This window comes from Bicyclus anynana, chromosome 15 (assembly GCF_947172395.1).
Source record: "Bicyclus anynana chromosome 15, ilBicAnyn1.1, whole genome shotgun sequence".
Taxonomy (NCBI): Eukaryota; Metazoa; Arthropoda; class Insecta; order Lepidoptera; family Nymphalidae; genus Bicyclus; species Bicyclus anynana.
This window is the reverse complement of record NC_069097.1, coordinates 8,528,310-8,672,488: the sequence shown is the minus strand read 5'-3', so window position 1 is coordinate 8,672,488 and position 144,179 is coordinate 8,528,310. Positions and strand designations below refer to the sequence as shown.

At 35.7% G+C, this 144,179-nt stretch overlaps 5 protein-coding genes across 7 annotated transcripts in view; 4 read left to right on the top strand and 1 right to left on the bottom strand.

Annotated features, from left to right (window-relative positions):
• Window positions 1-8,154, top strand: part of LOC112051802 (protein phosphatase 1 regulatory subunit 16A) — a 57,698-nt gene extending 49,544 nt beyond the window's left edge. For both annotated transcript variants that reach the window (XM_024090605.2, XM_024090597.2), the window contains exon 10: window positions 1-8,154. This exon is cut by the window's left edge and continues 4,062 nt beyond it. The gene's annotated coding sequence lies outside the window, so the exon portion shown is untranslated.
• Window positions 8,155-11,156: 3,002 nt separating this feature from the next.
• Window positions 11,157-25,007, top strand: LOC112051793 (peptide methionine sulfoxide reductase). Its single transcript, XM_024090587.2, has 5 exons — window positions 11,157-11,510; window positions 14,323-14,483; window positions 19,334-19,454; window positions 21,526-21,662; window positions 23,049-25,007. Exons 1-5 carry the CDS (start codon window positions 11,463-11,465, stop codon window positions 23,281-23,283), a joined length of 702 nt encoding a protein of 233 aa, XP_023946355.1. The 5' UTR covers window positions 11,157-11,462; the 3' UTR covers window positions 23,284-25,007.
• Window positions 25,008-60,165: 35,158 nt separating this feature from the next.
• Window positions 60,166-99,690, top strand: LOC112051782 (uncharacterized). Its single transcript, XM_024090576.2, has 2 exons — window positions 60,166-60,646; window positions 97,092-99,690. The coding sequence occupies exons 1-2, from the start codon at window positions 60,492-60,494 to the stop codon at window positions 97,399-97,401; spliced, it is 465 nt and encodes a 154-aa protein (XP_023946344.1). The 5' UTR covers window positions 60,166-60,491; the 3' UTR covers window positions 97,402-99,690.
• Window positions 99,691-100,354: 664 nt separating this feature from the next.
• Window positions 100,355-112,937, top strand: LOC112051764 (palmitoyl-protein thioesterase 1). Of its 2 annotated transcripts, none has more exons than XM_024090549.2 (6): window positions 100,355-100,498; window positions 100,711-100,849; window positions 101,892-102,129; window positions 103,311-103,475; window positions 110,989-111,265; window positions 112,099-112,937. In XM_024090549.2, the coding sequence occupies exons 2-6, from the start codon at window positions 100,759-100,761 to the stop codon at window positions 112,222-112,224; spliced, it is 897 nt and encodes a 298-aa protein (XP_023946317.1). In that variant the 5' UTR covers window positions 100,355-100,498; window positions 100,711-100,758; the 3' UTR covers window positions 112,225-112,937. The 2 variants fall into 2 exon arrangements, with proteins under 2 accessions (XP_023946317.1, XP_023946332.1); XM_024090564.2 differs by having other exon boundaries at window positions 100,410-100,534.
• Window positions 112,938-114,029: 1,092 nt separating this feature from the next.
• LOC112052232 (uncharacterized) lies at window positions 114,030-125,108 on the bottom strand. Its single transcript, XM_024091241.2, has 6 exons — window positions 124,977-125,108; window positions 123,405-123,570; window positions 122,825-122,937; window positions 122,175-122,267; window positions 121,218-121,348; window positions 114,030-114,222 (listed from the first exon to the last, which is right to left on the bottom strand). The coding sequence occupies exons 1-6, from the start codon at window positions 125,106-125,108 to the stop codon at window positions 114,030-114,032; spliced, it is 828 nt and encodes a 275-aa protein (XP_023947009.1).
• Between the last annotated feature and the right edge of the window lie 19,071 nt (window positions 125,109-144,179).

Sequence of the window (144,179 nt, the reverse complement as noted above, 5' to 3'; positions counted from 1 at the left end):
TAACAGTTTTGCTGGGTACTATTTTTAACTAACACTTATGTAAGTTCTCCTATTTTTACGTAAATGCTAACGAGAATATTAAAACGGAAATGAATTTTCGAACGCCTTGTTAACCATGGAAATTAAAATATAGCCTTTTTGAGCCCGTTTTTCTAGCTTTGACATACTGGCAAAGCCTCCAGTGGGTCCTCAGGCATTTTTTTTTTCAAGAACATTATATCGGATAGCTGCAAAATCCGATCACAGCACATTTTTATTTCTCAAGGTCATTTGTAATTCCTTTTGAGTCTCAAATACAAGAAGTTTTATATGGGCCATCTACTTGTAGATCTCTTAATTTTTTCGCACTGTACCTACATTAATATACACTCTTAATATGGCTAAGTACAGTGCGAAAATCATAACGCCTTTCATCGCACAAAAATATCAAATTAACTCTCTTTGTGTTCTTTATTTTGTGGCTTTGGTACTTAGGAGTAAGAGAAAGTAGACACGCGTCTAGAGAATTTATTTCCGATTTAAAAAAATCTATTTATTACCTATATATTGGGTGTCTATGTGTGTTAATATGTTTTATGTGAATATTTTCTTGTACTACGACGAAAGTCATTATTCCAGACACACAAATAGTCCCTGGATAACGCACACTGCTAGCTAATGTACCGATGACGTGCTCGATGTCTAAATGTACTACAGTCTATGTAAGGGTCTTTGCACACAGACAGTGTTACATTAACAACATATTTGTCGCTATGCCATTTTGCATCGTTCAATCATCAACGCAATATGTGTGCATTGTCCCTAATTCAATTTAAAAATTGGCCTATATGAATGCAGTAAAAGTTTTAAACAATAATGTATATATCATTTGTATGTTTTAAAATCTTTACTCTTATAAAGTCTATAGGTATGTGTTTAAGTTATTATGTTTTCTTAAATCACTAAATACTCTAGATTTGTGCCAATTTTCAGTCTGATTTTATTGCGAATCGTACATTATTTAAACTACGCCAGTTTTTTCTATACTATTGGTAATTATACATTTTTATGAGAATTTTCTTATATCTATTATATAGACATTTTTTAATCTTTTTTAAAAAAGGAGAGAGATTAGTAAATCTACGAGTCCAGTGTTCATTATTATCTGTGGTAAATCTTAAAGAAGGCAACTAACATTCCATTACTATTGTTGAAAATATATAATTGTGTGAATGTAAATATTTTTTTGATATATAGGTACTTACATATTATATTTGTCACGTAGAAGTCATTAGAAATCCATCCATTAGGGTGCGTTTCCGCTAAGACGACCAAAGACTTGCAAGAATAAACTCTACTGTTTAATGATAGGTAATTAATTTATTTGTCAAAAATTATGCGTGCTTGATACGTAATCAATATACTCGTAATAACAATCATTTACGTTGCAATTTTCAGCGAAAATCTAGAACATTTACTTGTTTTTTCTCTTTTACTCCTAAGTACAAGTTGTCTACACAATGTAAAATTGCAAAGAATTTCGCGGAAAATAGCATTGTACATGATGAACATAGGCAAAGTAACGCCTACCTTAAAGTACGTGTACTTGAATTTAATATTTCAAATGCAAGAATTGTACTTAAGTTTACACACATTTTGGTCTGTCCTTGCAATTTTTTTGTCCTATACCCTGTGCAGAAACGACCCTCTAAGCCGCGTCTGGACTGACTGACTAATTTTGTTTCTATATGAATGGTTTAAAGAAAGTATACGTACTAACTCAGTCAATCTGGACACGGCTTATTATTTAGTAATCCATTCGTCCATATCATAGTCACTAGATTAGATTAGTTGTTCCGGTAGTTCGATGTAGTGAATGTAGTACTTAAAAAGTACTTAACACCAGCTTAAAACTTAAAACTCTTAAGTGTTTTATTACGTAATGTCGCAAATGTGAATACAGTTATACTTATATTATTACACTGTAGCCTATTTATCTTCTTACAACGGCGGCCCATTTTCAGTGTTTGTAAAAAATAAATTAGTAAGTAGTTTTATAAACAAAAACAAAACAAAAAAATAATTTGTATTTCGAAATTTAACACTAACAACCATTACTTAAATTAATTTAATATCAATAATTACCAATAAAAAAAATACTCCATTTTATTTCTTTGGTTTCTGTGAACAGTTTTTAAAATATTTATAAACATAAGACGCCATTTTTCTTGAATAATATTGAAAGTTACTAATGCGACGCTTCATGTCGTACTGATTCGCGAATGTATTACTTTTGAATTTTGTATTTGGAGCGGCTACGACACCGTCGTGTTCCGTACTCTCCATCTGCCTATTATTGATTATTCTGTTGGACAAGGAATTTTCCAATCTTTACTTTTAGTGCATAGTTAAAAACCTTATGCACGCCACTGATACTTATGTAGGGGTAGGTAAGAAATGCACATATCTTAAAGCGTAGCTTGACCAGGTCAGCTAGTAAACTAATAAAATTTTTGTCACAAAACACACAGACTCAAAATGGGTCGAAGTTGTAAAAATAAGTAGCACAGTGTAATGCTAGCCACAAACGGTCAATTATTCTCACGTTTCTGAAAAGCAAACGGCAGTACCCACGCGGCATACTATACAAGTCATGTACGCAGTGACCAACACACGATCAATTACAGCCGTGGGTGCTACAGAAACGTGAGAATAATTGACCGTTTGTGGCTAGTATAAAGAAACTTATGTGGATCAAAGCAATATACAATGGCCTTATAGATATCTAAGCACAAATTGTTTCGGTTGTTTTTTTTTTTTTTTAATTTTATCCTACAGTATTATTTTAGGAAAGCATTTTACAGGTTTGCATTTTGTGATAATTCATATTTTATCAGAAATAATATCCTATTTACAAAATAGTTTGTCTAAATCGGGTCTATTTTTATTAATATTGTATCTAGATGTTTAAAAGTTTATATTGAAAATTTTAGTGAAAATATTTCTTATAATGGATGTACGCTATTTACTAATTCACTTGCACATATCTCATCATTATGTATTTTAGAAGTTAATACCTACTTATTTCAAATGTGCGTGAAAGTAAGAAATAACTTATTTCAAATATTTATAATATTGTAATTTGGAATTAAACCTACATCAGTGCCTCTTTATTCTTGCCTTAAAAATGTTATATTATATATTACCATTTACCAATGTGTTATGTACTCTTAATAACGTGTTAAAGTGATTTTGGTTAAAATTAAATAAAAATTCTAAATAAAAAAATGTTTATTAAAATTTAGACCATGAATTAGATGTGTTTCAAATCTTTGGTTTTTATTGTTGTAAAGTAACGGTTTTAAGTAAATATGACAACTTCAAACTAATGTTGTGAAAGCTCCAAAAACCCAGACCTGTATTCGGATAAAACCATCATAAAATGATATTTAAAAGTAAAAACGTACTTAGTTATATGTAACATAAGCATTACTTTACAATTTTTACAATAATTGTCTATAAAAAGTTAGAAATAGAAGTTATTAAAGTCCGGTCACTCAGAGATTGCGTTTTTGACAGGTAGTGATCGAATGGGCGATGTAACTTCGAAATGGCATACAAGGTTGTTGAACTGCGCTGTTTCAACTGTTTGTTATGCCAACTATTTGTCTTTGTAGTGATGAGACAAAATAACGAGCCAATAATACAGTAGTTGACTCATATCAAATTCAATATAAACAATATTAATTTCGCATAGTACATGGAATAGGGATTCCAAATATATGGATATTAATTTATTAAAGTTATGGATTTCTTATTAAAACATAATTTAAAAATCATGTATTGTTTCAAATTTTCCAAACGTGAAAAACACTGTCGTCCATTTTGTGACGTCACAATTTTACCAGATGTACTAAACTTTAAATTAATTGTTAAGTAATATTTTTGTCAAACGCTCCTTTTGTGACGTCATGAAACAGTTGAAATAAAGATGGTTATTTCAACTATTTCATGATGGATTATCAAAAAAATTAAAAACTAAAATTTTCATGTAATCAAAAAATAAATATTAATCTAGTAAAACGATAATGAACTATTTAAGATCATTTATAAAGATAAAATGTCGACTAGCCTATTGAATATTCTTGTCCCATTCGATCACGACCTGTCAGAAACACAATCTCTAAACGACTGGACTTTAGTAGAAGTTGTTGTATGATAATATGCCGCTTATTCTTATTTCTTGGTTCCTATTATCCATTTAGCCATAAAATTATATTATCCATTTCAATTCAAACATATAATCATTAAATTATCCGTCATAATTATATGTTTGAATTGTTTGTTGTATCCTATTTTTCCAGTGTATTCAATGCAGCTCTAAAAGAGTTAACAAATGGTTGGTCAATGCCCAAAGTAAAGATGTACATATAACTTTCCATCTAAGTAGGTATATGAATATATGCAACACTCAAAAACCTTAGTTCGATCAAAATATTTCGTTTATACATAAATCGCATTGTAAATATATTTATATATAATTATAAGTTACGTAATTATAACGACACATTTTTAGTCGTATTTAAAAATATACAGGCATAAGTAGGATAGGTTTCAGTTAACGTTAATAGAAAGATTCCATAAATTAGTTTGATTGAGTGTGTTTTGGGGGATACTCAATTATGTGTTGACCCTATAAGTGGTGTAATTTTAATTTCGATCGTTAAAATGTGTTTGCCTGAGTTTCCTACAACTTGCCATCTCGAAATTCTTGCCTTCTTTCCCTTTAAATAATTCTCATCTAAAGGGAACTGTTAGGGCCTTTACACTTAAGCTTATAGATAGAGACAAATAGCATAATTCAGTCTTCTTCTGCGTGGTGCAGGAATGTGGGGATGACAACAAAGGGGCGAGAGAGGTGCGAGCGGCAATATGCGAGTCTGTTAATAAATAAACCGGTCAAGTGCGAATCGGACTCATGCAGGAAGTATTCTGTAGCATTATCTGTAAAAACAACATAAAAATCACCTTTTGTATGGAAGACCCCAGAAATATTTATTTTATTCTGTCTTTTTTTTGGTATTTGTTGTTACCTATAGCGGCAACAAAAATACGTCACCTGTCAACAAAACAAACAGACGAATGGTGACAAACGGACGGACAGACGGGACATATAGCGGAGTCTTAGTAATAGGGTCTTTTGTATACTTTGAGTGAAGACCCTAATAAATAAGTGTATGTCATCTGTAGTAATGTCGCACGCCTGTACTTCGCTGGCGTGGACTGGCGTGATTTGGATACAAACATATACTTTAACCTGAACTCTAATAAATAATATGCTGTTAACTGTACTCCCGTTACACTTGAAAAAGTCGTAGCACAATATTTTATGTTATATACTGGCAAGTTAATTAATGCCAAATTGCTATTCTGTAAGCCACCGGCCCCAACGTCTTAGCCCAGGATCGAGTCTCATTTATGACGCCATTCATCCCCCTGTTTTATAGCACTCTACTCTTAAGTGCGTTTATCTTTCAAATCTCCCCTGACGCTCACACAGCAAATAAACAAAAAAAAAAGAAATCCTGTAACCTAAGTAACACAAACTCATTAAGGCTGCCAGTCCACCAAAGCGGAGCGAGGCAGTAGAGTCGAGAAACGGAAAAATATTAACCAATAGGATTGCACAAAAATCTCCGCTCCTCTTAAGTGGACGGACTTGCGAGATCGATTAAAAATTCATATAAAACCATTAAGCGGAGCGGGGAAACGGAGCAGGGTTAAATAAATTAAATTTAACATTAATATATTTAATAGTCTGCAATTCTGCTCCGCACCCTGGCTCCGCTCCGGTGTACAGACAATACGCAACTCCGCTCCGCATCAGTCCGTTTCTCCGCTACGTTTCCTCACTCCGCTCTGGTGGAAAGGCAGCCTTAATAGACAATATATAATAACACTAGCAGCTGCGTTTCACCCCTATAGTTCCCGTGCCCGTGGGAATACGGTCTTAGTTACTCATTGAATATGTAGATTTTAATTTTTGAAATCGATCGAATAGTACTTCAATTAAATCGTAGCAAACAAAAACAATAACTCAAACCTCTTAGTTTAGACATATCAATATATTATTTTATTCCAATATGCCGATAGGTTCCATAATAAATTTGCATAGTAATGGCAAGATTGCACACATACATTGTTATATTTGTTATATGTAGGTGTGTAAAGGATTTTATTTACTTTAATTCTAACTCCAGTTCTAGCTTTTGTAGCAAATTGAAAAATGTTATAACTGTGGTCGATTACAGATGAACATTATTAAATTTATATTGTGATTTATTGTTAACTGTAATTATTATTAAAAATTGTATACCTAGTTTATCTACTTTTGGAAGTCTGTTTGGCTTTGTATGCAGTCAGTGGCGAATTTGTAGTCTTTGCCGCCCGCCCTAAGCTCCTAGGCTGAAGTAGATATTTTATTTACCTTTTGTCAAAATCAACCGATTTTGTAATATTTTCCGAGGTTTTGTGAATAATTTTACATTTAAATCAACTTTTTTCATTTTAATCAATTTTAATAAAATCAAAAATAATTAAAAAAAAAAGGTAAAAATTTTTCGAAAAAAAAAAGAAGTGAGAGTTAACTAGTCGGGCATAATCGGCGTTCACGTGATTTCTAGCAGTTTTTCATAATAAGTTAATTTGAATACCACTCATGATAAGTAGTTCAAATTCTAAAAAAGTGATATTTAAGTTTAAAAAAAGAAAATTAGAAATTATTATTAAATTTAGTTATTTTGCTTATTTATTTCCTCATTTTTTCTCACTAATGGCCGATCCTAACATCTGGCCGCCTTAGGCCCGGTCCTACTGGGCCTTACGGTAAATCCGCCACTGGATGTAGTGGTAAGGTGTATGCCCAAATGTTTGAAAGTAGACAATTGTCAGTTAGCGTGTTGGTGTATAAAAAAAAAACTTTATAGTAGAAGATCCGAATTAGAAACGACCTTCACCCATCTGTGTAATGAATAAAAATGTATTATATCCAAAATTAGCATGTTGAAAAATATGTTGCGGAGGAGTTTGCATAAAAACTCCTGGCCACACTATCATACCATGTTTAATAATGGTTAATACTAATGGTTTGGCCGGGAGATTTTTAGGCCACCTAATCCATTTAACAGATGGGTGAAGGTCGTTTTTAATTCGGATCTTAAACGGTTAGTTTATACACACATGCGTGCTTAGTCTCTTCTCTTAGCACTAAAATCAAAGGCAAACGGACTTGCTGGAATAGATTAACTATATTTATATAAATTATATTAATACATCTATGGATGCACCAATTGTCTTGTGATTTGATTTATCGATTTATAGACACACATTGTTTTATTAGGACTTTATTAGCTACAAGACACTTGTTTTTTTTTTTTATGAAGAACACTTACTTTTGTATTTCTCATTAATAATAATAATTATAAAGTAAAGCGTAGACAATGCCTGTATATTGCCTAGATATGCCTGTATTTTTTCATTAATAATAATTAATTAATAATCCATTATCTGAACTAATTCATATTTATTCAAACAGAAAATATAAACTGTTAAAGTAACCTGTGCTTGGGGTATCGAACCCAGGACTTCTGTCAACATTACCAAGTGCGCCTTACTCGATAAATGGGCTATCTAACACTGAAAGAAATATTCAAATCGAACCAGTAGTTCCTGAGATTAGCGCGTTCAAGTAAACAACCTCTTCAGCTTTCTAATATTAGTAAAGATTATGTTGTCAAAATATAGGTATTTATTTATGTTTACAAAAAACGATAGTTAATCTCTGTTTTTTGTTTATTATGGTTATGGTGGCATCCATAGATAATAATAATAGACAATATATTGCAAGACCACTACTGTTTGATTGTTAAATTAAATTGGTACAAATATTATTCTAAACTAAAAAAAATGTTAATTAATTTAATGCAATTTTAAACTGTTGTATTTTTATGCCTTAATATTCATAATAAGTAATCAATATATTATTATCTATTTAAGGAATTTACAATAGGTTTTAAACGTACTTAGTGACTGACTTTTGAACAGTAGTGATTTATAATAAGATGATTCCTAATTTTCTTAAATATTGTACGAATAAATCAGTTGTTTAAATTAGTAGTTGGTTTTTTTATTCACACCTTTGTTTAATGATAAATTAAAAAGTATTACTTACTAATTAGTTATAGGTAAAGAGCATCGATCTCCTATTAAAAAGTAGACGCACAATCAGCGACCAAAAAACGTTCCCACTCAAAGAGTGCCAAACCAACTTTTTAGCACTCAATTCAAGTAGTCGCATTTGCAAAGTCAACCTTAATCTCAATTCTTACGGTTGAATTTGTTCTGAATTTGTGTTTATTGAATATTGAACTATATTTAAAGTCCTTTAGGTATAATTTTCTTTACAAATAATTCTAAAACTGTCAAAGCAAAATTGACCAGTTTTTAAGTAAAATTTTCTATTGTGCGTCCTTTTATTATAAGAGGTCAATGGTAGAGAGGCAATAAAAATAAGTTGAAATAAACAAGATATTATGTATTTATTTTTACCCAACTACGGTGAAGCCAAATGGAAGGGTTATGAATTTGGCAGTCTATGTATTTATGCGTGTATGTTCTACCGTAGCGCATAAACTACTGTACCGATTTTACTGAATGAGCTGCCAAAAGATTCCTAATAATAGCTCGGGTAACAGGCTATATAAATTTTATCAACATCTTGTATATTAACCTTAGACTTAAACAGACGAAACAGAATTTAAACCTCAGATTCTAACCTCAAAAAAATTTAACTGAGACAATCTCACGTGTCTGGTATCAAATGAAAGGTCTTGACAAGCACATTACAAATATGTATACGAGTAAAATATATTGTTTAATTCATAATATATGATTAAAATGCGATTATAGTAGGTTCGCTAGGTCCAGCTTCATTTTATCTTAAATCGGGCTTATCGGATGGTGAGGAGCATAACCTACTTATAAAATTACCAAAGTAGTTAACAGAGCAAGTATAATCAACAATAAACCAAAACGAGTAGAAAATTTTGTCTGTATGTTTATTTGTCTGGAACCACCTACCTACTTACGTTCTAAACGGATTTTCATGCAGTTTCTTAGGCCTAGTTCGGAGTACTTTAGTATTTTAGTCGTTCATATGCAGAAATATATGAAGACAGCAGTATCTAATTCAGTATTCATTGTTTTCCTTAAGATAAGGTACCTACCTACCAATTTTACAAGTCGGTAATTGAAGTAGTTCTAGTTCAAGTTCGTTTTATATACCTATTTAGTAAACAAGCAAGTTAACGAAGAGCGAACAGGTTCTGCGTTACGTAATTTTGTGGTGAGCCGTGAGCGGTCAAGGTGAAGGTGAAACACTCCCGAATATGGACCTATTCAAGTTTTTTCTTATAAAGTAGGTTATTCCTTTGGGGTTCTACTTTCTTTTGTATTTAAACTACTCCTTTAATAACAGAAACAATACCAACATTGAATTAGGCCAAACTAATTCCGAATTTTAGCAAGGCGAACAGCAATTTTATTAATTGTTATAGTACATAAATAAAAAATAAATGAATTAATTTATCATATCCCGACCCCGTACCAGAAAGCGCAGTGTTGGTCGACCCCCCACTAGGTGCACCAAGCGGATTGCAGGAAATCGTTGTGCTTAAAGGTCCATGCAAGAGGTCTCGTCTCGTCCAACAGTAGACGCCCATGGGCTGATAATGATGATCTCTATTGTGTAGGTAGGTACATTGTGTTAATGTCACCTACTCTTAGGCCTAGTTCGAACTACCTAATACTAAACCAATTTGGAATAGATATAGATTAAGTACATCCTGGAATAACACATGGGTTAAAAATTCGGTTTTCCGGAGGATTTTTGAAAAACATCACTTCACGCGAACTAATTCGCGGCTGTCTGCTAGTTTTTAACCGCCTTCCAAAAAGGAGGAGGTTCATGTGTATTTTTTTATATGTAGGTACCTACCGCCTACATAAGATAAGTAGACCAACCAGCAACGTTCGCTCTTCTGTCTCCTTCAGTAATTAAAATTAACTGACAATAATTACTTACCAGAAAAAAATGTCATCCGCTTAAACAGGATTCTGACAAGATTTCAATAGTCCGTTAGTGCGTATTTATTTTTATTCAATGACACGTCACCCTTGACTGCGATTTCACCTGATGTTGACGATACAGTAGGAAGTGTTACTTGGAAGCAGTGGCGTAGCTAGGTAACCAAGGGCCCTGGTGCAAATGAAAAAAATAGGACCCCACTACTATCTAAACTGGTTGAGTTTTATCAAGTAAAAATGTGTACAATTATATATTTATATGTACAAATTTTCTAAGTTCAGTTCGATCGCGATATTCTGGTAAGGATTCCCAGGAAGGAATTTTCCAGGAAGTGCCCCAGGGTCCTCTGAGCTTAAGGGCCCCGGCCCTAGCCCCTAGGTAGCTACGCCATTGCTTGGAAGAGGTACAAGTTTATTCTACGCATCTTATCGAAACTAAATCGCTTGGCGGTACGTCTTTGCCGGTAGGGTATCTAGCCACGGCCGATGCCTTTGATAATGATCGTCTTAAGCGGGCTCTACTAGACCAGACCTGAACCTTGAAAAATATAAAATCCTAAACTGACCAGAACTGAGAATCGTAGCCAGAACTTCTCTGTTGAGCACTATATCCAAATTCCAATTGCACCTGAGAGGTTGTCAAACTAGCGCGTCTTGCAAACTGCGTATAATATTGCATCATCAACGAGATGAAAGTGGCTCCAATAATTAGTCGTAATTAGGTATTGTGTTTATAAAATTGTCGTTGTTTTTAACTGATTTCATTAAAAAGGTTTTGTATTCGATCCGCATGTTTTTGCCATTTATTTAAAACTACTGATCCGATTTTTGTGGGATTGACCTTTGGTTACCTAGCTACGCCACTGCCTAGATTAGATGCCCTAAGCAATTGCTTATATGCATATAGCTTGTAGGCTAATCTGATCACAGGTTCTGTAACTAGGATATCTATACTTACTAATATTATAAAGTGGTAAGGTTTGCTGTATTGTAGGAGGGTAATTTCTGGATCTACTGAACCGATTCTGAAAATTCTTTTAACGTTATTTGTGAAAGTCATAGGGTCTTTATCCTCGTATTCTCACGGATAGTTAAGGCTAGTTTACTGTACGTAGTTTTCAATGTCAACGTCACATCCATCGCGTCTGCGTATTCTACTACGTAGGTCGCATTTGATTTGATAGCTAGAATATTTTAATGACAGTGTTCGCCGGACCGCCACATTGAGTCGACGCGTCTCGGCTTCACTCGTATCGTAATTATTGTTACGTTAAAACCCATTCAAAGGTTGAACGCCGGAAAATTGTTTTCCCAATTAGTAATCTCGTGTTACCTCGTGTATGTTGAGTTTGATAAGAAGAATCTGCACCATGAAGCCTCCGACGAACGTGAGTATTGGTTTTTTGGGACCTTAGTCCAAATGTTTGCTATAGTTTTTAACGTCGCGTCGCGATAAAAAATTCCCATCTACATACATTTTTTTTCAAAAACAATAGTACTTTTGACGTTTAAATACATTTACATGCACTTAGTGTAAAGTGACGGTCTTAAGCACAGAATAAAAAATGTCCATAGTGAGACCTTACGAGCAGCGTGGTGAAGCCAGTGAAACCCATAAAACTCCTTGACATCCGCAAATACAAACTTTTTTTCATAATTTGTATTTCAAAATTTATTACTAACAACAGTTACGTTAATTAATATAGGTAGTAAGTAATCAATAAAAAACTCCATTTTATTTCTTTAGTTTTAGTGAATAGTTTTTGAATAATATGGAAAATTTAAAAATTACTGATGCGACGCTTCGTGTCGTACTGACTCGAGAATGTATTCCTTTTTGAATTTTATATTTGGAACGGCTACGACACCGTCGTGTTCCGTGCGCTCTATCTGCATATTATTCTTTTTATCTGTGGTCTTAAGAAAATATTTTTGTCATCTTTTTTTGTAGGTTAGGTAGGGTAGGCCTACCTACCCTACCTAACCTACAAAAAAAGATTATATACCTATTGACCCACAAAAAGCAATGAGGGTTGATTCCGAAGAGCCAAATTTTTTTTTATATTAATAATTTAATACACGGGTATTGTGTTTATTAATTACATAGGTATTCGCTTAATTACCAAAGTTTTCAAAAGTGTAGTTTTGATATTACTTAGCTTACTTTACATATTATATAGGTACCTACTCTGAATCCGCAGGCAGAAGATTGTGTTTCTTTTTCCAGTGGCGTACCTAACTACCTATAGGGAAAGTGAGCTAGCTCGAAAGTAATCTGACATCTAAAAAAACATATAAGTAGGTAGGAACGTATCTGAATATTTTTCTGATCTGATCTGATCAACCCAATGATTTTGCCACGGCCCTCACATGGTATAGTTACGCCACTGAGTGAGTCTAAAATGAATATAATGTGTAAACAAATATTTAATGCAATCAAAATTCCAAAACTCTAGATCTCATTTTTATTTTCGAGAATAATCCCTTATATTTAATATTTTCATGAGACAATCGTGTTTTTTTATAATATATATAATCATGTATTTTAATTTAAGTATCGATCACGTCCCCGCAATATTGATTAGTGAGGTATGCGTAGGAACCATATTATTTAAAATTCACTAAAACTTATTAAAATTAAATTACTAAGCACGTGGAAATTTTGCGGGCCCCATCTATAAAGAATATTCCATGCGTCTCGAATGCTATGGTTACGCCACTGAATCGACCACGTAAAAAATTAAACTCAACATCCTCGTAATCCAAATTCATGCGTCAAAGGAAGCGAGGTAAGCAAATTGATCACACCGAAATAGCCCCAACCCATGGTCGCTTGCAATCAAAATTGAGACTATCAATCAACTGACCTCAGTCTTGTACTACTTTATATTCTGTGCCTCAGATTGACTATTTTTCAGTATAAACATAAAGTGCTTGCTATTGTCACCGACTTACAAAAAAAAAACAGGATAACTGCGAGATAAGAAACATAGAGATGGAAAATATATGGTCATAAATATTACCCATTGCATATCTGCTTTTATTTTGATATTTGCAATATTCGAATATTTCAGTGATTTACTAAGTACCTACATACAAACATATTAAATATAAGTACATCATGTCCTTTTACAATAATAGGTATTTACTGTACCTACGTACCTTAATGGCCTAATTATCCTTTGATAATGAAAAAATCGGCATTGAGGTTAGAATATTTTTATTTTGTAAGCTAGTATCTAGTAGTACTAGTAATAAATAGTCGAACGATAACAAATAGGTTTATTAAAATAAAATGTTTTGTCAAATTAATTGATTATGAAACACGGCTAAAACTCACGTGATATTAGGTCGATGCAAGAACCAGCTCATAACTAAGAGCCCCGTATGGGTTCGAAACTAGTCGGGCATACTCCGACGTAATATCACGTGAGTTTTAGCCATGTTTCATAATCAATTAATATGAATAACACTCACGATAATTTAAATTCTAAAATGTTTTGTCAATGTGAATTTAAAAGTGGTTCTGATCGATAATATTGGCCTGACAATTGTTTGCCAAAAATGGGGCTGTGGGACTCTGATAAACTAAAACGCAGTTTCTTTATCAGTGACCTTTAGATAGCTGACAATATAATTGAGCAATTGAAGTTCAAGTCATGATACAAAAGATCCGTTGTTTGGATGACAATGCTTTCTTATCCGCAAGTCTTGTCATTGAGTTTGGATTAATTATTCGTCATAACTGATAAATAACACAGTGTGTATGTGTAGATAATAATAATATGTCTTAATTTAAAATTAAGATATTCCAAACAATAGTTTAAAATGTAGATACTCCAAACTCATATAGTCAGAATTTTAGTTAAAAAGAGATTTTTAACGTTTCAAACTATGTTAAAATTCGATGTAGATTATTGACCCATTTTCTTTTCAACTTTGCGTCTGGAGTTTTGATGAGATAGGTAGATAGAGTAGTAGAGTAGTTAGAGTAGGTAGATAGGTAGATAGAGAGGAGTAGGTAGAGTAGGTAGATAGGTAGATAGAGTAGTAGAAGGTAGGTAATCGGTGATAGACTATGACTGACTCCCGCTATCCTTTCGGTAAGTACATCATCACAAGACATCCTCAGCACGTATCTTTTCAAAATTATGAGCATTAGTACGTACCTAATTCCATATAACTTTTTTTTTGTTCCAGGCCACACTTCTCCATGATGTTGACATACCTACAAAGAAAGCGACATTCGGCATGGGCTGTTTCTGGTCGAACGATTCTCTGTTTGGCGCTACACTCGGCATCATTCGCACCAGAGTTGGCTACTCAGGCGGCACTTCGAAGAACCCACATTATAGGAACATGTAAGTTAAAAATGTAACCTAGTGTGTGATATGGGAGACGAAAACAACAGAACTTACTCAAGTGCGTCAGATGAACTCATAAGCCCTCATTCGCACGAGAGCTTTCTTTCTTGTCTTACTTTCTGTCTAAAAAACTTTCGTGCAAATGAGGACTAACTCGTAAGGGATGACACACGGAGTCATATTTGGTGGAGATTACCTCCAAAACAACAACAATTTTAGAGCAAAAGGTTAACGGTCATGCTCGTAAATGATGAGGAAAAATTAAAATTTTTATACCTTTAAAGTTTACAATGATTTTCGATTTTTCTTAACCTTGAAAATTTAAAACTCATAATATTTATATTCTGTAGTGGACCGTTAAAATGGGTTTTAATGTGCTTTTATAATTTATAATTGGAAGCTCATGTACCTACTAAGCTAATAATTATGATGATAAATATATTTTAAATATACGCACTTCGTATCATTATTCATAAGTAGGTACATCAATTCCCGAGTTATATCTTAATAATAAACGGCTACATAGTGCGCTATCCGCAGGGAAGTTCTTTGTCTAGACCACACAGTTGACAGATCGATATTACTCAAGGCGAAGATTATATTTTTAGCGCGCGTCGATTAGACTAAACTGTAACGACTTATACGCATTTCATATATATTTCAAAATGTGCGTTAAAAAATGCTCCGAAAGATTTTTAATGGTGATAATAAAATATAATCATCGTCATTCCCTGAAGTTTAACAGCCAGTATGCGATAAGCTTTCTTGCCTTCCACAACGCGCTTCAATTGTGGTTAGTTGAGTTCCACTCTCTAATGTCGTCCAATCATTTCCCTCATTGACGATATTTAGGTGCTTTCTTGTCCATTATCTTTTCTCGTAAGATTAATACTGAAAACGAAATCTGAGCTCTCTGTAGGAGTCCAATCTCACTTTCCTCTGCTCGATGGTAGACATTAGTTCCTATTTTTTATTCACAAAATCTAGTACCCTGATGTTAGGTGTGAAGCTTTTCGAGCAAATCTTTAGCATCCTTTTTTTGCTTTTTTTCATTGTTTTTACTTTATTAGTTATCCCTTGACTACAATCTCATCTGATGATGCAATCTAAGATGGAGGCGGGCTAACTTGTTAGGAGTAGGATAAAAATCTACACTTTCGGTTTCTACGTGACATCGTACCGGAACGCTAAATTACTTGGCGGTAAGTACATCTTTTCCGGTAGGGACCAATCCAATACGCATACCACTGCGCGACGGAGGCCGTCGTAAATCCTGTAATAAAATATATACATTATGCATAGGTATACATATTATAGCCTAAAGCAAAAGTAAATTCAAGTTATGGACGAGTCAGCATTTCCTCGTTTCCAATAATAAATTGTTATTGAATACGAGCGATGACCGTGCATTTGATGATATTGTAAATTTTATCTGTCGTTTGTAATTGTATCGTATTTCTATTGCGCAACGGATTCTTGAATTAAATGATAGTCATGAATTGAATTTCTAATTAGTAAACAATTAATATAATTTACCACCAGCTGCTAGAGATTAATTATAATTACAACTTTGTAATTTCAAATGTGGATTCTCATTAGTGGCGTAACTGAAGCATTTGTGGCCCGCACTTATTCACTGGATGGACCGACAGAATAATGGTCCTTGCAATTATTTTTGAGGTTACTTCTGAGCTCATAGCCTTTCGGTTTCGAGGCTCTCCGCCCTACTACCGTATAGTTACACCCAGTGGCGTGCACAAGGTTTTTTATCAGGGTATGCATTATACGTACCAACGAATGGAACATACCTTCTGCAATACATGTTTGAACTGAGTCCTCAGGGTAGGCATTGCATTTTTGCATCTATAAAGTGCACACCACTGGTTACATGCAATAACTTTGAAGTAAAAAAGTGTTGGTTACGCTACTGAGTCCCATTATTGTGATTTAGTATTTGATTTATATTTATAGGCAGGTACTAGCGGGCGCACTGCGCATTTTCACCCGCATAGTTCCTGTTACCGTGGATATATGGGCATAAAAATATCCCCTGTGTTACTCGCTGATAATGTAACTTTCCAGTGGTGAAATGATTTTAAAATTCGGTCCAGTATTTTCGGCGGCTATTTGTACTAAACGTACAAATAATCAATAAGTTAAGATGACCGGCAAAATCTACACGTTTTATTAAAATTACAGTAAATACCTATGCGCTTGCATAAATGGATTTATACCTATTCTACCTGTTTATTGATAAATACACGTGTTGTTTTTGTACCGATTATCTACTGCTATTATCGAATACACCTTCGTACTTAATGTAAACACACGGCACACCGTAATTAAGAATAGGTAACATAAGGTTGGGGTACAATTTAGCGTAAAGGACCATAGCGTAACATGAAGGAAAGGTCAAAAAGATTAGAAACTTTTTTGTAGCCAAAGGAGAGAAAGTCGTACTCCAATCAACGGTAACGCCAACACAGACTCTGTTAGGAAGACTAGTTGTACAATACAGAGCACGTCTAGGAAAGTTCTACCCACTGCTTACTTCTGCTGTCAAATAAAATTTTGTTGGTTTAATTTTTAAGGATGCTTACGATATGCCTCTTTTTGATATATTTATGATACCTACATATCTTAAAGAACGGCAGCGTGGTTTGCCTTGCGAAATAGTTTTTTTTGCTATGTACTTATTCTTATTATTATATTATTATCACAGTGTAACCAGAGTGAGTCTTTACAAGCAACGTACTGAAGGCAATAAAAAAAAAACGTCACGCGTCTCCTTGACAACCGCATATACAAACTTTTTTCATAATTTGTATTCCAAAATTTAACACTTACAACAATTATATTAATTTACGTAATTGTTGTAAGTGTTAAACTTTTTAAATACAAATTAATAATTATCTTTAAAAAATACTCCATCTTATTTCGTTTAGTTACTCCATCTTATATCCTTTTAGTTTTTGTAAACAGTTTTTAAAATATTTAAAAACATAAGACGGCATTTTTTTTTTGAATAATATTGAAAATTACTGATCCGACGGTTCGTGTCGTACTGACTCAAGAATGTATTACTTGTCGTATTAGGAGCGGCTACGACACCGTCGTGTTCCGTACGCTCCATCTGTATATTATTCATTAATCTGTAATTTGTATTTGATTGTAGGTTAAATTATTTATTATCATTTCTATCAATATTCATTTCGGATCATGCTAAGCTACCTATGTACGAGAGAAAAGGTACATTAATATTCAATACGTAAATGTCGATGATGAAATAAATGATGATTTGTCAACTTTCAAGACCCACGTGGATATTTTTTTTGCGATGGTGATAATTGACGATTCATAGACAATTAGACGCACATTCATAATACTCTTATGTAGGTACCTTCATCTAATGACAATTGTAATTAGTGAAATAGCGGAATCACCTAAGAACGGTAAATAATGATTAGTGATTTTTTGCATACCTAATGCAGTTAGCTTTAAAATTATTATGATTGTTCTCTAGATTCTACTTCTTAAACGTAAAAATAATGGTAGAGTCTACTCCACTGACTAGGTAGGTACTCTGTCTATCTATCTTCTCTACGGATCTCGGTATGAGTTGAAGCCAGTACAACAATACAATATTAGTAGAGTCTACTGTACTCTGTCTATCTTTACTACGGATCTCGGTATGAGTTGAAGCCAACAATACAATAGTAATAGACTCCACTATATTCTGTCTATCTTTACTACGGATCTCGGAATGAGTACAACAATACAATAATAGTAGAGTACTGTAGTCTGTCTATCTGGGTACTGATCTCGGTATGAGTTGAAGCCAACAATACAATAATAATAGACTCCATTATACTCTGTCTATCTTTACTGTGGATCTCGGTATGAGTTGAAGCCAGCACAACAATACAATAACAAAAGAGTCTACAGTAATCTGTCCTTCTTAACTACGGTTCTCGGTATGAATTGAAGCCGGTTACAAACGGGAAGTCTTTTTTTTTCGTGAAGAACGTAGTCTACATATTTTGGCATCGTGAATCAATGCGCCAAGGTTGTTAAGTCTACGAACCACCAAGGCCAAGGCGACGTTAAAATCCAAATAAAATACTGTGTGAACACGAAAACGTGCAAACGAAATATAAAAATAGTACTCAATATTATATTATGTGGGTTATTAAAAATTGAGTAGGTAATTTTATTTTCATAATATTACTAGCGGACTCAAACAAGCTTCGCTTTGACCCCTTTCAGTTTTGTGTAGAAGATACGAATTGTATGGAAGAAATTTTTTTTAGACTTTTCTCTCCGTAAGAACTATCCTTTTGACGGCCTCCGTTGCGCAGTGGTATGCGCGGTGGATTTACAAAACGGAGGTCCTGGGTTCGATCCCCGGTTGGGCAGATTGAGATTTTCTTAATTTGTCCAGATCTGGCTGGTGTTTTACCATCCTACCGACAAAGACGTACCGCCAAGCGATTTAGCGTTCCGGTACGATGCCGTGTAGAAACAGAAAGGGGTGTGGATTTTCCTCTCCTAACAAGTTAGCCCGCTTCCATCTTAAACTGCATCATCACTTACCATCAGGTGAGATTGTAGTCAAGGGCTAACTTGTAAAGAATAAAAAAAATATAAAAAAGAATATCCTAGTACTTCAAGGAGTATTCTAAAAAAAAAGAATTAGCGAAATCGGTTCAGCTGTTCTCGAGATTTGCGCTTAGGAAGATTCAAGATTAATTTTTAATACATATATAGATTTTTCGCTGCTTAGTTTCCTTGGTACATTAATTTTTGTAATATAAGTTAGTGATTTGATTTTATTTACATGTTTATAGTGGCGACCATACAGAAGTCATCGAGCTGGACTACGACCCAAAGACCATCAATTACCAGGAGTTGTTGGACATGTTCTGGGCGAACCACGAGTATGGACTCACCACCAAGCTAAAAAGACAGGTTGGTAGCTTACTACGTATTTTTTTTTTCTTGTCGGTGAGGAAAAAAAAGATAATAAACCTAACCTTTGAAAAAAATCAATAGTTCACCTTTGTATAAAAGAAATTAAGACATCAATACTGTATTTATCATCATCATTATGAACACATTTTTGGCTCACTGCTGAGCACGAGCCACCTCTCAGAATGAGAGGGGTTAGGCCAATAGTCCAATGCGGATTGGCAGACTTCACACACGTAGAGAATTAAGAAAATTCTCATGCATGTAGGTTTCCTCACGATGTTTTTCCTTCGCCGTTTGAGACACGTGATATTTAATTTCTTAAAATACACATATTTAACTGAAAAGTTAGAGGTGCATGCCCCGGACCGGATTCGAACGTACGCCCTCCGGAATCGGAGGCAGAGGTCATATTCACTGGGCTATCCGTGACATCAATACTGTATAATATAGGTAAATTAAATTGATGTGTCTGTCTGTACTAATACGCAATGTTCACTTTACTAAATTAAAAAAGTAAACATTCAATACACGCCACGCTATAAAATTTAAAAAAAAATGTGTAAAATACTTTGATTGACGAACTTTAATACGAAATCAATTTAGATTATTTATAATTTTTTTATTAAGATTAATATAAAAAATATTTTCACTTCTCACGCACGCCCGTAGACTCCGCGCAACGAAAGAAGTCTCGCGGCTAAAACCTGAGCTAAAATAATTTACAGCGCCTTACATTAATGAATAATGATAATAAATAAAACCGGCATTACCAAATGAAAGCGCCGCGTCTACGGAAACTGTTCTGTGGCGCGGAGTAGGAAGATTCGCACATAAATTAAATAAATATAGGTATATGTCTCAAAAATAACGAAACAAAACCACTTTCAAAACTGAAATCCATCAACCTGTCATATATTACGAGTAGGTAGGTACCTTTATATTGGAAATTAAGTAAACAATACCTATTTCATTGAACAGAAAATAAAAGATATTTTTATGCACTTGAGTAAATAATGTATCATTATAATAGTTTTTCTTAATCACTAATATAAGATTGTTGCTAATCTAAGATTATATCAAATCTCACTACTAAGCTGTCTTTGCTCATCAAAGAATGAACAATAGAATCTTAATTCTTAGTAGGTCTTTAGGTTGATATATCGACCATAGCTGTGTCATTCGAATGTTATCAATTTTTACTATGTTAGCAGATAATACAATCTTTATTTCTTTGCTTTATATTTAAGGTTGACATTGGAAATACGTTTCTAGATTAGATAAAATATAGCTATAGAAAGTATGAAGATATTTATTTTGTTTTGTTTTTTATTTTGATAAGAAGAATTTTATCGTTAGTGGTCGAGAAGTTATTATAGATATCGATAAGGATATTAGATATTTATGAAAAGAAGCCCCACTTTTTTGTCCTCTGACGTTATACCTGGCATCTCTGTACCGTGCTGAAGCTGCATCTATTTTTTAAGCAAGCATTTTTTTGTGAGACTTCGTTATACCCTTCATTTTGGGCCCCCAACTAATATTAATACAGGGCCCCTCCGAGGCATGCTACGCCACCTTCTAGCTAATGTAGGTAAATGTACTTGTTAGTGTTTGTTTCGCTTTCAAGCCCAACACATATACATATGTATATTCTGTGGCCTATCAACAATTTTAAAGTCGTTATAAATATCGTATAGATATTATTTGCAAAAGGAAGTCCCACTTATTTCTTCTGACGTCATACCTCGCACCCCTGCACCGCGCAGACGAGGAATTATGCAATTTGTCTACCACTAGCAATTCGTAGATGTAACGTTGCATATGCTTTCGGAGATACAGGGACATATTTAGACATAGGGACCATATTAAATGCTGCCTTTGTACACCCACAAAAACTGGGATTTACTAATATTTTTTTTATTGTTTTTGATCTCATTTATCTTACAAATATTCAAACAATTTTCGATTTTTATGTTTACTCAGAGGCACAATTATCCGCTCACTTTAATATAATCAATTGACCTTGTACCGCAGCGAGTGTGTTAAAGGCATTGTTTTTGATTTCCAGTACCAATCGTTGATCCTTTACCACGACGAAGAACAGAGAGATGCTGCAGAGACGTCGTACAAATCCATGCAAGTCAGGTGTAACGGTCAGCTCAGAACAGAGATCGCCCCCGCCGGCGTCTTCTACCCCGCAGAAGAGTAAGTTACTTAAATAATTCAATTTTTAAAAAGTTCATTTATTTCAAGTAGGCTCAGTTTACAAGTACTTTTACACACTTACCACCGGTGCGGAAGGTAGGTTCTACTGAGAAGAACCGACAAGAAACTTAACAGTTGCTCTTTTTTAAAAAAAAGTTAAAATCATACAGTATTATAATTTACAATTGATAACAACAGCTGATCCAATAGCATCCAATATATAGATATAATAGATAATATCAAGCATGTCTACATAGCAACAATGTATGAATATTTAAATGAACTGAACATAAACCGACTGTTAATATTACAATAATTATGTCAGGGTTGGAGCCTTAAACTATCAATTGTATCAATTAACCTCCACCTATTATCATTAGTATTCCTTTCATCCATGTACTGTAATAATTTGCAAGACTTGCATTATTGGGTGTGCTAAAAGGAAAAGGTCAGTCTAAAGCAGAGTTCGTTGGAAATTTAATTTAATACCTACTAGTACTTTTCCATCTTCTTATTATACCTACTTTACTTAAAATAAGTTATAAACAAAGTAACTGTTCCCGTGAGAATTCGGGTAAAAAATATAGGCCATGACACTCACAAATAACGTGGTTTTCTAGTAAAAGAATTTAAATCGGTTCAGTAGATCCAGAGATTACAATAATGCCCCTACAATAGCACAAACTTTACGTTTTTATATTATCAGTATAGATAAAATAGTCCACAAGCCAAAAAATCCATTTCTAAAGTACTAAAACGACCAAAGAGTTACTTTTATGAATAAATCATTTTGATTGAAACGCAATGAAGAGTGATTGATTTGATCCCAAGATCAATAAGTACTAAGTACGAGTATCAAAATCAATACACGTGGTATATGGAGCTTTAATAGGCTATTGACCTAGTCTTACTTATTGACCTTCGTAATTTCAAGTTTCCCATAGTCTATAATTAACTATACTAAAGCCAAATGCGCTGTGCAATGTTTAACAACAAACGAATTAAAAATTAGGGTATAAATCGCTAGTAATTTCAATTTTTGAGACATGTATAATAATTTTAATTAATTTGTTCCTAAATTAATAAAAATTTTGATTAATAGGTAGGTTGACTTATGCCATTTTGATAATGTACTTATATCTTTTGTTTTAAATAACATTTTATAACAAAGCAGTACATTTCAAAGTTTGTTGATATACATTGAACACCGAGTTTGACCTAGGTAAGTAGCTACATTCAGTATTCAATATCAAAACCAAAAAAAATAATTTTCAAGGAGACTGTAACGCCATCTCGTATCAGTACCTAGTACCTCAAAAATGTAAGAAGAATCTCGAACACAAAACCGTGTACGTACTAAATATAATTTTTGAATGTTTTTCGCAGCTACCACCAAAAATACAGACTACAAGGGCACAAGGATCTCTGCAAGAGCTTGGGGCTCGATGCCTCAAAACTGCAAACCTCACACCTAGCAGCTAGACTAAATGGATACTTGGTCGGCGTCGGCGGCAAAACTCAGTTCGAACAAGAAGTGGCTCGTTTGGGACTGTCAGAGAAACAGGCCGAGTATGTGCGACGTGAATTGGAACGTAACGAAGGTGGCGGACTAGCGTGTTGAAGATTTTTTATATGGTTGTTGTCAGATCTATGGAGGGTAGATGTAAGGAGTCTTAGTGATAAAAATTGAAAAAAGTCCAGCTGAAGATTTAAATGATTTTAAAATGTTATTAGAATGGTGCTAGCGTTAGTAAACTTACCTATGGTATTCATTTATTAGTTATACGTAGATGGATTGGAGGGCCGAGTGAAAATAAAACTATATTTTTGGTGAAGTGGCGTTATATTAGTAATGTGGGCTGTTTTGTAAATCATCTAACTAATTTTTGGCGTTTTCTTATCCGTTCTTGACTTCTTGGCCGTCTTGCAATGAATAATGTTAACTATTTTTAAATGCTTTCTGTACTCTCCGTTGAAAACAAAAAATACTCGTGAAAGAATTATTTCGATACGTTAATTAATTCCCGAGATATAAAACAAAAACTAGTGTATCTGTATATAGAAAAGCTCTAATGTAATGTTTCAAATGATTTTGCGTACCTACTAACATTATCCATTGTGGCGCCACTCTTAATTTGACGCATTTCGACCGTCATTGTTTTCATATTTAAAAAATAAAAATGGATCTCCTTACCTCTACCCTGCATAGTTAGATTGGGAAATTGGTCACTTGGGCCGACGTCAACCAGACGAGGAACCAAACATGCCAATCGGATGCACTGCACTTTTTAAATAATTCAATAATTATTTTAGATTCGTGTTGGGTATGTGTAGTGAACGCCTTGTATGAAAAGATTCATTGTGAAGACCATAGACGACCATAATACGCTATAGTTACTCGTACCAATTCCGATGTTGGCAATTTAAAAATAGATCTTGAGGTCAATGGATTCTTGGTTTAATATGCGTACGTTTTATAAATAGGCTATATAGATTTGCGCTTGAATTTACCTATTTTAAGTCAGCCATGACTTTATTAAGTTATGGCTGCGACAACAAAAGTGAGCGTACTGCGCGGTTTTTTAAAAGTCGCAACATTTATATTTTGCAATGCAAAATGTTTTTTTTTTTTTCTCTTTTTTGTATGACTGGATTTCTGATTGTAGAGAAGGGATCCACTGGAGAAATTAAGATGCATTGGTGTGATTAATTAAAATATTGTGGATATTCGATAAGGAGACCCACCATTTTGGGCCCAGTTACAGAAAAAAATAAATGACGCAAAATCCTTTGTGTAGCTTATCAGATTATGCATATGTCAATCAAATTGAATCTAAACCTGTCTAATCTTATATTATTATTTATTAAAGTACACTAATTTGGACATTCATTCATAAATTCTGGGCCAAAAAATGTATGAAGTTCAGGCAACTCTTTTCTCACTCAACTCAAGAACTCAAAAGTTTTCGCTATGGCACGCTATGGCTATGGCAATAATATAATTCACAAATAGGTACATTTTTAACCGACTTCAAAAAAAGGAGGAGGTTTTTCAATTCGACCGTAGGTATATATTTTTTTTAAATATGTATTTGTAAAACATCTTAATGCATTTCAACTTTATATAAACCTGAAATGGGTGTTGTAATAAAATATAATGCTATTCCATTCCAATACATATTTAATAATATCAATCTCCGATATCTTTAATGATAATGGAAGCTCAGTATTAAGTATGAATAATATTATATTATTACAAAGTCTGTTTATTTCTTTTTAAATAATAATAGCACTATGTTATGTTACTTAGTTTTAGACATAATTGACTATTAAATACTATTGATTATAAAGTTAACTTTGTTTTCATTTTTAATGCAAAATTCCCTTATAAATTAGATTCTTACCAAGTATCAAAGCATCTAGTTTTACGTAGATTTACCTATTTTCATTACCTACTTAATAGGAAAAGTAATTTTCTCGATGATATATCCAAACGTAGAAGGAAAATGGAATTCCCACTAATGACCTACGTAGGTACTAAGTACTATCCTGAGTCTTACCCACTAAGTAGGTACTTATTATGAGTTTAATTTTTATAAGATTTTCCGTATCTATAAGCACAGACCAAAGTTATTTTATTTTAACTATACATAGGTAGGTACTGGGTAGGTATAGGTATAATACCGCTACGGTAGCCTAAATAGCGAAAAGCAATACGGTACTACCTACACTAACTCTATTTATTTTCATTAATTTGTATTACGAATTTGGAGCGCCATCTGTGAACGTGTCTCCGAACGTCTAGCAAACTTAGCAATAGTTTAAATCTACTCGTAGATAACGTTCTACCTTTTCCTATTAGGATTTGTATTGTGGTTCTCCATAGCTACTTAGTTATTGTAAATAATGTTAGATGGTGTTAGTTGTTGAGTATAGTTTTTATGTGCTGAGGATTGTTATGTACCCTTCCCCTTCGTAGTTTTCGTATCTCTGCGCAATGGCCGATACCCCTTAAATGCAATTAGACAATGATTACTATACATTTATAATTATCATTACTTTGCTTAAATAGATACTAGCCTGGAACTTAGTGATTGATCCCAAATCGTGACTGGGAAATGTAGTGGGTATAGTACGCGGCCTATAAGTTGACCATTTTCAGATGTTAGCGACGTAAGATGAATAACCATAGCAACACCTTGACGACATAAAGAACGACATGACGGCAGGAAGTTTTCTAGTCCCTCGGTATTTTACAAAATATATTTTGTAGAGCGCACCGTCATCTTTTTACCAGCGCACCGCAAGACACCGTAGGTTTCCATCCATATGTCATCCCTAGAACTCGTACTAAGTAAGCCATATGCTTCTTTGTTTCTTTTATGTTTTTAGGGTATGAAACTCCTTCTCGAGGTCAATGATTTGTATTTCTTACAACCTGGACATCTTTAGGATGAAAGTGAATAGACATTTTCTAGACAAACGCATCCTACCTTAGGCCACATCTACCTATGCCAACTATATATCTACGCCATTTACGATCTACATCAGGAGAGATCGTGGTCAAGCGCGAGCTTATTCTATAAACAAAACATTAAAATTTGAGAGCCACAACATACATAACAGAGCACTTGTATAAGACTTTGGTTTATAATTGTACCTGCGCATAAAAGGTAGTTGCCAACGCAGATGACCGCCATTTTGGTGAAACTTATATGCCGGGGTCTTATTTGACTGTGTTATTGCATACCTACCAATACCAGACTGTGAGAAAAACTGCAGCACTAATCTGTCATCGACAAAGATAATATCTTATTGTAAGTAGGTAAGTGTTTGATAACATTTAAAAAGATAAGATTACACGAACTGAATATCACGTGTAAAAAATAAATATTACACGTGGAATAGAACATCTTCTTCTTGTTTAGGACTTTAGGTACTTGTAGGGCCGGCCCGCCCATACGGCGAACGGAGCAATCGCTCCAGGCGCCAAATCCTAGAGGGCGCCTAAATGGTAAAGAACGTAGGTCACTCGTACTTTGCACTCACAATTGATATAGGTAGGTATATAATTATCATTAGGAGCAAACAGGAGAGACGCCATAATTGGATCTCGCTCCATTCTAAAATTTAGTTCGGGCCGGCGCTGGGTACTTGTAACTCATCAACTTCTCTACCTTGACGGTAGACATGTCTACTGAGATTTAATACAAATAATACCTAGGTTTTTGATCGAACTCCACAGAATTTCATTCCTGTTCAAAAAATATAGGTAGGTAACCTACCTATAAGACCTAAAGAGTAAGCGAATGAGGATAACCGATATGAAAGTTTTAGAGACATTAAGGTGATATGATAATAATAGACTTGAGTAGGTCGTGTCGTACGAAAATGACTATCGAAAAGCTATCGAATGACGAATCGACCAATAACACTGAATCGGAAATATTGCTCTCTCTTTAGTCCCAACAGCCAACTGAGGGCCTAGTGGCAGTTTGATACTGGGACGATCGCGTTCACGTAAACGCGAATTTCTAAGGAATCGAAACAGCGCCATCTAGTGGCACTACTGCACAACTGTTTTAATTCCATATAAATTCTCGTTTACGATAACGCGATAGTACCTAAAAATATGAACACATTGAGAACTCCCTCTAGGCACGAAAGATTTCTCTGTTGTCTGTGGTATCGCTCTCGCGATATTTCCGGTACGGCGTTAATCAGGGTGTAATCAGTCTGTACATTACGACCTCAGTACAAATTGCATATGCCTTCTTGGTTCACTATTTGCTCAATAGATGGCGCTTTAAGGCACTTTGACTAGTAGGATTCTGAGGTAATCTTATTAAAAAAAAATTATAACCTTGTGCAGCTTGTGACATTTTGTTTAATTTTGTAGACGAAACGGTTTTATTTCTTCTGCTTTCTTCATGGTGTTTTTTTGCGTTGATCTTTCCCAACGACTTGGCTTTTTTTATGGATTTTGGTGACTGTTATAAATCGTTTTGACCTGTGCTTTACTTTGGATTCCGAGAACTCTGTTATATATATCTTATCTTGAGATTTAGTAGAGTTCTGTTTTTATATTGTCGTGCAGATTTTTTACAGTTAATTGGTGTAAGTCAACAAATATATTGTTATGCGGTACCACTAGAAGTTTTGACGAAGATGACTCTATTCAAAGAGACGGGAGTGGTTTATGTTCACCAAAGGTGAAACAATAAATAATTATATGTATCCTATTTGTGTTTTTATTATTTGTATCCGAATTCCTAAATAAAATAATCATAGAATTAAAGAACAGTTAAAACTAATAGGTAAACATTATGTTTATGCCTCTATGGATATAGGTATATACCTATATGTAAATCGACGCCCATTTTATACTTATGGGTATATCTTATAATTTTAGTAGTTCTCTATCTGCTCACATGATGGCGCTAAGCGAAGATGGCATCTGAGGACTCTATACCCTATATTCAATGTACTCTATGGCGTTAATGGTCGATTTGTCTTCACAAGATAATGTCGTAGATCGCATGTTGGGCCTAAAGAAAAATAAATCTTCATATTTCGTTTTTGAATTCAGTTTACTTGGGCGAATACATATTCAATAAAGCAAGACTTATTATAAAAATAATGTTAGCTATAATTGATGTAACTTACCTAGGTATTACAACAAAGGAAATAAATCTTTGTCTAATATTTACATGTTCTCAGTAAAAAAATATGCAAATTTTTCATGCGAGTAGAACAAAGATATTTGCATGTTCTTAAAGGTTATTTTGTACATTAGGTTTAATATAATAAGGCGATGCTTATTATTAAACACGCGGCATCTAATTTAATGCCGAGTGCTGACGTTTATTATCCGAATTGTTTAGGTGTGGGAATGCCTTTTCCGGCGTCTGTGTTCCTGCCACCTACAAGCAATGATATTAAATACTGTTAGATGTGCTACTAGCGCATGAAAAATGAGGCGCTCAAAAGAGGAAATTTATACAAAAATCAGTGTTAATTGTGGTCAACAACGAACGTTATTTAAACAAATAATACTTAAATATCGTCTACAATGTCGAGTTGTGTGTTCAAGAAGTGTAAAATTTATACAAATATATATAAATAAATAATAATTAGGTAACACTGACTTTAGGAATAGAACGCGCTTGCCTAGAAAATGCCTATTCACTTTTGCCAGGCGCAAAGATGTTTATATTGTTGGCAATGATAATTTTATACTATAGATCGGTTACGCCCCTACAAAATCACGACAGAAAGTGATCCGAATAATAGGCTACACTACTGAGCGCACACATGCATAATTTTGTCTTTAATACCATTAATATATAGTTAGTCTTTACACTTCCCATTTACACAACTCGACGTTGTAGACGATATTTAGGTACTATTTGTTTAAATAACGTTCATTGTTGACCACACAACATTGAGTTGTGTATAAATTTCCTCTTTTGAGCGCCTCATTGTTCATGCGCAAGTAACACATGTATCAGTATTTAACATCATTGCTTAAAGAGACACAAAGAGGTCAGTTTCTGTACGTTCAGGGAGGCTATTCTGTAACGATATTTTTATCACTTCGACAGTATGAGCTTCGAAATCGCATCTATCGCTCTCTGTCTATAGTATCATGTTAGACAGAGAGAGATAGAGGTGTATTCGAAACTCGCACTTGCAAGTTAAACAAAACATCATTACAGAATAAGCCTACAGATCCTTAAAAAGCTGTTAATAACGAATTCAATACAGACAAGGGATTCCTAGTTGATAAAATAATGTACCGGTTGTATCGAGAGCCATGAAATGAACAGAGTTTGTTACTCCGGGACAGCGAGTGCGATATACCGAACATGCACCGGATATGTTACAAGTTAACAAGATAATTCGCCTCGCCCACTGTACTGGTCAATTGCTCAAATTAGTTCTAATATGCCCCTTATCACGTTGGTATAAGGTTGTTATTTTTTTCAATTAAACTCTGATTTATTGGTTTTGCCGTGGAAGACAAGGTCATCCGAGAAGATCATGAAACTTAAAGGGTAAATGGTGTCACTCTGAAGTATGTTTTTGTTAGGTACAATAGTGGCAATACTGTGACTATCGCGTAACCGTAACGCGAAGGAATTGAAACAGTTGTACAGTCGTGCCACTAGATGGCGCTGTTTAAATTTTTTTGAAATTCGCGTTTACGGTTGCGCAATCACAGTATGAAATGGGCCGATTGGGGTTTTATTAATTGGTTTGATCCTCGCCCCGCCCCGCGGCGGGAAAGCGGATCTCAACGTCGTGTGTCGTCCAGCCCCAGAAGGGGGAGAGTGAGTCTCAAGGGACAAGGATCGAAAAGAGAAAATAACTTGTAGGGAGTCAAGAAGGCGTCCCGGGAACACGCAAAGAGCAAGTACCGGGTTCGCCCTCCCTCGATTCGGCCCAAATTACCGAGAGGTTGAAAGGGCCATGGGAGGTGGTGGGTTATCCCAGGATCCTCGCCCCGTTGGACTTTTGTCGTAATACTGTTGTCCCCGACGTACCGTACGTTTTTCAAATGTATGTTTGATTTGAAAAAGTGGTCGATTTATATTTTACTACCTACCTAAATGAGATTAACATTAATCTATGAGTATGATATAAACTATGCAGCGCCTTTTTAACCATTTAGAAGTGGAAATTAAAATATTATAGAATCATTTTTATACGACCTTTCAGGCCCTATTACACCCCTTTTATTGTATTTTTTTACGATAGAAAGTAGCGTATGTTCTTCTCCAAGCTTTCATTTATCATTACACCAAATCTCATTAAAATCGACTCAGTGGGCATAGCAATAAAAAGGTATACAGACAAACTTATAAAGTTACTTAAAAAGGTAAGACAGACTTATGACTTGCACATTTCTAATATTAGTTTGTTCGATAAGAAGATGAACAGTTTTTTAAAAAAATAAGAACGGAAAATTTACGAGATATTTTAAATTTATGATTAATAGTCGACATGTTACACAAATAGAAGTTGATTGTTTTGAATTCTTGGCTTCGTTGTATATGAAGCATAAAATGCTTGTTGAAAAGCAAAATTGCTTTGGTATTTTTATGTTTATTCTATTAGGTACATGGTGTGACCACGAAAATTTCGCTTCAGTCAATCATCACCGTTGCAATGGTTAATGGGCTGGACCAACGACATTTTATACTATATATATGTTACCTGCCTACAAAATCACCGCAAAATGTAATCTGAATATAGCGACTCCACTGATCGCACACATGCACAATTTTGTGTTTATTTACATTATATATTTATGTATAGGTAGGTATACAGGATACAGAAGGGCCGTGATAGCCCAGTGGAAATGACCTCTGCCTCCGATTCCGGAGGGTGTGGGTTCGAATCCGGTCCGGGGCATGCCTTCCACGTTCCTTCAACTTTTCAGTTGTGTGCATTTTAAGAAATTAAATATCACGTGTCGCAATCGGTGAAGGAAAACATCGTGAGGAAACCTGCATACCAGAGAATTACATTAATTCTCTGCGTGTGTGAAGTCTGCCAATCCGCATTGGGCCAGCGTGGTGGACTATTGGCCTCACCCCTCTCATTCTGAGAGGAGACTCGAGCTCAGCAGTGAGCCGAATATGGGTTGATGACGAGTTATACAGTTTTTACAGTTTCTGAATACACAACGCGAAATTGTATACAATTTTTAGGTAGGTATTATTTTATGTATAATATTTCACTCAATCAATCATCATCATTCCAATGGTTAATGGGCTAGACTCTACATCAAGAGGTCTTAGGTTCGAACCCGACCGTTGGACTATAGTCATATATTATGACTATAATATTAAACAGATTAAACACCTAATAAGAGGGGAAAAGAGAGTACATTACTACTTTAAAGAAACACCTAATAATATTGGTTCAAATCCTGGATCATGTTTTCTATGATCAGGCTAAGAGCTAATAAGCTTGTTTTTCTTTTAAATTTTTTTTTAGTAAATTTCAGTCCCGAGTTTTGGAACTATGTGGACTTTACTCCCCTGTACTTGGAGAGCACGTTACATATCTAGTAATGATCATATCAGAGTCAAAACTTAAACCCGTTAACTCGAGTTGAAACGGTGTGGTGGATTTAAACTGTATCCCCTCTCCTCTCCTTACTTAGTGGAACGTTAAAGTAAGCTAATGAAGTCGCGTTTGGAATTAAAAAGAATAAAAATAAATAACGTTTTTAATGATAAATGTCTCAGTCGAGTTGAATCGTCTGATTGCTCAATAAAAATAGCTTCCTCAAAACAGAGCCCCTCAGTGATAAGCGGCGGGCAATCAATTATAATTCCGTCTGATTGACTGGTGATCTCACCGGCGCCAATCGTTCGAGATATCTGGCTATAACCCGCCATCCCACTAGTCAGGCTATTCACTAACATTGCCACCTAATAAAGTTATCATCAAATCAATAACAACCGCGTTTTTCGTACAAAGTTATAAACGCTCCCTCCCTAACTCCCTCCCTTGTGAGGGGATATGGAGATAAGACCCACTGCGGGCTAATTAGAGACACTATCAGATGCTAATGATAATACCGGAACCAACAACCATCAATCAATAACTTCCCAACTCCGAGCTGAGAATTTTAACTGATTCTATTAGTAGAAAGGAAAACTCAATACTTTTCTTAAATAGTCCTACACAGGATTCGAACCCACGACCTCGTATTCCAAAACCACTGGACCAACGAGGCAAACCGCGGGTTGTCGGCTGATAATTAAATAGGCAAGAATCTTAGGTGTAAGTAGAGATGTGTGTATTTGGTATTGTAAAAAATTTAATATAGTAGTTAAGTATATCATGCATATACTTGGTCGCTAACTATGGACTTAATAAGAAGGCTCAGAGTCGCACAGCGGGCGATGGAGCAAGCTATCTCTGCGTGACCAGAAATGAGGAGTCCCGCAGAAGAACCAAAATCACCGACATAGCTCAACGAGTCGCGAAGCTGAAGTGGCAATGGACGGGGCACATAGTTCGAAGAGCTGATGGACGTTGGGGTCCCAAGCTGCTGGTATTAGGACCTCGCATTAGAAAACGCAGTGTTAGTAGATCAGATGGACTGACGACATCAAGCGAGTCGCAGGGATTCGCTGGATGCAAGCGGCTCAGTATCGTGATGTTTGGAAGTCCCTACAAAAGGCCTATGTCCTGCAGTGGACGTCTATCGACTGATAAGATGAAGTATATTAATATGATTATTATGTACCTAGGTAGAATACCCACTTACTGTGTTATGTTCATACTCGTTCTGGCCATGATATTCTTTACAGTTTTACAACTCTGAACCAATGATAATTATATCTATAGGTTACGTCCCTACAAAATCACCGCAAAAAATGATCCGATTTTAGCGAATCCACTGAGCGCACACATGCACATTTTTTGTATATTTATGTAAGTATATGTATATAGTTTTTACACTTCCTGAACACACAACTCGACTTTGTACTCGTAGACGACATTTAAGTATTATTTGTTGAAATAACGTTCGTTTTGTGTTAATAAGCAACTAAATTAAATTAAGTCAATTTTCCTCATTTGTCCGCCTCAGTTTTGATGGGATAGTGCCCCATCTCAATAAAATATCATTGCATCAGCTGTTATGACATTATTATTATTTTATACCTAGGCTACCTAGGAACCAAAGACTACATACTAGCTTGTGTTGTATTGTATGAAAACTCGTTCTGGCTATGATATTTTCCAGAGTTCTCTCTCGACCACTGATTATTCATAAAAAGGGAAGTACCTACACTCATTAACAAGTAAATCATCGGCTATATTTGTACCTCTACTGTGAATCACTGTTTGTACGTGGGCACTAACTACTGACTACTGATACAGTCTGTGCTCACTGTATGCTAAATTTTACACAATTACATCTACATGTAGCTCTCAAGATCAAGGCTAAACAGATGGTAGTTATCATTACGCTTATTAATAAAGCAAACTATGACTTATGGTGAATACGAATAATTTAGAAATAATAGGTAGCATTGGTTAGGCATATGTTAGGCAATATTTTGTTCCAACTTCCAACAGTTTCAGAAATTTAGTTGCTTTGCATAGGGCTAATTTTTTTTGTCTCTAGAGGGGGGGAGGGGGTTTGGCTTGGTATAGTGATTTAAACGAGTATCATTGGTTATTTTTGATAAACTAATATTTTGTTCCAAATTCTAATAATTTCAGTTATATTTAGTGATGCGCCGACTAGTTGCCGACTAATCGGCAAAGTCGCCGACTAGTCGGTAAAGCCGATTAGTCGGCAAAAAGCGCCGACTAGTCGGCTTATTATTTTGTATGTATTTCTTAATAATATTATGTATTGAGGAAGAAAAAAACATCTTTACTAAAGATTTTCTTTTTGACATGATTAAATTTTAAAACAACTCTTTAACTTTCATTAACAAAAATAGTACTATTTGTAAAAAAAAAATATTTATCATGTCACTTGCTTGAAAAAAATACTTTTGCCCAGCTATATCAGCAAGCAATTAAGAAAAACACATCGACACACTCGCAAGCGAATTGCGCTTAAATCAGCTGTATATAAACATAGCTTTACGGAAATCCCCGACCCGCGATCGGCATTGCCGACTAATCGGCCGACTAGTTGGCATCTTTGCAACCGACTAATCGGCTAGTCGGCTAATCGGCAAAAGTCATAGTCGGCGCATCTCTAGTTATATTTCACTCGGTAAAGCAAGTCGACATTAGAGGCGATAGGAATTTGGTTGCTTTGTATAGAGCAATTTTTTTTTCTATTTTGTAATAGGTACCTCTAACTCAGCTAGGTATTATGCAGACTTGTATTCTGTCAGTTTGACGTTCACGTCCATGGATATATCTTTTACCAGACTTCCCATGGTTTATAATCTTGAAAATTATGTTGATGTTACTGCCTTGTTGGCTCAGTGATTAACGTTATGTAGCTTCGAGTCATGAGGTTCTAAGTTCGAGTCCTAAGACGGGCTATGTATACTTAAGCTTTTCTTTCTGCGAAGCTTCGTAGAACACTTTGCCGTTGGTTCCGTCTTCGTTATCATTAACATCTGATTATGATTGTCACACACAATAACCCTCCGAGCCACAGAATCAGAGTTGTGAGTTGCTCCATATGATCCATGTCACCTCTACTGCCGGCCTATTATGTAACTTGATGTACCATTCAAATAAATCAGTCACCACATATTTATTTATTCATTGTGTTTTAATATTCATAATTGTGATTATCTACGTGTGGGTTCGAATCCGATCGAGGGCATGCACCTCCAACTTTTTCAGTCGTGTGCATTTTAATAAATTAAATATCACATGTCTCAAAACGGTGAAGGAAAAACATCGTGAAGAAACCTGCATACGAGAGAATTTTCATAATTCTCTGCGTGTGTGGAGTCTGCCAATCCGCATTGGGCCAGCGTGGTGGACTATTAGCCTAACCCCTCTCATTCTGAGAGGAGACTCTAGCTCAGCAGTGAGCCGAACATGGGTTGATAATGTAAGGTGGGAGCTCTTACTTTCTAATGACCCATTAAAATGGGCTGAAAATGACACTGGCTGGTTTTACGCATAGTTGGTGTTTCAGTAGGAACAAGGAAAAGGAATGAAAAACTATTTGTAGCTGTGTCAAGGTTCGATGCTCGACCGCGATGTATATACGTCAGCAATACGGTACGATGGAAGTTTTGTATATTAGCTACACTTCTACAGATATTCTGACAAAATAGTTTCAATCTAGGTATATTATTATTGTAATAACTGAATCTGAAGCATTTTTCGTTAGCAAAACAGATTTACGGCATCCGTACATCATTATCAACCCATTCGGCTCACTGCTAAGCTCGAGCCTCCTCTCAGAATGAGAGGGGTTAGGCCAATAGTCCACCACGCTGGCCCAATGCGGATTGGCAGACTTCAAACACGCAGAGAATTAAGAAAATTCTCTGGTATGCAGGTTTCCTCACGATGTTTTCCTTCACCGTTTGAGACACGTGATATTTAATTTCTTAAAATGCACACAACTGATAACCTTTGACGTATTTTGATTTTTTAGTCAAATATAAAGATGTTAGTACAGGGTCAAAAACAACGTAAACAAGATGATTATGTTTGTTTTTAGAAATACAATTACACGCAAAAGTGTTTTCCATTTCAAATATTGTTGGTTTGTAAACAGAGGATGTAATTTACCTAAAATTTCATTTGCTAACATCAAAAGATGACGCACTATATGAACTTCAATAAAACATTTTATTGAATAGGTAATTATTATTTTTAACGATTATTATGGTATGACTAGTCGAGGTCTGCTCGTATGAAATTTTATACACAAATATAGCGGGTACCATGAATTTTTCCAGAAGAAAAAGTAGCCGACTTTAATACACTGTAATATCTCTATCGGACTGTCTCCGTTCAAAATATTCTCTACGTGTGTGAAGTCTGCCAATCTGCAATGGGGCAGCGTGGTGGACTATTGGCCTAACCCCTTTCGTTCTGAGTGGAGACCCTCGCTCGACAGTGATTCTGGGTTAATGATGATGATTATGGTGATGAAAAAACATTGTGTTCGTCTGTCATCAACAATATTAGTCATGTATTAATTATTTACGTGCATGTCAAATGTGTCAATGCTATGATGATAAAAGAAGTGCGTCCTTGCACGTGTTGTAATAAATAGGTATCGGTACCTACTCGTATACCTTTAGTCCTACAGTCGACATACGATAGCCAACAGTTTTATTACTTAACACCTTGTTGTTATTATAATATCCATTTAAACCAGTAATATTTAATTACTTAACTGCCTCATTGGTCCCGTGGTTAGCTGGTTCAGCTACGGACAATGAGGTCCAGGGTTCGAATCCCGGGTCAGGCCAACAAAAACAAATTGGGATTTTTCTTACAAGGAAAATCTTAATAGCAGCCTGGAGTTGGGAAGTTGGCGGTGTTAGTACACCCCCGTGCCTCGGAGAGCACGTAAAGCCGTCGGTCCTGCGCCTGATCTCTCACCGGTCGTGTCGGTCTGCCGTCCCATCGGATTTCGAGAGTGAGGGAAGAGAGAGTGCACCTGTGCTTGCGCATACACTTGTGCACTATAATATCTCCTGCGTACATGGTTAATCTCACCATGAGATTATCCGCCGTGACCGAAAAAAAAAAAGTCGGTCGGGAGCATATTATTATTATTTAATTACTTGCAGTAATCTATTTATGGACATACGGGGCCGCTGGAAGCTGGCAACTCGAGAGTAGTGCTAACATGCTACCAACGACAATCATCTCATGAGGATAAATAGACAAATTTCTATCAATAGCAGCGCAAACGGAAATACAGTATCTCTGACTGCGTTTGTACGAAAGAGATGAAACTGGGAAAACGCCACCATTAGTCGACATTTTGTCTATTTCTCTTCACATACTAGGCCCACTGAAGAGACGAGGTTTTGAGCTACCTGCTCGCAGCGCATGTAACTCGCTTGATGTCATGGGTCCACCTAATGTAGGCTCGATCAACACTGCACTTGTGAATCTAAAAATAATTAGCACAGTTTTCATCTAGTACAGTCCATTATTGAGCTTTTATTTATTCTATGTTTTTGTAGTAAAATCTTCAATTGAGAAAAGTGTGTTGTTATTTTCACAATTGAAATGAATGATTTTTTTATATGACCAATATTCGTATTCCCTCCAACTGGTCGGAAAAGACTGTGTATGTGAAATTCATATTAACGACACGCGATCGCGGCACGATCCAAACTCCGTTTGGATCGTGCCGCGATGCAAGAACCAGCTCATGACTAAGGGCCCCGTATGGGTTCGAAACTAGTCGGGCATACTCCGACGTAATATCACGTGAGTTTTAGCCGTGTTTCATAATCATTTAATGTGTATGTGAAAACAGCGGACGGGAATTGAACCACGACCTCTCGGTGATATGTCCGGCCCCCTTAACCGTTAAGCTATTTAGGGTTGCCACTAACATTATCGACCTAAACCAAGAGTCGTCTCTAACGTCGTAACCATGAAAGAAAATATTATCTACTCTATTACTCAGCATAGGTAGGTGTCCACAATTTCTAGAAGTCTAGATTGACTCTAACCTACGTTAGCAACAATCTTTTTTTTTTTTTTTTATTATTCTTTACAAGTTAGCCCTTGACTACAATCTCACCTGATGGTAAGTGATGATGCAGTCTAAGATGGAAGCGGGCTAACTTGTTAGGAGGAGGATGAAAATCCACACCCCTTTCGGTTTCTACACAGCATCGTACCGGAACGCTAAATCGCTTGGCGGTACGTCTTTGCCGGTAGGGTGGTAACTAGCCACGGCCGAAGCCTCCCACCAGCCAGACCTGGACAAATTAAGAAAATCTCAATCTGCCCAGCCGGGGATCGAACCCAGGACCTCCGTCTTGTAAATCCACCGCGCACACCACTGCGCCACGGAGGTCGTCAATCTAAACGAATTTTACTACCGGAAATCTGCAATCTAATACTGTATCCTACAAATTGTTAATTATAAAAATTTATTAAAGGATATTAATTGTTAAGAAGTAACTATGCGCATATTAGAGAAATCGATATTTCACTAAATAAAACGCATAATTGCACCGTTCCTATATTTGGCTGAGTTACGTGTTCATTATTCTAGAAGCTTCTATTGTGGACACAGAATAAAAATCATACAGAATGAGTCTTTACAAGGAGCGCGATGAAGCCAGTGAAACCCATAAAAAAAACCAACGTCACGCGTCTCCTTGACAATTCGCATAAACAAACTTTTTTCATAAATTGTATTTCAAAATTTAACACTAACAACAATTACATAAATTAATATTAATACATATATACCAATAAAAATAAAAAAAATAAAAAAGTATTCCATCTTATTTCTTTAGTTTTTGTGAACAGTTTTTAAAATATCTAAAAACACAAGACGTCGTTTTTCTTAAATAATATTGAAAGTTACTAAAGCGACGCTTCGTACCAGTAGTCGTACTGACTCGAGAATGTACTCGTTTTTGAATTTTGTATTTGGAGCGGCTACGACAACGTGGTGTTCAACGTACGCTCTATCTGCCTATTATTGATTAATCTGTGATTGTGGATCTGTTATGTCATATTATTGACTTCCTTTCACCGAATGGTGGGTAGTGAAAGTAGCAAAAAGGGTAACCGACCGAAAACGTGACTCGTCACTTTAAACTGTCATCACCTACTATATTTATACAATTAAACTACTACTATATTTATTTAAATAAAGCAGAATCAATTTATGTATTACATATAAATACAATTGAAGTGCCTGTCCGTGATTTCAAAATAACTTTTTGTCAAGTGTTTATAAGTAGTTACACAAGTCAAGTGTTTATAAGTATTTACACGCTAATGGACGATCACTGCAGGACAAAGACATTTTGTAGGGTCATCCAAACATCATGATCCTGAGCTAGCTGCATCCAGCGAATCCCTACGACTCGTTCGTCATCGGCCCACCAGGTGGGGGGGTCGACCGACTCTGCGCTTTCTAGTGCGGGGTCGCCATTCCAGCAGCTTGGGACTCCAACGTCCATCGGCTCTTTGTCCTGTGTGCCCCGATTATTATTATTTACACGATACTAAAACACAAACTTCCTTACGAGATGACTAAGTCCAGAAGTGGATGTCCATCGGCTGATAATGACGAAAAAATTATGAAAACACAAATAAATTAGAGGGGGTAATTAAGAAACTTAAAGGTAAGCATCGATATAAATCTACGATCGATGCAGATAAGCTATGTTTTATCCAGGAAAAATCTATGGTTTGATTAGTGAAAAACTGATTTTCACGCGTGGCTAGTTACCACCCTACTCACAATGATGTAATAAGCGATTTAGCGTTCCGGTACAATGTCGTGTAGAAACCGAAAGGGGTGTGAAGTTTAATCCTCCTCCTAACAATCTACAAGCTTCCATCTTAAACTGCATCATCACTTACCATCAGGTGAAATTGTAGTCAAGGACTAAGTTGTAAAGAAAAAAAAATACTCCTACAATCAGTGATAATAAATAAGGTCGTTGCCTACAATAGGTAAGCATAAGTAGGAAACAATAGAATTTTGATCAAGGTGGAAGATACATACTCGTAAGTAAGTACCCACTACAGCCACCTAGCCAACTAGAAAGAATGGGAATGATATTAGCTATCGACAGGTCACGTGATCAAGATCTGGCATTTCCATACATTTTTCTAGTTTTCGAAGCGTTAGCGATCGTAGAAAGAGAATATACGTGCCACTTGGTTAGGGGGGCAAGTTCTCAGACCATACATAGATAATGATCGATATACTCGGAAATAGGTAGACTAAGCCTACCCACATTGGACATTGAACTCTATATTACTTGAACGTGATTGCCTTGAAGATATTATTACCTAGAAGTTATATTATGAGGCTAATACTTAATATAGACAAGTGATTTTTGTGTAGGTACCTACTTAATATATTTTTTGTAACGTACATAAGTCAACATACAAAACATAATCATTATAAACATCAAAGAAGTATGGATATAATATAACGTATCTTTTCCAAGTAAATCCGCTTACATTTGACTGCAACATCACTTACCATCAGCAGGGTTATTATGTATCTCGGTGTACGATTGAGAGTGATTGATTGACTCAAATAATGAGTCACTACATCGTTTTTCATCATATTTTCGTTTATGCAATTATTTAACATAGTATTTTCAACGAAATAAGTATCTACATTTTACATAAAGTGGCAGTAATATTGAAATGCCAGTAGCAATCAGTAAGATTATTTCAACGAAAAACCGTTATTTATGTATTAAAAATTTTAGGTACTCATTTGAAATAATCATGTTAGATGATGGTAAAACCAAAAGAAACACTGCCATTTAATGTAAAATGGCGTAGTTAAGATAATTTTGTTGAAATAACTATGTCAGATGATAACAATTACTAAAATACGATGAAAAACGATGTAGTGACTTACTATTTGAATGATACACTGACATAATACCCTGCAGGTGAGATCCCAGTATATATGTATATGCCATTATTTACCATGATTCATGACTCATCTTTACAGTCTAAAACCACAACTGGTGATGACATTTATTTGATGACCTAATTATTATTTGTAAAATGAAAATAAATGAGCGTCAATAAAATTCCGTTTAAAAAATTCTACTATACATAAAGTAAACAATTACTACTACCTACTTAAATATACACTTGTTAAATGCATAGGCAGTACCGTAGCGTGCCCTGTACCAAAATTAGTTAGCGGGCCCAATGGGGATGACGACTAGGTTGGAATATATTGATTTTTATAATAAATTCGGATAAATAAGGTCAATGTTAACTAATTTATACATAAGAAGTAAAGATTGACTGGATATTTGCAAAATAAATAAGATTATAAAATTTCAAAATCTAATAAAAATCTTTTATCGTAATAAAAAATTCATACAGTTTTAGCTTCCTTACATTAAATGTGACATTTTAAATTTATGAACTATAAACATAAATGCACAAATAACAAAGATATTAGTATTTTTTTTTGAACGCACATACAAATCCAACGATCATTACTTTCCCTACGACGTCATTAATTTGTGCCATTTTGTATGGGGCGTTTTTCAGTGATCCGCGGCAGCGTCTCAAATCTGACCCTTTAAATCCCTGTAGCTCCGAAAGTAATGACCGCAGATACCCTGTTACTTTTACAAAATTGCTTTACTATTAGCATACTCTTAATTTATATACAATTTAAAAAACTGTCATCATCCCTATTGAAGGGTAAAGATTTCTCACAAAAGAAACAAAAATGCTCGCTTATAATAAATATGACTTAACCTATTATGTAGAATATTTCCAACTTTTGGGTGTACGCCTAACCGGGGAAGAAAACTGTTTGTTTTTTTACATTTTTTGTAGATAATTTTGTGGTCTACAATTTTACCTTAGGTATATTTATGATTAAACTTACCGTTTTGCAGAAAATAACAAAAATCTCATATTTTTGACCATTTACCTTGAAATTTTCCTTACAGGGGAAATATGGGGAACTTCAAATTTTATTTTTATCATATTTTAAACAATCTTACTGATTTTCAGCTTCTTGGGAATTTATGTAACTTTACCCTGATTTTTTTGGTGTAATTTGACCGGTCTACGGGGAAAAAAACGGATTTTTGTTTGAGTGAAAACTTTGCAGATTTTCCTTTTTTTCTTTTCCGGGAAGCACCAGATTAAGATATATAAACATTTTATTAATTTTTGCTTTCAAACGAAAGGGGCCCGGGGGCCCCGTATCGTTGATACGGCTGCCCCCGATCCGATTCGAATTACGATCATCTGATCTTTAACAATAATGACCAGCGACCTTAAGTGTTAATTATCGTCCCAGAACATTCAATCGTTTGGCGGCACGACTTTGTCCGTGGAGTGTAACTGTAATTTTATACTTATACGAGAATAATGTACGGAAAGACCTGCGTTATTAAAAAAAAAAAAGAAAATCTTAAACTGACCCGTGCAACCTCTCTCAGTTAAGAAACACAGGTTAAACTAACATGCAGTCTACAGATTGAGAGATCAATTGTACAAAGAATTAGATAAACGAACTATTTCTACGCCACTTGAACGTGGTCGTAAAGTTGAAGGATCGTTTGCTCCGCGGTATGAGTCAGTCAGTACACGCGCACTCAACGCACTCGGCAATCGGCGGCGGACGAATACAAAAAATAACTTTTTGTACTAATACTCGCACTAACTGGTATATCATGGTGTTGGCATAATTCCAATACTATTGATAATCTGTGTATTTAATTGCAGTGTTGGTTCAGTACTCTATGTAGCAGCGGATCACGAGGTTCTGAGTTCGAATGCTGGACTGTACTTTGAAATACTGAGCTTTTTTTCGTCCATAATGGAGAGAGTGAACGTTAGAGTTTTTTTTATTCTTTACAAGTTAGCCCTTGACTACAATTTCATCTGATGGTAATGGATGATGCAATCTAAGAAGCGGGCTAATTTGTTAGGAGTAGGATGTAAATCCACACAATTTTCAGTTTCTACACGACATCGACAAGTAGCAAGTAACCCATAAAGAAGCGCCATATATTGAAAGTCGTTCCCGCCAGTTGATCACTACCCCTCTCTAACTCCCCACTCTTACACACGGAAACAAGTCGCGCCACCTGATGTCATATCCGTCTCAGACTACTATTTTTACACTATAGCACTATAGTATCACGTTAGACAGTAACGAATTCGAGGCTCATTGATTTGATCAATCCATAATCGGCTCACTGCTGAGCTCGTGTCTCCACTCAGAATGATAGAATAGATTTCTTGTATTCACTGACACAGGTTTTCAGCCATTATTCTATTCATATTTCCTCGCTCTTACCTTGTATAGCAAACCTCAGTCGTCGTAATGGTCGAGCTAGTAATCGTGCTTGTAAGTTTGTCAGGATCATTAGTTTTAGAAGGTCATCTTCAAAGTAAGCATCACGATTTTCCTTGCTAAATATGTTTAGCTCCATGAAGTAGGTGCATTTCATAGAATAAGTTGATAAAATGATAATAATAAATGTTTTATTTGGCAGAGTACACAAATAACAAAACAATATAAATTAAAACGCAAGACTAATTTAAAAATAACTTTGAGATTCAAATTTCGTCGAGTTTGCCTTAGCTGACATGACATGACGAAATAATTTTTCTAATTCCGGAGCTTACATCGGTATTTACGGAATCCTGGAAGATAATAATGATAGGCTTTTACATAATCTCCTCTAATACCTACTTAGATCAGGTAATATTATAAATATTTAACGTAAGTAAGTAGGTATAAGCAAAAATGTGCAATCAGTATGACTCAGTAAACTACTGAAGTATGACGAATGTTTTGATGGTGGTTATATGGAATCCTTTTTACGTAAGCATATTTATACCTGGTGTTAGTTACTTACATCATCCTTAGCTTCAAGGTTAAGATGTCGGGTTCTACAACGAGAGGTCAGTTTTGGGCTGAATTAGTATCGTACCTACGCACTTTTCTCGATTAATTGAAGAGGGACGAGAATATTGGTCATATTTATAACGTGGTAGTATTGTTTAAGAATTGTTTGAGACAAATGGACAGACAGACACGCGAGTGTTTCTTTACGGGGTTTCGTTTTTAGGGTTCCGAACGTACGTACGTACAAAAACGGAACCCACTTGTACATACGTATCAACTCGCGCACATTTGAATGTCCGTCTGTTTTCTTCGAATGTACCTACTCGACCAATCACTTAAGATGAATTATTTTAAAACCTATTCATCAAAACAAATGTTTGGTTTTGTTAAATACTTTATATAAGAATAATTTTAGGTTTAGATAAATATTTAACGAAACAAATGAGCCTAAAAGTTATATAATTGGGTACAATATACCATTCATCTCATTCTTCATTAGCTCTTTAAAATCTACACATTTTACTCACGATATATGCCAGATATTACGAGTATGTAGGATAATAGGTCTATATCTATGGGATTTTCCCATGTTATAAGCAGTGGCGTAGCGTGCCTTGGAGGAACCCTTTATCAAAATTAGTTGGCCTCTTATAATAAAAGGACGCACAATCATGTAGAAAATTTCACTTGAAAACTGACCAATTTTGATTTGCAAGTTTTAAAATTATTGATAAAGAAAATTATACCTAAAGGGCTTTAAATATAGTTCAATTAGAAAATTTCGTCCAATATTCAATAATTATTGAATATTGGACTATATTTAAAGCCCTTTAGACTTTAATAATACTCCAATATTCAATCCCAAATTCAGAGCAAATTCAACCTTAAGAATTGAGTTTAAGGTTGAATTTGCAATTGCGATGAGGGGCCCAGGGTAAAGATTTTTCACAAAAGAAACAATAATGCTTGGTTAAAATAAATATGACAGTGACTTATCTTAGGATGAGGATGCTTCCATTATACGGATACGGTTGTAGCTACGCCCCTGGTTTTATATTACGGACGTAGATTGTAGAAGAAACCACTTCTATTGGTCATTAACAAAGCAACGCAGGTATGTATATGAAGTACCAGAACTATCTAATCTTTTTTATCTGTTATTTTAATATAATAAACACTTGATAAGATATCAAATTGATAAGTTTTAATGAAATTTGTAGAACAATATACATAAAACCAGATTTAATAGTGTGACGAAATCTATATTTTATAGAGGTAAAGTTTGTGGGTAATCTCTAAATCTACTGAGTTTGTGTATAAAATATTTTTTACTCTGGCAAATATCTTCTTATTATTTCATCGAACGTTGTGTACATTTTAGAAAGAAGAAATTAAATATCACGTGTCTCAAACGGTGAAGGAAAACATTGTGAAGAAACCTGCATATCAGAGAATTTTCTTAATTCTCTGCGTGTGTGAAGTCTGCCAATTCGCATTGGGTGGTGGACTATTGACCTACACCCTCTTATTCTGAGAGGAGGCTCGAGCTCAGCAGTGAGCCGAATATGGGTTGATAATGATGATAATGATTTAATCGAAAAGTGGCAGCTGTAGCCTTTGGCTCAGAAATTATGTAATACATTTTCGCAATAGCTATTTTCAGTGGTGTTAGAATGCGAACAAAAGTTATGTTTACCATTATACTATAGATACCCACTTCTTTGTGATATCTTGAGGATTTTTTCATTTTAAAATGTTGGCTCAATACCAACTTACTATTTTCGCATCGCATTTATAGTAATGAGCAAGAATTTTGTGAAGCAAAAAGTTATTAATGTTGGATTTGGTACCTAGTTGTATCGTCATCATAATCATTATTAACAACCAATGGTGTCCACATTTTTTTTCTAGGTGTCAGTGTCGTAGAATAAAGTACATCTTCCAAGTCCGCCCGCTTAGTATCTCAGATAAAAGATGCTAAGCTTATTAATTGATTATGAAACACGGCTAAAACTCACGTGATATTAGGTCGGAGTATGCACGACTAGTTTCGAACCCATACGGGGCCCTTAGTTATGAGCTGGTTCTTGCATCGCGGCACGAACCAAACATTTAGCCGTGTTTCATAATCAATTAATATGAATAACACTCACGATAGTTTAAATTCTAAAAAAGATGCTAAGCTTATTAATTTAAAATTTCGAGGTATTTTTTCTTGTAGAAAGTTTTTCTCTTGTAGACTGTTTCTATGCAAAACCTATACCTTTATTAGCGTTCCGACATGCGCATAACAGCGCACCATTGCGTGCCATAAAACATTTGCCTATTGGCTAGACACTGGACTCGCCCCAAGGTCGCTATTGAGTTTATGGTCAGCCTATAGGTATACCGTTGTTATGCAGGTCCCCTTCCCGACAAACTCATAAATAAAAGTTAGTCTTGCCCTCGCAAGGTCAGTGACTTTACCAATCAAACCGAAACTGGACCGACTCACTATTTATTAACCCTCCCGCCGGTTAAGGTCATTGGGTGCAGGGTTACCAAGCGTCAAGATTTTTTTTTTAATCTTTACAAATTAGCCCTTGACTACAATCTCATCTGATGTTGCAGTCTAAGATGGAAGCGGGTTAATTTGTTAGGAGGTTGAAAATCCATACTCCTTTTGGTTTCTTCACGACATCGTACCGGAACTCTTAACCGCTTTGCGGTACGTCTTTGTCGGCAGGGTGGTAACTAACCGCGGCCGAAGCCTCCCACCAGTCAAAAGATTGTTCCAGAGCTTCTGCTTTTTACAAATTGATAAAACTGATTGTCTGTTTTTAAATTTCAAATTAACAACTACTTACTAAATGCATACCTACGAGTATATGTGGTAAGATTTAAAAAAACTATTATTTTTCTGTCTGTCAGTCTGTTTGTTTGTTCCGGCTAATCTCTGTATCGGCTGGACCCATTTTGATGGCACACAGATAGATATTGTTGTAAGGAGTAACTAAAGCTATATTTTAGGTAGAAAGATAAAAAAGACTTCTCATTCTTATACTTACTAAATACATCATTGAAATCAGTCAAGCAGTTTCAACAAACACCGTGAGACAATATTTTTACTCGTATGTAAATCATCAGCCTCATAGAAATAAATAAAAGTACCCAGACATAAAATATAATTCACTAGCAGACGCCCGCGACTTCGTCCGCGTGAAATTGAGTTTGCCACAAATCCCGCGGGAGACATGGATTTTTTCGGGATGAAATGTAGCCTATGTGGAAACCAGAGTAAAAACTATTTCCATTCCAAATTTCAGCCAAATCGCTTCAGTAGCCGCAGCGTAAAAGAGGAACAAACATACTTACACACTTACACACAAACTTTCGCCTTTATAATATTAGTGTGATTGGTTGTATCCTGAAAATTAAATGTTCTTATTTGGTTGCCGTTGTAGATTGACGACGGAAAAACCTCGTGGTGAAAGCGAGCTAGCCTAAATAGTAAAACTGTGTAGAGCTCTAAGGAAAATTTTAGAGAACTGGTAACATTTATATAACAAAGAGGGGGGAAAAGTTTAGACAAAGAATGTCTCTCTGCTTTCCTCTCCAAACATTGGTAACGGTAGCCATGATAGTCCAGTGGATTTGAACTCTGACTTTGATTGGGTGCAGGTTCGAATCCGGTCCGTCCGGTGTATCTCCAACTTTTCAGTTATGTGCATTTGAGGAAATTGAATACCTCTCACATGTCTCACACGGTGAAAGAAAAAAAAACGTAAGGAAACCTGTTTCGATAAGAATTTTCTTCATTCTGTCAATCCGCATTGGGCCAGTGTGGTAGACCATTAGCCTAAACGCTCTTATTCAAAGAGGAGACTCGTGCTTCTACAGTAAATAGAATATGATTTTTTATGACATCAGTCAAAATTTATGTATTTCTATTAGGCTTAATACATTAGTTTCTAAGTGTTATAAGTTATTGTTTATTTTTGTTTTTTCTTCTTCTTTTTAGTTTACATAATTAGATGAATGGTACATAGGTACAGAGATGCTGATATGTTGTTTTTCAGCGCAACGAAATGCACTGATTAGCAGAATTTGAAATAATTAGATTAGCAGAAGAAAACAGGGTCCAAAGGTAGATGTTCTACTTACCTCTGGACTATGAGCTTAATGCAATACATCAGCTATGCGTACAATAATAATTGGACCTTGGCCACCCAGTTTGGTAGCCGGGGCCGTTTGCCAAGAATTCTTTTATTGAGGTCGATGTACTTATTTCGCTACATTGTGTTTATACGTATGATGGTACTTGCATTTGACGACAGTTATTTTGGTAAGGGATTTTGGTATGGAAAGGATTTTGTCTTATTTTAGGGAAGGGAAGCTTTTTATAAATTTTTGCAGACTCAAATTGTGATGTTCGTTTTCAATAATTGGATACTTTTACTGTAGTAATACTTGGTAGAACAAGCAGATCCATTTGATGTAAAGTAGAGAACCATAGTTTTAATAGTGCACGAATTCGCAGAATAACAAGGCACTTTGCACCTTAACGCATAGATTTTAGCCTCATATATCTGTTTCAGCAAAATTCATACTTTTCCTATTGGACTAAATTAAAGGTAGGTCCATAGGATCGGAATGACGAGAAACGCAATTCGTAAAAATAACACACACTCGGTGCACAAATTGGCAGATTGGTAGAATACAGATTTCTGTAATCTGAGATGAGATTGAAATGAGATTCCGGGGCCTATATAATTAGTCGACATCTTATCAGTTTACATTGTTGTAGCTATTCTTTTAATAAAATTAAAAAAAATTAAAACCACCGAAGGTCACGAAGTTATTAATTATACTCTCGATCAAGTCATCAATGTTGTCTTTTACTGCGCTGTCGTTTGAGAGTATATTTGCAGACATTCGGTTACTCTTTCTACTTTCATCCCCCTGAACTTTTAAACGGCTCAACCAATTTTCATCAAACATGTCTAAAAACACTCGCACATAAGTCACCTTTCATACAAAACAAACTAAATTGAAATCGCTTCATCCGTTCGGGAGCTATGGTGAAACAGACAGACAGACACGTCAAACTTATAACACCTCTCTTTTTGCGTCGGGGGTTAAAAAGAAGATATTTATTCATGTTATGTTACCTACATACCTACCTACCTACCTATATTGTGTAGTTTATTATAGTTCTGGTTTTTACAATTCTCCGAGTATTTACTGTTGATAGTGTTCTAAACAGAATGCTGCACCATGTTTACACTTTACTGTTCTCAATTTACGTCTATTAAGTGTTAGTTGGTTTAGTTCAACGATTGTTTGTTTAGTTCACAAGCTTAACAATAAACAATCAGATGCAGAGCTACCAATAAACATACACAAGTCGTTACTGTTTATAAATAACTTCCACGGTAGCAGTTTCATGATGGTAACAAGTATTTTTGAATATAAATATCTATTTTAATAGAGCCGTGATAGCCCAGTGGATATGACCTCTGCCTCCGATTCCGGAGGGTGTGGATTCGAATCCGGTCCGGAGCATGCACCTCCAACTTTTCAGTTGTGTGCATTTTAAGAAATTAAATATCACGTGTCTCAATCGGTGAAGGAAAACATCGTGAGGAAACCTTCTCTGCGTGTGTGAAGTCTACCAATCCGCATTGGGCCAGCGCGGTGGACTATTGGCCTAACCCCTCTCATTCTGAGAGGAGACTCGAGCTCAGCAGTGAGCCGAATATGGGTTGATGACGACGATTTTAATAGTAATAACAAATTATGTAGTTCCATTGATAGCATTGTGAATATTTTAAACTAACACGATTGATTGATTTGTATGTTGACATCTATTTACTAAACTTTAATTTTTGTTCTGCTATCGCACGCTGTAATAATGGTACAGTAGCCAAAAATTATTGTTACATCTTTTGTAGATGTATCTTTTTTTTTTTTTTTATTCTTTACAAGTTAGCCCTTGACTACAATCTCACCTGATGGTAAGTGATGATGCAGTCTAAGATGGAAGCGGATAACTTGTTAGGAGGAGGATGAAAATCCACACCCCTCTCGGTTTCTACACGGCATCGTACCGGAACGCTATGTGGTACGTCTTTGCCGGTAGGGTGGTAACTAGCCACGGCCGAAGCCTCCCACCAGCCAGACCCGGACAAATTAAGAATCTCAATCTGCCCAGCCGGGGATCAAACCCAGGACCTCCGTCTTGTATATCCACCGCGCATACCACTGCGCCAGGCCGTAAATCTTGTACCAATCATCATCATCATTATCAGCCGATGGACATCAATTGCTGGACATAGCCTATTTGCATGGACCTCCAAGCACAACGGTCTCGAGCCGCCAGCATCCAGCGGCTCCCTGCAACCCGCTTGAAGTCCTCGGTCCACCTAGTAGGGATCCAGCACCTTGGGCCCCCAACGTCGGCTCTTCGAAATATGTAGCCTGCCCATTGCTCATCTTGCATCATTATATGAATATGAATTAAACCTCAGGTTCTACATCCAACCTATTAGGTATTTTAATGTTAACTCCCTTGTTGGGTTTTTATGCTGCTATTATTCCTGTCCTGACCTGTGATGTCCTGGTTATTAAGCCCTGTATACTAGACTAGCGGATGCCTGCAACTTTTGAAACCCTTTTAGATTTTTTAAAAGGGACAAATTCCATCGTATTATGTTATAGCAACGGAATATTTTTTCCGTTTTTGAATTTTTGCCACAGTTCTCTTTGATGCTCCATAGATATTGGTCGTACTTAGTGAGATGTGATGCCTTTCTCGATAAATGAATTCTCCACAAAAGATTTTTGTTTCTTTATAAGGTCAACTAACAGATTACAAAATATGTTACATATATTAAATGTAAAAGTATTAAGTACAACGGTAAAATGTATTTACCTAAATATATTTAAAGGTAAACACCGCATGCTAACGCCTAAAACCATTCTAACCAGTAGTTTAACCACTTACTAGTTGCTACCATATTTAACCCTACACTTTAATTAGGTATTTAATTTTATTATAATGTCACATGCTCATCAAATTAAACGTTAAAATAGCGTGAGCTGCTCGAAAAAAGTGCCACATACGGTTATTATCGATTTTTATTTTAATTATAGCTTCCTACCCATTCCTATTCATGTATGGATATTCCGATTCTTATCACGCGATAACATCGCCTGGGGAATAATTGATTTAAATATTTGATTTAGTTATGGATGAAACAGCTAGGTACCTTTTTAGTTAACGGAAAATTACTTAGTGTTTGGCTGAATTATTATTTTCTTTATTCTGTTCTCTTCATTATCTCCATCGGAACTTGGAATGTATCCGGTTGTGAGTTATGTACTGAGCATTGTAGAAGTGGGATCCAAAGAAAGAAGATCTTTGGATTAAAAATCGATGGAAGCGGAAAATGTTAAATGAAAAATGTCATCTCTCTCAAACCCATAGGTACCTAATCACGAATACCCGCTGTTACAATTACTATCAAGGCTAATATTTTAATTTTTAATATCCTAATCTAACCTAATTAATTTTACTAAATTTAGACCCCGTAATTTCCGTTTCCGCGAGAATAGCATATTACACCACAAATAAAGTGGCTTTCTAATGATAAAAGAATATTTCAAATGGTTTAGTAGAGCCAAAGATTACCCCCTACAACACCACACACTTTATCTCAATAGAAACCTGGCTTTAACTACCCAGGGGCTAGGTAGGTATAATAGTGGTAAGGATTAGAGGGAGGCCAGAACAAACTGAACTTGGAAAATTTTGAAAACGAAAAAGAGCTGATGAATATTTTTACTTGGGGGCCCATTTTTTTATTTGCACTAGCGCCCTTGGTTGGTAACCAAGTCGAACGAACGTAGAACATAGAACCTCCACCTTTTTGGAAGTCGGTTAATGAACGTATTTTCTGATAATACTTAAATTTTTGGTGAACAAAGTGACAGTGTATCATAATTCGAACTATGTTCGAAGAGCCGATGGACGTTGGGGGTCCCAAAGTGCTGGAATGGCGACCACGCACTTGTAAGCGCACTGTTGGTCGACTCCCCACCAGGTGGGCTGAGGACATCAAGCGAGTCGTAGGGATTCGCTGGATGCAGGTGGTTCAGTATCGTGATGTTTGGAAGTGATGGCTGAGATGATGATGATGATGATGATACTCGTATAAAACCTAAACTATTTATATAGTCCAAAATAATTATGACAATATATCCTAATTGAATTGCTGTTATTTATTTATTAAGGAAAATCAACCGCTAATACATTAAATTCATGCTTACATTTAATTACATTGATAAATTAGGTTAATGCTTAGCTATTAAAAGATTTTCACAATTTTTAACCGACTTCAAAAAGGAGGAGGTTCTCAATTCGGTCGGTATTTTTTTTTTTTTTTATGTATGTACACCGATTACTCAAAGACGCCTGGACCGATTTCAAAAATTCTTTTTTTGTTTGAAACGGTATAGCCCCCATTTGGTCCCATTGCCATCATGTCAAGATCTGATGGTGGAATCCTGGAGAAATTGAGGGGAACTTTCGAAAATTATATGGGTGTCTAGTGTGTTCGTATACTTTTCCATTTAGTACTTTTAAGCACTATAATTTCATGAAGATTTAAAGTCGATCTGATGATGGAGCCATAAAACAGACGAGGGAACTCCTCGGCGATTCACAGCAGTTACCTTGTGTTTGGGCTTGATTAATTTGTATTAATGAGAACTTTCCACATAGATAGGTTGTGACTGTCATTTAGGGGTTTGGTGATGAAGACCAAGGACAGTTAAGGGAACTCCTTAACAGTTTACAGTAACTACCTTGTGTTTGGCCTTGATTAATTCGTATTGCTGAGAACTTTCTACCTATATGAGTTGTGTCTGTTATTAGGGGTCTGATGATGAAGACCAAGGTCAATTAAGGGAACTCCTTAACGATTTACGGTAGCTACCTTGCGCTTGGGCTTGATTAATTTGTATTGCTGAGAATTTTGTACCAAGATGGGTTGTGACTGTCATTAGGGGTCTGATGTATTCGTTTGAGATGAAGTTTACACTAAAAATGGAAAAATAATAAAAATTTTAATAAAAAAAATACAACCGACTTCAAAACCTAAAAACGTACCCGCTAAACTAAAAAGTGAAAAATAACATCATAATATGTTCTACCTGCTGATCAGTATGAAGGCGGTGCTTAGCCGGTGTTGTCTTAATTAAAGCTATTTCTGACAGGGCCACATGAAACAACACTGTCTGCAAAATCTAAATCTATAAGATATTCTCACATGGCTTGAATTAATACATCACCGGCTTAGCACCGCCTTCATACTGATCAGCAGGTAGAACATATTATGATGTTATTTTTCACTTTTTAGTTTAGCGGGTACGTTTTTAGGTTTTGAAGTCGGTTGTATTTTTTTTATTAAAATTTTTATTATTAGATATTATGTACACTTCTTAGTTATAGATATCCATTAATTCATAGGACAAGGTTTTAGAGTGATATCACCCTAACGTATTTTATAAGGACACATATTTTCATTCAGACATGATTTTCCGTACATCTACCCTCTAATAACGATTACCGCGGTTATTTCCCAAATTGCCCTGTATAGGTTTTTCCCTACACTGTGTACCTTCAGCTATTCAATACGGTAGTACTAGATTTAGATAGATAGATAGATAAGCTATTCAGGGCCTGACTACGTTTTGTCTAGACGTAGGCGTTACATTTATTAGAATTCAGAGTAAGGCTCTTTTCACACCGCATCCGATCCGTAATCTATCCGATTCCAATCCAAGTCCGAGAAAATTCAAAAGATTTAGGAAACTACAATCGATTCCAGATATTCGCCAGAGGTTTCGCAATGAGTCTGAATCGAAGGCTATAGTTTACGTAGTTTTATTGACTATCGGCTCGGTTATGGATCAGATCATACAAATGCGGTTTCACCCGCGTTGTTCCCGTTCTCGTGAGAAGACGGGTATAAAGTGACACTCACAAATAACGTGGCTCTTTTACTCTGACGTGGCTTACTAGTAATAAAAGAATTTTCCAAATTGGCTTAGCAGATCTCTTTATTACCCCTACAATACCACAAACTTTAGATATCTCTTTATAATATTAATATACATAGATATCAAAGTGTTTTCTAAATGAAATTGAGATTCATTTATTAATTTTTTTTCATATTCGGATTCTTTGATACAGTTTTGAACTTCGGAACATAGGGACTTGTTGGATTCGAAGAAGAGCGAGATCGACACCAGATTTCGATTAAAGTTTTCTTCTGAATTTTCTCGGATCTCTATCCCACATTTAACATTACCGCATTCGAAATTCACAAACCGATGCCTTGTAGTGACTGACGTCACAGTTTATAATTGGCGTTTGCGGTGACGTAATAAAAATACAATTTTGTTTTATAAAAGTATTACAATTACGAGATTATTTTCACAAATAAAAATGTGATTAGAGTTTCTTAGGCATACAAACTGCCTCTAGGCAAAAAATCTTCTTAGTTTTGTACAGCAGGCGAGTAGCCTATTGTTGTAGTGCGAAAGGAGCCTATAGCAATGACTTCAAATTATTGTAAAATTTTCCATTTAACAAATGAGTAAACATTTGATACGACACTCGTAAAGTGTCTTTGGCGTCAAAGTATTTATTTAGTTAATTACAAGACCGAGGGCCTGCAATAGCCTGACATACAACATTTAATACTGAAACTTTCTCAGCCCATGATCCTACCACAGTACGATAGCCAATAGGGTAGCGTGGCGTTACAAGCAGCGTGGTAAAGCCGGTGAAACCCATAAAAAACAAACGTCTCCTTGACATCCGCTTATACAAACTTTTTTCATAATTTGTATTTCAAAATTTAAAACTAGTAATAATTACTTAATTAAATATAATAATCAATAATAACCAAAAAAAAATACTCCATCTTATTTTTTTAGTTTTTGTGAACAGTTTATAAAATATTTAAAAAACATAAGACGCCATTTTTCTTGAATAATGTTGAAAATTACTGATGCGACGCTTCGTGTCGTTCTGACTCGAGAATGTATTCGTTTTTTAATTTTGTATTTGGAGCGGCTACGATCTGTGTACGTGTGTGTGTATAGTATAAATATTGTTGGGTAAATCTAGCTAACGCAGGCTCTCAGTCCATGACGCCTTTTAGTCGCGTTTGTAATGCTATATAAATATAATGTAATTAATATTACGTCGCAAATATATGACTAGACGATGACAGCAACAATTTGTACGATTAAAGTAAACAATACTATAGTTGTTTAGTTAAACCTAATGTATACTAACATTAGGCTTAACTAAAAATAGTTTGTGTTTTGAGATACGAGATCGTCATAGTAAGGGTTCATTTACACGCCTCATTGGTCCCGTGGTTAGCTGGTTCAGCTTCGGACAATGAGGTCCAGGGTTCGAATCCCGGGTCAGACCAACAAAAAAATAGATTATTGGGATTTTTCTTACAAGGAAAATGGAGAGCACGTAAAGCCGTCGGTCCTGCGCCTTATCTCTCACCGGTCGTGTCGGTCTGCTGTCCCATCGGATCTCGAGAGTGAGGGAAGAGAGAGTGCACCTGTGCTTGCGCATACACTTGTGCACTATAATATCTCCTGCGTACATTGTTTAAGAGCGCGCAGCGCGTCGGTACGATATAGATAAAATTCGAAGAGCAAACGAGACGCCGAAATATGACTTGATGAATAATGACGTGAGCGCCAAAACCATTTTTACCTAATTGCAAGTAAATTAAACAACATAACGAAAAACAAAATGGCCATGTTCAAGATATATACCTAATTTTCTATACAAAACATGTATTTCTTAAGAAAATAAGTTTGCTTTTCCTGAGATTGAAAGCAAAATGTGAGCAAAACATGTATTTTTAAAAAAATAAACTATCGAGAAAAGTTTTACAAATTGTGTATTTTGTCATAACGAAGCTAACACTTTGAAATATCATGTACCCAAAATATCAGGCTCCTAACTTTTCCAGAATCTGAGATCCAGAAACATTTGTAACCACCAAATTACATATTGCACACTCTTAATCTCACCATGAGAATAACTGAAAAGAAAAAAAAACAAGCTCAGTCCAGAAGTGTAGAAAGCAATTAGAAAACAGTCGGGACCTTAGATATTGGATAGATTTGATTTCTTCTACATTATTTAATAGGTCTCGACTGTTTTCTAATTGCTTTCTACACTTCTGGACTGAGCTTGTTTTTTTATTTTCAGTTTTTTTATACTTTATGCAGTCGGGTTTTTTTATTTGTTTAATTAATTTTAACTTTAATCCTACTTATATACACAGCGGATGCCACACGCGGTAAATGGACAAAAAAGAACAATAGAATAAACTATGTACGGAATTTGCTCCACAAATTGATGTCCAAATTACATTATTACAAATTGTTGAAAATAGAAAATATTTTAACTTTGTCCACGCTACTCAAACGTGCATAAAAACGTCAAATGAATTTAATATATCGGCGGCGAAGCCAAGAATAAATCGCTGAAATAAACGGGCATCTATTTTTCTCTGCAACGAATCTGCCAACTATTTAAAGAAAACACTTATTGAAAAGCTTATTGCGTGTTTTCACGAGAAAATTGAAACGTACACTAGTGGCAATGAAAGTTATAACACACCAGCCGACGCCCCGGTTTAATTCGCTTAGTTCCCGTTCCCGTGAGAATTACGAAGATGAAATATAGCCTATGACACTCACTAATAACGTGGCTTTCTGGTGGTAAAAAAATTTTTAAAATCGGTTCCAGAGATACCTCCTACATTACTACAAATTTCACCTCTTTATAATATTAGTATCTTCATCATTATCAACCCATACTCGTCTCACTGTTGAGCACGAGTCTCCTCTCAGAATAAAAGGGGTTAGGCGGTTGTCAATGCGGATTGGCAGACTTCACACACGTAGAGAGTTAAGACTATTCTCAGATATGCAGGTTTCCTCACCACGTTTTCCTTCACTGTTTGAGACACTTGCTATTAAATATTACTACAAACTTGTACATATGTTTTCTGTGATATTACTAATAGGTTACATCGAATCCTGAGGCCTTAGCCAAGTGGCTCGTCGATTCTCTTTCTACCAACGCTAACGCTTCAAAAACTAATAAAATGTATGGGAATGACAGATCCGATCGACAACTTGATCACTTAACCTGTCGATAGTGAATGTCATTCCCATACATTTTTTAACTTTCGAAGCGTTAGCGTTTGTAGAAAGAATACCACTTGGCTCTGATTCGTTGGTCCAATGTTTGGCCTATGTGGCTTAGGGCCACGAGTTTAAATTTTTCTCTTTAAATAAATTCCCAATAAGTAAAAATATTCATCATCATCATGATGATGATGATGAATATTTTTAATTCTCAGACTGGAGTTGGGACGTTGGTGGTACTACAACCCCATGTCTCGGAAAGCTAGTTAAGCCGATGGCTGCAAATATTAGCATTAACTAATGACGTGCACTTCATAGATGCAAAAATGCATTGCCTACCGTGAGGACTCATTGCGAACATTGTAGAAGGAAATTTTTAATTTTGTACAGTTTGTACGTATTACTCAATCAATCAATCAATCAATTTATGTATTTGCAGATACATGCAATAATAAGCCTACCCTAGTTAAAAAACCTGTGCACACCACTATCATTAACATCCAATCGTTACAAAATCGAACCATGTCATCAATTTTTGCCCGCCAAGACACAACGCCACCCAAAGCCATGACGTGTACCACTGCGTCACGGCCTCCGAGTAGCAGTGCTATGCGCGATGGATTTGCAAGACGGAGGTCCTGGGTTCGATATCCGACTGGACCAATTGAGGTTTTCATAATTGGTACAGGACTGGCCGGTGGAAGGCTTCGGCCGTAGCTAGTTACTACCCTACTGACAATGACGTACCGCCAAGCGGTTCACTTACCATCAGGTGAAATTGTAGTCAAAGGCTACCTTTAAAAAAGAAAAAAAATCTTACTACTTTTTTCGAAGTCTATCGTTTCAGAATGGAACGTTCTTTGATTAAAACCACTCAACTAAATTATTTACAGAGCAAATAGTCGTAAAATCAACCATGCGGTCGCATCTACCTACGAATAGCAATAAAATTATAGACGCAGGTATTCCGTACGGCGTCCATCAGATTTTAGTGCCAATCCAAATGTTTTATAGGTGCGTGAATAGCAGAATTAAATTACTCACGACTTTATTTTACGCTGTAAAAAGTTTTATATTTAAATCGTACTTATCTCGCTTTTAGTATATAATACTAGCTGACGCCGCGCGGTTTTTCCCGCTTTGCTCCCGTTTCCGTAGGAATACGGGGATAATATATAGCCTATAGCCTTCCTCGGTAAATGGGCTATCTAACACAGAAAAAAATTTTCAAATCGGACCAGTATTTCCTGAGATTAGCGCGTTCAAACAAACAAACTCTTCAGCTTTATAATATTAGTATAGACAGGTATATAATACGAATAAGGTTAATTAATTACTTAAAACATTATACTCGTCAATACCTTGTCGCTTTGTCAGCTCTCTAATTTGGCAGACGCATTTCCGTGCGTCTGGATTCTGGATTCGAATCCTGATCCTGAGTGGACTGTGTGTTTTTGACGACCTCCGTGGCGCAATGGTATGCGCGGTGGACTTACAAAACGGAGGTCCCGGGTTCGATTCCCGGCTGGGCAGATTGAGATTTTCTTAATTTGTCCAGGTCTGGCTGGTGGGAGGCTCCGGCCGTGGCTAGTTACCACCCAATCGACAAAGAACCAACACTGCGCTTTCCGGTGCGGGGTCGCCATTCCAGCACCTTGGGACCCCAACGTCCATCGGCTCTTCGAACTATGTGGCCTGCCCATTGCCACTTCAGCTTTGCGACTCGCTGAGCTATGTCAGTGATTTTGGTTCGTCTGCCGATCTCCTCATTCCTGATTCGATCACGCAGAGAAACTCCAAGCATAGCTCGCTTCATCACCCGATGAATGACTTTGAGCCTTCTAATAAGGCCCATAGTCATCGACCAAGTCTCGGATCCGTAGGTCATCACTGGCAACACGTACTGTTCGAAGACTTTTGTCTTCAAGCAGTGAGGAATTTCGGACGAAAAGATGCCCAGCCGAGCTGGATTCGGCGATTCACCTCTTTCTCGAAATTGGACCTACCTAACTGGACTGTGTGTCCTAGGAATATATATTCGTCTACAATTTCGAGCGCAGAATCCTCAACAATAATTGGGTGGAGCGTTACATGAGCATTAGTCATGATCTTCGTATTGCTTATATCAAGTGAAGCTTTAACTCCAGCTGAAAGGCTTCTTGACTAACCCGAAAAAAGGTTTTCTTGTGCTTCAACCTTTGATATAATAATAATAATAATAATAATAAGCCTGTTTATTTCCAATCCAAATAAAAAAATAACATAACGTACAAGCAATTTTTAAACTTAAAAACTAACATAATATTATAAACTAAAAAAAAATGCATTAATATATTAATTGCTGTCGCTTTCTTCGTTACCATTGATCGGAACCTCTTCTCGGGTAAAGGCCTCCTCCAGCTTTTTCCAGACCTCTCTGTCTTTAGCTTTCTTTATCCAATCCAACCTTTGATATAACTTTTTATATTATTTTATCTTTATAGTTTTACGAATTTGTCTCTCTGACTTAAAATGGCTTTTCTTTTTGTGCCCCTTAGAAAACAAATCGACAGAATTGACTTTTAATTGATATAATGAATGAATTATTCTTTATTGAAAGTACACCAAAAGATTAACAAGAAGAAACATTTGTTCTCACAAGTTACAAAATAGAAACAAATAGAATAAAAATATTTACATGAAAAGGCGGCCCTATTGTTGCAAGTAATGTCTTACAGGCAACCCTTATCTAATGAGATAACCTGGATGGATGAAATATAACTATATTCTAAAAACAATGTATAGAAACTAATATACAATTTAGGTACCGGTATCATCGGTAATGGGCCATAGATTTCGAAATATCTAGATTTTTTTGGTATAAATAAAACAAAGCGCCAAGTTTCAGAGGCAACTAAACAAATACAGAGACAGACTATAACACCCATTGTCAAAGTCTCCACCACCTATGCTCAGTAGAGTGTGATTCCTACATAACAATGACAATGTAGATAAAATTATCATATTGGATATGTAGGTACCTAATATATCGAACGCAAGATAGGAGATAGGTTATCTAGTGATAAAGCCAAAATTATGGAAGACTGTTTTGACATTGAATGGTGATACCAGTTAAATATGTGAACTCTTTATACGTCCAAACGAAACAGTGAATCATTGAGTCATCGTCATGGGTACATTGTACAATGAATACAGTCAGTAGGCGCTCGCTCGGTTCGCGGTTCAGTTTCTTTAGTTCGCGTGCACTGGTGCTATAGACCGGTCAAGTAACAAGCGCTCACGTATCGGTTGCTATTTCGAGTCCAAGGCACAGTATTGTGGAGTGGTGTATTCGTATTGATAAGCTCAATCAACACCAGTACGTCGTACGCGAAGCACGTTTCGAAATCGATGCTGAATAATCGGGCGCGCAATTTGTAATCGAATAATTTGTGATTATTCGTTTCGGCCGCGTAGCTATCGAGGTTTAATAACATTTGTTACAAGTTCTGTGTGATTTTTGGACTGCTCTTCGTTTGGGCTTGGATTTTGTGGATTGACGGATGACTGTGGTTGCGATACCGTTTCTCTGGGACCGAAGAGGTGGCGCCATGGAGAGTTGCTACAAACTGTACACATGGATCAACCATACGCTGCTGATGTTGCTTGTGCAGATGTTCTGGAAAGTCAGCCAGATATCGGATTATTTTAAACCGAAGTAAGTATCCATATCTACTAACAACCAGTTTCTATATATGTAAAGCTAAAGTAACAGTAAAAGTAGTAAGTAGTAAAGAAGACTTTATTTTTCCGTGATAAGACCGTCACTTTTGCTTTATGACGATACTTTGACTGATACTTAGAATCTGGCAGTAAATTAACAACAATACACACACAAATTAACACAGAGTTTTGTACATTAATACATCAAAAAATAAATAAAATTGCATAACCGAACTTTTTAATTTTTGTCTGTCTGTTTGCCCAGGCTAATCTGTAGAATGGATGAACAAATTTTAATGGGACTTCCACTGGAAGATACAGGAGGTTATAGAGCAACATATAGGCTAATTAGTGTCTTGGAAAAATCTATGATTCCGGCTGGATTTGTGAAATCTGAATGTCACGCGAACTAAATCGCGTGCGTCCGCTAGTCCATACTAAATTAATAACAATACAATGGTGCACATCTAATTATCCCATAGTGATGTATTCTTAATTGTAACCTTTATTTTCAACGCTGATGCAACGTTGTAAACAATAATTTGACAAAATATATTAGAAGTCGTTTATTTAATAGATACCTTTCTTAATGAATGCTGTTTAACAACAAATAAATAAGAAATGAAGGTAGAAAACACATATCATTTCATAACTTATTTATTTTAAATTATATGGTAGGTTTACAAAATGTTATATAAAATATATTAACCGTATCTAATTATTCTAAGCTTATTAATCAAATTTATTTTCGTTAATTTTAGAACAAGTTAATTATAATTGTTATTAGGTGTGAAATGACTAGTGATTTATACCCTAATTTTTAATATGTTAATTGGTAAACACTAAACAATACTCATCAAGAAAGGCTGTATTTTCGCATAATTTGAGTATAAACTCGTACCCTTCAGGATATGAAGGTTAATGAATGGTTTTCCGATTAAGCTGACCTTCGATGCAAATGTAAATATTATGTGGTTAGTAGGTAGCTACCTAAATAATAATAAAATAAAATACAACGGCGAATTCAACGATGAAAGCAGCAGCTGTTTAAAGAATAATACCGTTATTAAATAGGCTACATGTAACGTATTGAGTACATTTATTTTTGTCTTATCTACAAGATTGAGTGTGCATAAACGAATTCTTTTCATATTTATAGAATTATCGTAAAAATTTAACATTTATCTAGTAATGCACAATTAGTTTCGCTCTTATTTTTATTTAATATTACTGTCTTTTTTAATTATGCCTACACACATACATTACTAGACACGTATCAAAGGAGTTTTTATAGGTAAATAGATGGTTTGAAACTTCACACTTATGACTCAGCAAAACTGTACCTACCTACCTATTTCTAAGTGCAATTATTGTCTGACTTATTACACACATTATCGATAAGTTTGCACCTATGCACTTACGAAACCCAAGTGTTTACTATGGTAATGTTAATTGGTTTTCTACTCATAGATAAATAAGTACCAATAGTATCTCTCCTACTACCTATACTCCTCATTATTAGCAACCCATTTACGGCTCACTGTTGAGCACGAGTCTCAGAATGATAGGAATTAGTCCAATAGTCCACCATGCTGGCCCAATGCGAATTGACAAGACTTCACACACGTACAGAATTAAGAAAATTCTCTGGTATTCTTCACCATTATATATTATAATCTCTTAAAATGCACATAACTGAAAAGTTGGAGGTGTGCATGCCCCGGACCGGATTCGAACCTACGCCCTTCGAATCGAAGGCAGAGGTCATATCCACTGGGATATTACGGTTCTCCTCCTATACCTATGTGGAACTAGTTTTAGTAAATAGAAGCAATTAATGAACTTTGTCTCTAATTTGTACAGACCTACCTACTTATAAAAGGCGCCCTTGAAACTGTAGATTTCCAATTTAATTTTGAAAAATTTGGTTTTACTTTATTTTCTTTTTACTAATTACTAATACGATATGAATTGGATAGGTATAAAAGTTCAATTATCGATTGATTCAACAAAAATTTCGTGGTAATACAATTTTAGAAATAGGTACCATTTTCACCTAATAAGCTATTCTGATTTCCAGTTCCAAGTAGCTTGCAACTTTTGGTTAATACCAAAGCTTTCGATGTGAAATATCTATGGTTGCATAATAAATGCAAGTTCTAGTTTGACGTAATGATGATTTCAGTTATGGTTTAGTTGCACGCGATCGTTAGGGCTAGGCTTGTGCTATTATTATGTACTCTGTAGTCTACCAATCTGGTGAGGCTTTGACGGCCTCCGTGGCGCAGTGGTATGCGCAGTGGACTTACAAGACGGAGATCCTGGGTTCGAACAACGGCTGGACCGATTGAGGTTTTCTTAATTAGTCCAGGCCTGGCTTGGTTGGGAGGCTTTAGTCGTGGCTAGTTATCATCCTACCGACAAAGACGTACCGCCAAGCGATTTAACGTTCCGGTACGACGTCGTGTAGTTAGCTCGAAGTTAGCCCGATCCCATCTTATTGTATCATCATTTACCATCAGGTGAGATTGTAGTCAAGGGCTAACTTGTAAAGAATAAAAAAAACGGCTTTGTGTGGTGCTTTTGGTGCTATCAAATAATTATTTACTTGTAACTTTCTAGTGGTAAAACCGGTACAGTCGATCCAGAGATTACCTTCTACAACACCACAAACTTTACTTCTAGTCTTCTATATAATACTAGTCCTATAGATCAGGGTTTCTCATACTTTCGGCTCCAAGAACCCCTGTTAAAATTTCCAAGTGATAGCGAATCCTTTACTGACTAATTAACCAAAAGAAAAAAATAAATTTGACTGAAGAAAATATGGTTTTTATTTGAATAAAAGGTAGCACAAAGTACCAAACATCAAGTCTTTGTAATATTAATGTGATGGGTGTGCTTGTTTCTTGTTCAAATGGATTCAATGTTAGGAGTAATTTTGGACAATTTTAACCTTAATCTGACTTGGTATCAGTTACGTAAATCTTGTCGCGAACCGCCTGCTGTCGAATGGCGAACCCTTAGGGGTCCGCGTACCCCACTTTGACAAACCTTGCTATAGATTATTGATGCTGACTTAATGCCTGTTGTTTTAATATTACTCATAGTAATCAATCTGGGATCGTGTTATAATATGATATTTCTTACTTGATAAGAAATTCTCAGCCCGGTGTTGAGAAACTTGGTGGTGTTACTTCCCCGTGCCTCGGAGAGCACGTGAAGCTATCGGTTCCGGTCTTTATCAGAAGAAAGAAAGAAAGAAAAAAAAAACTTTTACTCTAAAATTGTGCCACACAACAATGCCGAAGCAGCGTCCGATGCCTCAACCACCTGAGTAAGGCAAGACCAAAACATAAGTAACAGAAGCATCACCACACTGCCATGTTTGGCACAACCTTGAATAAGATACCAGCTCAGCATTTTGCTGCATGATCCAAGCAATTGCTGGAGCATTATCAATCATATCTATTAGTGTACGTTAGTTATTTAATATTAAGTATTACCATATGCCCGTCAACCTTTGTTTCAGCATGGTGGGCCTAAACTCCATAATCCCTCTTCTGTGGGAGGGAGGACTGGCCAATGTAATGCGTTGTTAAAACAATGATGATATACCAACAACCGTTAGTTGAATTATTTCGCGATAATTCACATCACCACAAGCATGTTTTGAATCAAAATCACTGGCATCGTCGCATTTTATCTACAAACTGATGAGTTAATGAGATCATCTTCTTATAATTCTCTGAATAAATAAATAATAATAAAAGCGTCCAATCGATATCTCCCACTAACATCATGTTTAATTTTCTTTGTGTTGTTTCTTTGTCATTCTTTAAACACAATGTTTTTGTTTATATTGTGATATATTAACGAGACATTAAGCTAATTGTATTTGTAGCTGTGTAAGCGGAAACTATAAGCACTAAGAGATAGGCAATATAATAAAAACAAGTTTACAAAGACAGCCTTTATTTAACTTCTAAAGTCGTCAAATCTTCTACGTGCCTGGGTGTTTTCACACTTGTTCGTTTATGCGTTACTAGCGGACGCCCGTGACTACGTCCGCGTTAAATTTAGTTTTTCCCAAATCCCTCGGGAACCATGGATTTTTCCGGCAAAAGGTACTATATCTGCTAAAATATAGAAGATAGATATATGCTGTCGCGATATTTTTTGTAGAAAATGATGTGTTCTGCAAAGTTGTAGTACATTATTTTATTCTAACATGAATAGTTTTTACAGCGCACGCCATGTAAACAAAACTTTTGTACACCAAAAATGTAACCCAAGGGGTTACATTTTTGGAGTTCCAGGAGGGATTCGCGGGCGTCCGCTAGTAATTTTATAAAAGGAAGTTATATCTAATTATACCTATAGATAGAAATATGTGGACCAAAACAAAACAAACCTTCTAATTTACGTTTCAGCCATGACATTTTCATTTAGTGATTGTACTCACACGACATTTTCGGTGGGAAAACAATTGAGTTCCTCGCACCCTTCACTGTTCTAGCGTAATGCACGCCATTGACGATCAATTATTCTCACGTTTCTTCAGCACCCACGACTAAAACTGATCGTGTATTGGTCGTTGCGTGCGTGACGGCTCGACTAATGAAACGTCTTCGCTGCCGTTTGCGCTGCAGAAACGTGAGAATAATTGACCGTCAACGGCTGATTTAAATATACTTTGAAGCTATGTTAAGTATAAATAAATAACAAATAAGTTTAAACCCAAAAGAATAGTCAACAGTAAATAATATTGTCATCATCAACATATCCCACCACGGTGCAGATGAAATAAAGAGGATTTTGAAAGGTCAGGCGGCCTATTCATTAACTTTGAGTATTTTTAGTGGATATAGGTATACACGCTTAGCAACTAGTTATTGTACTTAAGTCATTCTTAAATCACGTGATTTAGTATTCATTATTTATTTATTGATTGATCAACTGGCATGGTGTGTTTTATATTGTGATTTTACGCTACTCGACTAAACTGCTAAAGTAATCCAAACACGCCTTAACGACTTGACATCCGATAAAACTGATCGCGATGTGCATGACATCATGTCGATCGCGACCAACACTCGATCAGTTTAGTTAACAATAGGCTTTATGGAATACGAAAAATGCGGTCGTTAATGATTTGATGTTAATTATATTAGGTGGCTAATAGACCATAGTTAGTGAAAAGGTCAGAAGGAGGTCCAGCCGATGCGGTTTTGGATCATGAGTAGATCCGTGATCGACTCCTGTTGTCGAAAAAAAAGAGTTTTCTTTCTTTGCACACTTAGTGAGGAAGTTAGTGGTTTTGATTACTGTGATTGCTACAAAGTTTGGCTGGTGGAAGGCTTCGGCCGTGGCTAGTTACCACCCTACCGGCAAAGACGTTCTGCCAAGCGATTTAACAATCCGGTACGTTGTCGTGTAGAAACCGAAAGGAGTGTGGATTTTGACTTCCAAACATCACGATACTGAGCCACCTGCATCCAGCGAATACCTGCGACTCGCTTGATGTCGTCAGTCCACCTGGTGGGGGGTCGGCCAACACTGCGCTTTGTGATAAAATGTTATTTGTGGTAATATGTTGATGGAATTACAAGAATTAGAAACATTTGCTGATTCGACGTGACTTTATTAAACTTATCATTATGCAAGCGGAGATCATTAACCGACACGTCATGTCTTATTATGGTTATTTAAAGAAAATTAATTTTTACACACTTGTGAAACGTTATCAAATTGACTAAACGTATTTTTATGAATACACAAATGAGACTCATGTGTGTTGTGATTGTATTTAAATGTTGTTATTTGCGTCTCACGCCTGTAGCCACCTAAATGTATTTTTGTTTTCTTTACAAGTTAGCCCCTGTACTATATGTTTTCTGTGCCTTGACTACAATCTCACCTGATGGTAAGTGATGATGCAATATAAGATGGAAGTGGGCTTGTTAGTTATGAAAATTCACACCCCTTTCGGTTTCTACACGACGTCGTACCAGAACTACATCACTTGGCGGTACGTCTTTGCCGACAGGGTGGTAAATAGCCACGGACGAAGCCTCCCACCAGCCATACCTGGATCAATTAAGAAAACCTTTAACGGCCCAGCCGGGGATTGAACCCAGGACCTCCGTCTTGTAAATCCACCGCGCATACCACTGCGCCACGGAGACCGTCAAAATAAAATTTATAAAGCAAAACTTAAAATTATGAATAAAACCTACGGCGGTTAATACCATACTCGTACATAATTAAAAAAAGGATAAAATAATTGAAAAACCCTGACGTGTTTCCCAAGTTTCATGATAAAATTAATAAGTAATTGTTTGGAACATTACAACTTCATACATAAACAAATGCAAACGATGATACAAAAAAAGTTAAAATATGTGTTGTTCACAAAAAAATACCTTCCATGAAAAATATATAACACTAAAATGTTTCCACATATAGAAGTAATGATGAAATGATGAGTTAAGTATACATATCATAATTAAAAAAAATAGAAAACTCCACTGCCTAACCTGCTCGCACCTATATTTCGTACAGCGATTAATAAATAACGTTTTTTGTAATTGTACGTGTTTTTATACGTTCATGATCAGTGGCGTGCACTTCATACATGCATTAAAATACTGCATACCCTAAAAGTTGTCTTCTTAGTGCTTATTAAATACAGATTTTTCCAGTGTGCTTTATTTTATTACTAGTGCATACCTTGATCGACAACCTTATGCACGCCGCTGGTCATGATGTACCATTTTGAAAGCCTCTTGATAAGCCCTCCAGTCTATAGCGTCTCACAGTCGTTGTGTGTGTGTGTTTTTTCTAATTTCACCTATCTAATAACACTTGGGTTATTAAGACAAATCTAACGATTTCTTAATTACGTAAATCCGTTCAGCGGTTTGGAAGATATGAGGTAATTAAGAATATTACATACATACATAATGCAAATTTGATTTTGATTCGATTAAACGCTGATTCTATAAACTAGCACGTGTGAAAATTACCGAACCAGTCAACAGGAAATCTAAAAATACGAATAGACTAGTCGATACGTAATTGATGCAAAGTGCCGATAAATTTAACATTTCCTACTAGCGCATCACGTTTCAGCTATTCTAATTTTGTCTAGTTTGCCTAATAATCCTTGACAATTTAAAAAAAAAAACTAGTTTCAAATAATTATAATTTCTTGACAAAATAATGTTTTTATTATTTTTTTGAAAAAGAATATGTTTTGGAAAGTTAAGTATAGTACATTATTTTATTCCAACATCAATAGTTTTTGATTTATACAATATTTTAGATGTATACAATATTTTATTTATTTTTATACACATAGGGTTACATTATTGGAGTTTGAGGAAGGTTTCCTATTTTTTTGAAAATATAATATAGCCTCATTCAGAGATAGTTTAGCTTCCCAACAGTGAAAGAATTTTTCAAATCGGTTCAGTATTTTCGGAGCCTATTCAATACATACAAACAAACACTCAAATCATTCCTCTTTAATTTTATTAGTATAGATTAGTCATCAATGTAAATATCAAGTTTATAAACAAAAAACGTGTAAAGGCACCGTTATCAGTTACCAGCTACAGCAATCTGAACAACCTTTGATACCAACAGGTGACACAGGCATGAAGAGCAACAAACTGTGTATGATAATGAATCGATCTTTGGTATAAAAGATGACAAGACTATCTATATATTATAAGGTGTTTCTACTTTTATCGTTACATATATCTATAGGTATACAGGGTGCTGAGGAGTATTTTCCATAACATTGGGGTTATATTCTTCACCGTAAAATAATTAAAAATAAAAACAGGCTACCGGCAAAGACGTAACGCCAAGCGATTTAGCGTTTCGGTACAAAGTCGTTCTCAGGCAACACAAACACAAGCTACACAGGGTCTTCGCCGGCGAAGACGAGGTCCCCGATATCTGACGTCACCCAGACGTGGGCTTTTTAACTCACGATCTCGGGGGAGCCAGAACACACTCAGGCCAAAACACCCTTCCCGAACGGCCCTCTAAGCCGAGGTCCAAGTCTCAGAGGGGACGCCCTTAGAGAGTCGTTCCGCCCATCTACTCTGCTTCTGCCTTCGGACCCCATCAGGCGATGCTTCTGCGCTCGTCCAAACCCCTCGGTGACGCCGCTCCCATAAGGAGTCTACGGCACTTACACAATCAGAAAAAAAATCAAACTGAAAGGGGTGTGGATTCTTATCGTACTCCTAACAAGTTCCGCTTCAATCCAAAATTGCATCACTTGGCTTCAGATGATATTGTGGTCAAGGGCTAACTTGTACAGATTAAAAAGACAATCTATCTAGTATTTGATATAGAAGTTTTACCCAGTACTGAAAACGCTGGGCATACTGGTTGGTTAGCGCAGAGCTAGATTACTGGCCTAATTAATTATTATTATCAATATTAAGTAGGTACAACATACAAATTTAAAAAAATATTCGTCATTGAGAAAAATTTCCGCTTACAGACAACAAACAAACTGATCTCCAATTCAATACAATTCAATGCTTAGTTTATTGACTTCTTGCAATGCGACGTGGCATTGAATTGTTAATCCTAACTCCTTAGCCATGACATAAGAATTAATAACAATTGGTATCTAGTTGGTAAATTTCGTATAATATGTCCACTAACATACGTCAAAGTTAATGAATTGATCTGCAAGAGCGATGGTATACTGTACAGTGCTCTGCAAGGCACGGTAACACCAATATGTCTAACCTACGCCTAACCAGAACCACTGAACCAATATTCGATTAAGAGAGATTGTGCTTACAAAGTTGAAAATTGTGTTTTATAAACAGCATACCACAATTTCGATGCATTTAATCGGAACGCAATTGAAGCTATTAAAGGTGTGTCTAAAAATAGCTACACGACTCTGAGTCAGATGTTTGCGGGCGAAGGTCTTCCATACAACTTCCGAGTACGTTATCAACATCTGGTTACTAACCCTAAGGTCTTGCCAATCGACCAGAACTTTCATTGGCAACGTTCCCCAACAATGTAACAGGTATTTATATTGATAATAATTAAATCAAGAAGACAGATTTATGAGGTGACAATTAACGATTCTTCCTCATGTCAACTGTAATATGGCGCATACATAAATGATGACGTAATCTACCGCCACGTTTTAGTGCCGTGTTCTATAGATTTTGGACAAATTTACCAAGTACGAGTATACAATTTATGTCAAAGTTAAATCTGTCAATGTCAAGGTAACTAATCATTTAAGTTCGATCGCCTATTGCCATAACCTCCAAATACATGCAAGAATACGTCTTCTGTAATTTTACTGACGGTTATAAATCTAACCTGGAGTAATTAATTGTTGCTTGGAGGAGAAATTATAGCATAGCAGGAGCATTCTGCATTTATAGCTTGGGATGGTCTCTCTTTTGATGGGACGTCTCTCACAAAAATCTATTCTACCTTATAAGCTTATAGGTATAATAGGCATTATAAGCATTTATAGGTATAACAACAAGCCCTAAGATTGATGTAGATTGCCCTACCTAATGTTTCCAATAACGACTCAAGTGACCAATAAAAAGCTTGTAAACCTACGAATTAACGTTTCTTTTTGCGCTTGGAGAACTAATAAAAGACTTACATAATAATCGATGTAACCATTTAGCCCAATGACCTTCAACCTAGACTGCCACTAAACGGAAATTCTATTATTTCCTCCTACTCTATATAGTAGATAATATTATGCTGACTATACTACTCTATGTAAGAGTCTTATAATATATTTATTTGGAATTCATTTCCGTAAATAAATCATCATTCATCAATAAACACTCGTACATATAGGTACGAGTATAAATAAAATTTATATGCCTGTTTGTACATAACTTTTTTCTTCCCTATATACCTACCTATGTTAAAACAAATGCACTTTTTTATATTTTTCTTTTTTTCTTTGGAATGGCGGGAACGATTAAATGGGACTTTCTCTGGATTATAGAGAATGTTATAGAGCAACATATAGGCTACTTTTTAAGTCCGAAAAAATCGTGCTTCCCTTGGGATTTGAGAAAAACTAAAAATAATGCATACGAAGAAGCGGCCGTCCGCTAGTACTACTATAAATAGGCAATAAGTATCAAAGACTCTTATATGTTTATATCGACTTGGAATTCGTTTCCGTACATAATCATCATTGAGACTAATAGTATTGTAAAGGATTGCTGTAATTGATTAACATTTAACTTCCTTTGCGAGGTACAAAAACGAATTTAAAATAGGAAGTATTGTAAATAATGTAATACGATTTTATTGATTCTATACTTATGTTATCCTTGTATTGAAAAACAAGGCAAATTGTTTAGTCATGGTTGTTTGTTGATTTTATAATAACATCATCACAGTTTCATTAACATAGTCATAGTTGGTCATAGTCATATTTAATTAATTACGAAACACGGCTAAACTCACGTCATACAACGATGGAGTATGCCCGACTAGTTTCGAACCCATACGGGGCCCTTAGTCATGAGCTGGTCCTTGCAACGCGGCACAATCCAAACTGCGACGCTCCGCGTGCCGCCGCTCGCATCGCGCGTTGGGAGAGCGCGTGTTTCATAATCAATTATAATATGAATAAACTCACGATAGTTTGAATTCTAAAAATGGTCATTCATGTTTTAACGAAAAAGGAGGAGGGGCTAAGTTGAGACTATAGCTACTTTTAAACTAATATTATTAATAATCTATTATATCTACCTATAATATTATAATGAGGTAAATTCTGAGGTATTTTAGCGGTAATCTCTGGATATACTGATCCGATTATTATGTTTCTTTGGCCACTAGAATGCCGCGTTATTTGTGAGTGTCATAGGCTATATTTTATCACCATATTCTTACGGGAACGCGAACTACAGGGGTGAAACCGCAGGACGTGCGCTGGAAGTAAGTAATAACACGTACCTAAGTAAATTAATAACACAGTTCATAAATATTCAAAAATTCAACCTATTATACCTGACCTAGACAGGTAAAAGTACGATTGAAATGCCCTAGTAGGTATGTATAGATATTAAAAAGGTAAAAAGAACGATTTCGTAGAACTAAAAGCGTTTTATGGTGTAAGTAAAAGCTGAGCGCTTCGAGGTCATGGGGGTGGTATGGCGTATGGACTATGGTTATTGACTAGCAAAAGGTTCTCGGAATATTGATGTCGGTAAAGATTTGGTCGCTTCAAATGTGTTTTGGTTTGTGTATTATGAAGTGTTTTTATAAATAATAAATATCTATCTATATAATATGATAACTTATTATAACTAATAATATAGAGAGGTAAGATGTGATTTTTAGAGTATTTGTTTATTACGAAGAGCTTCTAAAGTTCTAAAGTTCATTTACAAGTTTATATTAAGATAGCTGACGCCGCGCGGTTTCACCCACGTGGTTTCCGTTCCCGTAGGAATACGGGGATAATATATAGCCTATAGCCTTCCTCGATAAATGGGCTATCTAACACTGAAAGAATTATTCAAATCGGACCAGTAGTTCCTGAGATTAGCGCGTTCAAACAAACAAACAAACAAACTCTTCAGCTTTATAATATTAGTATAGATTATGATTCATTTCATATTCATTCAACATTTCGATCTAGTTACTTCTTCGCCCTTATCGTAGAACTGTCCAGGATCTCAGTAATCCGCATCCATTGTTGTCCCTTGGACTTTTACGAAGAGTTTAGCGAAGTTATGGAATGCCAATCAAGTCAAGAGTGAATAGTATTTTCTCCATCGTTTACCGTCAGCTATGATTGCAGCCAAAAAAAAATTTTAATAAAAAAAATTCAACCGACTTCCAACTCAAAAATTAACTTTAACTAAAAAGCAAAAAATAACATCCTACCTATGTGCTACCTTCTGATCAGTTTGAAGGCGGTGCCAAGCCAGTGATGTTTTAATTAAATACGTTTAAACTACAAAATTTCTGTGGTTATTCCAGAAACATCTTTAATTAAAACACGACACTGGCTTGGCACCGCCTTCAAACTCGAGTTCCATCGTCTGTGTTTCGGCTCCATCATCAGACCAACTCCAAACCTTCATAAAGTTGTAGTGATTTAAAATACCTTATGGAAACACTAACAAACGTACTAGCCGTCTCTACAACTTTCGAAAGTTCCCCTCAATTTCTCCAGGATGCCATCATCAGATCCTGACATGAAAAAAATGGGACCATCCTGGAAGTAAACCCTACAAAATAAAAAAAGAATTTTCAAAATCGGTCCATAATTGACGGAATTATCGCTGGACATACATAAAAAAAAAAAAAAAACATACATACAGCCGAACGTAGAACCTCCTCCTTTTTGGAAGTCGGTTAAAAAAAGAATTCGCTTTACTGCCAAGTGTATTACATTATCGATTCGCTAACACTTTCAATTATTTGGCAATTGTCTTATAGCGTAATGCGATGACGTCTTTAAATTGTGGAAAATTTTCAAATAGTTAAAGAGCTAAAAGCTTAAACATCCAGATGGCTCAAATCCTCATGAAACACATTGCATATTGCAGGAAGATATTGTGCGTTACACAATGAATAAGGAAAATCAATGGAAACCACGTTTTATCTCGGTTTTTGATTTAATTTTATTTTATTCACGTTTCTGCAGCGCATACGGCAGCGAAAATGTTTCATAAGTCGAGCTGTCATGCACGCAGTGAACAATACACTAATACGATCAGTTATAGTCGTAGGTGCTGTAGAAACGTGAGAATAATTGATCGTCAATGGCGTGCATAAGAGGTCTATGTCCCGGCTGTTAATTATGATGATGAATAACTCAGTGATAAAAGAAGTCTGGCTCACGCCGAGAGGTCTTGGGTTCCAATCCCGTCCGCTGGACTATTATTATCATCGTACCTACTCCTAACATGGTTTTTTTGACTAATTGGAGGGGAATATAATAGTCATTGAAAATATATGGCAAAACTTTTAAAAAGAAAACTTAGGTAAGTAGGTATGATATTATTAATCTAATTGCAATTACTAATTAGAAAGTCGTCATCAACCCATATTCGGCTCACTGCTGAGCTCGAGTCTCCTCTCAGAATGAGAGGGGTTAGGCCAATAGTCCACCACGCTGGCCCAATGCGGATTCAGTCATGCGGCAGACTTCACACACGCAGATAATTAAGATAATTCTCTGGTATGCAGGTTTCCTCACGATGTTTTCCTTCACCGATTGAGACACGTGATATTTAATTTCTTAAAATGCACACAACTGAAAAGTTGGAGGTGCATCCCCCGGACCGGATTCGAACCCACACCCTCCGGATTCGGAGGCAGAGGTCATATCCACTGGGCTATCACGGCTCCTAATTAGAAAGTAGTCCCAATATATAGGTAATAACTCAGTTAAATACTTGCAATTTTTTTTTATAGGTAGTATGTTTTCACATATATGCATTTTTTATAAAACATTTGTAGACTTTTTTTAAATTTGTGCGCCGATTTCAGTCTCGTCTGTCAGTATCCAAACTCTAGCGCACAGTTACGTGTTATGTCTGTAAATAACAACATTTTTATCTCAACGTTGAATGCATCAAAGCGCGAGGAAAGTTTAGTATATATGTATACTCCGTACCAAAAGAGCTGGCAATAAAGTACATTGACCTTTCGGTAGGTAAAGCAGGGATGACAAACTTTTTATATTTTTATTTACATATTTGGGATTTTTAAAATTCACCGAAAGGTCACTGTACTTAATTGCTAACTCTTTTGGTACGGAGTATAGAAATCAAATCAAAAGTAGATAGGTATTAGGTACCTACCTATAGGTACTTAAACATTAGATCGTCGCCTTTATCAATACTCGTTTCCAAAAACTGCGAAATGTATTATGATGATGACATCACCATCGACTTGTGTAGGTACATGTATAAATAAGATACTATGCAATTTAATATTAGATTGTTCATTATACATGATTACATGTTATGTAGACGATATAAAGATAAAATCAACTTGCAAATTTTCGCGACTTACTTACTGATTGATTAATAGAATGTAAACTTACATCCAATAAAAAAATGGCTATGATAATAATATTATATGATACGGTGTTCAAAGTGTTGTTTTAAAAATTGTAATTAATTAATAATAATACTATGTACTTTACATTAAGTTAAATTAATTGTAAAATTTTGTGAAGATGAGAAAATAAAATGACGGAATTATCGCTGGACATACATAAAAAAAAAAACATACATACAGCCGAACGTAGAACCTCCTCCTTTTTGAAAGTCGGTTAAATAAAAAGGCTATTTATTTATTTAGAAACTTACAAAAATAATAAAATTACAATGTGTAGTAAAATTATGACAAATCCTTTAAGGAAACTTGAAGACAACATATATTTTTTAAATAAAACATGAAAATTGTCATAAAGCCATGTTATTTGTGAGTGTCATATGCTATATTTTATCCCGTATCGCCACATCAATGGAAACTAGACGTCTTCTATGATAAACAGGAAAAAACTAGATAGCTAAGGTCTCCAGCATTTTATAAAACAGGTTGTTATATAAAAGTAAAAAAATACCTAACACGCCAATTTTGTAGAATATCGATCTAATACATATTCAATGATACCCATTTACAAACGTTCATATTTCTTTCGAAAACACCAACAACATTTAAACGAACATGTATAATGACGTCATCAAACCTGTTAGGCTTTTATAGCTCTATACCTGAGTTATATCAGCGTAACGCCTGCTCCAGGAGGCTCATCGTCTTCAGTAGCTATTAAGATAATCACCTTAATGTAAACTTTCAGTTAGAATTAAAATCACTTTTGTACCAACGCTCTTAGCGAACGGTTGTCCGTTTCCTGACTTTTCTTTGTATCACTTTTCATTTTCAATTTTTAAAAAGCGAGTTATCCCGTTCCGTTCATTAACTGGCGCAGTCGATACAGATCGTGTTCATTCAAAGCGGTAACGAAACCCCCGTAAATTTCGAGTGGTAGCCGTGACGCGATCTTAAAGAACCTACACACACACATATTCGGTTCGGTAACGAGCAAGAAAAGAAGAAGAAAAAGGAAGTGAGAAGAAAGAAAACCGTTGGTGCATCTGTCAAGCCTAGAGTCGGCATGGTCGTGGGGTAAGCTCATAATTTGTTTGCTCCCGATTTTCCTTTTATTCCCAATAACATCTTATAATCAATTAATTAGAAAGTTAAATTTCCTTTCAATTAATTCTATTATTATTATTTATATTTATGTAATTAGTGTTCACTGAGACCTAAAAATGTCACAGGAAGACGTTAAAACTAACGGAGCTGATGCTCTCACATTTAAATCATTGTCGTTTTTACTGCCCACATACGATGGCAATAAAAAGACATTACTCTTTTTTATACGTAGCGTTGAGAGTGTACTAGATCTTGTAGAAAACCGGGATCAACCTACCATCGCTTGTTTGATACGCAACAAACTAACCGGAAGGGCTGTTGAAGCGCTCTCGGAATGTACAGATTTCCACTCGTGGGAAAGCATAAAAAATATATTAATTAGACGATTTGGAGAAGTTAGAGATGAAATACAAATTGTTCAAGAATTGATGCAATTAAAAAAAGACAGGCTAGACATCGAAGCCTTCGCGATAAAAATACGTGAATTGATGTGTAGCCTGGTCAACATGGACATAAGCAAAAAAGATTACTACGAAAAAATGTCAATAAATGTGTTTTTGGACCAACTCCCGCCGCTATTAGCGTTAAGTGTTCGAGTCCAGGGCGTAGAGACCTTCGAGAGAACTATAGCAATAGCCAGGCAGGAGGATATAAAATTCAAAAATCGTAGTAATCAATTTAAAGAGCAACAAAAAATTACATCATCAACAAATAACACCCAGTATAGACCCAGACAGCAGTTGCAGCCGCAACAAAAACCCATTTTATTTAGCGGAACTGCACCTGCGCAGGTCAATAGTAGATTTATAAACAATAGACCGGGACCAGCGTACAGGCCCCAGGGTTCAACCTCAAACAAAATTAATTACCAAGCAGAAGTAGACACCTCAGACGAAGGATTAAATCAATTGTTTGAGGAGGAAGAGGATGAACAACAGGATTTTCTCCTAGAAGAAGAAATCACCCACAAAACCTAGCGTACGTTAACATCTGTGGTAAGGATTTACCTTACATTTATATCAAAGAACTAGGAGGTCGATTCTTAGTGGACACTGGAGCATCGCAATCGCTTATCTCGCCGGATGCATTATTATACACAAAACCGCGAGTGGAGCGTGAGATTAATTACATACGCACAGCTCACAGTACCACACGACATGATAAGGTTGTGTATATTAAATTACCACCTTTATTTAAGTGCGACTACACACATAAATTCTTAGTGTTTGAGTTTGATCCAGATTACATGGGCTTATTAGGAGTAGATTTATTAACGCCATTAGGTTGTGGCATAAACATGAAAAATATGATTCTAAAAACTCATACAGCGAATATCCCTATGAGAGGCGATATGAAATCTTATACCATAGTTCAACCTAGATGCGAACAGAAAGTAAATTTATTATGCAAATACAGCGAAGGAGAGTATGAATTAGGGGAACAGTCTAAAGATGGCTTAGTGTTTCCAACAGCTTTTGTTTCAGTCAAAGAAGGAGTTATTACTACCACAGTATTAAATAAAACAGAGAACAAAATTAGAATACCTAATAACTATAAAATAGATTTAAAACCATTAAATAAAAACCCAATAGTAGAAGTAAATAATATGTCAACTGTAAACAACTCATTATCAGTTCACAAAATTGATAATATTCTAAAAAATAATTTAAGTAGACTTAGAACAGACCACATGAGCGAAGAAGAAAAACGAGAAATAAAAAGACTTTGTTTTAATTATAGAGACATATTCTATGCAGAAGAATTGCCTTTAACATTTACACATCAAGTGAAACATAAACTTCGTCTTACGAACGACACTCCCATTTTTGTTAGAAATTATAGACAAGCACCGAAACAAAAACAAGAAATTAAAAAACAAATTGATAGTTTATTAAAACAAAATATAATTAGAGAAAGTGATTCACCTTGGTCGTGCCCAGTTCACATAGTTCCAAAAAAGTTAGATGCTACAGGTGAACAAAAATGGAGACTTGTCATTGATTACAGAAAATTAAATGAAAAAACTATCGAAGACAAGTACCCACTACCTAATATTAATGATATTTTAGATAAATTAGGTCGTGCACAATATTTTACAACATTAGATTTAGCTTCAGGATATCATCAAGTGGAAATGAACCCAGATGATATAGAAAAAACAGCGTTTTCTTCAGAAAGAGGTCATTACGAATTCTTACGTATGCCGTTTGGTCTAAAGAACGCACCAAGTACATTTCAACGTCTAATGGACTCAGTTCTTCGTGGTATAGATGGTGTACTAACTTACTTAGATGACGTAATTATCTATAGTACATCGTTACAGGAACATATAGACAAATGTACGCATGTTTTTAATAGGTTTAGGCAACATAATCTAAAAATACAATTAAACAAATCAGAATTCCTACAAAAACAAGTAAAATTTTTAGGTCATACATTGACAGATGAAGGTCTTAAACCGAATGCAGATAAAGTAGCAGCCATTAAACAATTTCCTATGCCTAAAACCCAGAAAGAAATCAAATCATTTTTAGGACTTGTAGGTTACTATAGGAAATTTATAAAAGATTTTGCAAAGTTAACAAAACCCTTAACCGTATGCTTAAAAAAGAAAGCAAAAGTGTTAATAACGCCCGAGTTCATAGAATCCTTTGAAAAGTGTAAAGAAATTCTTATGAATTCTCCTGTACTACAATACCCAAATTTTGAGGAATCATTCATACTTACTACTGACGCTTCAGACGTTGCCGTAGGCGCAGTATTATCCCAAGGAAAGGTTGGTTCGGATAAACCGGTAGCCTTTGCTTCCAGAACATTGTCAGATACAGAACAAAAATATTCAACAATAGAGAAAGAACTATTAAGTATAGTTTGGGCAACGAAATACTTTCGCCCATACTTATATGGAAAAAGGTTTACAATATTCACAGACCACCGTCCACTGACGTGGGTTATGTCCCTTAAGGACCCTAGTTCAAAATTAACACGTTGGAGATTAAAATTAGCTGAGTATGATTTCGATGTCCAATATAAGAAAGGGAAACAAAACACAAACGCAGATGCGTTATCGCGAGTTACAATAGTTTACAACAACGACGTGGAAACTGTTCCGATGTCGGATGAACAATTATTAGAATTAATTTTAGGTCAAGAAACCCAACCGCAACCTGGAACTTCGCATATTCCAGATGATTTAGAAGGAATAGATTTAGAAACACTAATAGATGCTTCTACAATTCCTCAAATAAATCCCACCATTAGTAAATTCAGTTCAGATTCAATTCAAAATCCTATCACTAGTGAACAAGAAGAGACACAAGAATCTATCCAATTAGAGTCAGAATTACCGTATAAAATACCTGAAATATCTGATGCGATAGATCGACAGCTAAAACAATTTCACATTAGAAGATCACCGGGATCAGAATATAAAGTAGATGATAGAACAAAAGGTAAAATTGTAATTAAAGATGTTTTTATACCAATTAACGATACAGAATCACAAATTATTAAGTTTTTGAAAGAACATACTATTCCTGACAGGATATTTCATTGTTATTTTTACAACGAAGAGTTATATCCTATATTTTCTCAAGTAGTTAAAACAATTTTTAGTGACAGAGGTCCAAAGCTAATTCGATGTAAGAATACAGCAACGTTTAAAGTAGGAGATAAGGTTTATAAACAAGTAGCTAAGAGTTCTCGTAGTAATAAGTTAGAACCTAAATATATAGGACCATATACGATTATTCACATTCATCCTCAGCAGATTGCAGAAATAATAGGTAAACATGTGAATTCGAAGTCTATTAGAGTGCATTTCAGAATGCTTAGACGTCCTGGAAATTTTTCAGAACCGTCTTCACCGTCGGTGCAGCCCTCTGGTTCTTCGGAGTCGCCGCTGTTATCGAACCAATAGATAACCACAATGGAGTGATGATTCTTAAGGAAGCAACCGCTCATCACCAAGTGGATACCTATCACTTAGTTATAGTTTATAATATAAGCAACTTAAGAGATATATACGTAGAAATTAGTCGTGATTATATCACATTCAATTTAATTCAGATGAATACGTCATATTATAGACATAGTTTAGTTCTTAGGAAACAAATAGAATACTTAATCGATAAAGTCGAAACTAAATTAGTTTATCTAGGATCTAAGATGATTAGTGCAGGTAGAACTTATTTGCCTAGAGTTAAGAGAGGTCTAATTAATGGATTAGGTTCAATAGTAAAAGCCATTACTGGAAATATGGATCAAGAAGATGCCATTAGATTAGAAAACGAAATTCAACAAATAAAGCGGTTAGCATTAAATAAACAACACCAAACGTTAGGTTTAATGACAGATTTCATGAATGAATATAAACAGGGTTTGGAAAATATTAGTAATAATCAAAGGAAGTTATCTAAAGCAATACAAGGTTTAAACAAGCAAAATGGAGCTTTAGATAATCAATTGCACATAAATAGCATATGTAGTCAGATAGAGATAGCTTTGCAACAGATTTTTGATAGATTACTCACATTGGAAAACGCTTTAACGTTCTCTCATTTAGGACGATTGCATCCGAGCGTGGTTGATCCTAGTTATCTAGTATCTGAATTAATTAAAATAGAAAGGGATATTAATAAAAATAACTTACGATTACCGTATTCACCAACAGTCGAAAACATTCATTTATTTGAAAAAGCTATAATAGTTAAAGCTTACAGCACCAATGAGTCGCTGAACTTTGTTTTGGAAATACCGTTAGTAACTAACTATCCCTATAGTTTACTTCACTTATATTCCATTCCCAATCAACAAAATATTATCCTCATTCCAAAATATCCTTACCTTATTTTGGGAAGCAACAAGTTCGCTTATCCTCACGAACCGTGTTCGATGATCACCGAGGAAAACTCCATTTGCCGTCACTTGGAATGGAAATCACTGAAAAACTCTCAAGATTGCATCGCTCAGTTACTTCAACATGAAAACCCAACTAATTGCACATACGCTGCCGCAGATTTTGAAGATAATATGATAAAGCAAATAAAGGATAATAGCTGGATTATTATAATAAAAAAGGAAGAAGTCATCAAGACAACCTGCGGGAATGACGTCCAGTATCAAAGGAACCATGGCGTTGTCCTTATAACAATTAATAATAAATGCATCGTAGAAATAGCTGGCAGGAGTTTGCAAACTCACTTGAAATTTGTAAAGATCAAGGAAAGCATCCCCTTGCCACAAACGAGCACTTCAATGGAAATTAACCCACAAATAACATTACATCTGGAAGACATCCCTCTGGATAACTTAAATGAATTATTAAGGAAGACGCAGATCATTCAGCAAAATGAAGAAACACCAACAATTAATATCGCACCCAGCTGGCCTACCCTTTGTTTATATATTATTGCGACCCTTGTCGTCGTAGCCGTCATCCTGAGGTGGTACCTTCGTCGTCGTCGAGGACTACCAGCAACGATAGAGAATCATCAGCAGTTGCAGTTGCAGGAACCTCTACAACAGCAGCAGCCTTCTTCTTCATCGTGCTTCAAGCTTAAGGGGGGAGGAGTTATATCAGCGTAACGCCTGCTCCAGGAGGCTCATCGTCTTCAGTAGCTATTAAGATAATCACCTTAATGTAAACTTTCAGTTAGAATTAAAATCACTTTTGTACCAACGCTCTTAGCGAACGGTTGTCCGTTTCCTGACTTTTCTTTGTATCACTTTTCATTTTCAATTTTTAAAAAGCGAGTTATCCCGTCCCGTTCATTAACTCCTGTTTGGGTGAAGTTTATTTTTACCCCTCCCAAGTATACGCTACCACGCTCCTTAGGAGGTGATACCGGTCTTCGTAATACAAGTGTTATAGACATTATAATGGGGATGATGACTAGGTTTGAATATATTGATTTTTATGATACATTCGGGTAAATAGGGTCAATATTAACTAATTTATATATAAAAAGCAAAGATTGTCTGGATATTTGCAAAATAAATGAGATTATAAAATTTCAAAAACTATTAAAATCTTTTTATCGTAATTAGATGAAAATTTATACAGTTTTAGCTTCCTTACATTAAATGTGACATTTTTTAATATTTGAACTATAAAGATAAACGCACAAATAACAAAGATATTAGTAATTTTGTTTGAACGCGCATACAAATCTAACGATCATTACATTGCCTATGACGTCATTTTTTCGAGCCATTTTGTATAGGGCGTTTTTCAGGGATCCGCGGCAGCGCCGCAAATCTGACTCTTTAAATCCCTGTAGCTCCGAAAGTAATGATCGCAGATACCCTGTTCCTTTTACAAAATTGCTTTACTATTAGTATACTCTTAATTTATATACAATTTAAAAAACTGTCATCATCCCTATTGCAAGGTTTTAATTAAGCTCAACTCTAAGTGAGCGAGAGTCACTCAAAACCCCATTGGCGTAACTATACTAGGCAGCTGGCAAACTCATTGAATTATTTCAGAAAAATCGTCTCTTTAATGTTAGATTACTACATGAGCTTACGGCTTTTCTGCTGCAGGTGTTAAAGTCAAAAGTCCAAAAGTTCAGTGAGAACATAAGTCAAAGTCGATGCATCATGATCATGAACATACTTTGAAATGGTAATAAGTAACAAACTTAAAGTAACGACTCGAATTAATAGAGCAAAAATCAAACTCAACCGGGGTTTCTTTACATTTTATTAGTTGTTTTATATTCAACCAGATTCAACTGACCTCAAAAAAAGAGGAGATTCTATTCTATGTTCGGCTATACTTGTTTGCATGTTCTAGTCTGGTTATTAGGTGTGCAGGTACCTACTTCTTTTTCATTGCGGAAAAAGACGGCCACTACAATTTTTAATAGTAGGTACATTAAATCCTTTGTTTTATGTATAGGCTTATAGGTTACGAGCACTTTTGTAACATCAAGTTTATTTATTTGTCATGATTCTACTAACAGTTTAACAGACAGATTTTACCGATAAGAACCTTAACAGTTCCTCTTTTAGACTAATCATCATTACAATATTACCTAACCAAGCATCTATATTCTATGCTATTGTAACTTCAAACTCCAAATCATTGGTTATTATTTTTACATTATTTTTCTAATGAGCAAAGAGAAGAAGAGCTTCTAAATTACTGGACAATGACCTTTCGCACTTACGAGTTTATATTAAGATAGATGACGCCGCGCGGTTTCACCCACGGTTCCCGTAGGAATACGGGGATAATATAGCCTATAGCCTTCCTCGATAAATGGGCTATCTAACACTGAAAGAATTATTCAAATCGGACCAGTAGTTCCTGAGATTAGCGCGTTCAATCAAACAAACAAACTCTTCAGCTATATAATATTAGTATAGATTATGATTCATTTCATATTCATTCAACATTTCGATCTAGTTACTTCTTCGCCCTTATCGAAGAACAGTCCAGGATCTCAGTAATCCGCATCCATTGTTGTCCCTTGGACTTTTACGAAGAGTTTAGCGAAGTTATGGAATGCCAATCAAGTCAAGAGTGAATAGTATTTTCTCCATCGTTTACCGTCAGCTATGATAGCAGCCAAGAAAAAAAAGAATTCACTTTACTGCCAAGTGTATTACATTACCGATTCGCTAACACTTTCAATTATTTGGCAATTGTCTTAAAGCGTAATGCGATGACGTCTTTAAATTGTGGAAAATTCTCAAATAGTTAAAGAGCTAAAAGCTTAAACATCCAGATGGCTCAAATCCTCATGAAACACATTGCATATTGCAGGAAGATATTGTGCGTTACACAATGAATAAGGAAAATCAATGGAAACCACGTTTTATCTCTGTTTTTGATTTGTTTCCAACAGATTTCGACGTCTCTATAGCTTAATATTGTGTTTAGAATTCCATATAAGCCTGTCCAGCAGTGGACATCCATCGGCTGTTAATATTGATGATGAATAACTCGGTAAAAGAAGTCTAGCTCATACCGAGAAGTCTTGGATTCCAATCCCGTTCGCTGGACTATTATTATCATCGTACCTACTCCTAACATAGTTTTTTTGACTAATTGGAGGGGAATAATATTCATTGAAAATATATGGCAAAACTAAAAAGGAAACTTAGGTAAGTATGTATGATATTATTAATCTAATTGCAATTACTAATTAGAAAGTAGTCCCAATATATAATAACTTTTTATAGGTAGTATGTTTTCACACATATGCATTTTTTATAAAACATTTGTAGACTTTTTTTTAATTTCAGTCTCGTCTGTCAGTATCCAAACTCTAGCGCACAGTTACGTGTTATGTCTGTAAATAACAACATTTTTATTTCAACGTTGAATCCATCAAAGCGCGAGGAAAGTTTAGTATATATGTATACTCCGTACCAAAAGAGCTGGCAATAAAGTACATTGACCTTTCGGTGGGTAAAGCAGGGATGACAAACTTTTTATATTTTTATTTCCAATATTTGGGGATTTTAAAATTCACCGAAAGGTCACTGTACTTAATTGCCAGCTCTTTTGGTACGGAGTATAGAAATCAAATCAAAAGTAGATAGGTATTAGGTACCTACCTATAGGTACTAAGCATTAGATCATCGCCTTTATCAATACTCGTTTCCAAAAACTGCGAAATGTATTATGATGATGACATCACCATCGACTTGTGTAGGTACATGTATAAATAAGATACTATGCAATTTAATATTAGATTGTACATTATACATGATTACATGTTATGTAGATGATATAAAGATAAAATCAACTTGCAAATTTTCGCGACTTACTTACTGATTGATTAATAGAATGTAAACTTACAAAGATCATTGAAGCCTCAATAGCTCAACGGTAAGAGCGGTCGGACTCATCACCGAAGGGTGGTGGTTCGATCCCCGCCCCGTTGGTTTATTGTCGTACCTCCTAGCACAGTCTTTCCGGACTAGTTGGAGGGGAATGGGAATATTAGTCATATTTTAAAAAATATGGCAAATATTCTTTTAAAAAAGAAAAAAAAAAAAAAAGATCATTGACATCCAATAAAAAAATGACAATGATAAATACCTAAATGTAATAATAATATTATATGATACGGTGTTCAATGTGTTGTTTTAAAAATTGTAATTAATTAATAATAATACTATACTATGTACTTTACATTAAGTTATATTAATTGTAAAATTTTGTGAAGATGAGAAAATAAAAAGGCTATTTGTTTATTTAGAAACCTACAAAGATAATAAAATTACAATGTGTTATTATGACAAATCCTTTAAGGAAACTTGAAGACAACATGTATTTTTTTAAATAAAACGTGAAATTCGTCATAACGCCATGTTATTTGTGAGTGTCATATGCTATATTTTATCCCGTATCGCCACATCAATTGAAACTACGCGTCTTCTATGATAAACAGGAAAAAACTAGATAGCTAAGGTCTCCAGCATTTTATAAAACAGGTAGTTACATAAAACTAAAAAAATACCTAACACCAATTTTGTAGAATGTCGATCTAATACATATTCAATGATACCCATTTACAAACGTTCATATTTCTTTCGAAAACACCAACAACATTTAAACGAACATGTATAATGACGTCATCAAACCTGTTAGGCTTTTGTAGCTCTATACCTGTTTGGGTGAAGTTTATTTTTACCCCTCCCAAGTATACGCTACCACGCTCCTTAGGAGGTGATACCGGTCTTCGTAATACAAGTGTTATAGACATTATAATGGGGATGATGACTAGGTTTGAATATATTGATTTTTATGATACATTCGGGTAAATAGGGTCAATATTAACTAATTTATACATAAAAAGCAAAGATTGTCTGGATATTTGCAAAATAAATGAGATTATAAAATTTCAAAAACTATTAAAATTTTTTTATCGTAATTAGATGAAAATTTATACAGTTTTAGCTTCCTTACATTAAATGTGACATTTTTTAATATTTGAACTATAAAGATAAACGCACAAATAACAAAGATATTAGTAATTTTGTTTGAACGCGCATACAAATCTAACGATCATTACATTGCCTATGACGTCATTTTTTCGAGCCATTTTGTATAGGGCGTTTTTCAGGGATCCGCGGCAGCGCCGCAAATCTGACTCTTTAAATCCCTGTAGCTCCGAAAGTAATGATCGCAGATACCCTGTTCCTTTTACAAAATTGCTTTACTATTAGTATACTCTTAATTTATATACAATTTTAAAAAAACTGTCATCATCCCTATTGCAAGGTTTTAATTAAGCTCAACTCTAAGTGAGCGAGAGTCACTCAAAACCCCAACCCCATTGGCGTAACTATACTAGGCAGCTGGCAAACTCATTAAATTATCGCAGAAAAATCGTCTTTTTAATGTTAGATTACTACATGAGCTTACGGCTTTTCTGCTGCAGGTGTTAAAGTCAAAAGTCCAAAAGTTCAGTGAGAACATAAGTCAAAGTCGATGCATCATGATCATGAACATACTTTGAAATGGTAATAACTAACAAACTTAAAGTAACGACTCGAGTTAATAGAGCAAAAATCAAATTCAACCAGGGTTTCTTTACATTTTATTAGTTGTTTTATATTCAACCAGATTCAACTGACCTCAAAAAAAGAGGAGATTCTATGTTCGGCTATACTCGTATGCATGTTCTTTAGTCTGATTATTAGGTATGCAAGTACTTCTTTTTCATTGCGGAAAAAGACGGCCACTACAATTTTTAATAGTAGGTACATTAAATTCTTTGTTTTATGTATAGGCTTATAGTTTACGAGCACTTTTGAAACTTCAAGTTTATTTATTTGTCATGATTCTACTAACAGTTTAACGGACAGATTTTAAATATTGGATAGAAGCAGGCGTTACTTTGCGGAAGTTCATCATGATTATATAATGATTTATTTATTTTGCTATCATCCGCGAAAATTCGGCGAACCCATGCGACAACGTCACCCAGGTCCGACAGAATACTCTCTACGTACGTTTCACCCCGAAACCGGAGCATCCTCAGGAGATGTTGACTCTACAACGTGCAATTGCAAAATTTACTTTGCAATTGCACGTTGCAAAATTTACTTTTCGCGGATGATAGCAAAATAAATAAATCATTATATAATCAGACAGATTTTAGCGATAAGAACCTTAACAGTTCCTCTTTTAGACTAATTATTATTACAATATTACCCAACCAAGCATCTATATTCTATGCTATTGTAACTTCAAACTCCAAATCATTGGTTATTATTTTTACATTATTTTTCTAAATTAGTTCGTAAACAGAAATATTTTGATTTTTGCATAATAACACATAGTTTTTCAATGAATCAGTTATTATCGGATAAATTTCGCTCGCCAATAATTTTCAGTAAGTACTCGTTTAAGTATTACGACTTGCGAGAACTGATGACATCATCAATTTGTATTGAAAATATATCTCTAAAGCGGCTTATTGGCCCGACTACGTTGACTAGTTATCACTTTGTCATATCGCTTATCGTTTGCTACATGTAAATGATGTTTAGTTTTGTTATCCGCTTTTTGTTCTCCATGTAGACAGCGTTTACTTTTATAGCTGTTTCTTTTGCACTTACTAATGCAAAGTGAATTTTGTTATCATTTAAGACAACATTCCAAATCGAGGTTATCGTTTCGACTTACGCATTCTTTGAATGGTGAGGTTATTTGTGTTTTTGTTTTAGTTTCAAAGATTCGTATTAGAAATTCTTAGTAGTCCCATACAAATATTATGATTATTTTGTCAGTTATCCTCTGTGATTTCAACCATCCGACAATAGTAGTATCGTTTCGATAATAGTAGTTATTGTTTCTCCTAGGACAACAGTAGTTATCGTTTTAAATACATTTAGTTAATAATCGTTAATTCAAATCGTGCAGATAAACGTAGCACATAAAAATACCATTAAACTAACTGCAACTAGATACGATTTTTAACGATAGGAAGCCACGTTATTTATGAGTATCATAGGCTATATTTTATCCCTTTATTCTCGAGGAAACAGGAACTATTCGGGTGAAACCGCGGGGTGTCACCTATATAACTATAGGTTATATAACCCGTAGATATTATTTTAAACTTCATTTTCCACCTCACATGAGATCTCAGTTATGCGGTAATTTGTTATGTTATTGTTTTCCTTGTGTAAAAATACATAAATACCTACCTAACGTCATCACGTAGAAAATGTAACAACTTGTCAAAAGATAATAATTATCTTACACAATTAGGTACTTCGTTTGTTTTTGTGTTGAGTATTCGGATTTCGGCCATCTTTGTTCATTTTATAAACTCAATGTTATTCTTATTATTACGTAATGACGTTAGTTAAAGATTTTACACTCTTAGATATGTCACTAACGCGTCGAAACTGAGGCGAATAAAAGTGGCTAATTGTCATAATTTCATATAATCGCACAGTAAACAACGAAATTTACAAATTATACCTAAATATTGTCTTTAATGTCGAGTTGTGTCTTCAGAAAGTAACCTGCACCCTCCGGAATCGGAGGCAGAGGTCATATCCACTGGGCTATCACTAAAAACCATAGAAACCATACTTAGCCCTAATAAATAAAAGGGTATCCACTTACTTAGGTATAAGTACAATAATTTCCCAATTGGATTTTCTTTAGGGCTATTCGTATTCAAGATAACGAGTGTCTCACTGTCAACAACAGATTATATTATGCAGAAAAGATTATTTGGATTTACCCAGAATAATAACTAAAAACATACATGTATATTGTATATCGTACTCGCGACTTCGTCCGCGTAGAATTTAGTTTTTCACAAATCCCTTCTGAACCATGGATTTTTCTGGATAAAAGTAGCCTATGTATTAATTCAGGCTATAATATATTTCAATACCAAATTTCAGCTAGTTCGGTTTAGTAGTCGAGGCGTGAAAGTGTAACAAACATTCATATCATCAAAATCATCAGTTTTCGCAATTCTCGGAAAGCCATGGACTTTTCGAGATAAAAAGTAGCCTATGTGTTAATCCAGATCCAGAGTAAAATCCATTTTCATTACAAATTTCAGCCAAATCGCTTCAGTAGTTGCATTAAAGAGTAAGAAACATCCAAACATACATCCAAACATCCATACAAACTTTCGCGTTTATAATATTAGTAGGATACTTAATACAGGCTTTTACTGGTTTCTTGTTAGCTTAGTTTTGATATAAAAAAAACCTATTACCTACATGTATTGGCATCACATCCCAGTGGATATGACTTCTGCCTTCTATTCGGAGGGCGTAGGTTCAAATCCGGTAGGGAGCATTCACCACCATCTTTTCAATAAAGTATGTGCATTTTAAGAAATTAAATATCACGTGCCTCAAACGGAAAAACATCGTGAGGAAACCTACATACGTGTGTGAAGTCTGCCAATTGCTATTGCAACAGTGTGGTAGACTATTAGCCTAAGCTAATCTTCCTCCATCCTAATTCTGAGGAGACGTGTACAACAGTGAGCCGAATATGAGATGTTCATGATGATGATGATGAATTTCAATAAAATTAAACTATTTCTTTCTTTGTTAGATTACTTGTAATGATTACTTAATGCATTTCGCAAAACTTGATAACATTAATATTTTAAATGTAAAACTAAAAGACACGATAAGTACGCCGGTTATTTTTTCCGATGACAAATAGAACGAAACCGATGACATAAGAATTTTTCCTTTCATCATATAATTGTTTGATATAGAAATCAATATTATCCAAACAGTGATCGCGTGATCATACATTGCATCATTTACAGATAAATGTGTCAAAGTAATCAGTATCAGTTTAATCAAAGTGTAAATCTGTCATACAACAGCTGCCGGCATCAATTACAACCATAAGGCCTCATTCGCACGAGTGTTGAAAACGCGATGCGTTAAAACCCAGCTTTGGCGGGCGTAGCGTACCTATAATATGAAGTTGAATGAAGGTCTATTTTGAATTGCCCAAAATTTAAAATGCAACACCGCTCAAAAAAGACGGCCCCAAGTATATGTTCACACGACAGCGTTTTTAAAAAACGTCGCTTTTAAGCAGTTTTGCATTTTCAATTTTGGGCGTTGGAAATAGACAATGAATTAAATTATGAATGTTGTAAAAGCACCAACGCTGGGTTTTAAAACGTATCGCTTTTCTAACTCACGTGCGAATTTTGCCTAAGATTGGTTCTTTGAACTAGTGATCGATTTCAATTGTACTATTTCGCTCTTTGTCTCTATATGGTTGTACCTTCACTTATTATTATAGGACTCAAAAGTGAATACAAAAATAAGAAAACTAATGTCGAACAAAGGTGATTCACAACACTTGTCAGGACAAGTTAATTAACAAATCAAACTGTAACCAAAATAAGACCCTAGAATGGCAGAGAATGACCTTGAGTGGAGTCACGCACTTGTGAACGATGTGTGTAGGGGTGTAGGTTACTTTCTGAAGACAAACTCGACATTAAAGACAATATTTAGGTATAATTTGTAAATTTCGTTGTTTACTGTGCGATTATATGAAATTATGACAATTAGCCACTTTTATTCGCCTCAGTTTCGACACTTTCGACGGGCTAGTGACATATCAATAGCATAAAATCTTTGCTATAGATATACAGATAAGTACTGATCCAAATTTAGCTTCTCCACTGTGCGCACATATGCACAATTTTGTATTTACATACATTATGTGTCTAGGTAGTTTGTACACTTCCTGAACACACAACTCGACATTGTAGACAATATTTGGATATTATTTGATTAATTAAATAACTTTCGTTTTATGAAATTAAGGCAATTTGCCACTTTTATTCGCCTCAGTTTCGACGCGTTAGTGACATATCTAAAAGTGTAAAATCTTTAACTAACGTCATTACGTAATAATAAGAATAACGTTGAATTTATAAAATGAATAAAGATGGCCGAAATCCGAATCAACACAAAAACAAACGAAGTACCCAATTGTGTAAGATAATTATTATCTTTTGACAAGTTGTTACATTTTCTACGTGATGACGTTAGGTAGGTATTTAAGTATTTTTACACAAGGAAAACAATATATTAACAAATTAGCGCATAACTGAGATCTCATGTGAGGTGGACAATGAAGTTTAAAAAAACATACATACAGCCGAACGTAGAACCTCCTCCTTTTTGGAAGTCGGTTAAATAATATCTACGGATTGTATAACCTATAGTTATATAGGTGACGCCCCGCGGTTTCACCCGAATAGTTCCTGTTTCCTCGGGAAGAAAGGGATAAAATATAGCCTATGATACTCATAAATAACGTGGCATCCTATCGTTAAAAATTTTTCAATATCAGTTCGGTACCACAAACTTTATCGCTTTATAATAATAGTATAGATATAGATGGATATCCTCGACTGATTTTTTCATCATGTTGGCACAGAATAAGGATGATCCAGAATGAGTCTTTACAAGCAGCGTGGTGAAGCCGGTGAAACCTATAAAAAAACGTGATGCGTCTCCTTGACATCCGCATATACAAACTTTTTTTCTGGATTTGTATTTAAAAATTTAACATTATCAACAACATTACGTAAATTAGAAAAGACAATTAAAAGAACAATTAAATTTAAATTTTAAATAAATAAAATAATTAAATAAGAAATACATTTAGTTAATAATCGTTAATTCAAATCGTGCAGATAAACGTAGCACATAAAAATACCATTAAACTAACTGCAACTAGATACTTAGCAAGGCTAGATTAAAACATAAAAAAAAAAAAAAAAAAAAAAAAAAAAAACATACATACAGCCGAACGTAGAACCTCCTCCTTTTTGGAAGTCGGTTAACAACTGTTTGAACTCCATTAGTTTATTGACAGTCATTCCTACACACAATGTCTGCATGGTAAATTGTAATTGGCGATCTATAAATAGTTGATTGTACACAGTCAGTGTTTATATGTATATTGTACATGGACTGTAGTAATTATAGGTATGATGTTTTACTTTTTACTACATTACTAAGTTGCCACAGATTAATCAATAGGCAGATGGAACGTACGGAACACGACTGTGTCGTAGCCGCTCCAAATACCAAGTTCAAAAACGAATACATTCTCGAGTCAGTACGACACGAAGCGTTGCATCAGTAACTTTCAATATTATTCAAGAAAACTGGCGTCTTGTGTTTTTAAATATTATAAAAAATGTTCCCAGAAACTAAAAAAACAAGATGGAGTATTTTTATAGGTATTTTTATTGACTATTAGTCTTTTGATATCTATTAGTCTATTGATATCTATTAGTCTATTGATATCTATTAGTCTTTTGATATCTATTAGTCTATTGATATCTATTAGTCTATTGATATCTATTAGTCTTTTGATATCTATTAGTCTATTGATATCTATTAGTCTATTGATATAATTACCTATGACAAATTATGAAAAAAGTTTCTACCTATATCGGATGCCAAGGAGACACGTGACTTGTGTTTTTTTCATGGGTTTCACCGGCCTCACCGTGCTGCTTGTATATACTCATTCTATATCATTCTTTACTCTGTGGTTTACACTTACAGAGCACCTATTTCGTACCAATCATATTTTAATATGTAAGATGTTGTTGTTGACCACCTGAAACTGACTACAATATGTATTTTTTATTAGCAATTAAAAAGCAATAAAAGTTAACTTAATTAAAGCATCTCACCTCAACTACGTCTATTAAATAAATTGTCGACGAAGGCCGCGTATATTAATTAATGAACTTGCGCTTTTAAAAGACATTGATCCAAATATCCTGTTCATATTTATTTCATCATCTTAGATATAACCATTTTTAGTGGCCTACGATTATAGTGACCATAATATGGAGCTTAGACCCATCATGCTGCATCAATGGTTGGTGCAGACATGACTCTTAATTTTTTTTTCTGAATATTTGTCATACCTTTTTAAATATGACCAGTTCCCATTCCCTTGAAATTAGTCAGAAGACGTTTTATTAGGAGTGGATACGACAATTATAGTCCAACGGGCTGGGATCGAACCGATGATCGCTCGTATCAATTCGGGCTCCAGCCCTACTATCGAGCTATTGAGGCTTCTAACTTTATTTTTGTCATACTGCATGCCAGTAGAACTTCTCGAAACTCTACTTAAAGCTATAAGCTTCATTATCAGCCGGTTTAAGGGCCTACTACAATGCCATCATTATAGTGGGCCTTAGACTCACTACGCTGCATCAATCTTAGAAGATCAAAAAAATCTTAGAAGAGAAACTGAGTAAGTAGGTATAGGTTGAAAATAAAACTCAGTAGGTGCCTATCACTAGCATAGCTAATACTTATTTTATTTACTTCTTTACCTAATTTTGCAGTCGAGATATTTCTCATAAATATTAATGATACATTTATTTCCCATTAAGATAATGGAATAAGGTAATTAACCTCATCATAGACATAACAAGCAGGTTTAATAGCTGAACGGACAGACGACTTTGAAATGAAATGAAATGAAATTTTATTTGCCTAATACACGTATACAAATGGTGCTTTACAAGTATAATTAGTCACAGTGTATTAACATTAACATGGTGTGCAAATTTTACAATTTTATAAAGCACTGTTTAAGTAATATTATTTACTTACAATGTTATAATTGTTACTAATAAAATAAATACAATTAAGATTGACATTTAAATATACATAATTAAAATTAAATTATACGAAAATATGTCCAAATGAAATTACGATCTACCGCAGGAAGACATGAACCTCATTTACCCAATGAAATGTAGGGTAGGAACACTGCAAACGGGCAAAATTTGGAGGGTAATCTCGTAAGTGGATCAAGCTGAAGGCTCGAACACCTAAATAGTCAGTTATAATAGAAAATTATAAGAGAATCATGTAGTTGTAGTTCATCAGATAGTTTCTTTGTGTTGAATATTGATCAATTTATTTATGCATCTCTGTCACGTGCATATCAGTGTAGAAACTGAATCGATAATATTGAATAATTTAATCAATATTATAATCATTGTAATTTATTCCTACGATACAGGATATTTAATTATACAGCTTATTACCTACATACAACCTTCATGTTACATAAATTTTACGTCTTTTATAATGTTGGTGTTATATTACAAATAACTACTAGGTTCATCATTGATTTATAACACACTAGCGGACGCCGGCGACTTCGCCCGCGTGAAACTCAATGTGAACTTTCAACTACCCCTATCCTACCTCTAACCTACCCCTACCTACCACTATCCTACTCCTGCCCTACCCCTACCCTATCCCTGCCCTACACGTACCTTTCTGGTTGATTTTATACACCTTGTGTTCGAAAAACACAAAAATCTTACGGAACCCTATTTTTTCCAAAATAAAATAAAGCCTATGTTACTCGTGGATAATGTAGCTTTCGAATGGTGAAAGAATTTTTAAAATCGGTTCAGTAGTTTTTGAGCCTATTCCTTACAAACATACAAACAAGGTTTTCCTCTTTATAATATTAGTATAGAGTAGTATAGATAGATAGTGTGTAGTCGCAGGATTCGTAATCCGTTTTATAAGCCCCGAAATGGGAGCCCTTGACGCGTCGCTACGGTACGCTAAATACGCTTGTGTCTTCGAGCGTAATTAGAGATTTAGAAATTTTAAAAATTAGAGAGTAATTAAAGATCTTACGTATATAGTATGAATTAAGTTATTATGATTTCAATACTTATCTAGATTGTCCGATGTCGCAAAAATCTATACTAATATATAAAGCTGAAGAGTTTGTTTGTTTGTTTGTTTGAGGGATTGAACGCGCTAATGTCGGGAACTACTGGTCCGGTTTGAAAAATTATTTCAGTGTTAGATAGCCCATTTATCGAGAAAGTCTATAGGCTATACATTACCCCATACTCCTACGGGAACGAGAACCAGGCGGGTGAAACCGCGCAGCGTCAGCTAGTATTACATGTTAGTGATCGACATCAAATTAATTTTTTGTCTTATGGCAAAAGCTTGTAGAATCAGGTGAATCAATACTAGAATTGGTATGGGTATGGTATACCTACGTCTGTATCGGTATATGTACATTCACAATATTGTTAAAAAGTTGAAACCTGTTATTAATACCTGTTTCACAAGCAATATGGCGTACACAGTCACGCTATGGACAATAAAAATATAGATTGAACCTCGGCCCTTAGCAAATCAAGGTGCGCCAGACATAGCCATGAAAATATCGCATAGAAATTACGAAGCAAAACGTATGCCCACGAAACTTTACGTTAGGGTTCTGCTCAATCAATTTTCAAGGACAATTTACTTGAAAATAATTAGTAAATACATGTTGATGGATTTGATGTTTACAATACTTGGTCAAATATTTATAAGGTATTCAAAGTATTTGCGCATTTAATTGTTTGCAATTTAATGCGCAAATATTAGAATAACTACGCAATTCTTAAACAAAGTCTTTTCATTCTACGCACTACGAGTAATATAGCAAAAGCCGGTTGAGATATCAAGTTAATATATTGTGTAGTGTAGGAAATAGTAGTCTTAGATGGATATGACGTCGCTCGATTTCGTGTTGGCTCTTGCCGACGCTAGGTGGCGCGAGTTGTTTCCGTAAAGAGTAGGGAGTTAGAGAGAGGTAGCGATCGGTTGGCGGGAACGATATACGGCGCTCGTCGTACGGTCGGTTTCAATATGCTCGTGGCGTTCAAGCCGTCCACATTTCTTGTATTCTTTATGGGTTACTTGGGGTAGGCGGGGAGAGTGACTTGAGTGGAAAAGGGGAGTGTTTGTTAACTGTCAAAGGATCCTTTAACCCTACACACAACGGTCACAAGTGTGTGACTCCACTCAAGGTCACTCAGGTCTGCCATTCTAGGGACTTATTTTTGTTAGGTACAGTTTGATTTGTTAATTAAGTTATACTGACAAATATTGTGAGTCATAACCTTTGTTCGACATTGGTTTTCTTATTTTTTTAATCTACTTTTTTAATCTACTTAAGCTTCTGCTGAAAATAGAGATTCTAATCTACCCATCGACAATAGGTAATAATAGTTGAGTCTTCTCCACAAGTAAAGTTGTAAGGGTTATGAGAGAATTTATAATAAGGTACCTACCTACAGTATTTTATGCGTTTTATCAAACTACTATTATTATTAATTCAAATCTTAGATACCTACTCAATCGTTCTCAATTCCTATATTTTATCAGTGTAAAAATTCCACTCACAGGCTTTCGTGTTACACACCTACAAGTTTTACTCTATGTTTTTTTACTTAGTTTCAATGTCATAAGAAACCGGGCCTTGTTTATCATAACCTACTTTAGAGGACACTTCCCGGTGACCTAAATTTTTCAAATTTCTTACAAAAGTAGGTCAAATAGCATAAACATTAATTTGAAATCTCGATTGACATCAACATACAAACTGAGGAATCGGCAAATATAAATTCACCCAATTTTTAAAAAAGTTGAATGTATGATGGACGTTTGTTAGTCAGTCATGTTAAACGAATGTAGATGAAACTTGGCACATAAACTTCAAAATCCTCTTTTCAAATAAAGATTTCAAGTTTCCATGAAAAATCAATCGAAGCAGAAGATATTGTTATATTTTACTAGAGAACGCCCGCAACTTTGTCCGCGTGGAATGTACTTTTTCACAAATCCGAGGATTTGTAAAAAAGTAAATTTCCAGGACCATGGATTTTTTCGGGATAAAAAGTAGCCTATGTGTTAATCCAGACTATAATCTATCTCTACTTCAAATTTCAGGCGATTCGGTTCAGTAGCCGAGGCGTGAAAGAGTAATAAACACTCATACCATCAAAACCTTAAAGTTTTCGTAAATCTCGTGAATCCAAGGATTTTTTCGGGATAAAAAGTAGCCTATGTGTAGCCTATGTGTTAATCCAGAGACTAATAGGAAAATCTATTTCCATTCCATTTCAGGCAAATCGGTTCAGTAATTGCGGCGTTAAAGAGTAACAAACATCCAAACATCCATACAAACTTTTGCGTTTATAATATTAGTAGGATTTGCACAGGATATCATATTATTTCTTTAGGGGGTACGTACGACTTGAGCAACCTTACCCTAAGATTATTTAATCCTACTCCTGCAGAAATGGGAACTAGGCAGGTGTAACCGCAACGTTCAGGTAGAACTTGACATTAAACCTTTTTTCTCTTATTTCCAGGTCCGTCGAAGACCAGAAAGCGCAAGAATCAATGATCTTCCCACCTTTATCAAAAGAGTCAAAACAACGGAGACACATCAGATCAATGTCAGATGTGCAGAGCAGTACACCGTACCGTTTCCCATTTAGATCAAGAAAAGGCTTACATCCCACTCTAACCTATGACTCAGACACGCGTGCAAAGAAGATAACATCATTTAGACACAGATTCAATGACTCCTCAGATTCGAGTGACTATTTGGAAACACCAAAGTATTTAAGTATAGAACACAACATCGTCAAGCATTCTGACTCCATGAGAATACTATGAGCATTAGAAGATCTGAAAGTGGTTAACTAATCTAGTTACAAACTAGTTCTGAGTTTTATAAAGTCCAGTTCCCACTGACTATTTAATATCAAAGACAATATTATAGTAAGTGCAGTGAGATTTGACATAAGAACAATACTTGCAATGCGAGACAATAGTTGTGTAGGTATAATAAATGTATAGTTTATAGGACTAAACAAATTGTCCTTTAAAGGAACAATGAAGTATGTAAATAGAAAATCAAGACAATATTTATTTTATATCCTTGACTAAGCCTCCCTAGGCGAGGAACACTAAAGATTTTAAGGAAGCATTTCATTTAGAGCTTAAATTGCAAAAAAAAAAACATTTTGTCCCAGTTTGATTATACCTAGATCGTTCCAGCCAATTAAAATATCAATATAAAATTCACCTCTTTTAAGCCTTATGTTATTTAGTTGAACTGATTTGTTTTCCAATGCAGTATCCCATAAGCATCTTTGAAGATGTTAAGTTCATAAAATTGTGGATATAGATTTTGTTAATAATTGAATTTTACTTTCGCTTTCTTAAAAAGCTATTATATATATTGTTGGTTTCCATGTCCTTATCCAATTCTGAATTCGTCTTAATTGTTGCAAATTATTAGGTAGGTTTCTAGACCCTAAATGCTTCATTATTGCTAATTTATTTTTACGCCAAGATGCCGTTACTCCAATAGGCGTTTTGTTCAGTCTATACGATGATTTATCTATGGGCAATAAAACAAAATATGTTAGATAGACTTTTGCCTACGACGTGCCGTTATAACGCCATTTTCAAATATTCAGCAAAGTAGATGATTTGACTAAAAGTTGTCGTAGATTTCCATAAATTTTATTATTATTTTTAAATCGATTTCCTTCTTGCGAGTCTGAGGTATCGAGCCTTACATAATGCTTACGAAATAAAATATTGTCTTGAGTGCACTTATTATGTAATTGATCGAGTTCACAGATGTAGTGTGAAAGCGGCTCCGATGTTAAAGTAGCTTGTATAATAAAGGACTGTGCAATTTCTAGTTAACATGAACCCATCGTGATCGAACTAAGTGATTTCTATGAGACTGTGATTGTGTAAGAGATATGGCTATTTATGTAAAAAAGCTGAATAACAAAAAAAGTGATTTAGTTTGTAAATAATATTATTTTTAAGAGACATTTTTAATAAGCGCTTAGTTAAAATAAGTGGATAAATATGAGTCAATTAAATATTAATGTTATGTAATAATACGAAATATTACATAACTACCTATACTTATTCTGTCAGTTTAGTTATTTATATTATTATTAAAATGTAATGAAGTTTTACTTTTTATATAAATATTTACGTAGATAAGTATCTACGTAAATATTTTTTAAATGAATAAATTCACATAGCCGTCAAAGAGTTTTAAAATGCTTATGACAATTATTTATATTTGTCCTTTTTTAAAATATTTAAAAAAATATTACCTACATTAATATATTATACATTTCCTTCCTAATTCCTATTTTGATAACCAAAGCTGACAGAGTTGGTCGGTAGAAATAAAATATGCAGTGCCACCAACAATTATAATAATTTTAAGATGGTCTTTTCATTTTCTTAAAAAAATTAGGTAAGTATTTGCAAATGGTTCCTCACAATTCAATCCATGTTCAAGTAGCAATTTGCCTATTAAATAATACCTATATTACGAAAGTACAAAAACAAACATAATATTTTACTTTAGTTCCTATTCGTTCTGACAAAAAAGTTTTTTTCGTGTCTAGGTAGGTAGATGTAATTAATACAAAAACCTGTCAATGACAATGTCACAACGATGTAAAAAAGTGTTTAGAATAAACGAGGACTAAACTAACAAACAGAATTGGTACTACCTAGGTTACGTAGGTACCTATATCTTGGCAACTTCGTTCGTTAGATGAGGAAGCGCGCCGGGGGGCCTGTAGCGATGAATGAAAAACCCACGAATGACTCACCTCACTTCCCCGCACGCACGATCTCATACCCGCGCAGTCTTTCCCCTCGTCGCCCGCATATCATGGGAGTGTTATCAACGAGCTTGCCAGACTATGATACCTACTTACCTTCCCATACTTTATATGTAGCAGATACCTAAGAGTTGTTCCGCTAAACCTTGTTTTTTGTACTTTTAATAAACATGATTTTGTCATACACTACCTATAAAAATAACATATTATCTATCTACTCCGTACGATGTGAAAATAATATTTTAATAAATATAATTTTTGTTAAAATTTTCAAAAATAAAAAACGTACAAAATTTTCTATTGTATTATTTATTTTCAAAGCTTTAAGTTAGGTATTTTCTAAATACCTACTAACTGAAGTAGTAGTAGTAGCGTGAAACGCTTTGAGTCATTCTTACTTTCCTTTGTTATCCTTAGTTTCCCACACTTCATGGTTTCGTAGGAAAAAAAACGAATTTCCTTTAACTGACAGGCTTCAGCCTTTTTATGTACCTACGTAGGCTACAACCCATCCATACCAATGTTTTCTGTGTCCATACCCTATTATAGTAAGTCTGTCTGTCTGTAACCTTTTCACGGCAACCACGCATTCCATCTGTCACTATACCCTTAATTCATGTTGGATGGCATATTATTATATTATAAGTCCAGCGTAAGTTCCCAAGATCTGTAGGTTTTGACTTTGACTCTGGTCTTTTGGCTGTGGAGCAATATTGAGCTTTTTTATATACCTAACATTACAGCTTCGACCTACGAGTTGTAGCTTTAGCTTGGCTATTTAAAGAGTTAATTTGCTTACACATAGAAAGCGCCATCTATTATTCTAAGTGTTAAACAGATTGATGTGAAGTAAAGCGCCATCTATCACTATATCCTTAATTCATGTTGGATGGCATGTTATTATATTTTATGTGTGCGTGAGTGCGGTAACAACATACGACTAAAAAAAATATTTTGACATTGACACTTGACGTTGACAGCCAGCTGTGGTTTGTCATGTCATGTTTTGATTTTTCAATTTGTGAATGTGAATGTGAATGTGAAATTGTGTCGGCCGGGAAAATTAGACGTATTGTTATATTGTATGGAAAAAAAATAGTCAAGTGCGAATTCTAAATTTAAATAATATTTTTTCTAAAGTATAATGCTTTGCTAATAATATCTATTTGATATTTTATAGTCCGTAATTCTGCTTTTAAAATTTTGAATATTATATTTTGCTAACATTTCTCGAAATAATTTTAAAATACATATCAATTAAATAAATTGTGAGTCTAAAATGGAAAGATATATTTTATTTTTATTCTAATTTTAGGTTTGTGATTGAAGTTATTGAAAGGAAAAGTTTGAAAAACAAAGCAATATGATATCTTGGCTGAGTTTGTTGTATTTATTTACTTATACCGTTGCTGAGCCGGCGAAGCCCACTCCAATAGTTTTGTGGCATGGAATGGGTAAGTAAAAAAAGTATTTCCTAGTAATTAAACTGTATTATGTAGTGTAGGGGTAAATTATTTTCATAAAATAATTTAATGGTTATTCAGGAAATCTTAGAACATAATTTAATTAATTTGCAAAGGCTTTCTTTGAAGTATTAAGTAGTCTATTTTATTCTTGTATATAAAAATGAATTGTAAAAATGTGTTGCTATGTGCAAATCCTATGAACGGCTGAACCAATTTCATTAATTTCCTGTTTACAATCCTTGAACTACAAGGATGGTTCTTAGGGAGAGTTTTTTTAGGGTAGGGGTAGGGTAGGTTAGGGGTAAGGTAGGGGTAGGGTTACGGTAGGGGCAGGGTAGGGAAAGGATAGGCATGGTAGCATAGTAGGATAGGGATAGGGAGGAAGTGAAGTGCACATAAGTCAAAGTGAAGCTTGACTGGGTCCACTAGTTTATTGATAAATTTATATAGAGCTTAGACCCACCACTCTGATCTTGTTGATTCTGTGTTGATCTGATCTGAACACAGGTTGGAGCAGAGTGGTGGGTTGGAATTAGGTTTAGTTTACAAAAGCACTTTAGGAACGGCAGGTAATTTTGTTAGACAGTAGTGATAATTAGTGGAAAACTTAAAATCAAACTACAGCCCTATTCTATGCATAATGTTTACCAACAAACAAATTAAAAATGAGGGTAGTCATTTCACACCTAATAATTCAAGGACATTAAATTGAAAATAAATCCAATTATTAAGCTCGGAACACTTAAATATAATTAATAGATTTTGAATAACATTTTATAAACAAACAATACATAATTTAAAATAAATAAGTTATGAAATGACATGTAGTATAGGGTTCCTAATGATTGATTCTTTCACAATCACTATTAGATGTTAATGAGAATGATCACTATATCTTGTCTAAATCTCTATCCATATAGCGAAGGATGCTGGGCCCTGTAATGGACAGTTAATATAATCTAGTTAATATAGTCTAATTAATGTAGTCTGATAGTGATAGTGAATTTATGATGTCTGTAAATTTTTCAAGGTGACACATGCTGCTTTTCATTCAGCCTTGGAACATTCAAACTGTACCTTGAAAAGCAAATACCAGGAGCATATGTCTTGTCGCTAAGAATAGGAAACTCTGTGATTGAGGATTTGGAAAATGGTTACTTCATGAATCCAAATAAACAGGTGGATTATGCTTGTGATGCATTGGCTAAAGATCCCAAGCTCCAAGATGGATTCAATGCTATTGGTTTCTCGCAAGGTAGTCAATTTTTGTAAGTATTACTATGGTTTTTATATACTTAACGAGCGGATGCCTGCAACTTCATCCACGTGAAATCCTACACCACCTCTGACCTGCCTCTAACCTATCTCTTCTCTACTTCTATTCTACCAATCACCCCTACTCTTACCCTAACTCTCCACCAACTTTCAGCCAAATCGGTCCAGCCGTTCTGAAGTTATAAATAGTGTAACTAACACAACTTTTTTTTTTATATATTTATATTATAGTCTCTTTAGTCTTTGGAACTGCTAACCTAGACCTCAGACATGATTCCTGGCCTCTCTAGGCCATTTACCAAATTAATCTTCTAGAAGACCTTTGGTCTTGGGAGTTGTGGGTGATATGAATAAATAGAACCAAATTGTCAAGTGAATTAATTAAATGAAAGTTCGAGCATTGGTATTTTCATCACTCAACTAAGAACTTCAGTGTAACAGAAGGGATTGAATTCAGACTTTGTGTGAAACGTTTTGGACTTGTATTTTGATTATTCACTAAATACAAGGAAAACTAAGGTGAATAGATAGAGCAAAGCAAGTAACTATTGTACTCTTGGAGTGGTTTTAATGCTTTTTCAATTCAGCCCAGAGTTTACCTTGTCTTCAGAGAGCACTTTAAGTCTGCTCCTAGATATAATTAACATCCAATATTGATCATTATTAGTTAAAAAAAAATATTGCAGCAGAAATAAACATGGTATAGTAATACATCCCTTTAGACCGAAAAATAAGGGTAAAGCAACGTAAATTTCCACCAAGCTAAAAATCAGTAAGATTGTTTAGAGTATGATTAAAAATATAATTTTTCCCCTGTAAGGAAAAAAATTATTCAAAGTCAAAGGTCAAGAAAATTTGTTAAAATTTTTTCCATATAGGGCAAAGATGGGAAACTATAAAATTTTATTTTTAATCACATTTTAAAAAAAAATCTTACTGATTTTCAGCTGGGTGGGAATTTATGTAGCTTCGAATGTCTAAATTAACCGCACTACCGGGCAAAGATGGAGAACTTACAAATTTTATTTTTAATCATATTTTAAAAAAATCCTACTGATTTTCAGCTTGGTGGGAATTTATGTAGCCTCGAATGTCTAAATTGACATTGACCTTGAAGAGAACCTGACACAAAAAACTCTAAAAATACAAAAAAACAATTATTTTTGATTTTCAGACGTGCGGTAGTACAGCGATGCGGTCACAAGGTCGGGCCGGTGAAGAACTTGATAACATTAGGCGGGCAACACCAGGGCGTATATGGTCTGCCACATTGCTTCGCACTACAACACGAGACATGCGACTACGTGAGGAAACTACTTAACTACGCGGCCTATTATAGGTAGGTATCATTATTGTTATATTTACTCAGTACTCCAGTCCAGTCATCGTGGGACTTCTAAAGCAGAGGCTCCCAAACTTTTTTTTCTCATTGACCTCTTTCAAATTTCACAGGTTAAGGTAAATTCGATAAAAAATGTGATTAGATTCATCTATGGCTGCAGCTAGCAGTTTTTTATTCCAGCCTGAATACCCACGAAATAACAGTTCAAAAAATAAATAGTGAAAATTGATTGCTGTGACTCAAAAAGTAAAATTGTCCAGGCAGAAAGTTATTTCAGCCAACTTTAATGTTTGATATCTACTCACAGCACAAGGAAGCAATCATTAATTTTATTTATTTATATAACTCCCTATTTGGTATGGAACTAGATAAATTTTCGTGGACCCCCGCTTACGTATCGTGAACTCCAATTTTATGTGACGTCAACGTAGACCCCCGCCGAGTATTCCGTAGACCCCAGGGGTCCATCTGGAATCGATGATATTTTAGGAATCGATGATCTAAAGCAACAGATAAAGCTGGGAACTTTTCACAAACCTTCATTTTGATAGTACAAATATTGTCTCAAAATTCTCCTAAAGTAACAACATGTCACCATCATTAATATTTCAAGGTCAACAAAGTGGGGTCTCAATGGAGAGCGCACTGAAAGAGAATATTGATGACTTAATCGAGATTGTTCTTAGCTTCGTTTTATGAGAAAATTGGTGGTGGGAAAATTGGGACATGAAAATCCGATTGCTTATCTATACTCGTATAAGTATATACTACTCGTAAAAATGATTCCACATGCTCGATGCATGCACACACGCTCGATGGCATGACCAAGGGATATATCCCTTGGTCATGCCATCGAGCGTGAACGGCTGGAACGATTTCACTATTTTTTTTGATGTGTTTGTTGTTGTCAGGAGAAGGTTCATATGACAGAAAATTTTAAAAATTGCGCGAAAAATTAGAAAAAAGGGACAGGGTAGGTGTAGGGGTAGGGCAGGGTAGGGTAGGGTTAGGGTAGGGTAGGGTAGGGGTAGGGTAAGGGTAGGGTAGGGGTGGGTTAGTTGAATGTTTACATAGACTTTCATGCGGACGAAGTCGCGGGCGTCCTCTAGTGTTAAAATAAAAATAAACAATTTTCTTTAATCGAGCTCAGGTACATAATATATGATGATAATAAGAATTTCTGGTCTATAAGTTTTTATTCTAAATAAATTCATGACCTTCAGGGGTTTTTCAAAATTTTTAATTATATGTTAAATTTAAAATAATACTTACATTTAAAACATAAACTTCATAATACTGCATTTCCGCCGTAGATACACAGATCATAGTTACGTTACGATTGCACATTGTATAATGTAGGAAGTAGTTAGTATGTGTTAGATCTATAATCATAATATGTTCCGCTCTTACTCTTGGGTCTGCTATTGTCAGTATGTGAACTAGGTAGGTAGGTACTTACTTCGATTTATCTTTGACAATTTAGATGAAATAAAAACCAACGAAGTTGACTACCTCCTCCTTTTTAAAGTCGGTTAAAAACTAACTCATCAAAGAGTTAGGTTTTTTATTGTATACCCCGCGTCTTCGTCCGCGTAAAAATCGATGTGTATGTACTTTCAACCCCTATTTCACACTCTTCTATTGAAATTTTCGTATGTTTTATATATATAAAACTAATGGCGTGCATAAGGTTGTCGACCAGGGTATGCACTAGTAAGAAAAAATAAAAATACTGGGAAAATCTGCATTTAATCATAATTATCAACCTCCATTCGGCTTACTGCTGAGCTCGAGTCTCCTCTCAGAATGAGAGGGGTCAGGGCGATAGTCCACCACGCTGGCCTAATGCGGATTGGCAGACTTCACACACATAGAGAATTGAGAAAATTCTCTGGTATGCAGGTTTCCTCACGATGTTTTTCCTACACCGCATTTAATAAGCATTAAGAAAAACATCTTAGGGCATGCAGTACTTTAATGCATGTATAAAGTGCACACCACAGTATATAAAACTAGCAGACGCCGCGCGGTTTCATCCGCGTGGTTCCCGTTCCCGTAGGAATACAGGGATAGAATATAGCCTGTAGCACTCGGGGTTAGTGTAGCTTCCCAACAGTACAATAATTTCAGTTAGTACAATTTCATTTCAAATCGGTTCAGTAGTTTAAGAGCAACAAAAATTTACAATTTATTAGTATTATAAACTAAGAGATGCCCTGCGTTTTCACCCGCGTAGTCCCCCCCCCCCCCCCCCTTTCCGTGGAAATACGCTATCTGGATAATCAGTGCCGTAAATAACCTTTTCCGTGCCCTGTGCAAGCTTCTATAACTGCACCATATTTAAGTAGACCCTTTGCCTATCATACCACCCACTGTGTCTCACTCACTAAAACTCAAACGCAGGTTCACTACTGCAAATGCGTTGCCCATTCTGATACTTAATACTGTCTAACCTTGCGACCCCGATAGTCTACGCCCTGTGCCTGGGCACCGGTGGCACCGTCCTATTTACGCCACTGTGAATAATAATGCCGAAGTTCTGCGACGCGTCAATCAGAAGCGTGAACTTTTGCAGACCGTCAAGACGAGAAAAGTCGCGTGTCTAGGGCACGTGCTACGACACGAGGGATACGAGCTTCTACAGCTCATCTTGATGGGAAAGGTTGCTGGTAGAAGAGGCGTTGGTCGCAGGAAGTAGTCTTGGCTGAGAAACATCAGAGAGTGGACCGGGATCGCGAGCGCCGCACAATTATTTTGCCTCGCGAAGGATAGAGACTGCCAACCTTAGCTAGTCGGAGAGGCACCTTAAGAAGAAGAAGAAGAATAATAAATATCTTAGTTTTACACATTTAGGTACTTATCTCTCCCTCTATAGTCGTTCCTTCATTACTGAAGATCGTGGTCCTGGTAAGATCCCAGCCTCCTGCGGGTCCACGCCTTCCATCGGCTTCTATTGGTGGCCATCGCTGCTATAGTGTAGAACTTCGTTCGTTTATCCTCCTTTAGCTGGTCAGCCCATCGTGTTGGTGAGCGGCCCCTCGGTCTTTTCCCGTCAGTGATGCTTGTTATTAACTTCTCCAAGCTGCAGTCACCACGCCGTATAATGTGCCCAAAATACCCCAGTATCTCAAACCAATTATTGTATAGGACCTGCCTCGCTGGACGTTATTTTTCTGTCAAAGTATATGATCAACGATCTAATGCTATTATAAAAACTGTCTATAGAATCGATGTTAAATAGCTGTTGTAATCGTGTTCGTCGGGTAAAGAGCTCTGTAAAAATACCTTTTTGTGTAATTGAAGTGTGTAAAAAACGGGCAAAAACTTCTATTTTATTTTAATATATATACCAAATCTAAGCTCGTTTTCCTCAGAAAATGACAGACAATTTTGTTCGTGACTCTGAATGCGATACAGGTCCTTCTATAATTGGTCTGAGCCCAGTATGCGTTGGTAGCATAAGGAGGAAAGCCTAACCTTGATTCCGAGCTGCGATAGAATAGACACGTTTGTGCGCTTGGCTGTCCAAGGTATTCTTAACATTCGCCTCCAGCACCACATCTCAAACGCGTCTATCCTAAGCCTTTCTCTTGCTTTTATGGTCCAGGTTTTTACTCCATACATAAAAATCGAGAATATTAAGGCACGGACAAGGCGACTCTGTTCTGTGTCTTGTTTGATATGCCTCTATTCTTCCAGATCTTGTTCAGTCGGGTCATGGTTTTTCGCCATCGCAATGCGTAGGTACTTGAAGAAAAATCATTCCAAATTGTGAGAATAACTGTCTATTACAAATAAAAAAATATTATACCTGTTTTAAATAACAAACAGTAAAAGAGATAGGGTTGAGTATAAACACTCGATGATAACCTTTTCACATTCGGCCACAAATGGCTCGCGTGACCTACGTAGGCACTTGTTGTGACCATTTGCAAAGTAAATTTGATTATTGTGGCCATTCTATCGTGACTTGCAGATTATTACAACAATAAACAAATGACAAGTTATAATAATTGCAGGTCGTAGACTTATTAAGCTATATTTAATTATGACTTGAGAGCAACTCAGTAGGTAGGTAAAGTACTTATATTATGGCCTACGTATGTTGAGTAATTATAAATACACATTGAGTAATTATAAATACGTTCACTGCCGGACTCAGGCCTCTTGCATGGACTTCCAAACAAAACGGTCTCGAGCCGCCAGCATATGCATGTTAGTTATTTCGGCAAGTTACTTAGTTCTTATGGCATATTGTGTCCAAAGAGTAAAAAAAACTTTTGTACGTTTGTGTGTAATCTTCTATAACAAGATCCCCCAAGACTGACCACTTCCTTGTGGTCATATTCCTTGATGACCTTCGATTAGGAGGGCGTAGGTTCGAATCCGGTACGGGCCATGCATCTTTTCAGTTGTGTGAATTTTAAGAAATTAAATATCACATGTCTCAAACGGTGAAGGAAAAACATCGAAAATTATAGAAAAAGTTCTTGGATTTCTGACTGCCGTGTATTTAGAACTTTGAGGTAGGCGTCCACAAATCCCCATCGTAGGTACTTGTCGACCGCATTGCATCAAACGGATTTTAAATTTTACTGTAGATAAAATCTGTAGAAATGCTTTTACTTGATTAAAAAAAAGGTCTCTGTGACCGCAATTTAGAAATATCCCTGAGGATGAGAGTATCGTAGTTACTTTATGGGGTTGAAGCCTGGATACTAACGCAAGCGATGTGTAGTAAGCTTGAGGCATTTGAGATGTGGCTTTACACGCAGATACTGCGAATATCATGGAGGGATCGTGTACGCAATACTACTGTGCTACAAAAAGCAGAAAATCACCAAAGAAGGAAGCTCGAATACCTGGGTCATATAATGCGAAACTCCAAATGTGACGTGCTCCAGCTTATTATTCAGGGAAAGATAAAGGGGAAACGAAGGCCTGGTCGTAAACGTACATCTTGGCTCAAGAACTTACGCCAATGGTTTAATATGAGTACGAGATCACTCTTTCGGGCAGCAGTGAACAAAGTGAAATTAGTCTTAATGATTGCTGACATCCGATAGGAGATGACACTATCAAGAACAAAATCTGTTCGATTCGATCCGTACACTGCAGACCAGTGGACGCACTTGTATGACTTTCTATACAAAGAATTCTAAAATCCGTTTGATGCAATGCATACGATGCGGATCTGTGGACGCCTGCCTTTAAGATTTAACTTCTTAATAATCGTAATGGTCCGTGGAATGTGGAAATTGTGGTTACCTCAATACTGGAGTATTTGACTTGCATACAACTTGATATATTTGCCTAAATGAAGTGAGGTTACATTACATTGGTTAAACATATATTTTCCTCAAACAATGACCACATCGTTAGCTTTATACTTGCAAGTACTTATACTCGTAGCAATCAACAACGAAATATCAAACGGTGACCATCAGCTTCAGTTATGACTAGTTATTATCGCAAAGACGCACCTGCAAGCGATTTAGCGTCTAGTTTAGAAAGGACCATTAGGTGGTATATCGTACCGGAAGTACGATATACCACCTAATGGTCCTTTCTAAACTAGACGCTAAATCGCTTGCAGGTGCGTCTGTAAATAATAATAATAATTTGATTTGAATAAACAATTTTATTCAAATCAAATTAAATCAAAATTCATTTATTTCAATTTGGCTTAGTTTACAAGCAAATTTGAAAGGTCAGGTATATGTCAAAATTTAATTTAATCTAATGGTGGTAATAATAGACGTATAGAAGTTACGAGGGTTCCAAACGCGCCTTGGTCCGAGAAGAGCCCACAACAAACTCAGCCAAGGTTTATTGTTTTTATTTATCACCATTTTACAAACTTATTTAAAACTAAGCACACAGTAGTATAATACAGTTTAACACCAAGCTTTTTTATCATTTATATACTCACTAACACTATACTAAGACTTTACTAAAAGCTTGCGTTTAATAAACACTTTGAACTTTTTGAGAGACATTCCAGTGGCTTCATGTGATAGTTTATTGTAAAACGTATGCAATTGCCCTTAAAAGAATTACTAATTAAAAAAAAGGTAAAAAACACCCAGTACCAATATACTAATAAGAGTATAAAAATAATAAATAGTACATGCTAAATTACAATAATTGATTGGCTTAATAACAAGTAAAATCACCGCTCTAGCCATATTACGTATCTTTTCTCTTTCTATTCGTTATCGATAAGTCACGTGATCAACCTATCAATCAGATATGCCACCTTTATACTTATTTTCATTTTACTTTTCGAAGCTTAAGATGGCTAGAGCGGCAAGTGAGATTGAAGTCAAAAGCGAAATCGATGTCGAATATAAAAAATCATTTTATGGATTCACCTTTATATTTATTGGAAACAAAATTGTTTTCATTATAAAATAATTTGTTTCTTGCATTCATCAATCATAACTAAATGGTTAGTTGTCGATCTAAAATTCGATGCGGCTGTTACTTACGTATGGCCTTCGAACACATACCTAAGTCATTATTTATAACGAACATATAATTTGTTGATTGTATCATTTAGTTAAATGCATTTGACGGCCTCCGTGGCGCAGTGGTATGCGCGGTGGATTTACAAGACGGAGGTCCTGGGTTCAATATTATATTTCAACTATTCTGTAGGAACCCCTCTGCGGGTAAAGGCCTCCTCCAAATTGTGCCGGTTTTCTCTGGATTGCGCTATTTGTATCCAGTTTGGACCCGTTGCGCGTTTTATTTCATCCTCCCATCTGTTGCAAGGTCTCCCTCTCTTTCTTTTGTCTATGTGTCCTGCCCACTTCCGTTTTAATGCTAGAGCTTGAGCTAGGCCGTCTGTTGCTTTTGTGAGGTTGCGTATTTTAGTATGTCTTATTTTATTTATTCTTTTTATGTTTAGCATGCTCCGCTCCATTCCTCGTTGGCATGTTATAATTTTATTTATGATGTTTTTGTTAAACTTCCATGTCAGACAAGCATAGGTTAGGCATGGTATAAGGCAAGAATTCATGACCTTAGTCTTCAGCTTGGTTGGCATGTTGCTCTTAAATATTTCTTTAAAGCTCCAGTACTTATTCCATGTTAACTGGGCCCTGCGCTCCACCTCCTGGTAGCTGTTTAGTTTGTCGAAGCTTATTTGCTTGCCTAGGTAGATATATTTTTCGGTATACTGGAGAGGCTCGTTATCGACATATATTTGTACCTTGGTGCTGTTGGTCATTACCATAGTTTTAGTGAGGTTCATTTCTAGCCCGGCGAGCTTGCTAGCTTTATTTAGTGACTCTACCATGCGTTGTAGTTCATTTCCGTTCTCTGATATTAGCACCACCGCTCTAAGAACACTCGCCCATAATTTATTTTTTTGTATGAAAGGTGTTCATACAACATAAAAAAATAAATAAATTGAAATCACTTCATCTTTTCGGGACAAAATGCTTACACCAATATTATTTTTGGAAAACTACCCTTTTTGAGTCCTATTTCCGTTATTTTGCAGGTGGGTGCAAAACTCCCTCGTGCAAGCGACGTACTGGCACGACCCTCTCGACGACACCACATACAAACAGAACAGCGAGTTTCTAGCAGACATTAACAACGAGAGAACAGTCAACCAGACCTATGTGAACAACTTGGAGAGTCTGGAGCACTTCATCATGGTGAAGTTTGATAACGACAGCATCGTGCAGCCCAAGGAGACAGAATGGTTCGGTTTCTACGCTCCCGGCCAAGCCAAGAAGATACTGAGTCTGCAACAGTCGGAACTGTATAAGCAGGTAAATCTATATATCATCATTAAAACCCATAATCGGCTCATTGTTGCGCACTAGTCTCCTCTCAGAATGAGAGAGATTAGGCCAATCCACCACGCTGGCCCAATGGTGATTGGCAGACTTCACACACGTAGAGAATTAAGAAAATTCTCTGGTATGCAGGTTTCCTCACGATGTTTTTCCTCCTTCACTGTATGAGACACGTGTGTATTTGTCTGTCTAGCATCTAATTATGATACAATGTTTTTGTTAAACTTAAAACTTAGAACTTGGGTTCTTAGCTATATTTTATAACTAGCGGGCTCCCGCGACTTCGTCCGCCCTTAGACCTCTTTAATCCAGCCCTTACAGTAGAAATGCTGTAAAAATGGAGTAATTTCTCCCTTTTACCAACATTTCTCTTCACTGCTCTGCTCCTATTGAGCGTAGCGTGATGAAAAGTATACTATAACCTGCCCAGGAATATGAAGAATAATTGTACCAAGTTTTGTTAAAATGCGTCGAGTATTTTTTGTTTCTATAACGAACATACAGACAGACAAAAATTTTACTGATTGCATTTTGCAGTATCGATTACTAATCACCACCTGTTAGTTATTTTGGAAATATATTTCATGTACAGAACTGACCTTTCTACAGATTTATTATAAGTATAGATGAAGATCTGATAGCTAATAGGATGATATCGGCGGTTTTCTATATTATAATAGAAAACCGCCGATCTTCCGCCGAAAGAATTTGTGATATGAAAATTATTGTTATTCAAGCTAAACTCATGACTGTCAAAAAGTTTTCAAAATTTTATATTTTAACTTGTTTCTTGTTTAATTTTACAGGATCGTCTGGGCTTGAAGAAGATGGAAGAAGATGGGAAGCTAGTATTCCTCTCCCAACCTGGAGACCATTTACGATTCACAGAGGAATGGTTCTCCAACAACATATTAAAACCTTATCTGCTTTGATGTAATTAACAGTTTTAACGACTGATTATGTGTTCGAACTACTTATTAGATAATTCTGAATCTACTGAACTAAATAGCAATCTCATTAACAATGGAATCTGTTGCGATTAATGATACCTACTATCGGTTCCTATGATTGGATCTTTATGTAATCTATAGACAGGTTTTTTAGCATTTTTTTTTTGAAAAGCTTGATATATCATCATCATTATTAGTCTTAATAGGTATTTTTTGTTTTAATAGGTATTTTTGCGAGGCCGACAAACACTAACAAAATTCAAATTCAAAATTCTTTTATTTTAATTAGGCGTAGTTTACAAGCACTTTTGAAAGGTCAGGATTATGTCATAATTTAATTTAATCTAGTGGTGGTAATAATAGGCGAAAACTTAAAATTTAACTTAAGTTACGAAGTTAAATTAAGTTACGAACAAACTATAAAACATCGATATTATAGAGACAGTTTTTATAATCGCATTGGATCGTTGATCTTAAACTTTGACAGAAAGGTAACGTCTAGCGAGGCAGGTCCTATACAATAATTGGTCTGAGTTCTGTAGTATGTTGCTAAGAAATCTATCGACTTTCTATATTAGGCGAAAATTTTTAAGGCTAAATTATAGAAGCTATGAACTCAAAGTTCAGTTTTAAGTTAAGTATACACGATTGGAATAAGTTTAAAATTAAAATATATTTAATATTTTATGTTACTCCATGCCGTAGTTTCTGTTTTATGTTTATACCTAGCTTATTAGAAATAAAATAAAAAAACACGATAACGGAAGATGTTAAGAACATACAAATTATTTAAAACGACCGGATTCTGAAATTGATTTAATTTTAACTCACGTGTTCGTTTATTTTTTTCGATAATGTGATGCCCCGTAGACGGGATGCTCAATGGCTTAAACAGCTCTAAAAACTCCGCGCCACAAAAGAAGTCTCGCGGCTAAAACCTGAACTAATATTGACAGCGCCTTACACATATTATGACAACTAGCTGACACCACGCGGTTTCACCCACGTGGTTTCCGTTCCCGTATGAATACGGGGATAATATATACCCTATAGCCTTCCTCAATAAATGGGCTATCTATTAGTGAAATAATTTTTCAAATCGGACCAGTAGTTAATGAGATTAGCGCGTTCAAACAAACTCTTCAGCTTTATAATATTAGTATAGATAAGACCGCCATTACCAAATGACAATGAGCGACATTAAGTGTCGCCGCTACTTGTACCGAATCGTAAATCTATGGTCGCCGCACACGGGCCACACGCGACAGCCACAAACGCCGCCACAAGTCGCAAGAAGGGGCCACAAAAGTAGCTGAAACGCGCAACAGCCACTTGTGGCCGGTGGTCGACACTTGTGGTAAGTGGCTGCTACTTTTTGAATCCCAAATCGCAGGACGGGATTGAATCTCTGATATAATTCTATACAAATCCATATTTATTTAAAAGAACCACAGACTACGTGCGTGCGTTGTCGTCTACTCAAACAGGTACCTACTGAGGTAAGACAGACGGGGGTGCGGAATCGCGCGAGTGGTATGGCATGGCATTTAGTGGCCGGTGCGGGCCACAAGAAGCGAGCGACGATTGTAGCGTGTCCATACAAAATGAAATACTACAGGAAATATGCCGGTAGCGGCGTTTTGTGGTTGAAGCCGGTGGCCCGTGTGCGAAAGCCCTAAGACATTAGCGCCGCGTCTACGGGTCTTGTACCGTGGCGCGGAGTCTAGGTTGATCCAAATAGGCATCAAAACTCCGTTCCAATAAAATTCTTTGACATTAGACAAGTTTTATTCAAACATGCTCTCTAAATCAGCCATCTTCATCTCAGGCGAGTCCTGTTTGGCGGGCGCGTCCACATATACGCGTACACACGTGTTATGTTCCGAGGCTTTCTTGATAAACGGCGCTGTTGTACCGCGCAACTTGTGCAGAGAAAACTTTGCGAGACAGGATAGCATGCAACGTTCGGCTATTTTGTAACTGAAAAATGAGGTTATAGGCGGAATTATGTTTGTCTGACGTCTCTTGTCGTGACGCATCAGAACAGGATCAGTATCATACATTTTGTATGGCAACGTTTACCTACACTTGCGTGTTGTGACATGTCGTAATGGCTTCTGATGTGTCGCATAAACAATGTATGATACCGATTATGTTCTAATGCGTCACGACACGACACGCTAAACAAATATAATTCCGCCTTAAGACACAAAAAATGTTACATATGCTTAAGCATGCAAACATTATTGCTATATGGTTGCCAGACATAATCTTTTATTTATATATCTACCCTCATCAGTTATTTAGTCGTCTAATAAGTGTTACAAATAGTACCTGCTTCCCGCCTATTTCGTATAGATAAGTGTCGCCGCCTAGCGTATAGTAGCGTCATTTCATTTCATACTTTTATGACTTCCGGTTATTATAGTTAAATTTAATTAAGTAACAATGATTATCAATCCGAACAGTGGAGAGGTTATTATTAATTATTGATATAAATATAATTATTTATTTTACATGATATAAATTCATCATTGGTTATTTTACTCTTGACAACTATGACGTCACGTTATGATTTAGTTTGTATTTAATTTCTCAACTTTGTGTTTCGATATTTTAATATTATTTTACGATCGTTATAAATATCTTTTAATTATTAATGTGTTTTAGATAGAATTATAACGTTTGGTTTGTATAATAATACTCCGGAACTATTATTAAAACGTACTTGTATTGTTAACATATTCGTGCTACCAACAGTAGACACTAACTTTGCAAATATTATAAAATAGAGGGTTGTTTAGCAGATTCATTGATATACTACCATCAGCGTGTAATATTAACATTATAGCGGAAGCTATGCTGAAATTGTTATCGAATAAATTTGTGTACAGTGAAAATATTATTTTACTTCTCCCACCTTCTGTAACATCTCAGAAGTGGGCATAAAACTGTTGGGATCCTACGCTACGGGTCTCGGCAAGAAGAAGAATCGAAGAAAGCAAAAACGGAAATTTTTTTTCTTCTACACCACGCCCTTACCAAGAAATCAACTACATGTGACGCACAGAATTGAAACTCAAAGAAGTTTGTAATCAAGCTTCGTCTACAATACCCTGATGAACGCTGGTACAAAGACTTCGAAGACTACAATATCGTCATACAAGCGTGTCCGGATACAGCATTCTACGACTAGTCGACTTTGTTGAAAAATTTGATGTCATGTCGGTAAGAGCAAAGGATTAAGGAAGACTTCGAGAAGTGCAACATTATTGGAGAAGACGCTTTATCGTCTATCATCAAAAGCCTTTTGGTGGAGCTACGTTCAAATGCCTTCCAGCCTCAAAACGTCTGATTAACTCTTTGGGTTTTCATCTGAACAAGAAAGAAGCAACTAAGAAGACAGAAGCATCGTCAATGCGGCAGCGAACGTGTAGAAAACTTGCAGTGTATGGCGCCTCTCCAACGCTTCAGCCCTCTGGACTGGGGCCCTGCTACACCTGCGGGAGCACGAGCCTCTAGTCGCCGCGCCGCCGAGCCGCCGCGCCGCCGCGCCGCCGCGCCGCCGCGCCGAGCCATTTGCTGGGTTGCTGCGACATCGCAAACTCCGCGGCAGCAAACACATACAGTCCAGGTTAGTCCAGCTATGTATACTTTTATATCGTAAACTTTTTTTTTGCGCTTATACAAACGCCTCGCCATTGGTGTGCCGCGTGCATATAAAATTACATAATACATTGGTACGACAAGTAAATTCCGTATACTGCCAGAAAAATAGTAAAAATCGCCCATTGTTATGAAAAGTTTTGGAGGTGCTCACTAGTAAATATTAGAGTGGAGTAGTAGGTATAGGTTACATATGTCTATGTGACGAGACATGCAGGTATATGGATAAAGTACTCGTGATGTGTTCAAGTAGTGATACGTGAAAGTTAAAGTTTTTAATGATTATTATACTGTTATACATTTTATAGAAGGCAGTAAATGATCAAGTTGCTGGTACAACTAGTCACTGATTCAAATACCTATTAGTAATCTTGTCCTGTACAAAAGTCTTGCAGTCGTATAATAGTTTCTAGCAAGAAAACTGTTTATAACCTTAGTTGATTTATTTTAAATGTATGACTTCTTACCAAAGCTACATTTTATTGATTTGTTTGAGTAATAATAAAAAGTAAACAGGCATTTTGTACAAAGTTCTGTTTAGCTAATTGGGTAAATTATAGCTCTCCTTGGCGAAGTTGATAAGTGAATAGAGCTCTTTCACAAACAGTAAAAAAAACAGCCGTTCATAGCGCCATGTTACCTAAAACAACCAAATTAACATATACCGATATCAAAAGAGTCTCGTAAAGTATTCCATAAAAGTGTTAAATACCCGCGGGCAAAGTAAGATTGTTTAATATTATTGATTGAATTACTTGTACGGTAGGTTGCACAATTAGCTATTAAATGTTATTGCTTATTATATCACCCTACAAAATACTCCCATATTAAACTGTTCATGAAATATAACAACTTATCGTAACTAATCATAATTATAGTATTAGTTCAGAATTCAGTTTATCCAGTTTTTATTACAGTCAGACAGGACATCTCAAAGCATTTAAAATTAGAAAAATTAAATACTTGATATTACTTGGTGTTGACGTTTATGACAGTAAAGCGTTTACAGAGTTCATTAATAGCGCTATAGTAAATTAGAATCAGTAGGTACTAGCCAAGACGTGATAATTAGGTATGCCTATCGCGTACTTTATTGAAGTAACTTCTGAAGAAGAGTTCTATCATATAATTCGAGGATTTAGCTGATGTAGATTTGATAAATAATAAAATCTGCTCTTAGGGTTTGTCTGTACTTATCAATATATTTCATGTACAGAATTGACTTCTCTACAGATTTATTATAAGTATAGATATAATTTATTACCTCGTTTACTCCTAGCTTAAGGGTGGCTAGCTATTCAGGATTTCGGTTCACAAATAAGATACTTATAAGCCAGGAAAGAAAGAAAATTGACAATTCAAGCTGGCTCTCTAATTAGAATACAGTGGTATACGGCTAACTCTAACTGAACAGAGTCGTCTTCTTTTCGCGATGAGAAATGATAAGCATTATACCCTGAACATAAGAGCCCTTAATCACAATTCAACATTTAGTTTAGGTTAAGTAACACACCAAAGTTACCGCATCTTACTGTAGCTCAGGGCCATCTAGTTTCAAATTCAATACGAAAATTACAACTTTCATCGCACCTATACGCAAAACTATTATATTAGTTAAAATAACTGCTTAAATAAGAAAACTATACTGAGACCGATTAATTAAGCTAAAACTTAACAATTAGTAGTAGTTGCAAAAATATCATATTTAAGTAATTAATACCACAGGTTTTAAATAAGTGAAAAAAATATAAAGATTTACTTTTTCTTATATTAAAAAAAATACATGCAGTATTGTGTACCATTCGCTCATGGAAAGTTATCGTATGCCTAAAGTTAAAGGGAGTTCTAATTATTTATTTGAATACTATATGTGTCTACATCATTAAGGGGCCTTTTGTAAATACTAGGGAACCATTTATACTATGGTGCTAACTGTATCAATTGATTATTCTTACAAAATGTGTTTTAGTCAGGGTATTCCTGTTACAATTTTCAGTTCACTATATATTATCAAAAGATTAAAAGTTAATGGGTAAATAAATAATATCATTTGGATTAGCTTTACATATAAAATTATCATAATATGATTAGTTGCTATAATCCTCCAAAATAGTTTGACCGGTTCTGATTAAGTTTTATATGTAGATAATATTAGGTAGGTCCGAGAAAAGGTTGTTATACATTTTTGATACCCTTAAACGATAAGGGTGGTTAGTAGTAAAACTTCTAAAGCAAAGCAACATTGGCTCAGCTAGTTACTTTATAATAATGGAGTAAAGCTTCCACTACCCGTAATTTAACAGTTTGTTGAAGAATGGTAAATCAGGGTTATATTGAATGCTATAGAACTTTATGTATGCTAATGGTCAGGTGTGTGTAAATTTAAACGATCATAGATGGCTCGAGTAAATAGTAGTTATTATGTCCGATAGTGGAAAAACGTGAGACGATACACTTTTCTATATCACACGAGGAATTAATACTCCTTATTCCAGTAAGCGTATCATAATGTTCAGTCATAAAAATGTTTGAATGTCAGTTTGTCCAACCCGCGAACTACAGCCACCTAATGTAGGTACAAGAGCAAGACCTACACAATAAACGGAACAATAGCTATATCAACAAAAATATGTCTGTAATGAAAATGGTGTTTCGTACCCACATATTATTATAGATATAAACAGAATTACTGATTTTGGAAACATATGTTTTTTGGGAAAACTACAATATAAATGTACTTATATACTAAAATCTAATCATAAAAGATTTCTAAAGCGTAACATGAGATAGGTCGATACGTATAAAATTTGTACTATAATGTGTGGGGGCTAAGACCTTATGGGATGCAGTTTACAGATTCAATTAATTCAATTCAAAGTTCGTCTATTGATAGAATGTACTAGTGAATAAGTACAGATATTAAATTATATTCTTGTAATATTAACAAGATTAATAGTTCTACGTATTTGCAGATTGTTCTGGTAGATAGGGACGAAAATGAAGTTACAGATGTCCTCATATACGGTAGTCGAGAATTAACATTGATTTTCACAGTTCTAAATAAAAAAAAACGCACAATTGAAACAATATTATTGTAAGATTCTCTCTATGTGACTTATGCATAAGTGGCGATATATGTGATTCGGTTCCTCTTGGTTTACTTCTACGTGACTTCTGTCTTATGTGGCACTCGTCAGTGATTCACTTCTATGCGACTCACGTCTGTCTATATCTATATATTCGACTATGGCTTACCTTTTACTATATGTCTGTATGATATACGACTTTGTGACCTAAGTGTGTGTGACCTGCGTCTGTGTGACCTGCGTCTGTGTGACCTGCGTCTGTGTGACCTGCGCCTGTGTGACCTGCGTCTGTGTGACCTGCGTCTGTGTGACCTGCGTCTGTGTGACCTGCGTCTGTGTGACACACGTTTTTGTCTGTGTGAAAAACCTAAGTATTTGTGTGCTTACCTAAATTGAACGAACGAATTCCAAACGAAAAGGAGATTTAAACCCACGTCTTACTAGACACGGGCATAAGTTAGTTATTTCTGCATATCGTCTCCAAAGAGTAAAAAAAAAAAAATCTATTGTAGGTTTGGGTGTACTCTTCTATAACAAGATCCCCAAGACTGTGATGGACCTGCCAATGCATAGCTTTAAGCAATGTGTTAAAAAACATTTACTTAGTCGAGGTTACTACAACATTGATGAGTTCCTATAAAGATAAAAGCGCTTGGAGGCCATTGGGTCAGCTTTCCACCTTCACACAGGAAATAAAACTATAAGAAATTGTAATTTTTATCAATTGTAAATTATAATACTCTATGACTTTTTCAAAAGAGCAACTGTTGAGTTTCTTGCCGGTATCTTCTCAGCAGAACCTGCCTTCCGAACCGGTGGTAGAATCTTTACAAATAGTCTACTGTCGTGTCAAAAGTGCTTGTAAACTGAGCCTACTTGAAATAAATGATTTTAGATTTTGATTTTGATTTTGAATTGGTCCGAGTTATTTTGATTAATCAAGTTATCTTAGTGATTCATATTTATTGAAGTCGGAATGACCTAGTAACTAATATGCAGATAAAATTCAAATATGTGATTTTATAGTAAAATAAGTATTTCCAGATTAGGTACCTGTCTGGAAGTACTAATAGCGATGTTTTTGTTTTATCATAATTTCTGAATTTCTTTCATATAGATAGCACAATATACTTATTGTTTGGGTTTGAAGTCTAAGTGACCCATGAACATATTTACCAGAAACGAATTAGGCTTTATCATAGCACTTCGATTATGTATATTGATCAAAACCTTGTCAGTTTCAAATTACTGCTGGATCCTGTTCTTTCCAGATAACTGATGGTGCAGTGGGAGATACCAGAGTGTTACCAGAACGCCGTGGGACACGGCTTCTTCAGGATGGCCGAATGTTACAAATAGTACCTGCTTCCCGCCTATTTCGTATAGATAAGTGTCGCCGCCTAGCGTATAGTAGCGTCATTTCATTTCATACTTTTATGACTTCCGGTTATTATAGTTAAATTTAATTAAGTAACAATGATTATCAATCCGAACAGTGGAGAGGTTATTATTAATTATTGATATAAATATAATTATTTATTTTACATGATATAAATTCATCATTGGTTATTTTACTCTTGACAACTATGACGTCACGTTATGATTTAGTTTGTATTTAATTTCTCAACTTTGTGTTTCGATATTTTAATATTATTTTACGATCGTTATAAATATCTTTTAATTATTAATGTGTTTTAGATAGAATTATAACGTTTGGTTTGTATAATAATACTCCGGAACTATTATTAAAACGTACTTGTATTGTTAACATATTCGTGCTACCAACAGTAGACACTAACTTTGCAAATATTATAAAATAGAGGGTTGTTTAGCAGATTCATTGATATACTACCATCAGCGTGTAATATTAACATTATAGCGGAAGCTATGCTGAAATTGTTATCGAATAAATTTGTGTACAGTGAAAATATTATTTTACTTCTCCCACCTTCTGTAACATCAGTCAAACGAAAGCTTATTTTATGCTTAATTTATCTGTATTAGGTTTTCCTGGTACTTTTAGATTGTGTGTACATAATATGTTTAGGTTTAATGTTTTATAGCTATAATTTAAAAACATTGTAGGTAGTGGTATCAAACAATGTAAAAACCTCCTACGTTCTTTGTTATCCTGGTACTTTGTTTAACGAATGATGATGAAAGCTGACATCTAATTGATGAAGTAGGAAAGAAAAAAAGAAAGGTTGGTAATGCAGGGCATACTCATATGGATTAATGCAGTCCATGCGAATGACATCGTATCCCAAATCCTTTGCTCGAGTCTTCGATTTCTGCGCAAGCATCGTGGCCACACCCTGTCTCCGATATTCCGGTAATACAGCTATCATTTTAATCTGCGAAAAAAAAACCATAATTACTGATATTCCTACTCTTTTTTCCTCATTCTTATTTAAGAGTACCTAGTAGGTAAGTAGTAGAATAATATCGATTAGGCATTTTAAATGAAAAAAAATACTGAACTCTAATTTGGGTAGGTAGATTAATCACCAATTTGTAGGTAGTTACGAAAAAGTTACCTTGATGCTCGAATTTGAGCGACCTGCCACTATTGAGTATCTACCGTTAGTACAACACGGGCGCAGCAATATTTTGATTGCATTTTGACAAAAAAAAACCTGAAACCACGTGATGCTACATGCAGTTCGGCACTTTTCAGATATTTCGTATTAATTTGATTTAGATAGTCTTAGTGTGTAAAAGACAATAACTTGCTTCAAGTGCTTGTGAAGTCATTGTCAAGGTGTACTGTCGAGGAAACTATCGCTTGGGCGGGTGTGCACTTTCAAAAGGAAGTTGGTTTGCTCGTAATTGCCTTCGTGTCAGTGGTGAAAAACTGCCCTAGATAAGTAAAGGAAACAATAAAATTTCTTAACCAGCTTAGCTATACCGCGTATAGGTATTCTATTCTCGTGGAACATTCCACAACGGCAGTTTTAGTCGATGGATGTAAATGATTTTTTTTAAATTTAATTTGTAATGCCTAATAAAATTATCTATACTTACCAAAAAGTGTTCCCATTACCACTAATTATGTTAATTGGAAATTAAAAAAAAAACATTATCTCTTCACTAGAATCACGTGGTATGAACGTAATAGCACTCTCTTTTACTATAGCTATAACTTCAAATATCAAATTGAATTCTGACCCTAGGTCTCACCTCGAAAATTTTGTCCGCATTGAATGTATTCCAAAGATTTGGCGTTTCTTGCAGCTTTGCGGTGTAATATAAAAAGTCTTTCGTATTAGGGTCCTATGACAAAATATTACATACATTATTTAAGACACACTCAACAAGACAAACAAAATTACTTATTGATGGATTACGGTGCGAGAGCCAATGGACCAATAACGGTAGGCATATCTTCTTCTATAATATAAAAATGAATCGCAAAATGCGTTGGTAAGCGCATAACTCAACAACGCCTGGACCAATTTGGGCAATTATTTTTTTTAAATGTTCGTTGAAGTTCTAGGATGGTTTTTACGGCGAGAAAAATTCGAATAATAGTCGGGAAAACCATAAAAATAGCCCTTTTCTTTTTCCAATACAAATGTTTTTAAACGTTGTCAATTTGAGCTTTATTGTTATTGTATAAAGTTCATATTAATAATAATTAGAAAACGGGGTAGGGGTAGGGTAGAGTAGGGTAGGGGTTGTTGAAAGTTGACATCGAGTTTCACGCGGACGAAGTCGCGGGCGTCCGCTAGTTTTAAATAAAATATTTTATTAACAAAATCTTCATCGATGACCTCCTTTACGAGCTTATAGCTTCGCGCTTTATTAGAACACTCGTTATGCTTACCTACCTGTCGATAAAATGCATAGTTGCGAAGTTTCTTCGGATCGTCTGGTTCGGCGACAAAATTAATACAGACTCCAGCAATCGCACCTCCATCTGTTCTCGCGAACATAGAGTTACCTGTAAGCAGTGTTAAAAAGTGGGTAGGTAGTTTTATCACTATCTCATAAAGGTACCTTCCTTCCGAAAATTGGTGGAGGTACTGAATAACGTGTGGTATACTCCCTTATGTTCATCTGCTGCGCTCGAGTAACTGCAAAAACCTCCTCTTCGGCTCCCCTACTATTAGGGTAGGCCTGGGCCGGGAATGGGCATTTCCTTATCAGCTTTTATTGAATGTCTCAGGCTGTAGTTCCATAACATATACCTGCCAAGTGGCACGTCGATTCTCTTTCTACGATCGCTAACGCTTCGAAGACTAGAAAAAAATATGGGAATGACAGATCTTGATCACGTGACCTGTCGATAGCAAATGTCATTCCCATACATTTTTCTACTTTTCGAAGCGTTAGCGATCGTAGAAAGAGAATCGTCGTGCCACTTGACTAGAGGGGCTGACTGATCAGCTTAGGTACTTATAAACTGACCTTGTTTAATAAGACCAGCAATGTAATCGTCGACAGCACTATCATTGTTTAGATCCATGTGGCGGGCGCGCACGAAGACATGGTCGCTGAGGAAATACCGTTTAGCCAACCGCACAGCCGTTTCGTGGTTATATGTTTGCACTGGGACGATTGTATACTTTTCAGGCTGCAAGGAAACCCTCATCATCATTATCAACCCATATCCGGCTCACTGCTTAGCTCGAGTCTCCTCTCAGAATGAGAGGGGTTAGGCCAATAGTCCACCACGCTGACCCAATGCGGATTGGCAGACTGCACACACGCAGAGAATTAAGAAAATTCTCAGGTATGCAGGTCTCCTCACGATGTTTTTCCTTCACCGTTTGAGACACGTGATATAGTAAGGGTAATTTCTTAAAATGCACACAACTGAAAAGTTGGAGGTGCATGCCCCAGAACGGATTCGAACCCTGATCCTCTGGAATCGGAGGCAGAGGTCATATCCACTGGGCTATCACGGCTACCATCATCATCAGTATCATAATTTTTTGACCGCCTCCGTGGCGCAGTGGTATGCGCGGTGGATTTACAAGACGTGGTCCTGGGTTCGATCCTCTGGGCCGATTGGGTTTTTCTTAATAGGTCCAGGTCTGTTTGGTGGGATGCTTCGGCCGTGGTTAGTTACCATCCTACAAAGACGTACCGCCAAGCTATTTAGCGTTCCGGTAGGATGTCGTGTGGAAACCGAAAGGGGTGTGGATTTTCATTCTCCTCTTAACAAGTTATCCCGCTTCTATCTTAGATTGCATCATCACTTACTATCACGTGAGATTGTTGTCAAGGGCTAACTTGTAAAGAAAAATGTATCAGTTTTTTATTTCCCCTTCACTTTTACCATTTACGTTTACTACAGCGCCAGGCCTGTCTTATAATCTGGGCATCTGGGGAATATGGAACTTTAACTTAGGTACTGCGCTGCTCCATTGCGGGTTGGCGGGAGATAATGTTAAATTCATTAATGACCACTAACATATGTTAATGGTAATGATTGGGACTGACGACTTAACATGCTCTCCGGGGCACGGGGTGTAACACCAGTAACTTCCCAACTCCAATCTCCACATCGAGTTCGAACCCTAGGACCTCGTGATCCTGGACCACATAAGCTAACCACAGAACCAACGAGGCAGACAACAATTAGTAAGGAAATACACCTAGGTACATTATAAGTTTTGTAGATATACAATCAATTTCCTAAAACAGGGACCTTCCTCCATATAGAATGGTATTGTAGCAATATGCTTGCAAAGTCTTTACATAGACAACGAGTCGCGAAGCTAAAAGCTAAAGTGGGTAAGCCACATAGTTTGTAGACCCATTGGCGACCCTGCATTGGAAAGCGCAGTGTTGGTCGACCCCCACAAGGTGGATCGAGGACATTAAGCATGTTGCAGGGAGCCGCTGGATGGGGGCGGTTCGAGACAGTTGTATTTGGGAATGCAAGAGGTCTATGTCCAGCAATGGACGTCCATTGGATGTTAATGAAGCAAGCTTTACTTGTAGCGAAAGCAGGTTTTGTAAATTTTCACTTACTTTTTCTTGTTGGACCAAATCATTTATACCAAATATGCTATAACAATTCCTTATTTGTAACAAACGAAATTGTTTAGAAACCGTTGACAAGATTTCCAAAATATAAAATGGTTTGATGTTATTTAACAGCATCATTAATAAATACAATAAATTTTTGCAAAATAAATTAAATCGTTTTCACTTTTGCATCTCTTGAGAATTTGTTATGACATTTTTAAGTCAAGCAAGACAATAAATATCAAACATAAAATTTTATTTTGATGCTTAAAATAGACGATTTCGCCATAGAGGTCTTAATTGGCATTTTCAAATCGATAATATAAATAAAATTTCAAGTGTATGTATGCGATTACAAAGTTTTGTTGTAACAAAATTTTTCCACAAGTGCTTATTAGTTATTTACATCATACTAAAACATGAACAAACTTGAAAAAAAAATCCATTGGTCTGTTTGTTCGGGCTAACACAGGTGAATCGATTTTAATGGGACTTTCATTAGAAGGTAGAAAAGGTTATTGAACAACACTAAGGCTACTTTTATCCCAGAATATAGATGTTTTTCGCGCGATTTGTTAAATAGGTATCACGTGGACAAAGTCGCGAGCTTTTGCTAGTTTATAGTACTTAAACAAGTTTTAACGATTTACTTTTATGTTTTGTTTATTTTCGCATTAACAAAATTATTAGCCGTGTAATTGGATAATTAATTAAATTTTTCGATAAAAAATATCAGTCTTCGTCATCAATGTACGTTTTGAAATACCGTTTTTGCTTTTTCTTATATTTAGGTAAGAAGTTATTTTAATTCAAAAGGTTTTTTTGGATATCTACTGCCTGCATCTTTATATTGGGGGTAGTTTCTATGTTTTCTACAATGTCTTTAACGAAATTCATTAAAATTCAAAATTGTTTTAAAAAAGAATGTTAGTATATCTTAGTACTAACAAAAACAAATATGTTTTAGTAGGACCCTGGTTTCTGAAATGAAGTGATTTATTTTTAAAATTGCAAAATTTTGATAAATAAATTTGAATTATTTTTTTACGTTCATAATATTAATAACTAATCTCGAGCTAATGTTTCACCCCTGGTTCATATCATTTACAACATCCCAACTTCGGGATGAGATTTTATTGTGAAAATTTCTTAAAACAAAAAAAGCTCAACTTTACATAGCCTGACTTGAATTCGAACTCAGTACCTCTGCATCCGCAGCTAACGCTAACCACTGCACCAGAGGTACTGGTAAAGTATTCAAAGGAAATATTTTTCATATCTAAAATATACAATACTATTTGTAACCAGGTACCCTGCATTGTTTCGGATTAAAGTACATCGATATAGAGAATCATAACGACAATCTTAACAGAGAAATAACTACCGACGTCGCTGATCGACACCAAACTAAAAACGCCCATAAAACGAACCCTTCAAAGAAAAAAAAAGATGGCAGGAGAAAATGGCTACCATCGTACCTAAATTTGCGAGATCTGACTAAATCCATTCAAAACGTAGAAGAAGATAAAGACAACGACCTCAAAAGTAAAATTGCGACACTAGTTGAACAAACAGTGCATGACACGAATAAAAAAGTTGAATCAATATCGCATATTAAGGAGCAGACGCGGCAAGAATATCCTTACAAACTCGGTTTCATATTAAGCATGATAAAGAAGACAAAAGAGGTTCTGGACGAGCTTTTCAACATAGCCACCAAACATAAGGATGATTGGAAGGCTTTAGAGCAGTTAAAGATATTTGAGCTCATTGTCCACACTAACGTAGATACGACGAATCTTGTCAGACAACTCATTGAAGTTCACATACAGTATTTAAATTCTACGGACGCTGATCACAAGAGAAGGGTGGTTTTAATAAAATAAATATTCTTGTTCATAAGATGTAATTTTATAACTTTTACTAGCCGAGCCACCTTTCAAAAGTTAGTAGTTCCTAGTAGTAGGAACTATTCCTCGTACCGTTGTAAATTGAATGGTTAAAGGACTTAACATTAGGTTTAAGCCCGCTAACCAGTATTGGCTCTTAGCTCCTACCCTTAACCTCCTTTTGGATGTGGGTACAACCTAACCCACATCCAAAAGGAGGGTGGCCTGGCTTAGCCTTGTAGTAGTTGTAGCCTTTAAAAAGGCTGTTTATATCATAGACGGGTTATCAAAATAACACAATTAAAGGATAAATAAAGGAATAAAATGTTGCCTAAACATCCAAGCCAAACGAATGGGCTAAAAGGACCTTAATCAGGCCCTAATTAATTACCGTGTACCGGGTACACCGCACACCGCAAATCTACTAAACTATCGTGAATTCTCCTCTCTCATTTATTTTAACGGAATAATTAAATAAGTTAACAAACGCCCATATGTTTTGTTTTATATTGTTTAGAAAGGTTTTTGATATCCATAGCAAAGACAGTTTTAAAAACTACGTTCTGCAATGAAACATCTTTCTTCTTTTGCCCAAAGTTCGCGTAATTCGTCATTGGTGAATGGAGCAATGGTGATTTGTTCGGCATACGCCAGGGAAGTTTCATAGCCCCAAATAAGTTGGTTTTCTTTCTTTGGTCTTTGCTTGTTCTAGTCTTGCTCTTGTCTTGTTTTGTCTTGTTCTAGTCAGAAGTAAGGGTAAAATACACTTTTATCTCTTTCAAGTAAGCCCGTTTTCATTTTAGACTTCATCATCACTTCACATCAGGTGAGATAGCAGACAAGGGCTTACTTATCATTGGATAAAAGAAATAGAAGAATGATTATGGTATTAGGTAGGTACCTACCTACCTACCCACTTACAGCCGTGATAGCTTTGATATGATCGGTGCCTTCAATTTGGAGGGCATAGGTTCGAATCCAGCCCGGGGCATGCACCTCCAACTTTTCAGATTTATAAGCATTAAAATAAATTAAATATCACGTGAGTCAAGCGGTAAAGAATTAATACATCGCAAAGAAACCAGTGTACCTGAGAATTTTCTTAATTCTATAAGTGTGAAGTCTTCTAACCGGATTGGGCTAGCGTGGTGGACCTATTTTCACGACCTTTTGACACGAGTCTCCTTTCATTCTGAAAGGAGACTCGTGTTCAATACTGAGCCGAATATGGGTTGTTAATGATGATGAGATATCCTACTACTAGATTTGGTTATCCATAACCGTGTAAATTGACCACCCCACCCATACGTGTGACCATTGAGACGCGATCATCTGCGAGGGTGCACGGGGGTGAGGGGTGGTGCGCGGGGGTGCGGTGAGCGGGGGCGGCAATTATTGAGCAAATGTAATAGCGGCATTGTGATAGCGCCGCGCTCAGACGTAGCGTTGATTAGTGCTCAGGAAGCTGTGGAGTCGACCAGATGTTGTTATGTTGGTAAAATTTACAAGACATTTATATAAATAAAATCTCAACAACCTCATACCTATTAATTAAATTATTGACCAAGTTGATATTAAAAATTTTGAAAGCACTTATGGATTTAGTTAGAACTATGAGATGGTCGCGTGGAAACTTCTAAAGCAGCAACCCAGGCGGCTTGACTTTTTTCTACTCTATTTCTAACAAATCAAAAACTTATATGTACCTGAACCTTTCTCATTAATTATTATTATAAAGCGGCAATTATTGAGCCTTTAGCTTTTCCAGAGTCCGAATAAAGAGAAACATAAAAAAGGTTTATTTGCATCGATATGCTAGCTTATGCATTTAACAAAACAAAGCTATTCTGAAATCGCAGACAAACACATCAATTTCATATTTCATCTACATTTATGTAATAAAAATACGAATCGCTAAATGTGTTGCTAAGCGACAATCTCGAGAACGGCTAAACCGATTTGTGTTATTCTTTTTCGAGAATATTCCTTGAAGTACGAGGATGGTTCTCACGGAGAGTAGGGATAGGGTAGGGTAGGTGTAGAGTGGGAGAAGGCTAGGGGTAGGGAATGAGTCAAAGCGAAGCTTGACCGGATCCGTTAATTAATTAAATGTACCTATGGTTTAATTTGAAAATAAACAACACAAACAATTCGCCACTCCGATACAATTCCTGTTCATGATTATATTTGCGACGAGTCACAGACACGCCCCTTCCATCCCTATTATATTGATTTGCCATACCGAAATGACTTATCTACCTCTAATTAATTTATTATTTTCCACCATAAAGTTATTACCGTAAGGTTTATTATACCTTGTTATATTACTTGTACTGGATTTGATTTGTCTATAAAATAATACACTTTGAGCTTTGTCTGGGAGTCATTTGTAAGTAAGCGATGTTTTAGTATTCAATGAATTTAATTAATTAAAAATACATTTTTTTTTGTTAAAAGGAATTAAATTATATTAGAGCTTATTGACAAGTAGAGCAAATAGTTCCATATTTGAATCACTATTTGAATAACTGCCTTATTGTTGTAGTAGGTAAAGCTTATGTAGTTTCGGATCATGGGTTCGTATACTGGGTCTGGCTATATGAGATACTTTTTACCCGTCTAAGGCGAAGCCAAAAGGAAGGGTAATGATTTTGGCAGTCTATGTATTTATGTAAGTATGTTAAAGCCGTGGTCGCAACTAAAATTCTTGGTTCTGGTAGCTAACTGAGTTGAAATAAAAATTTCTGAGCGTCGGCACGAGCACGTACCACAATTTATAAGACATGGTGGCTGTTAAGTTACTATTAATTAAGCAGTAGTAAAAAAAACAGTTGTTTAGTAGGTAACAACTTTTAATAACCTTGTTATCGATACAAGTTGGGAGGAGGGTAGTTTATCAAAAGTGGTTACTAACCAGATGTTTTTTTTACTGTTGATTAATTAATAGTTATACAACTTAACAACCGCAATGTCCTACAAATTGCGTGGTAAAAGTATCTCGTTCCGACGATAAGAAATTTTTATTTCCTGGTAACTCATTTAGCTACCACAATCAAGAATTTACGAAAATAAAAAAAAATATCTTGATAGTAATCAGTTGTACAAAATGGTCTACGGATCCCTGACTACAAACAAGAAAACGAACAAACAAATGAATCATAAAATATATCTTCAAAAAATATCGTTATGGTCAACAATATTTGCTTGTCCTCGTTGGGGACAAATTAAAGAGGAATTAAAAATGTCGTAAGAAGTTGTAGCAAACTTTTTTTATAAAATAATTGCAATGTAATAATATTTTGTAATTGAATAAGTTAGAAATGCTGGAGTGATAACAATTGCCCACTCGAATCTGTTAAAAATAACCAAACAATGCTTAGTTTTTAGTTTTAATTTCAAAAACAAACCGCTTTAATGCAAACAAAGCGCTCATCATTACCTACCGGCTACCTGTTCCTCAGTTCCTCTTTTCAAAAGAGTTCCAAACAATTTCTCGCAAAATTTTTATTCTTTGAATGTGCAACGCGAAACATTTTGTGTACAGAATGCACAATGGGTGCGCGTTACTTGCATTGCTAAGAGGTTCTATTGTTTAATGCCACAATTAGTTGTGAATTCTGCCTCGAATGAAAGAAACTGCCCAAGTCGCCGACTGGACACTGTAGCGCGCCGGTAGATTTTGATACTTTTTTTATTTTTAAAGGATATATTCCATAATATACTCCAGGATATATAGTCCATGCAAGAGGCCTATGTCCAGCAGTGGACGTCCATTGGCTGATGATGATGATGATGATCCATGAACTGGAAGAAGCGTTGTTGGTCGACCCCCTCTGTCATGTCAACAATTGATGTCAATCGTTGACCTCAATCGGGTTGTCGGGAGCCGCTGGATGATGGTGGCTCGAGAACGTGGTATTTGGAAATCTATACCTACAAGAGGCCTAAGTCCAGCAGTGGACATCCATCGGCTGATAACGGTGATGATAATAGCTAGAAGTCTTGCCTATTGGACTATTGTCATACCCACTCCCGACTCAGGCTTTTTTTTATTCTTTACAAGTTAGCCCTTGACTACAATCTCACCTGATGGTAAGTGATGATGATGAATCAATCTACTCGTAATATGGAACCGGGCTAACTTGTTAGGAGGATGAAAATCCACACCCCTTTCGGTTTCTACACGACGTCGTACCGGAACGCTAAATCGCTTGGCGGTACGTCTTTGTCGGTAGGGTGGTAACTAGCCACGGCCAAAGCCTCCCACCTACCAGACCTGGACCAATTGAGAAAACCTCAATCGGTCCAGCCGGGGATCGAACCCAGGACCTCCCTCTTCTGCTTTCCACCGTCCAGGTTTTTCGTTTAGCTTGATTATTGGAAGTTCATCTAAAACTAGATGGCCGTCTGAACCCCAATTACTTACTTCTTATAAAATGGCCCAACATTAGGCCCAAAGAAGAAACTTCTTACATCTATCGCCCTACGTGGGCCCAAAGAAGAAACTTACTTATGCTTAACAACTTCAATAGGTCAAACGGCAAAGATCAGACTTATCACCAAGGGGTGGTGGTGGTTAGATCTCCGCCCTACTGGACTATTGCCGTATCCTCTCCTAATACAGTCTTTCAGACTATTAGACTGGAATGGGTATATTAGTCATATTTAAAAAAGATATGGCAAATATTCTTTTAAAAAAATTAAAAGTCGTTTTTAAAGTATCAATACTTCTCAATCGCGGTATAGCATATTTAGGCGGGCGGACATCGGAAGGTGGCCAGTTTCCAAATGACGGCTCGGGAGATGTTTCACGTATTGAAGGGAACAGAATGGAATAGACCATTGTGAAGAGATATTCATCTTTAGTATTTCATATTAGCGATATTGAACTGCCTTATTGTTCTACTGGCTAGAGTGTATGGGTATGAAACTTAAGATAATGGGTTTAATTCCTTAATATGAAAATAATTGAGCTTTTCCATCTACAAATTTTCGTTATTTGGGGAGTAGTTTATGCTTTTCTTTAGTCCCGGTTTCGATCTGGTTTGAAAAATTGTTTAATTTTCAACCCCCGACGCAAAAAGAGGGGTGTTATAAGTTTGACATATCTGTGTGTCTGTCTGTCAGTCTGTCTAAGGCACCATAGCTTATGATGCGATTTCATTTTTGTTTGTTTTGTATGAAAGGTGACTTATGTGCGAGTGTTCTTAGACATGTTTGATGAAATTCGGTTGACCCGTTTAAATGCTGTGGGAGGTGAAAGTGGGGAAGAATAACTGAATGTCTGCAAACATACACGAGTAGGCAAACATTCTCAAATGTCAGTGCACAGAAAAAAAATATTGTTGACTTCATCGAGAGTGTAATTAATAATTTCATGTCAATCGGAGGTTTTTCAAAATCTTCAACTTTATGTTATTCTTAAACTCACCTAACGTCGGCTGATTTTCCATTGAAAGACCGTTGTGGTGTTGGAGGACTATTGTGGTTTTGGGAGGTAGCAGATTTCAAGGGTTCAGACCTTGAATTGTCTGATTATAAAACGCATTTTGCATTATTTTCTACGGGATACCACAAGAAATCATGCTTCCAGTCGCCTGATACATAACTTAGTTAAGTGATAAGTATTTTTTTTATTTAGAAAAGAATATTTGCCATATCTTTTAAATATGAAAATACTGTATTAGGAGTGGGTATGATAATACGACAATAATGAGCCTCAATAGCTCAACGTTAATGGTAAGAGCGGTCGGACTCATCACTGAGGGGTGGTGGTTCGATCCACGCCCTGTTGGTCTATTGTGGTACCCACTCCTAATACAGTAAAAATATTCCAGCGGGCTTGCATCGAATTACTGTCCCTCGGTGATGAGTCCGACTGCTTTTACTGTTGAGCTATTGAGGCGCTATATACTACTTTATTATGATATATTTTTTCTTAATTCTCTGCGTGTGTGAAGTCTGCCAATTCAGCGTGGTTGAACTATTGGCCTAACCCGTCTCATTCTGAAAGGAGACTCGAGCTAAGCAGTTCGAGCCGAATATGGGTTTTTAATTTAAATTTTCGATTGTTTGTTAAGTATTTGTCGCGAATAGGTATCTAAACTATAGGACCGATTTTAACAAACCCCAATAATAAACTTTGTTAATACTGAGTAATTACCATAGGTTATATTTTGTTGTATTCCTACGGAAACAGAAACCGCGCGGGGTCCTATAGTTCCAAACAAAAGTAAATCCCTTCTACGAGGTCTAATGTCAAATTTAATTTAATTTTTTAATTCTTTTTTTTAATTCTTTTTTTACAAGTTAGCCCTTGACTACAATCACACCTGATGGTAAGTGATGATGCAGTCTAAGATGGAAGCGGGCTAACTTGTTAGGAGGAGGATGAAAATCCACATCCCTTTCGGTTTCTACACGACATCGTACCGGAACGCTAAATCGCTTGGCAGTACGTCTTTGTCGGTAGGGTGGTAACTAGCCACGGCCGAAGACTCCCACCAGCCAACGTGTACATCAGCTGTAATAACTGTTGGCAGTTGTTACACGCGCTAAATTGATCATAGCTTTGGAGCCATGATCAACTTAGCGCTATTTAATACTATATTGTGATATTTCAGAGTATTAGCAACAAGCATTGTTACGAGTATGTAGTTTTTATTTTTAAGGGTTGTCTATAAAGACATTCAAAATATTTAAGTTAATTGTAAGTTTACTGTTATTGTATTTGTACATTTTATAAAATAAAACGCCACGGCTGTCTGTTCGCAATTGACTCAAAAATAGTAGATTGTTGTACAAGGGGCTAAAAAGATCCATTACATACGAGGTACTTTTAGAGCACGAGCCGTAAGGCGAGGGCAGCTAAATAGTAACAGAGTTTATAATGGGTTTAGCCCCGCGTGTTACACTATACTTTTTACTATGAATACGGTACTGAATTATTTTATTTTGTCGCAATCGTAGTACCATTGCTAGAAAATAAAATAGTTCAGTACCGAATCAAGATAATTTTCTGAGAATAGCTTCATCTTGACGAGATGCGCAACTTTTTCATTAACCACGTTATTGATGCAAGTTGGGAGGAAGGGAGTGTACCAAAAGTTGTCGCTAACCAGATGTTTTCTTCACTTAATTAAGAGTTATATAACTTAAAAGCTACAATGTCCTACAAATTGCGTGGTACATTATCTCGTTCCGATGCTCAGAAATTGTTATTACTTGGTAACCCAGTTAGCTACCAGAATCACCATCATCCTTCACCGCTGGAGACACGTGATATTTAATTTCTTAAAATGCACACAACTGAAAAAGTTGAAGGTGCATGACCCGGACCGGATTCGAACCCACGCCTTCCGGAATCGGAGGGGCTATATTCACTGGGCTATCACGGCTTCAACAACACAACACAACAACATACAACTAATAACTATCGTACAAACTAAATTCAGTCAAATAAAATGTAATGTCTATAGAGTCACCCCTATGTCCAAAACACGTCTATTTCACGTTCACCTGGACTCCATTGTTATTAAGCCAAAAAAAAGTTTCCATATTTTCCCATTGTTAATGCTCTTTTGTTTTATGGAATGCATAGGCTTTAGATAGTCCGTTTTTGTATAAATTGGGGAAGAGTTATACGGCACATAAATTTTGTGTATCTATCAAGTATATTTTGTATTGTTGTGGTGTTTATTGAAACTTTTTTTATAGTGAGCATAATTTTCTGTATATTTTTAGAATACTCCTCTATAAATAATACCAGAGGGTTCCGCCGTTTCAAAAATAAATTTTAATTTCAGAGCAATTTTAGTTTGAGTTTGAACATCGTAATATGATAGAGTGAAAGTCTGTTTGTTACCCACTTAGCCCTCATTCGCATGAGAGTTTTTTAAACGGACGTTAAAAAGCGTTCAAATACAACAAATGTATTCCCAAGACATGTTCACATGACAGCGTTTTTAACCCAATAACGCCAGCCGTGTCCAAGCGGATACACCTATATAATGTATGATAGCTTTATTTTTACCCACGATTCTACGATAGTATTCGATTGTATTTAATCTGTAAGATTATGTCTATGGAAACAAAAAAAAATAAGTTAGTTTTGAAATAAATATTTAATATTTAACTTTGTTTCAAAGATTATCCACAGGGATAGAAAGGTAAGATATTCCTTTGTTTTTTTCTTATAAATACTAACATAACTTTTATTTTAAATACTATCAATTATACATATCATAAGATTTTCTTCTAAGGTATTAATTACATAGTTAGAATGACAAGCGAGTATATAAAAGTACATTAAACCATGTTTTTCCGCAGTGTACCTGCTTCTGTACAATGGTCACTTATACACAAAAATATTAATATTTTAAAGCTGCATTCGAAGATATCTCAATGGCACACATCGCGTCTTTACAAGTAAAAAGTACTATGCTGCCTGATGAAGCCCTGGAATATTTAGGCATATTGGTTAATGAAAATGATGACGTGGAGACGTGATCTTGTTGTTGTCATCGGAAGCAGCTGTTGTAAGTGATCAAAAACATCATCTTTAAGTAAACTAGACAATTTTTTATCCATTTAATTACACAAACCGTAATTTTTAGGGAGCTCTTTACACGACGGAAGCAATTACAACAATGAAACATCGATTCTATAGAAACAGTTTTTATAAACGCGAAGATTTTTGATCGCGTACATGTCCCTATAGGGTAACGTCTAGTGAGGCAGGTCCCTATTATATACTTCGTCTGAGCAGCACCTTGAAACTCAAGTTGATCGGCTCTACGAAGTGTTATCATCATCAACCCATATTCGGCTCACTGCTGAGCTCGAGTCTCCTCTCAGAATGAGAGGGGTTAGGCCAATAGTCCAACACGCTGGCCCAATGCGGATTGGCGGACTTCACACACGCAGAGAATTAAGAAAAATCTCTGGTTTGCAGGTTTCCTCGCGATGTTTTTCCTTTTACCGTTTGAGACCCGTGATAATTAATTTGTTAAAATGCACACAACAGAAAAGTTGGAGGTGCATGCCCCAGACTGGATTCGATCCCACACCCTCTGGACTCGGAGGCAGAGGTCATATACACTGGGCTATCACGGAACTATCACACATTATCTACGAAGTGTGTGTCCCACCTATTGCCACTTCGGCTTTGCGATGACGATGACTTTGGTTCTTCTGTGGATCACCTCATTTCTGATTATAGATAGACACGTACTCCGATTACATCTCGCTCCATCGTACGCTGAGTGACTTAGAGCCTTCTTATGAGGCCCTTTCATAGCTTATTGAAATTAAATGTCTAAAAATTGTAGGCACGAACTACCAACTAAACATAAGATGTCATACCATACCTGCTTTCTATCCTAGTTATTGGAAAAGAGGGGAAGAATGTTAGTTCTTCTGAAAACAGTATTGTTCCAAAGGTATTACAAAAGCGAAAATGATTCGAGCAACAGCTATAATGGTAACAGTGGCGCATGCATCTTAATCGGAACTGCTAAACAACACGTCTAGCTTAGGACTGATACAGGTGAGGCGGTTAACACGCTCCATATATTTTGCTCATAATCATTATGATGGTAACCTTGTGCTGGTAGATTATTTATATTTTTTAAAATTTCGTACAAACGTAGGTATGCTTTTTCATTTACAGGAGCTGTGTTTGGTTCTTAACTTACACTGGTAAAATTATTAAGGTAGTTAATTTGATTATGTTACAATCGCGATTAGATGTTAATGAAAACAATACAGAACTGATGACTTAACGAGCTCTCCAAGACACGGGTCTCTAACACCAAAACGTCCCAACGTACTGCAACAAGAGCCAAACTACTAGTAGGAGGTGTGGTGGTATATTGGTCATATTAAAAAATATGGCAAACGTTCTCAAAATTCCATAGCTCTGTCGAATCCAGGTCATGAAAATCCGAAGCTGCATAGCCAACTGGACGAACGAGGTAAAAAGAGCTCAAGGTGTATTATGAGTAACCATAAAGTTAAAATGTCAAACAAGGAACAAGCGCGTGAGACGCCCCGTGCAGTCAAGCCCTTATATAATGAGAAGGCGCATGTCATCTTCGCGGTAATCATTTCTCATTCTCAGGCGTACCTGTGATGAGGTTGCGCTATGCATTAGTTGATGACGTCACTAGCTGATGAGAACTTACGCCACTCTTTATAGGTACTCAAAATAGAAAGCCACTATTTTTCTTGAAACTAAAAATCTTTATTTTTTTTTATACGCCACTAAAAGTAGATTATACGGCTAAATGCCACTAGGTATTTTTTGTCAATTATCAATCTGATATTAAGCAAGAACAACTGTGCCTCCACAAATAAAGTTATATATAATATATTATGGACATTATAGATTATAAAGGGATTCCTGTAAACCAGATTAATTAGTCGGTAATTAAGATAATTTATCTTAATTAACTCCACTCTATCTTTATTTGCTAAAGATAACTTTGACCGGACGCAAAACGGCGGGATTTTGCCGCCAAAGTGGAATGTAATTACTCGAAACGAACGAACCTAATAGAAATTAGTGCAAGTAGGGTCACCACGCTGCGGGACTGTCTATGAGATATCCGGACACGTATCTTATATTCAAAGACAAAGTAGACTTTTATTTATTCAACGAGAACTTATGTTAATTTTGAATCGATATAATACATTTTTATAATTGGCTTTTACATTATTATAAAAAGTATAATGATAAATTAACGTTTATAAGTAATTTTCAGCACATGATAGGAGTCAAAAGGGATTCTGTATTCTGAAGAAAAATCAATATAACTTAAATTTAACAGTAAAATTTCGGCTAACATTGGTAAATTTCGTTATTTTCGTAGATCTTGATGACAACTATCACCCTGTAGAGTATCTCGTACTATTTACGCGACACCCTGTGTAAGTTAAAAGATGATGATGGTAATTTCGTATGATGAGATTCTACGGCATCAAGAAAATCCCCAAAAAATTAATTTGCATGACACATTCTTTTAAGGTTTTTTCTGTTGTGGATCTAAAAATAATAACTCTCTTTACATTAGTAAGGCTTTTTTATATAAAATTAATGATTTTTTCCCCATTTACTAAGTCAATTATATAATGAACTATCACGTTCTATACCTGGCATCGACATATTTTCCAATTCGTATAATGTCTTTAAAAAAAAACTCACCGATCATCTGTCGGTTGTCGGAGTTCTTCCCCATAATAATTAAGTTAAGTTATATCTGTTATTTTGTTCCTTGTGTGATATTTGACTGTTTACATGTTTTTTAGTTTTTAGTGAATGTTGTGTGCACTTGTCATAGATGTACGTATAAGTCAATGTGAGCTAGTTATATATTATTTGTGTGTGTCTCTATATGTATATTATAAGTGTACGTAAATAAATAAATAAATAAATTATTAGCGCAGAGCCAAAAAATTAAAATTTGGTATGATAAAAAAAAAATATAGATATACGAGTACTAATCCGAATACAAAATAATTAATTGGTCCCCCTATCGAACTCTGTCTTTGCGGTGACCGCAATCCTTTAATTAAAGGATTACCTGTTTTTCCGCTGGCTGGCTCGTAGCAGCCGTAGCTCAAATACACTCGTAGCTACCTACGGTTACGAAATACCCTCCACTGTATCGTTGTTTGTACCTAACCTGCTTAGGTAAAACTTATACCTTGCGTAGTACCTAATATTATAAAGCTGTAGAGTTTGTTTGTTTGAACGCGCTAATCTTTGGAACTACTCGTCCGATTTGAAAAATTCTCTCAGTGTTAGATAGCCCATTTATCAAGGAAGGCTATAGGCTATATATTATCCCCGTATTCCTACAGGAACGGGTACCACGCGGGTAAAACCGCGCGGCGTCAGCTAGTATTTTGATATACAATTACATTTAAAATTTAATTTCTCAACATACCTTCACAATTAAGTTTAATTTAATTGCTATTGACTTTTTCTTTTAATTTTTTTTAGATTTTAATTGTGTCTTTATAAATTGTTGTACGCCAGAAATAGTCAAATGCATAATTATCTGTGTATTATTGGATGGAAGCAGGCGTTACTTTGCGGAAGTTCATCATGATTATATAATGATTTATTTATTTTGCTATCCTCCGTAATCGTATCCTCCATAAAAGTCGACGAACCCATGCGACAACGTCACCCAGGTCCCACAAAATACTCTCTACGTACGTTTCACCCCGAAACCGGAGCATCCTCAGGAGATGTTGACTCTACAACGACTTTGCAATTTGCAATTTAACTTTGACTTTGCAATTGCACGTTGTAGAGTTTTCGCGGATGATAGCAAAATAAATAAATCATTATATATCTGTGTATTCTCAACAAATAAATGAATATGAGTATGAATACCTAACTTGCGTAAGTAGATACTTAACCATACCATAGAAAACATATGTACAAGTATACCATACCTTAATTAGTATGTGTGTAGATAGATAGTACTCGTACTGATTTATTTCTAATTAAGGTAACACCTGTGGCTATTTAATTTATTGTGGTCAAAAAACAGTACACGAAAAGTTATTGCTGCTATAACAAAAATATCAATGGAACACATATACTCAATCGTGAACCAGCATCGTTAACCACAATACTTGCTTAAAAGTGAAATATTGAAAGTGCGAGTAAAAATTCATTTGTGTTTTTTATTGAAAATTTATATTTTTTTTTATTTCAAGATTTTTTTATTCAAGGCTTAGTTTACAAGCACTTTTGAAATGTCAGGTCTTTTTCAGATGGCAGAATCTCCTAAGAAGAGCCGGTAATAAAGTCAACGTTTGCTCTTTAAAAACTCATACAATTATTATAGTTCACAATGGCAAAGGAACTCAGTAGGTAAATCTACTACTACTAACTTAATAGTTAGTAGTAGTAGATTTACATAAGTCATATTACTTTAAACTCTCACCGAATATCTTTTTTATTTTTTTAAAGCATAATTCTGGGCCATTTTTAATGTATTGCAGTGAGTTTGGTTGATACACAGTATAATTATACTTATAGCCGAGTGTCTATACAAAAGACGGCTTTTTCCTTTAAATTATTACCTTGTACTATTCTTTATCCCTCGAAAAAAAATACCCCTGTGATTCATGAGGAAGGTTTATTTATATATAGCGGACGCCCGCGACTTCGTCCGCGTGAAACTCGATGTAAACTTTCAACTACCCCTACCCTACCCCTACCCTACCCTACCCCTACCCTACCCCTACCATACCCCTACCCTACCCTTACCCTACCCCCACCCTACCCCTACCCTACGTTGAAATTTTTCCTGAATTTTCATTGCTATAAACCTCACGGAGCCCGAGACCTTTTTCTGGAGTTATAGCGTCAGGAAAGGATTTTTTTTTATAAAAAGTATTCTATGTCCTTCTCCTGGCTCTAAACTACCTCCCTGCCAATTTTCAGCTAAATCGGTTCAGCCGTTCTTGAGTTATAAGTGGAGATAGATTTTTTACAGTTTTGTGTATATTTGTTGAAACAATATGAGGATAATTGTGTGTGTCGATCTCTTTGAAGTTAGAAGGATTAAGGATTTCCTCGAGAGTGAAGTTGCGGGCGTCCGCTAGTGAAATATAAAAAAGCTTCCTTCTTATAATAACGAATAAACATTCCGAATAAACTTTTCACTAGTAATTTGAATTTCCATTTTTCAATAGCGCAGATATGATAGAATACACAAATTAATTGCACGGCGCGCATTGTCCGCTATCGGCTCGCAAAGTTGATTAAAATGGCCGCCCGCCCGCGCCGCGCTACCTCATTCCGTAATTAAACTGATTTGTTTATCGACCTATTGTACTTTATTAAATGAAATACCTAATGCTTTTAGATGGCTTGATGGAAATCGGTATTATTGTGTTTATTTGTGATTTTCTTCGAAAGGTAATGCAGCTTCATCCCCTTAACTGTGTACAGTGTACATTTTTTTTAATAGGATTCCAAAAATGTAACATATTAGTACATTATTTTCAAACATAGCAGTAGTATAGTGATTGGAAACATCCCATTAAGTTTATTTATTTATTTGTAATGCCAACAATGACAGCAGAAAACATTATATATAAGTGAGTTACAAAATTCTTGAACTACTGCAGCCATCTTTTACAGGCATTCACAGCACTGCAGAGTCCGGTTAAAACCTTAAAGTAAAAGATTAACCTACAATCTAAAATAATTTACCAAAAATTTACAATAATAATAAAATAATTAAAATGTCAAAATCAAGAAAGTTTACAATATTAAAGTTTGCAGTATTACTACTGTAACTTGTGACGGGCAGTCCCGCTCTTCCATATATAGTAGACTAATACATTTGATATAAATAATCATTAATACTAAATTACTAATAATGTACAAGAGTGCATGTGTTTGTGTTTGTGAGTGGTATGTGTGTGTTGTGTTTGAGTGGTGTGTGTGAGTATGTGTCATGAGCGTGCGAGTTTGTGCAAGTTTTTATATTTCGATTTATGCTGCACTTGATGCAAAAGGTTTTCGGTTTGATTTAAGTTTAAGTAACCAATCTGTAAGAATTTTTACTAATTATGCAAATAAAAATAAAATATAACCTACCAGCGGACACTCGCGACTTCGTCCGCGTGGACATTAGGTTTTCGCAAATCGAATAAAATCCATGGACTTTTTCGGGAAAGGGCGTATGTGTTAGTCCCAGGTATTAACTAACTTCGTTTTAAATTTCAGCCAAATCGGTCCAGCCGGGGATCGAACCCAGGACCTCCGTCTTGTAAGTCCACTGCGCATACCACTGCGCCACGGAGGCCGTCGTCAGTTGCGGCGTTAATGAGTAAAAAATCCATGACTTTTGCGAGATTTGCGGAAAAACAAAATTCCACGCTGGTCGCTAACTATGGGCCGCATATTAAGAAGGCTCAGAGTCACACAGCGGGTCAGAGTCAACGAGCTATGTTAGGAGTATCTCTGCGTGATCGAATCAGAAATGAGGAGATCCGCAGAAGAACCAAAGTCACCGACATAGCTCAACAAGTTGCGAAGCTGAAGTGGCAATGGGCGGGGCACATAGTTCGTAGAGCCGATGGACGTTGGGTTCCCAAAGTGCTGGAATGGCGACCCCGCACTATAAAGCGTAGTTGGTCGACCCCCCACCAAGTGGACTGACGACATCAAGAGAGTCGCAGGGATTCGCTGGATGCAGGTGGCTTAGTATCGTGATTTTTGGAAGTCCCTATAAAAGGCTTATGTCCTATAGTGGACGTCCATCGGCTGATATAATTTTTTTTTATTCTTTACAAGTTAGCCCTTGACTACAATCTCACCTGATGGTAGGTGATGATGCAGTCTAAGATGGAAGCGGGCTAAATTGTTAGGAGGAGGATGATAATCCACACCCCTTTTTCTACACGGCATCGTACCGGAACGCTAATTCGCTTGGCGGTACGTCTTTGCCGGTAGGGTGGTAACTAGCCACGGCTGAAGCCTCCAGCCAGACCTGGACAAATTAAGAAAATCTCAATCTGCTAAGCTGGGGATCGAACCCAGGACCTCCATCTTGTAAATCCACCGCGCATACCACTGCGCCACGGAGGCCGTCAAATGATGATGATGATGATGAAATTCCACGCAGACGAAGTCGCGGGCGTCCGCTAGTAGGATATATTTGATTGAAAAGAATAAAGTTCCACCTGCTTTCAACGTTCCCTACAAAAACGCGCCAAAGCAGATTATCAATAAACATTAATGCGAAAACATCTCATTTCAAATAAAATCTCCAGGGAATATCACTTGATTTTCATTCGGCTCACATTTTGCGAGGCATTCATTCAATATTTCGGTATAAAATAAATGTATTCAATATTCAATATTAATGTATTCAGCGGCGCCGGGCCGCAATTTTCATTTTGTAATTTTTACCGAATGCGCATTCAACGCGGGCCTGTCAACATTTACAAAGGATATAAAGGTATTTTGTAATCAACATTGTTTGCGTAAATATTATTATATACAAGACCTTAAGAGTAATTCTAAGATTTATATACTCTATAAATGCCCGGAGCCCTGCCAGTACGCGTCAAGTTCTGTTTTAAACAAATCACGTATAACCACGTATTTTTTCGAGATAAAAAGTAGCTTATATGTTGCTCCATAACCTTCTCTATCTTCCAGTGAACGTTCCATTAAAATCGGTTCAGCCGATCCAGAGATTAGCCCAAACAAACAAAAAGACAGAGACAAACATTTTAAAAGCTTGATTATGATTATGTTTGGAATCCTATAAATAGCTTTATAATAATAAACACACGAAGAAAAGGTTAAACTTAATCTATCAATGAAAATCGTATCAAAATCTTGTTATTATCTATGTAATTCATCATCATCAACCCATATTCAGCTCACTGTTGAGCTCGAGTCTCCTCTCACAATGAGAGGGGTTAGGCCAATAGTCCACCAAGCTGACCCAATGCGGATTGGCAGACTTCACACACGCAGAGAATTAAGAAAATTCTCTGGCATGCAGGTTTCCTCAAGATGTTTTTCCTTCACCGTTTGAGACACGTGATATTTAATTTCTTAAAATGCACACAACTGAAAAGTTGCAGGTGCATGCCCCAGACCGGTAACGAACCCACAACCTTCGGAATCGGAGGCAGAGGTCATATCCACTAGGCTATCATGTTATTACAACATGTACGTGTGCTGGAATGGCGAGTGGCGACCCCGCACTTGAAAACGCAGTCTTCTTCGACCCCCACCAGGAAAAGTGACGTTGAATTTAATAAGTTTTATCTAATAAACCGATTTTTATCTAATAAACAGAACGAAAACACCGTAATCCCGTTTTATTATTTATATTGTAAAGAAGGTACTATTATGACAATAATAAAAACCTTTTAAAGTGAGTGAAAAAATACTATCGCACGTCATAGATAGGTGGCAGATGTGCTTTCTTTTCCCGCGGTGTTGCGAGGTGTTTTTTTCGTTAGCCATTGTGTTTGCACTACCTACAGTGTCACCGGTAATTAGTAGGTGGTAGGCGTGTGTCGCGGGCGCCGGCGAAGTAATCAATCTTGCACCTGGCTTTACGAAGAGTTAGAATTTACAAATAGGCTATGAAAATTTTATTTTTTTATGACAAGTATCTGAGTCACAAGCTATCTAGGTGGAAAGTTCTTATCAATACAAAATTATCAAGTCCAAACACAAGGTAGCTACTGTGAACCGTCGAGGAGTACTCTTAACTGTTGTTCGTCTTCACCACCAGACCCCTATACAGTCACAACCCAT

Excerpts from the sequence above, each read along its gene's own strand:
- LOC112051782 (XM_024090576.2), top strand. The coding sequence starts at position 60,492 with ATGACTGTGGTTGCGATACCGTTTCTCTGGGACCGAAGAGGTGGCGCC. Across the intron at positions 60,647-97,091 it reads TCGGATTATTTTAAACCGAA|GTCCGTCGAAGACCAGAAAG; the intron begins GTAAGTATCCAT and ends TCTTATTTCCAG.
- LOC112052232 (XM_024091241.2), bottom strand. The coding sequence starts at position 125,108 with ATGCTGTTAAATAACATCAAACCATTTTATATTTTGGAAATCTTGTCA. Across the intron at positions 123,571-124,976 it reads ATTTGGTCCAACAAGAAAAA|CCTGAAAAGTATACAATCGT; the intron begins GTAAGTGAAAAT and ends GTTTCCTTGCAG. Across the intron at positions 114,223-121,217 it reads GACTGCATTAATCCATATGA|TTACAAAATAGCCGAACGTT; the intron begins GTATGCCCTGCA and ends CTCATTTTTCAG.
- LOC112051764 (XM_024090549.2), top strand. The coding sequence starts at position 100,759 with ATGATATCTTGGCTGAGTTTGTTGTATTTATTTACTTATACCGTTGCT. Across the intron at positions 100,850-101,891 it reads AGTTTTGTGGCATGGAATGG|GTGACACATGCTGCTTTTCA; the intron begins GTAAGTAAAAAA and ends AAATTTTTCAAG. Across the intron at positions 111,266-112,098 it reads AGTCGGAACTGTATAAGCAG|GATCGTCTGGGCTTGAAGAA; the intron begins GTAAATCTATAT and ends TTAATTTTACAG.
- LOC112051793 (XM_024090587.2), top strand. The coding sequence starts at position 11,463 with ATGTTGAGTTTGATAAGAAGAATCTGCACCATGAAGCCTCCGACGAAC. Across the intron at positions 14,484-19,333 it reads AACCCACATTATAGGAACAT|TGGCGACCATACAGAAGTCA; the intron begins GTAAGTTAAAAA and ends ACATGTTTATAG. Across the intron at positions 19,455-21,525 it reads CCACCAAGCTAAAAAGACAG|TACCAATCGTTGATCCTTTA; the intron begins GTTGGTAGCTTA and ends TTTGATTTCCAG.